Here is a 105,365-nt window from a genome sequence, read left to right on the forward strand (position 1 = left end):
TATTCCAAGAATTTTTCCATTTTAACTATTTGATGAACACTTCTAAACATATTTTAAAGGAGTTAAAGTAAAGTTTATCAGTCTTCTCGAATCTCGATATGAAATGACACAATACATATTGAAGGAAGTTTTTACGAAAAGAAGGAATATGTTCATAATACTTCATGCCACAGTTGTAATAGCGATCTAGAAGGTAGGAGACGAAGTGTGAAGTGCTTGCTGCAAGCCAAATCATAAAATCAGGACCAGGAACAATGCGTTTATCTTTTGTCGATTGCAGTAACGGCGGTAGGTTATTGTTATTCTATTGTGTAGTTGTAGTACATACATGCATTGCAAAATCCTCGTCAACAGCAAACCTTAGATTAACTGTGGAACAATTAGTTGTGAATTGAATTAAGAGCTCCGAGTTCCGTTAAAGGCGATTGATTTTAGTAGGGTCCAAATTATTGTGGTGTGATATGTAAAACAAGAACTGTGGTGGAACATTCACCGAAAAAGTAATGGTTGCAAAGACTTTCATATGTTTGTTCTCGTAGAAGAATAAAGTTAAGCTAAATTATCTTAATTAGATGAATAACTGAGCAAGTGAACATATTTAACGTTTAAGTTGAAGGATTAAATTCCGGATTGTGGAGCCAGGACTAGTAAAAATTTGCAAGATTTAGAGAAATTAAGAAGCAAAATGTTTTGTATTGTACTTGGGGTGGGAGATCCCGTGGAAGTAGCTAGTTTTCACATAAAAACGTTGTAAATTGAAACTATTTCTTAGTTGCGTACGCGTAATAATGTTGTAATTCAACGTGAAAGAAGCAGTGATGCTTTTACTCGATACTAGATGGGTGGAGCGTTTTACTTACATTGAGAAAAATCAGTTCTCCGGACAGTGGTTTATTGTACAAATATACAGAATCCTCTTGCTTACTACAAAAATCAGAACGGAGCATACGTTATCCGTATGCTACATAGGCACTGTCCTTAGGTGTTACATCATGCCATTGCAGGATGTTTGATGTCTAACAGTACATACATATATGTATGTTACCTTCGTCAGCTATATGCTATATACGTCCATTTGTACTGTATGTGAGATCCTGACCGCCTATATTGTTTCATACGGAAAGTATGTATAGATGGAGCACTTACACAGAAAGTATTATAAAACATGCGTTTTCAGTATACGCTTGCTGTACGTTAAGTCCAAAAACTACAGGATTTACAAATGTAATCTACGATATTACGTATGCCGCATAGATTTTTTTCTCAGTGTAGATTTGAATAACATAGTATTTTTTAAAGCTGTTTTGGTATTGTCTTCTTGGTATAGTGTGCAGGTGGTTCATTTATATAAAACGAGTTTAATTTAAGATTTTAAACAAGAACTTAGTATAAATATTTTTTTAAAAAAATACAACTGTAATTGTAAACAAGGGAATTACTTCAAAGTTACCCGTCCATCTAATTTTCAACAAAAACCATAATAAAATCTACAATCATCAATTTCTACTTAAACTTTACTCATTTTATGTTCTGTTACGTTACCTCGAGGGTGTGAGTACGGGGGAGGAACCACAATTACATATGGAAATCCATTGTTAACCTAAAGGGAAGACTGGAGGGCCTCGCTGAGCACGGTTGTGTGTAGTTTATGGGGAGTGCTTAGTTGAAAGGGAAGGCCGAGCGAAGCGAGAAGTCGAAGTAAGGTGGGATAACGCACTACTAGGTTACTTAGGTTACTTAGGCACTTACCTTAGTACATACTTAGGTTTGCAGAGCTCTCCTATCTCAAGCAGAAACTCGTGAACAATTGTTGCTGGTCTTTGTTCTTTCATTCATTAAGCCATGAATATTCAAAAGATTAACCCTTGTCCGGGCAAGATATTTTTGTAACGTAGACGGGCAACTGGGGCCTTACCAACTCGATATGTTCATAACTTTAACTTAGACTAAAGATACAAGAATTCAGAATTTTATGTCATCGAAATATTTATGGTTATTGAGAAATTCGAAAAAAATATATGAAGCTACTGGTCCTGGGAGGCCCCGCTTGCCCGGATAACATCATATTTTCCAAATGTTAGTACTGTCAATTCACATCCAGCGCAAAGACCCTGTACACTTGCAGACATGTTTACTCGAAAATTATCCAAAATCCAACTGTCCTGAACCTAGAGACAAGTAGTTCCTTCTATTTGCGAATTAGTCCCGTCTTTATAACCGCTTATCAAAAGGTATTACACATAAATTACGCTTCACTTACATGTTATCAAGCACACAAGCAATCAAATTATCAAATTCTTCTAGGTAAATTTTCAAAATTTTTATAAAAACGGAAGGACAACTTCGCAAGTTACCCTAAACAAGAGCCTAAGTAAAGTTGAGTTTCCTTATTTCACAGTAGCTCATCTCCCGTTCTTGATCTTAATGTTAGTATTACACGTGGGACTATTAAAACATTTATATTTTAATTCTAATTCGTGTAGATAGTAATACCCATTTAATAAAATTAACGTTTTTTCATGTAGATTACAGAATGTTAACCTAATGGAGTGTGTAGAGGGGATAATAGAATTAAGTAGAAGCAAAATACTTAAACATTCAAGAGCAGATATGATGAATTGTTGATGTTACTATTTGATGAACTATAATATGGTTGGCTCGGGCCCCCCCTAACTTCTACTGGGCCCCCTCTACATTTTTGGGCTGGCTACGGGCCTGCTGTGAAACGAAATTCATTTGTTCTTTTTCCGTCCCACAACATACACACAGTTCCTCATATTTACATTTTTATATTTACTAGTATTTTCGATTTTTTTAAAAATTTTCATCTACTTTTATAATTTGTTTCACATTATGAGTAAACATTTTTTATTATTTATGTAATGTAAGATTCTGTCTTCCCCTCCGCTCTTACCAAACATTAACCTGAATAATCCTCCTCCTACCTTTTATTATTATTACTAAAAGCTGAGTAAGCGCTTTCGTTGACAAACAGAAATGATAAGAACTAACAAAACTTATTTCCCCGTTGTCTGTTGAAACGTCAGCGAGATTTATACTGAATCTTGATTTATTAGTGCATTTATGATTCTACAGAGGTTGTTCCCAATCAATGATGCCAACCTGTGGGAAAAATCCCATATCGTGGGAGTTTTTGACCTTATTTTCTCGGAAAGGGATATATATGGGATTTTTCGAGAAGATCGAAATTTACGACTTATTCATTTAGATATTGTAAAAAGTGACTAACACAGAGAAATTTAATTTTTAATATTATAGCATACTTGTTATTAGTATAACTTGGGAAATTCATACGTAAAATGGGATTTTTTGCCTCTCGACATGGGATTTCATAATGTTTCAGGTTGGCATCACTGTTCCCAATCTGTAGTGACGATTTCAAGATGCAGTTGTCTCAAGACGTGGCCTTGCATTCTAGATATGCCCGGCGTCGAAGTTTCTGTTGAAGAAGGTTAGCACACAGTGTATTCAAGTCCAGTCGTAACTTCTCTTCAGGCCCGCAACCAGCCTCAGAGGTTTGGGGGGAGGGGAATCATTGAAAATTCTCCTACAAATTGTTTTTTTTTTTTGTATTAATAATAGCATTTTGTATTGAGGTCTGGAGGGGCCAGGCCCCCCTCTGATTGCGGGCCTGCTTCTCTTCAAAGACTATTCACAGGCTGTCAATAGTGCAGCAGGGTCACTACACGCCAAGTCCTGTTTTGAGGAGACCGAAGGAGCAAAGTCAATCAGTGAGGTATCCAGAAAATTTATTGGAATGTGGGTGAGGGGAAAATGACACGAACATCAGTTTCTTCTGTCGTTTGTCGAAGGAAGAGGACCATCGAATGAGAACTATAACTGAATGCCTTGTTTGGATACAGCCATATGTGATTTGTCTCCCTTCCATAAAGACAAGAAGTGTAATGGGAATAAATTGCGGTCAGGATGTTACTCTGATGATAATTGGAATTCATCTTGATATTTTTCGCGACGTGGTATATCTTTAATTTCCCATTGTAACAGAAACTAGCAACGGTCATGGATCCCCATCAGAACTGTCTATACATTTACAGTACCATAGGTTAATTGTGGAAAATTGCACTTAGCTTTTACTGTTATTGAGAAACACACACACCTCTCCAGCGTGACGACGTATTTCCATCTGTTGCCCGCCAGATGGAGCTTGTAGAGCCATCGGCAATTAGTACCACAGACAAAGGATGTGATTAGTACGACATTCTGACAAGTTTCTGAACACGTCCCTTTCGATACTTCTCCAACCCAGATAACGCTAAATTACGATTTGAATTATTTTGAGAGATGTTTCAACGCGATTTGTAATACCTCTCTCTGTACCTGGCATTGGGTTATGGCAGGACCGGGATTTATTTCGTTTCTTTCCTACAGGAATCGCCCACTCCTCAACTTTCCTTCCCTTTATAACCATATACTATGCAATTCTTGGACGCGGTGAACTACGTTTCCTGCGCATCTTATGACACTATAACTACAGTATCGAATTTCAGACTAAGCAAACAAAGCAAACTGCCCAGAGCGCAAAACAAAAAGAAATCAACATTTTAGAACAATTCTCTTTTCTACACTATTATTATAACATTTTTAATGTTTTGCTTGGATTTAGTGTATTCAATATTACCAGTGGCGTATTTAAGAGGGGCTAGCGGGCTTAAGCCCCCTTTGAAATTTTATTTACTATTTTAAAGTAAATGAAATATCTTGTAGAATTTTCACATTTCCAGGAATAAAGTTAGCAAAGCCCTCCCCTAAACAAGATCGTAAATACGGCACTGATTATTACTATACAACAGCAAACCTAAATTCTGTCAAAACCATTTCATAGCTGACACCCAACAGTAGTCGGAAAGCGTTGCGTAACATCATATACTAATCCAAAGTGTTTTACATTGTTATGGAAGTCATACACTAAGTCCATTACCACCCTTATAAAATGAAAACGAGTGTAGATAGCCGGAACTGGTAATTGTAGGGACACGTTAGATTGAGAGGGAACCTTTATTGTGCATGTCAGGTGAACGGGCCGCCATTTTGAATTTCACACAAAAAGTTTAAATGGGAAGACAATCATGTGATATATGGCACAGAGCTAGAACTTTAAGAGAAATTCAATAGTAATCAGATCACACTGTATATTTATTTATTTGCAAGGAGCCTTCAGCCATAAATTGCCTAGGGCTGCAAGATGCCTAAAACCCAGGCGTGTAGCCATGGGGGTCCAATAGGTCCAGGTCCCCCAATGACAAGCTTTTAAAACATCATTGTAAGATTACCTCACTTCAGTTATTTAAAAATAACAAAATTTACATATAATTAATAATTTACGATAAAATATTTACCGATCGAAAAATATTATAGTATCTCTTCCGTGTAAGACACGACTAAATGCAGAGCTACTAAAACTGATTTGTAAGTACATTATATTTTTCATAACTAGTGCTTTAAAAAATACATATTATTTATCAGATGGAAAAATTTTGTGAAAATAGCGTTTTTGTTTTTCAGTTTGGATTTCATTCACTTTTTGTCTTTTTCTACTTGGTATAAAACAGCAAGTGAGATATAGCTGTTAATAAAATAATTATGGTGTTTTTTTTAGTAACGAATCATAAATATTTTTGTCACGAAATCTTAAAAAAATTAAGTGAAATTTCAAAGAAAATTAGTCTTATATAGATAGGTTCTGTGTACAAGGGCTTAGATTGTAATAGTTATGCACAAAGGTACACGTTTGGTCCGGAGCAGTAGTTCTTGGTTAAGCATAATAAAAACTACCTGGTACATAATATTTATGAAGAAAAAAAAAAGCTAAAAACAGCATTTTTAGTTTTCCGGAGGGAAAGCAAAATTTTCCGGTTTTTTCAGGACAAAATCACTAGCTGTACCACATTTTTTTTGGGGGGGGGGGCTTTGTACATTGTAGCTGGCCCCTCACACAAACGACGGGTCCCCTCCTACATAAACCTATTGGCTACGCCCCTGCTAAATCCACTACTATAACTGTATTTGGGATCGGAAAGCGCTGTTATGCTGTCTTCCCAGTAGGAAGGATGTAGATTTCTGGGCTTTCGGCATCCATGGCCATGTTAGTCCGTCACTAGGATTAGGATTAGGAATTAGATTTCTGGGCTTTAGGATCTATAGCCATGTTAGTCCGTCACTAGAATTAGGAATTAGATTTCTGGGCTTTCGGCATCTATGGCCATGTTAGGCCGTCACTAGGATTAGGATTAGGAATTAATTTCTGGGCTTTCGGCATCTATAGCCATGTTAGTCCGTCACTAGGATTAGGAATTAGATTTCTGGGCTTTCGGAATCTATGGCCATGTTAGGCCGTCACTAGGATTAGGATTAGGAATTAGATTTCTGGGCTTTCGGCATCTATGGCCATGTTAGCCCGTCACTAGGATTAGGATTTAGATTTCTGGGCTTTCGGCATCTATGGCCATGTTAGTCCGTCACTAGGATTAGGATTAGGAATTAGATTTCTGGGCTTTCGGCATCTATGGCCATGTTTGCCCGTCACGTTTGAGGGATGACGTCCCTCGATGAGCACACCATCTGGGGAAAGGGAAGGAAGGGAGCGGCCTGGGACCTATATGTTAGGTACCACCCCAGCATTTGCCTGGTGTGAATGAGAAAACCCCAGGAAAACCTCATTCAGGATGGCTGGCCTGAGAAAGCTTTTTACACTTTCTCGACTGATTGTGCCTTCCCAGTAGGCCGAACTTTTTTTTGGCATTCAACACAAACGTTCACTATACATATATTTATACGACCAATGGTATAATTCACTTCACGCTAGGTGTCGCTTCCATTTACTGAAAGTGACTCTACATAGGAATGAAATTTTCAGTATACCACATGACACATCAAATTATTACTTGCAACTTTATTTGTATTACATTAGTACAAAACGTGTCTCGTCCACAGACAATAATATACGCAACAATAGTCACAAATAACAATATGCCAATCTTTCTTATTACAAACAATAAAATGCTCTTTCATCTTGTACAAAATAAATGTTTCTCATATAATATACAGATATGTTAAATATATTTACACACTGAACTGAACAAATGTTAGTTCATTCCTGGTCATCTCAATTAAATCACGTTAAGAATTATAAAGTACAATGTCACCGGATAAATTCCAAGTACTATAACTGGAACCTTATAAACAGATATCACAATGTTATCACATACTGCTAATTACGTGCTTCCAAAGCATTACGAGATAGCAGTGGCTACGCTACAGTTGTACAAATAATTAGTCCTGGAAGTAAAGTAAAGTAAAAAAAAAAAAAAAAAGTATAATTAGATACAGCGAAATTACCCCAAAAATAAGTATAAATATTAATAATAATAAATAAAAATGTGCTATTTACGACGGTAAGTCAATAAGTAACTGCAATGATTTTCTATTTCTTTTCAGGTTGGTTCAACGGCATTTTCTGCTCACCAGACGCTAGGTGTCACTGTTGGCTCCGCCTGTAGTAGGTTGCAACGTTATTATATTAGCTCCCTTTGCACTATTGCGAAGTAAAGATGGTCGCGCCACATTCTGTGTGGACCAACGAAGAACAACGTTCTGTTATTATTTTTTGTGGTATGAAAGGTTACCCGGAGCGGAAATTCATAGAAGATTTTCAGCACAATACGGGGACAATGTATTGCCACAACGAAGTGTTTACCAGTGGACTGAACAGTTCAAAAATGATCGAACGAACATGAAGGATGAGGAAAGAGCAAGGTGTCTAACAACAGCAATAACTAATGACATTGTTGAACGAGTCTGTGCCTTGATTCTGAATAACAGATGAGTTACTGTTGATAAAGTGGCAACCCATATGCAGGAGAGTCACGGTACTATATATGATACCATGCATAACATCCTCAACTTTCACGAAGTCTGAGCGAGATGGGTTCTGAAAAAAACTAGATGAAACGCACAAGCGAAATCGTGTGAGAATCTTTCAGACGCTGTGTTTCGAGGTGTAGGAGCATTCTGTATACAGTCCTGATCTCGCCCTGTCAGATTATCATCTGTTTGGTCCACTTAAAGATGCTCTCAGAGACTGTCGATTCAGCTCCGGTCAACGAACCAAACGGTGCATTCGTAGTTTACTGCGTAACCAAAAACCTTTCTGCGGAGGGTAACGGAAAGTTTATGTAACGGTGGACCAGATGCATTGAAAAGTAGGCTGGGTATGTTGAAAAATGATATGAATAAAAATACTGTGCGTGTGGGGTAACAAATAATGAAACTTGATTGCACATACTTATTGACTTACTCTCGTATAATTAAGTTATTGACGACTTGTGGGATGATACAACATTGAAAAACAATTGTTCGTTCTTGGCCTAAACATACGTGAGCTGACAGTTTCACTCGAGCTGTATGTTTGCATACGTGTGATACTTTATTTTTCGGTAACGATTAGTCGGATCTGAAGGAAATTTTGTGGCCAGGGATAAACTTGCCTCGGTAACACAGGCTGTGTTTCACAGTTTTGCACGCCGAGTTTTTACATTCGGTTCACCTTGGGTTTAATATTTTTTTAGGACTTTTTTTTAAAAAAATAACAAAGGATCATGTCATTTTTGGGATCTTGGCACACCGCGTTAGCAAAACTGATATATTATACCACTTGCAAACAGCATTGTGCCAATTTCCCTCAATAGGACGTTGCAGAAAGTTATATGTAACACTTACCGGAGATTAAAAATCAAATAAAAAAACTCTACTCCTCTGCTGAGCTATAAATATTTCTACCGACACAGTTAAAACTATTAAAACGCAGTTGCAAGTTCAAATTCTTCATCTCAAATCATAACAAGAAGAAGTAAAAGAAATTGTGGTAATAAATTAATTCTAAATCTTAATAGTTTCCTTCTGTATATCAACATTCAGTACTACCAACACAACAATATTAACTAACTTTATGATCTATAGAACCCGAAGGTTCAATGCCGCGTTCACAAAAGCTCTTCACTGACTTCTATCCTTAGCCAACTGGATCCAGTTTATACTTTGTATTCCTACTTCTGCGAGATCCATCTTCACATTGTCCTCTCATCTGCGCCTAGGTCTTCCTAATGGTCGTTTTCCGATTGAACTTCCAGTTATAACTTTGAAAGCGTTTCTACTTTCTTCCATTCTGGATACATGAGCTGCCCATCTGAGCCTCCTAGACTTGATGACCCTAACAATGTTTGGTAAACCATATAAATTATGTAGTTCCTCCTTATGAAGTTTCCGCCTTTCCCCATTCCCGTTCCTCTTGGGTCCGAATATTCGTGTCAGGATCTTGTTCTCAAATACCTTCCTCAGTGTAAGTGACCATGTTTCGCAACCATACAGAACAACAGGCATGATTATTGTTTTATACATTTTAAGCTTTAAATTCTTCGACAGAATTGGCGACGACCAAAGATTTTAAACTGAATAATAACACAAATTCCCTCCTTTTCGCAGAACAATAGTACATATGATCAATTGTCATTAATCATGAAAATTTAAAATGAAATGGAATCGTTGAGTTTTACGTCCCACGGTATTGCCGGTAAGGCTAAAAGAAACGGTGATGATGAGTAGTGAATGAAATGGTGGAATGAAAAGTGGGAGGAAACGGGAGAACCCCGAGGAAACCCACGCACACGGTGTTTGTTCACCACAAAGTTCACTTGGCGAGGGCTGCGATCGAACCCGGGACCCCAAGCACCAGAGGTGAACGCTTTACCACTGAGCCACCGCGGTCATGAAAATTTAATAAATAAATAACACACTGAATAATAATAAAATCGATATACAAATTCTATTGTGCTTCGAAGATAATAATGTAATGATACAACGGGCAGAAAAGCAGAAAGAGGGAAGAATATTATCAGTTGTAATAAAAAAAGATGGAAAAATAAAAAATTTACAGCAAATTCAGGGGGAAAAAATAATAGAAGTGCAGTAATAGTATTAACGCAACACAAAACAGAGTTTCGCGCCAACACAAAAAGCTTTTCTTTCTTCTATGGGAAGAGAAGAACTGAAAATACAAAAAAAGCAAAGAATACTAGATAATACGTTAATAGTGTATTTCTTTTACATATGCAGTACGCAAATTAATAAACCGCCTGTTCTAACAGAATAAATAATAATAAAAAAGACTATTAATTACTATTAGCAACTAGCGACATACCTTTAAGTGCCATGGAAATTAGTTCTCGATTTTTTCAAAAATCGTGCACTGGAATTTACTCTCAAAGCATGCAAATTTGATCGATTTGATGTCATCTGTCGATTAATATGTTTCAGTTTTTCTTAATACTGTAGTTAACTAAAAAAATGAAGTTTGAATGTTTATCAATTTTAGGATACATCTCATTAATCACATTGTATAGTTCTCGCTCTAGTATCATAGTGAAAAGCTTGATGGGGGTATATACAGGGTGTTTCAAAACAACACCGACAACGTTTGGGACGTGATTCCGGACACCAAGATAAGACAAAAAGTATAGACCAACCTGGGTGCACAAATGCTTCCTTTCGGAGTTTTAGGCTGCCGAAAACATGAAAAAATGAAATATAAAGGTTCATAGCTCCAAAACTATGGGACTTACCACAGTCGGGTCAAGACTTTATTTAGGAACTAGTATGTGCCCTATCTAAATATCCATGTTTCAGAATCCTGCGGTAGTTCCGCAACAATTTTTATAGAGGTAGTTGGTGAGTACCTCAAATTATATGCCCGTAGCCCAATTACCTCTATAAAAATTGTTGTGTGAGTACCTTAGAATTCTGAAACATGCATTTTTGGATAGCGCACATATTAGTTCCTACGTGAAGTCTTGATCCGCTTACTGTAAGTCCCATAATATTGGAGCTATGGGCCTTTATATTTTATTTGTTCATGTTTTCGGCAGCCTGTAACTCCAAAAAGAAGCATTTGTGCACCCAGGTTGGTCTATACTTTTTGTCTTATCTTGGTGTAAGCAATCACCTCCCAAACATTGTCGTTGTTGATTTCAAACACCCTGTATATACTTCCGTATAAATTCCATAGTAATAGGTTGCGTGATTATTGTATAGCATCAGTAATTATTGTAGCTTTCACTTTTCCGAAAACTACGCATCAACATTCACTCATCCACATTTTCAACTGAATATCATATAACATCTATTTATACCGACAAACTGTAAGAAGTAATTTCTCACTTCAAAATAAGAGAAAAAGTTCATATGGACCTATGGCGAAAAGTGCATACTTTCAGATATCCAAAATCGCGAAAAAGCTAAATTTCAATAGGCCCTATTTTGAATTCCAGAAACTGTAGATGGTGGTTCTTATCAGCGTAAATGAAGCCACGTACGCACAATCCAAAAGTGTATATTTTATCAATTTTCAATAAGGTTACAGGGTATTGCCAACAGGGTATAATTCTCAGATATGCTCCCAAAATAATTTTCAGATATACCCTGATTTCAAGGAGGGTCCAAAATAGGCAGGAGGTAAAGCCTTGACAACATTGGACATCCAATGCTTTGGAGGGAAGTTGGAAGTGTTAGGAGCGCGGAACTCCATGTTTTTGTGTTTGGAATAACGTGAGATGCGATTTATTTCGTCACGGTATATTTCACGTTTTCTTCACAAGTGTGAAAGAAAACATCGCAGCATGCGTTTCTCCGAGTACGAGAGACCGTGCTCCTGACGATCCTTAACACTTTCAACATTGCGCCAAATGATTCCGTGTTCACTGCTATCAAGGCTTATCATTTGCCTACTCTGGACCAATCTTAAAGCCAGAGCATATCTTAAAATTCGGTTGATGGTATGTCTGGGAAGTTCACCCTGTACGGAATACTCTGTCCACCAATTGAACATTAATGAAATATGCAATTTTAGATTTCGTATTCGTGACTTCCTTTACGCTGATAAGGACCACCATCCACAGTCTCTCGAATTCGAAATAGGGCCTGTTGAAATTTGGCTTTTTCGCGATTTTGGACAGCCCTAGCTCTGAAACTATGCAGTTTTCGCCATAGGTCCATATGAACTTTTTCTCTTATTTTGATGTAAGGAATCACCTCTTACAGTTTGTCGGTATAGTTCATTAACACCCTATATAATTTTTTGGACATCTTTTTTCGGTATAAAATGTATAAAACGATAATCATGCTTGTTGTACTGTATGGTTGCGAAACATGGTCGCTTACTCTGAGGGAAAAACGTAGACTGAAAGTATTTGACAACAAGATCCTGAGACGAATATTCGGACCCAAGAGAAACGGGAATATAGAATGGCGGAAACTTTATACCGAAGAACTACATAAATTATACCGTTTACCAAACATTGTTAGGGTCATCAAGTCTAGGAGGCTCAGGTGGGCAGCTCATGTAGCCAGAGCCCTTTACTTCGTCAGTTGTTCTTGCTATCTTGTACGGAGCTGTTATTAAATTGTTTTGTTATTGTTGACACTTATAACTTTTTTTTTATCGATATGGATCCTAAAAAGCGTATAACTTGATAGTGAAAATAGGACTTTTTTGACTAAGTGGACTCAACAATATTGCTTTACACTGCCTGATAGACCTGAAACTGTTCCGGTTTGCCTCATATGCAACAAAACTGTCGCTCTTGTTAAAAGAGCACATTCAAAGCGACACTACAAAACGACTCATCAGCAGTTCCATAAAAATTTTCCTCTGGGTAGTGAAGCTCGTCAAGAAAAACTCGAGGCATATCTAGCTTTTTACAAAAGTGCACGGCATTACTAAATAGCTCTATGAGCGAGCAACAAAAATCTGCAGAAGCAGTGTTACATGTGTGTTGGACACTTAATAAACAGCAAAAGCCATTTTCAGACTGTACGGTAATACAGAAAAAGTTGGAAGTGACCGTGGCACTTTTTTGAAGAGAAAAAGATGTTCGTAGCGACTACTTATGAAAAATAATTGTGTGTTGCAGCAGGGTAAAATAAAATAATATAAAATCAAATAAAATAAAAAATTCGCGGCACTCGCGGATAATTGGAGCTTTACTGTATATGTATATGCATCCTACACCACACTGACGTCCTGTAGAATGTAAATTTGTTCATGGAAATTTAACGCCCTTTTACAGCATCTAGGTGATACGAGACGTGAACCTAAATTTTAAGATGGTTTCCGAATCACTGTAATGCGTTCAATAATCTGCCACTAAAAATAACATAAAATTGTTTTCTAAATACTAGATACGTGGTACATCGTAAAATAAAGTCATTATTATTTGCCTGAATCTAATTGACTTTTGATTTCTCTTGAATTTCACAGAAGCATTTTATACTCAGGTAGTCTATTTTCTATTTCACCTTTGAATTTTAAAGATCAGGGGTTCATTTCCGTCCCAATACGGTAGCACACACACCCCATGGCAAAAATGGCTTTGCCTCCCTCTGTGCGGCGACCCGTCAAGTTACAAGGAAGACATGAAGTGTTGTTCTAAGCTAAGTCACCTCTTTCGTACGAAAACATACCTGTGCATTTTGTTTAGCCATTCATCAGTCCTGTTATAATGATTTTCGGATGTCTGAAAGAAACAAAACAGAATCATTAATTTTTCTATTAATCAATTAATTAGATTGTAAGATAACCAAGCATATTAAGATAATTATCTCAGCATACTTCTGTATATCTGCATTCCGCTACCATCTTCATGGAGATAATTTTAAGCGTAAAAATAGTATGCGGGAAAACTAACAGGATTGTTCATTACTCCAGAAAGCGTGGTAATATGAAATTGCCGAACAATTTCGATAGGTTCTCCTATCTTTCTCAGCGGCTGAATCGAAACCTCAACATTTCAAATCCAGGGCCGGCCCTAGGCAATTTGCCGCCCAGTGCAAGCCATCATTTGTCGCCCCCTTTCTCCAGAAACAATAAATCTTAAAAGCTACGATTTTAATTATGCTACTCCATCACGAACAACGAAGGGGAGGGAAAGAGCACTCGCACTCAGAAAGGCCTAAACACTATAAATAGAATTTCGTTGTGCCTGTTTTTTCTCTTTAAATAATAATCTATTATGTTAGTGAAAGGTAAAGCAAACACGCCTATAATCCTTTTAATAGATAGTCATCCTATTTATAGAATTCAATATCGAGCTTCAATCTCAATATATCAGTTTGCAATTCCAGTGCAACTAACTGTTTTATCTTTATTTCTTGATTTTCCTTCTACATCTGCTAAAAACTGTTATCCACCTTCAATGATAAGGAACTTGTTTGTAACAACGACAACACTAGTTTTCATATCAAAACTGTGATAATTAAGTAAATGGCACAGGTGTTCACTACTGTTCGAAAATTGAGTTGAGTTATTTTGAGTTTAACGTCCCGTTCAGCAGAAAGGCTATATGAGACGTGGACCTACTGATTAACGTGGAATCCGAACATAAGCTCCCCCCGGGAATCGAACCCGGGTTTCCCACTGTTCGAGAATTTAGTTCTTGTATTTGACAATAATCAAGCAATTCATACTGGGATATATTTGACCATTTGCTTTAGCACTGTCCATGTCACCTTAAACTAACGCGACTTAATCATGGTTTATGAATGTAGTATTCAAGTAGAAGATCATCTTGGTAAATTTAACTACCATCATCATGAAGTCTGTTTCCAACAAGAAATATTTATTTTTAAAAAATATAATTATGAGAAATTTGGCCGCCCCGTTGCAAATACACGTGTTGCACATATGGTACAGCCGGGCCTGTTCAGATCTCGTGACACTAACTTTTAAGTTTTGGAAAAATTTTATTGGTATCGTTTAGGTGCATATTCTGGTCACCATCTTGTAAGTGCAAAAATAAATAAATATAAGTAGTTCAATATAAGAAAATATAAAAAGAATGGAATTTTCGAAAAAGTATAAGAAAACATTCTTAAAGTCAATTAACGTTTTTTGAGAGGAGAATACAGCTCCACTGAAGTTTTGATTTAATCGCTGAGGAAGATACAAGAACCCGTCGAAAATATTTGGTAAATTAATACTACGATACTTTCTGAGATAAGTTCAATATTAAAACTTAATTGCCAGTTAATACATGTCCATAAGTAATGTACAAAATCATGATCAATACAATTTCAATACAAATTTCCTTCAGTCGTTTAATTTAGAACTGCCGTCCCAAGATCATTTTCCCCTCTTTCCTCTTACCTACTGCATTCTTCAACATCATCGTTGCAATCTACTAACAATTTTTTGGCTTGTTTTTCACGTCTTAATGATACGAGGGAGGATCAAAAATTAAGGTTACAAAGCCAATACTTCTGGAGTTTCGTCTGTTATAGAGGAATGAGGAGTATCGGGTAATTTTAATACATGGAGTTGGCAACTGTGCAGATTTCCAGCCACCCGCCACCGATGGCGCTAGTTGTAGGTAAACACAAATGGCGACTCGTTTGGAAAACTGGTCTCGCGAAGAAGTCTGCTCAGTTAATCGACTTTTGTGGGTGAAACATATAACCGCGGCTGAAATTCTCCGACAGCTGGTAGATGTTTACGAAGAGACTATAGTGTCTCGTCAGTATGTCATAGAATGGTGTCGAAAGTTTACGGCTGGTACAGGGTGTCTACTAAAATTTTAAAATGAAATTTCGTGACTTTTCGTGACCCTTTCTTTCCCAAACCATAAAATTTGGCAACATTTTCAAGAGTGAATTTGGGTGCGAATTGGGCCGAATTTTCATGCATGCGATAGAAGCGTGCTTTGCGTGGTAGCATCTAAAGCCGACCATAGACATTTTTATGGAAAATTTTGACCTTTCATAGAACAAAATTTTCCAGTGTATACTCATATTTATACAGATTTTTAAAAAAATCGTGACCCAAAAGCTAAATTTCGTGACTTTTTCTTGTCTTTCATGACCGTTTTCTAATTTCGTGACTTTTTCATGACTTTCCTGACCGATAGACATCCTGTGGTAGAGAAAACGTCACTCACGAGAAGCGCAGTGGCCAACCTAGCACGGCATCAATAGGTTTGAACACAGCTCGCGTGGAGCAGCTGAGTGAGGACAACAGGAGGAGGACCTCGCTCCAAGCTACTTTCCTACCTGGTCCCGCACTTGAAAGAGCACATAGGAGACTGTCGCTTCGCTTCAGACGAGAAGGTGAAACACTTCGTGACAACGTGGCTGAACCTGTAAGGATAAGGTTGTTACCAGGAGGGAATCTTCAAACTTATCCCACGACGCCAAAAATACTTCAACCAATATAAAGAATATGCATTAAAAAAAAAAAAAAAAAAACCTAATGTATGTACCATCTTTTCGTTGTATTGGTTGTATGAAATAATGTATACGTTTCACTGCAGGTTTTGTAACCATACTTTCTGTTTAACCCTCGTATAAACTGGACTGCTAACACTAATAAAGTAGGGGGTGCGGTGGCTCAGTGGTAGAGCGTTCACCTCCGGTGCTTGGGGTCCCTGGTTCGATCCCAGCTCGCGCCGTGTGGATTTTGTGGTGGACAAACACCGTGCTCGTGGGTTTTCTCGGGGTTCTCCCGTTTCCTCCCACTTTCTTCATTCCACCATTTCACTCATCTCTTATCATCACCGTCTCCTTTAGCCTAACCAGCATAACCGTGGGACGTAAAACAAAGATTTCCTAATAAAGTAATATATTTTACATTATATGCTCCCCAGGTCGTTTGTATTACACCTACTATTTTTAAAAATATGATTACACATGGGAAATAAATTCTCTACATTCAGGATTTTCTTTATGACTGATACAACTGTTACATCGACAATATTATATTGCCCATATCCGTCATGAAATGTACTTAAATCGGAACAATTTTGTCGATAAGCGATTTGAAAATTGTACAGCAACCGTTCAAAAAGAGGAAAAAAAGCAAGATTTTTTAAAAATAGAAATTACGTGATACGATCAACTACTCTTATTACTTATGTCTCCAGAAACTATCGACAGTGGAAGAAAATCGATATTATTAACCCTGCGAATACGTAACCCTGCCTATTATCTGCTACTGAAAGTACACATTAGCGACTGGCAGATTCTGGAGCACTTGGATGATACGTCCATTTTTTTTTTTTAAATTTCTTTCTATACTAAAATCTTGCAAATGATTACCTAATCCTAAATATATTGATGAAAGCAGAAAAAATACCATAGTTTGTTCGTAACAGCTATTTATTGGTTGATTCTCATTTGGGGATCATAGGTAAAAGCGTGTAAATTTACTACAAAAAAATTCTTTTAGGCCAATTCTGCCTTATAACTATCGCTGAATTTTCTTACACGTGAAATAATATTTTTGTTTGTACCTTGCACAAAGTCTTGTTTATTGTGCCATATTTTGAAACCAACAATGCATTTGCGACACATTTTGCGAACATTTTTCTTGCACACTGAACGTTTTCTTAGCTTTCTCTCATCTGTTCTTTGTATGGAGTATCCAAGAGGATCTTTTCGAAAATATTGTGGACTATTTTTTTTTCTTTCTTTCTTTTCGATAGGATGGCCTCGCCTGCATGTTACTGTCTGATAAAGAGCTTAGCCTTAGGTACACTCGAACCATCATCCAACGGAATGTCAGGAATGGAATTTTTCCATTTACTGATGAGTATAATGTATCTGTATTCACTACAGGAACATCAACAGAATTTGTTATTAAAGGAAACACTTCTTTCCTCGAATTTTTGTGCGGTACTTCTAATCAAACCAATAAAGCAAATCTACTCCCCTATCAGAAATTGCCTTTGGTTCAGGGATACTTACTGTAATTCTCTTCTTACCTTTTCTCTTGTGAAAGTGCGTGTATGATCTGATGATTTGACAACACATATTATTTCCTACCTGAAGTCTTGACCCGACTACGGTAGGTCCCATAGTTTTGGAGCTATGGATATTTAAAGTTCCATTTTTCATGTTTTCGGCAGTCTGTATTCCGAAATGACGGATTTGTGCACTCAGTTGGTCTATACCTTTTGTCTTATCTTGGTGTCAGGAATCACCTCCCAAACGTTGTCGGTGTTATATATATATATATATATATGAAAATCACGCGTGTCCTAAAGGGATAAGATTAAGTGCTTGAACCCGCTCCCCCTTGACGAAATTCTGCGTACACCACTGAACACATTAATAAAGGTCCTGCTGAATAGTAGAAGCTTACTTCAATAAATTTTAAATCTATTTCTTTACAAATTTAGCACAAATTGTTTTATGAGATTTTGTTTTTCTTTCTTTTTAGTAGTTATAGAGTCTATTTCAGCAATAACTTACCGTCGATACACCGGTTGGAATCCTGGGATTGCGATAGAAAAGAAATAGAAAAACATATATGTTAAAATTATTGATTTTAGGGCCAGAAGTTTGAATTCTCGCCAATTATGACAACTATATTTACAGAAGATAAAGCAGGACTTGAGATAATTCAGGTTCGCTTATACGATGGTCGTCCAGAAAGGAAAGAAAGACTGCGCATCGCGCGCGGCGCCGACCTCCCCCACCAACACTGCTACGATCCCGTGCGTTGTAGTTAGCTTCTTCCTTCACCTCAGTGTGAGCCGAGTCTCAATGCTGTGCAGTCATGCTACTTGTTTACGCAGCGATTCAAGTTGCCGGCGCCAATCAAAACTCTCGCGAAATGTGACGTACAAAGTTCATGCCAAGAGGAGCAACAAATAAACTCAGAATCCTATTGTGAAACTCTCCAACGACTTTGACGCGCCATCCAAAACAAGAGACGTGGAATGCTGTCAACAAAAGTGTTGTTGATCTATGATAATGCCCGGCCTCGTGCATCAGCACGAACTTCAACGTCTGAAGTGGGAAATCTTTGGTCATCCTGCTTACAGCCTTGACTTGGCACAAAGTGATTTTCACTTATTCGCGAAGCTTTAAGGAATTTCGGAGTGGAAAACAGTTCGCAAACGATGAGGAATTCAAGCAAGCAGTGACAGTCTGGCTCAAATCTTTGGCGACAGATGAGTATAACATCGGCATTGAAAAATTGGTCCCATGTTATAACAAGTGTTTTGACAACTATAGCCATTACATAGAAAAATGGAGTAAGTTCCTGTGGCTTTGTAAGTAAAATTTTGTACTGATAACTTTTGTTTTTATTTAACCACGTCAAAACGTTCTTTACTTTTTGGACAACCCTTGTACATTACATAGCAATACATGAAAAAAATCTGAGAAACATATAATCGCTTTGTTCAATACCAAACATTTTTAACATACTAAACGACAAATAAATAATTTTAAAAAAGTACTTATTTACTACAAAGAATCCACTTCCAACGTAATACTCTATGACGCCACAGTTTGCTGATCTTCTAGGTAAACCGCACGGAGAGGGGAAGGAGCAGGCAGGAAACGTGGCGTTGATAGAAGACAGCAACTGATGACAGGAAAATAAGCACATCGACAGCGTAGGTGATGGTTTTGGAAGCATTTACTCGTGAATTTATTACTACGTGTACACTGCAAAGATCTGTTCATTCCATTTTCTTACTAGTGCTGTTAAAATTCGAATGGATTATTCGCATGTTTGAATAATGGATGAATTACTCCCATGTTTGAATAATGGATGATTACTCCCATGTTTGAATAATGGATGAATTATTCCCATGTTTGAATAATGGATGAATTATTCCCATGTTTGAATAATGGATGAATTATTCCCATGTTTGAATAATGGATTATTCGCATGTCCGATTAATTGATTATTCGAATACTGAAAACGAATATTCGGGTAATTTTAACAACACTACGTATTTCCTATCTCTCACTCACCCCTTGCATGCTTAAGATTTTTCTCCCTGAGATTTCTCTGATTGTAAAAAACATGCTTCTACGCCATACACTGGGTAATTGGAAATGATTACTACAGACTTCGTTAATATTAACTAACATTATATAAACCTTCACAAATAGGAAGCCTAATATATATATATCGGGTGTTCTAAAAATGGCGTCCACGGACTGCAGAGCACCATTCTACAAGTCCAAATAAAGCGAAAAATATACATAATTTTATACTTATCAGATCCTCGTCTGGAGACTAGAATTGAGGGGTGTAGATGCAAAAGTGGCAATCTCCACTCGGCCGAATTTTTCAGGACGAGCGATTAATTGATGTCTCTTAAACCCCATAAGATTTTAACGTACAGATTTTTTTGGCATAGTAGATCGTAGCAATATTAGAGGGTTGAAAATAAATTTTCCCCAGACGAAGTCCCTCACTTTTTGTAATTACTGTTTCAAAATTGAAGATTGCAAGTTTTGAAAATGAACGTGGACTAGTGAACTAGTACAGACTTGTTGACTTATTACAAACTAGTGAAGAAGTTTGGAACGATTCCAGGCAAGCGACACGATCGCCATGGCAACGTCTGACGCCAGCGGGCCTCTGATTGGCTGAAGTGGAGATTGTCACTTTTGAACCGCACCGGATAGTGGAGATTGCAAGTTTTGCAAAAAATGTGATATTCGCTTTCAGTTTTTACTGGGAGGATGTAGGTTGTGATCCAAACAGATTTCACCGCTCGGTCGGGACACTTAAAACAATACAGACCCACCTCTAACTCAATTTCTCAAAAAATTGGAGATTGCCACTTTTGCATCTACACCCCTTAATTACACTATTTGGCAAACGTCGCAGATAAAGAATCATAGAGTATATCTACCAATCCATCTAATAGTTACATCGATTCTTTCCAGATGGCAGTTAAAGTCAACAGACATTCACACTAGAACCACTTATTAATGTAACACTCGATATAACTACTTGATTTATTCGTAGAGCACTGTTAATGGTTTCAAGTTAATCCACGTTTCCACATAGTGATTTTTTTTTTTTTTTTAATTTTGCATAGCGGCTACAGGACGCCCCAGAGGGTAAATCATTATATAGCACTTTTCCTTTATTTTGACCTGAAGAATAGTGTTTCGTTGTCCGTGGGCGCCATTTTTACAACAACTGATATATACGTGTGACAGGTTGTTGTTAGCGTTAGTATCAGCTGTTGTGCCACATAGCGAGCTGAACACGACGATGCTGATCTTTGTTGATGCTTACAATATGAGTTAACTAAGAGGGAAAAATATCTGTTACTGTCGTTCAACTCTATTGTTAAGATATTCTATCTATGATCGGAGAAATAAATTAAGATTAGGGAACGGAAGAACATATATTGGGTGGTCTAAAACTTGCGCTTGTGCTCAGCAGGAATGATGATAGATGTAAAAAGAAGACGAAACCATAAGATAACCTTCAACCTCCGGGGCCTTGTTTCCGCGATAGAACCTGGGAAAGATATGACGACGAAGTAACACCGAATGGTACATTACAAGATAAATATCTAATAAAGTTACCGCTGTTTGCTGTGGAGTACAGGTAACGTGTGTGACGCAACCAGGCGACCTGTGTTCAAATCCCATTACGGGTTCCTTTTATTTATCATTTTAAACGATGCAAAACATTACTGCAAGGTGAATGTGAATGAAAACAATGAAACAAAGTGAAAATAGACGAACTAGGATCACACTCAGTGGATTGGATTTATAACGCTTGAGTGATAATTTTCTTCCCAAATTATACTAAAAATACCATTAGTAGGATTTTCAGGCCACATTATCGGTGAGTATTAGTTAATCTTACCAATAAATTTGATTAGACTAGCTTAGTACACGACAAGATTCAAGGGCTTTTTTCCCTTAGAAAACGCTCGGAAAAATTACTCACCACTAAGCTTAGCAACCTCTTCGTCTTCTTTTGGGACTGCCACTGACGTTGATGGAGGGGCCTCCTGAGATTCCATTGCCTGTAAAACAAGTCACAAAGAATAGTTTTAAGTAGCAACGTCGAATTATAGCAACAAAGAGAGATTTTTACACAAACAGCTAATTAAAATTACGCCTTTTACAAATGAATACCATTCGAATTGCTACATAGATTTCATTAAATAATAATAATAATAATAATAATAATAATAATAATAATAATAATAATAATAATAATAATAATAATAATAATAATAATAATAATAATAATAGATTCTCAATGTAAAACTATAATAAATCATCCTAATATTATATACTAAAATGGGAAAAGCAAAGGTGAAATGTTATTACTTGCTTAAAGGTTTTCACTAACGGTTTCTTTCATCTTATTTTATTTTTCATTTCCTTTTAAAGTGCTTTTACTCTCGCCATTCAGATTAATTCCTTTCATTAGTTAATTATGACATGTAAAAGTTTTCATGTGTGTATACCGACGACAAGTATCCAATTTTGATCAACGTTGCTTAAACCTGTATTTTTAAATTTCGTTTTGTGATTTTTCTTGGAAGAATGTTTTTAAAGTCCTGTCTCCCGAGAGTCTGATTGTTAAGAAATATTCATACAACATTTCGAAAGCTGTTCCGATTTCTTCTTCCGTTTGTAATATTACAAATAGAAAGCCATCAGTCCTGACTAATCCCTTAGGTAATTACAATTAGTTTATAACCAATATTTAGAAAAATGCGATGACATAAAACACGTAATTAAAAATTGTACTATCAGTTAACACTTCCATACTAGCATACGCTTCCACTAATCAAGTTCACTCATTGAACACCATAAATAATCTTTAACTGTTGTTGGGGTCAAAAAAAGCAGTAAATTCAATTAAGAAATGTTTGTTATTACACGTACTTCCACAGTAGCTTTCAGTTAATTTGGTTAACATAGCTGCACTGTTGTATATGTGCATCTCTTCAACGGAACATTTTCTCTTTTATCTGACAATGTTTCTCATTGTTCGTTACAACTTAAAAGCTTTCTAAAGATGGTTGAATTGTAGATATTTCGCTAGCAGTTTAAATGAAATGATATGAAATCTTTCGAGTTTTACGTCCTACGCTTATGCCGGTTAGGCTAAAGGAGACGATGATGAGAAATGAATGAAATGGTGGAATGAAGAGTTGGAGGAAACGGAAGAACCCCGAGGAAACACACGCACACGGTGTTTTCAACCTCAAAGTTCACTTGGCTCGATCTGAGATCGAACCAGGGACCCCATGCACCAGAAGTGAATTCTAGCACTGAGCCACCGCGGTCCCCGCTAGCAGGTTCAATTGGCAAACAACAACAGTAGGAGATTTTTAGTGTTCAATGAAAAAACTTCATTAGTGGAAATCTATTCACAATATATCTGGTAGCAGGCAGTCTAGTTTCAGTAGTAGTGTCAAATATGATAACTGCTTTCTAAATAGTTCCTAATTGCAAACTAATTGGAATTATCAAAACGGATTATTTAGGACTTATCTGACACCTCTACTTGCATTGTTACAAACAGAAAGAAGTAGAACACCTTTCGAAAAGACTATAATAATGCGGCTATGCGAATTATCTATAATTTACATAGAATGGGACGTACGCAAGAGGTATCATTTCTTAATAATCTAGACATCGATAATTTCGTACACCAATATTCATGATTAACGTTGGTTTAAAGGGACAAGTTTTGCCGATAGTCACTACATTCTTCGTATCTCCCTCATGTATTTTTTACCTTTCACAAAAATTCACGATTTCTCTTATAAATTTCAACCTAGAGACTTCAAATTTTTAGAGAAGGAACTTCATAACCTATCGAAGGCAACAATCCGTGCCGATTTTTTTATTTAGAATTTTCTTCATTGTTGAAATGGCTTGTTTGTTGAAAGGGATATCCAAACCTTTAATAATATAACTATTTCAACAATGAAGAAAATTCTAAATAAAAAATCGGCACGGATTGTTGTCTTCAATAGGTTATGAAGTTTCTTCTGTAAAAATTTGAAGTCTCTAGGTCGAAATTTATAAGAGAAATCTTGAATTTTCATGAAAGGTAAAAAATACATAAGTGAGATACGAAGACTGTAGTGACATCTACCGGCAAAGCTCGTCCCTTTACACCAACCGTAATCTTTTCTATTGAAATGAAAGAATAGGATTTGTGGGGAATGTTTTAATGTGTGTCAGTAGTGTCTATTTGAAATTTCCCAAGCACTGACTCATGATTAGGCATTGACAAATATGAAACAGGTACGTATCTTCAGCTTATTGATGTAGTCTTGATAAGCGACATAATATACACTAATAACAAGCTGTTCTTCTTGATCGGTCTTCGATGATGTTACTCTGACTTTGGAAAAGCCCAGTAGTTCTGATGCTCGACTCGAGCGAGGTTATGGAACCTCCTATATTTGCGGTGAAATACGTAAAGACGTGTACCTATGAATCCACTTCTCATCATCCACTTCTCGTGGCATCATATTTGTCAATGCATGATCTTACACGTTGACTTGTGAAAGTTAGCTGACTTCAGTGCTTGGCAACGATTTCAAAAACAGAATTACACAGCAGTTTTACAGACAAAAAATTTCATTAATTAATCACAATTTAGTTTTGAACTATCCATCATTTCCTTTCGCTGTTCGTTGAATGTCTTTTGAAGAATATTGAACTAAAAGTACAATCATGGACAAAGTTTAACGATGATATCTATGAGCGTCCGTGACAATAATTTCTTCATAATCGAGCACCTTAAGGAAAGATAAACTCAGTACACTACTTTAAAAACCGCAAGAATAGTATAAGGAAATACAATAAAAGCTTTTTACGTACCTTGTGTTTTATTTCCAGATAAAGAGTTATTCAAAAAGCGCGCCGGTTTTGGATCGTCTGGCAAGTGTTTGTTTCTCGGTTGCCGAAATTGTTTCCTATTGTTGCTCTACCCACAAACATTCCGATTGTCGCCTTAGTCTGAATTTCTCGCATTTCTTCAGTCTGTGTCTAGCCGTGGAGCAGTTTACTATAGGGCAACGTGTGCTAATTGTGAAAACTTTTTATCAGGACGGAGAAAGTTATGCAGCAACTGTCAGGTGACTTCGCGCGGTTCTTGGGCGAAATGAGGCACCGAATGAATCAACAGTTCACAGACTTACGAAAAAGTTCATTGAAATGGGTTCAACAGTGAACTTTAAAAGTTCTGGGCGTCGTCGTGGTGGTCGTTCTGAGCAAAACATTGCGGTGGTTCGTGACAGTGTGGCTGTTATTGCGTGCCAGCGCAGTAGAGGTGGTCATATGCCCGACGTCATTCACCATACCTGAAATCGGAATGTGTGATGAATATGTGTATGAATTTTGTTAGTGTGTTTTGAAACAATAAAGCTCATAATTCGATGTAACAAAACTGGAGCGCTTTTTGAATAACCCTATATTTCATTCCCTAGCTTTTACAGTTAACACGCATGTAAATTTCGACTCGATTGCATTTTCATTAGGCTATTTCATCTTAAGATCCTCTCAACAGTTAGACAAGAAGGTTACATAAACAATAAGATATAAGGTAAATAAAAAATAAAGAGTAAGATATGAGCAATTTTCTTTGTTATACATAACTTGCGTAAACAATATGAATATCTTAATGTATCATGCGAGAATATTAGTTAAAAAAAATAAAATAATAAAAGACTGACCTTCTTAGTTTGCAGTGCACTTTCCATGCGTTTCTGCTCAGTCTCGAGACGTCTTCGGATTTCCCCCAATTGCGTAAGAACCTTGGTGGGTGATTTCTCGGCGACCTCTCTCGGCGCTGAAGGAAGTTCGTCCAAAGGAACTTGCCATTTCGATTGGAGAAGATCAATCGCACTCGAGCCTGTTGGAGGGGGTCTGTTGCCAGTGCGGTAGAGAGGCTTCGCTCGGTGGGAGGGAACGGGTGGAGAAGTCGATCGTACTTCTTGAACTGTGACTGTGAAGTTTTCATCTTCTAGTTGATCACATTCATCTACCTTGATCTCTGGATTTTCTTGTACTTCTTGACCACGAGATAGCACGGAATATCTTCTTTTATCCTCGATTCTTTTGCGGATCTCTTCTTGGCGAAGTCTTTCGGCTTCTTTCTTAAGCTCTTCCTGTCTTCGGGAAAATTTTTCAGCTTTTTGCTTTCTCTGAAACAAAGAAAAAATAATCTTCAACATTCCACGTATCCTGTACAGTACACTAAATGAATGAATAATGGAAAAGCTGGCGGAATGAAGGAAGTAAAGTAAAACAAAGGGAAATTCTAGAGAAATTTTAGATGCGAAAGAAATATTATCACCACCATTAACGGGCTCTGGAGGAAGAGAAATTGAGAATACAGTAAGACGTCGATAATCCGAACGCGGTCCCTAATAGCTTTTTACATTTTGTCTTAGCGCTAGCGATAAACCAACTATAGGGTTGTGTGAAGTCAATGTTTTTACAAAAGCTCATTCATACGTTATTGTTTGTCATACATATTTTTATTTTCCCTTATGCCTATACAAGTGTCACGTGTGAGTTACAACAACAGTGTAATTTAGTGTACGAGCAGGTTCCTCAGAAACATTTAATGTAAGTAGCCTTACGTACGGTATTGCAATTACTGTATGTACTGTATAACCGCTGTATCGATAAAAGAGCATACCGTACAGTATATTTAAGCCTAAATGTCATTTTCGAAAATCCGAACTAACTGTGATCCCGATTAGTTCGGATTTTTGACTTCTTACTGTACAAGCTTTCGAAAAGGGGGTGCTATAGTACAATCATGGCCAATTTATACACGGTTCACACACAGATTTTGGTATTAATTTCCCTGACTTCCCATGATTAAGTAAATAGATTTTCTTTGACTCAAGAACACTATAATTTACGGTTAGATTTAGAAAATAATAATAATAATAATAATAATAATAATAATAATAATAATAATAATAATAATAATCATCATCATCATCGTCGTCGTCGTCGTCGTCCAACGGTCTCTCTTCCATTTTTTAAATACAGCATAAGCTTACTTTCTTGCTGAGTCACTTCCTGATTTGGAATACAATAAAAGAGTAGTACCAAATAATAAATTATACACTAACGATATCTTTTAATAGCTCCGCATTATGAATATACTCATAAATAAGTCAATATATATATATATATATATATATATATATATATATATATATATATATATATATATATATCACCATTTAGTATATATAAATCCCGCCGACTGTGAGGTAAGGAGTGTTACTCGATTTCTGAACGCTCAAAAGGTGAAACTGGTAGAAATTTACCAGCAACTGAAAGCAGTGATAATGTGGATTTCTGGGCGGTAAATGTTTTGAAAGTGATGAAGAGTTGGATAATGCAATGACCAACTGGCTTAACGAACAGGGGCAGAAAAGTAGGCTCTAACATGGGAATTGTGAAGCATGTGATCAAATACGACAAATGTTTAAATGTAGACGGTGATTATGTAGAGAAGTGAAGGAAGTTTCAGATATGTAACAGAATTGTTTTTTTCCAACAAATATTGTGTTTCATTTTGTATAACTATGTAGTCTTTGTTTTCTGGACGACCTTGTATTCTAGGATGCATACCGGTGACATATATGGGTTCCTTCTTCCTAGTAGAAATTTTCTGGGAGAAAAGTAAATGAAACCTTCAGTTGTTAAAAATATTGGAGATTTGGCTGTTTCAAGAAATTCGTTACCTACACTTAGCGTTACTGATCTAGCATTCTAGAGATGTTATTGCGAAAGACATCAGCGAATATCGAAACAGTTCTAATTCATCTCGAATTCACTGGAGACAAAGTAAGATTTTCTTTACTTAAATATTCAATAAGCATCCTGTAGCATCTTATCATGTAAATTATACCGAAAGTCTTTACTTATTTACTTATTTTAGTTAATTTCAGGACTTGTAACGTAATAAACCGATAAAGTGTTGATCACAAATTCCATTTAGACCTTGATATTATGTTATGAGAATTAATGTGCACAGATAACGCATTATGTTTCTTCCTACGTTATAAACAACCTTAAATTTTAAGTGGACTCACCTCCTCCTCCTGTTGTCTTTTCTTGGCCTGTTCTTCCTCGTACTCTCGCCTCATCTTTTCTTGTTGTTCTGCAACGCGTTGCATAAACAACTCTTCCTCCAATCTCTCTTTCATTTTCCTCTCTTCATCCTCTTTTTTCTTCTGCTCAATTTGCCTCAGCAACTCTTTCTGGTACTCCTCTTTCCTATGAGACTGGTCAGGAAGCTGTTCCGTCGTCTATAAAACAAGCGATACATCAGATTTTGTAATAAAGTAAAAAGTATTAGGTTGCTTTGTCATTCAGGATCATAGCATATACGAGGTACACTCATGTCCAAAATTATTGTCACATGTCTATAAATATGTTGTTGTAGGAATATAATATGATAACGAATTCGCCCGGTATTTCTTATAATGTTGGTATGTGTATAATCGGCAAAGACATGTATGTGGCAAATTTTATGTCAAAAGAGTAGTAAATAAGAACAATAAAACGAAAATAAAACTTTCCTGTCCATTCACCAATATTTTATTTTACTCATTCTAATTTTCGTATTTATAATTCTTTTCCTATGAAATTTACCACATTTCCCGGTTATACACAAAGTATCAGTATTAAAAGTACCCTGCAAAATCATTATCAAATTTTATTCTTACAAAGAAGACACTTATAGATATGCGACAATCATTTTGGACATGAATGTATATTTAAAGTTATAACACCTCATTTTTTTTTCTCAGGAGTGGTAACACAAAGAAATGTGCTGTTTGTTTTAAAATACGCGAGCACGCGTTGTCAATGCGTGACAGACATGGCAACACCGTACAGCACACAGAACTCTAGCGGCAGCGATGAGTGGTGGTGTTTTTTGATACGGTACTCGTTTTCTCCATTTGTGTGGCATGGCACTGCTTGAAATTCATCGCAAGTTGAGTGAGATATATATGATGATAGTGTCATGGATATGTCTAATGTGCGTTCCTGGGTGCGACAGTTACAAGAAGGCAGAATGTCGTGCGACAATAAACCAAGACAATTTCGGCCTCGCACAAGCCGGTCTGACGACATTATCGAATGAGTGGAGAATCACCGAGAATTGTTTTTGGAGGATCACCGAATGAGTATGGAACACATTCCTTCCAAAGTTCGCATTCCCGTAGGATCTGTGCACACTGCCGTCACACCGGCTTGTGCGAAGTCATGTTTATCTTGATTTGTTGTCACACGATATTCGGTCTTCTTTGCACTGTTGCAACCACGAACGCACATTACGAGTAGAAACATCCATGACACTATCATCACATGTCTTACTTAACTGGCGATGAATTTCAAGCGGTGTCACACCACGCAAATGGAGAAAACGAATGATTACGCCTTCCTGTTCTTGTAATGGAAACGCCATTCTACGAGTATCGTAAGTATCAAAAACAATCATTGCTCTCACTGCTGTCGCTGTTACGAACTGACAACGAATGCTCGTGTATTTTAAAAGAAACAGTACGTTTCTATCTGTTCCAGTCCTTTGAAAAAAAAAAAAAAAAAAAAAAAACTGGAAGTTGTTATAACTTGAATGCATTTCTTTTTACTACACTATGAACTTTAAATGTTACTAAATAGTTAAAAAAAAAGGATAAATAAAATACCGATACTAGCCACCTACATTGTAAAAGTGAATATATTAATTGTACTTTATGTCATTAATTTAGCAAAAGCTCACATTAAATGCGTTAATCTTCATTAAGGATTGTTTAAATGTCCAGAAAACTGCTTTAAGGATACTGAAATTTAGGAACTTATTTTACGGTTTCCTTTGAAATGAAATGAAATTTAGGAACTTATTTTACTGTTTCCTTTGAAATGAAATGAAATGAAATTAATTTGAAATTTAATAGTTTCACTACACATTATCTTCTAAAATATTAAATATTCTTTACTCGGTGAAAATTCAAATTTTGTTCTACTTCACATATTTTTATAACAAAAATTGAAATGTGTCTGTCTGTGAGCAACGCTAATTCCTAATATTCAACAATTGCCGCTCCGTTACGTTCGCTGCCCGTTTTTATTTGAAAATAGGTATTAATAATGCTGAGTATGAACGTTTTAAGTTCCCTACTACACATTAATAAAAGGAAAAAACTTTTTTTTTTATTTTTTTTTTTTTTTTTTACATACCAAATCCTCTGTAGGTGCAAATTCAATGTCGCACAAGGAGTAAAAATGTGGATGACCGGACCGGGATTCGAATTCGGGATTTTCGGCGTACCGTGCCGATGCCTTAACCACTACGCTACCCAATCAGAGTAAGGAACATTTTTACTCTTTGTCTATCATTGAATTCACATCTACAGAGGATTTGGTGTGTACAAAATCCGGTCGATTCCTCCATAATGATAATACAACTGTCAGAGTGTCCTCAATATATGGACGCTGGATTGTCCAAGCACAACAGCTAGGTTATGGTACAAGCTATGTGATCTAAGTGGAAAGCATCGACTTCAAGAGTGAGAAAGCGGATGGCTGTTTTGGGAAGGAAACTGGGTAGCGTAGTGGTTAACGCATCGGTACGGTACGCCGAAGATCTCTAGTTCAAGTCCCATTCTAGCTATCCACTTTTTCACTTTGTGTATCGTTTAAATTTATTATTTATTGTTACTTATTAAATATAAATAAGGTTGTAATCTCTATATATAAAAAAAAAGTCTTGACTGACTGCCTGACTGATCAACACCCAGACCAATTCGCTTAAGCTACAAACATCAAATTTGGAGGGAGCATAGAATTTCTGATGTAAGGTCCCACTAACGAAGGACTTTTGGAAATTGAATGGGGAAAGGAGGGAAGAGGGGTAGCAATTATCACCTTAAAATGTCCATATCTCGGAATCTCTGAATGTTAGAGTCATGAAATTTGGTATATGGACTTTCTCGTTTAAAGTAGATTTTCTTTTTTTATTTGACTCTGAGGGGAAGAAAAATAGGGGTGAGAATTACATTATAATACGATGTTCATATCACAAAGTCTCTTAAGGTTAGGGACATGACATTCGGTATCTAAAATGCAGGCTTGTTTAGGACTGAAGAAAACATCAAACACAGCAGTGTTGGCAACAGTCGCACGAACAATTTCCCTGCGTACCCAGCGTTTTGGAGACCTTACTTCTAGAATTACCCTCGTAAGTTACTAAATATTTATCCTATAACTACTACTAGCAATTATTAGTAAGTATTTAACTTAATTTCAGACATGTAATGCAATCATCGCTAGACATATTCTTTCTTTCTAATATACATACCTGTGATATATGGTAGTTAAAAGCATTTCGTAGTCGACCACCTGCCAACAAAAAACAAATGCGTAATTAAATTAACTACTATTACATAAGAAAAATAGACAACCGACAGGTTAAAAAATAAACTACAAAAATTGATAATTGCAGTAATTTAGAAATGAAATGAAATCTTTAAGTTTTACATCCTACGGTTATGTCGGCTAGGCTAAAGGAGACGGTGATGATGGGAAATAAATGAAATGGTGGAACGAAGAAAGTGAGTGGTAGAAAACGGGAGAACCAAAAGAAAAACCACACACACGGTGTTTATTCACCACAAAGTTCACATGGCGCGAACTGAGATCGAACCAAGGACCCCACAAGCCGAAAGTGTGCGCTCTATCACTGAGTCACCGCAGCCCCTGCAGGAATTTAGAAAGAAGATCAAAAGTTGATTATCGAAATTTCACATGCAAGGAATTGTTACTATACTAACTATTCAGAGACTTCATCTTAAGTGTGCGTGGTCTCTGTTGGGTATTTGGAGGATTAGGTCAAGTATGACTGACAACGATCGACTGCGTTTAATGCCAAGTACTGTAATATAATAATAAAAAAATAAAACAGTTTACGTATCGTCGTGGGGAAACAGAAATTGTAATGGAGAGTTATTATTTTAGTTTAACGTTCTATGATTACGCATCAAGGCTAAAGGGGACTGTAACGATGAGATTGATGGATGATAATAGTAGAATGACGGAAATGGGACGAAACGCGAGAACTCCGAGAAAACTCATGCATATGGTTATTTGTCCATCACAAAGCCTATTTGGTAAGAGCTGCGATCGAATCAATAAGTAAACGCTACGTTTGGGTGAATTGAGTTGCTACCAGAAATACATGTGACAATAGTGCTAAATGTGCTCAACATATCAGGGGAGTTTCAGGTGCAAAGCTCAAAGGGTTTAGGAGAGCCACTAGAAGGTCACATGTAGGTACATGTTATAGTCATAATAAATAGTTCAGAACATAAGAGAGAAGCCTTATATCTATTATTTCCTCTCAACTACGTTGTGTTTGTGTTTCCAGCATGTTTAAGTGATGAAACACAAGGGAAACTTGTTTGCTTTGCAAATCCGAAGTGATTTTGTTATTACATAGAAAAGTTACCTATTACTACAATCAATATGTACTTCAGAAAAGAGTACATGCCTCGCACAAATACTCTGCTCACAGTGACCATACCTGGCAAACGCAATCGAGTCGCACTTGAAACATTTGTCGTTCACAATTCCGTTGAAGCAGTAATCGTAAAGAGCGATCCAACTTACAGGCTCCTCATTCAAGTATTCGCATTATGGAAAGCGAATCGAAACAAGTTGCGAAAACCAGGAGAACTGAGCAGGTGAATTGTGAACGACTGAAGTTGTATGAACCTGTCACAATGCCAAATATTCACGTCACTTTGTTATTGTTGTATCAGTAATGAAACGAGCAAAGACTATATGGACGGACGGAACAGGTGAACATCCAGAGGCTGAATTATGCCAGTACATCCACCAGGTATCAGCCGTTTCATCAATTCAAAGCCTTCTGGCATACACACTGACGAAACACTGTCGTCTTTGCAGACCACGAATCAAGTAACAGGAGGACTTTCTTATCACTTGGAATACTTTTCCACATGACATCCGAATAGAATCATTTGATGTCGTCACACCTTCTAGTGGCCGTATCTCCTAAAGCCTTTGAGCTTTGTACTTAAAACTTTCCTGACACATTCAGCGTACTTAGTACTACTCTGTCACATATGTCTAGGGCAGCAACTCGATTTACCCAAACGTAACGCTTACTTGTAAGATCCCTATGCGCGAGAGGTGATTGCTCTACCAGTGAGCCACCACGGCCTCCAATAAACAGGGGTAAGTTCATGTGATAATATTCGTTCGGTTTAAGATAAGGCTATGCTTTTCATACAGATGAATGACGCCGTTATTGTAACGATGTTAGGCGCAAGTAATTAAACGCTTCTTCTCGAGATGTGTACCTTCTTAACACGACTTTCCCCTCTTTTTGTTACATAACCAGTATTGTTGCTTTTGTGTATCATTAGTTCCCATACGTTGTAAATAATCTGTTGTTCGCTACGTGGGAGAGCGAAAAGGGGTACATGGTAACTCAGTGCTAGTGTGCACTTATATGGTAAGGGGTTCCACTTTAGATCTAAGACGAAGTGGATTTGTGATCAAGAACATTGTATCTATTGTTCTTATTTATTTATTTATATTTTTTTTCAGAGGATACTCTCATTTTCTCGCAAATCCTCATTCGATCACTTCTTCCAAAATCATTACGTATTATTAATGTCTGTCTCCTTAAGCACACAGATCATGACTGTGGGTCATGAATCTGCAGATGTAATAATTTCATTTAATCTCGTTTTATTCACTAAATCCAGCCTCAACTGTAGTTATACAACCACGCAAAACACACCAAAAATCCTTCGCCATCTTGATTTTGTTAAAAATATTGAGTCTTTCTACGACTTTCTGTTACTTAGTGGTACGTTGTTCTATCTGTCATGAATCGAACCCATCTGTTCTAATGGAATATCCGGGACCTCCCATTTCCTGTGGGAGACTCCCTTGTGCCGCCACAGAACGATTTAGAATCATGCATTTTTGGATAGAGCGGATTACAAGCCTAACACAATAACATGCAGCCTCAGCTCAATAGATAATAGTTTTGGAGATATTCGCCCCCAAAGTTAATATTTTCCCATGGTTTTGGACAGTCCTAGCTCTGAAACTATGCACTTTTGACCACGGGTTCATATGATTTTTTCCCCTTGTTTTCATATGAAGAATCACATGTTTAAGTTTGTCGGTCTAGTTCATTAACACCTTATATGCATAAAGGCGGATCCAAGGGGGGGGGGGATAAGGGGCTTTGACGCCCAGGTTTACACTGGATAAAATAGGTTTCAATTCAGCTTTACACTGGATAAAACGGCAAATTATGATTTAGCCCCTCCCTTGATCATATCCTGGATCCGCTATTGTATATATATATATATATATATATATATATATATATATATATATATATATATATATATATATATATATATATATATCAGTCGCAAACACAACAATGTGAGGGACATTCAAGAACTTAAGCGAATCCTGTTGGTTTTGCTTCCGATAATTCGACCGCGCATTACATTATTCACATGTTCTATGGGTCATGGTGTGCTCCTAGGACACGTTTAATATGGCCGATATGTACTGCACACTCAGAGAACTACAACTCAGTGATTACGTGCTTTTCCCGCTACAGACGTACGGCCGTAATATTCTTTTAAGTTTTGGAGATGAGAGTATACACACAGTGTGGCAATTAGGAAACAAGCCCTATTATTATTATTATTATTATTATTATTATTATTATTATTATTATTATTATTATTATTATTATTGTGAAGTTAATTTTGGCACGGAAATCTTTCATAGTGCTGAATATTGGAAATACGTTCAGAAATTTCCAGCTCGGCTGGTTGTCAGTGTGGCGGGTGACGCGGTTAAATATAGACTGGTGTTATGAAATCTCAGTGATATAGTTTACCGTAAATTGTAATAAAGCTTACTGATGCGTTTACAGTAAGTGCACTAACTCCATGCATACTAATTTGTTTACTTTGACGAATTTACAGATAACGTACCTAGCTCTTCTCTCCTGACTGGGTTATCATCAACTCTTCTTGGCACGTTTTCATCGAAGAAACTAGGCTGATAGCCTGGAGCTCGTTTCCGTAATTCAGCTTCTAGTTGATCTAAAAGAAAACAACTTATAAATGAAATGTATTCTTTCCAGTTACGATTAGAAGTTATATTCTTTAAGAAACTTGGCAAGCACTTAATACATTATTAGACAACTATTTAAATTAACTTTCTTCTTTTCTCCTTTCTACTTACACAGAGGCGGATCGGAGGGAAGGGGACAGGGCAGCAGCATAGGCATCAATGCTACAAAAGCCCAATGTGAGAGAGATAACTGGGAGTCTTTCACTACACCCCTCATCGTCCCCCACCATCCTCGTCCTCTAGATCCGCCTCTTGTACTCATAATAACAAATCTTATACTTATCCCTCTCTCTGGGTCTCACAGTATCTGTACCTAAGGTATGCTTTTCCTTTGCTTTTAACAGTAATTTTTAATTGAAGTGCGCTTTGCCTTTCCTTAGTTCCCACACTAATTATCACAGAGAGGAACAATCAATACCTCGTAACGAAATTTTTGCAACCATCTTCCATTTGGCACACAAAAGATAATCTTCTGTTGCCATTTTATAAATAATGAAAATTTAGAATTTACAACTGCAACAACAACAAAAAGTATATTTTCCTTGTAACTGGTTTAATTCGATTATTACATAATTTTATATTTACAAAATAGTACACCTACAGCTACAAAACGGTAATCAGGGTTAGCGTACGCACCTTGAAGGCCGGATTCGATTCTCTTCACTATAGGCTCCAGCATACTGTTTTAACACACCCGAACAAATTTTCACGCTTTTCTTACAAGAATGGCGTTTGGTGCCCACATAGCTCACTCCCTACCACACCATGACTGACGCCGGATGATGGTCTCTGAATTTTGGGAACCTTGTCTCTGATTGTCCGAGATTATGAGGCATACACATTATCATTTTGGCGCTTGAAACTCTCTTCGGTAGTAAACAGTTTCTGATCGGTGAAAAGAATCGTTCGCGTACAGCTAAAGTGCGAGGCCACATTTACGCTTTCTTTGCGCCTTCAGACGCGTTGTCAGGAAATGTCGCGTTGACCGCTGTAAGCTTGAAGATCAAGATTAAGATCATCTCTGAGTATACTGGATATCGTACGCTTGGAGATGTTCATGTCGCGGGTCACCATTGGCTGTTTCCGTAGAGATTTCTCTTCACACGAGTTGCCACTGCTATAATAGCTTCTGGAGTCCTTGCACCTCGTGGACGGCTTTCTCTCGGACGATCCTGAACGGACCAAGTATCAAGGAACCGCTGAATTGTGCGGTACACAAACATATGGCTGATTTTTACTTTTTTAAAGCGTGTTGAAAACTTGACTCACCGAATTTCTCAACTCTGTGTAGTGTTATCACTCTTACCCGGTTTTTTGTAATCATCCCATTCCATTCTGCTTGTACAGGTTACATGCTTTCTACAGCAGCGCTCACAATAAGTCATCGCACATTCAATCCCCAGGATCATTTATTCTCCTCACAACGAACAGTGTTTCAGTCTCTGGAACTTTGTAACAATATATATATGGCCAAACTAGGTAAAATCATATACTAATAATATTAATATGAACAAACCCGGTTGTTAAATGACTGAAAAATTATCATTGATATTACGTAACTCTGTACTACAACGTGGCGCGCCTCTGGAGGCTTCACAGCTACTTTCGCCTTTGCTTTGCTTTTTCTTTTCCCCTGCTTCTTCACCTTTCTAAGTATTAGTAATTGATCAAGTATAACATTCTAGCTTACAGGTTTATTTGCTTCGGCTGTCCCGAGCTTAAGATATAAGTAAAAATACATTAAGAACAAATGATAAAGAAGCTAAGTCTACGTGATGGATAACAATAAGAAATGATATAAAAATCAATGAGTTGATCAGGGTCTGTATACCTACTTTTGGGCCACCCTGTATATGATGGATACATGAAGCAACGTAGAAATGAGGGTAGAATATATAATAAAAATACGAAGGAAAGATATAATGATGGTGGGTGGTTGTTATCATATTAATGGTGATTTCTATTAATATGAGTTTCATACTTTAGATGCTATCATAGACATAATGATCAGTATGTATTGTACCTTATAATCTTTACTCTGAACCTTAACTTGATACATAAATCATATCATGCTCTTAATATTCTCTTCACTTCACTAACACTTAATGTCATATAATTGACAATTTTAGACAGCCTTCTACCTAGGTTGGGTAAAAGGTAGTGGGAACACTGTTCTAACGTCAGAGGGCTGTGTCCCAGCTGATACGGGAATGTGAAGGGATAAAGTGTAAGCGAATGGCAACGACTGTGTGTCGTGAAGTAGAGGAGGAACGCGGAAGCGTCAGAACAATAACTTTTGGAAAGACAAACAACATGCGTGATCAAATTTGAATTGGCACGTCGGCATACTGGACATTGTTTTCAGGGTCTTCATAACGACCTTTTCGCCAAAATGAAGCAACCACTTCGCGGGAAGCAGTACAACACAAGAAAAGCCCTCATCCGTGCCATCTAGCGGTAGCTGCGGGACAGCGACAGAGATTGACTCACTGAAGATGTACGACATTTTCCACACGTGTGACAGAAGGTGATAGAAATGAGATACGATTACACGGAAGGGGTGTAATAGGTGTTATTGTATGCGTAAAGCCAGATAAAAATTATAACAATGTTGCCATTACTTTTTAACCAGTCCTTTATAATCATAAAACCGTAATCTTAACTTGTATCAAAAACAATAAATTAAACAACAGACTTTCATATATCAGTGTACCAAACAACACACTTGTATTACCTTGACAACTTCTACTTTATTTTTTCTATGTGTTACGCCTTATGGCAGTAGAACCTAGCTACTCATCCATCAACTTACACTTACAACTTCATTCCGCAACACTACTCTAACTTATATATAAACCTTTAAGGGATCACCACCCGGAAGTCAGTACATATTTTAGCTCATTGCCTTAACTACTGCGCAATGAAACGTTACATATTATAAATATTGTACTATAAGATAGAGTTATGTTTCAGCTACAACACAAGACACTGATTCATTTGGTTGTCTTCTGATATCGAAAAAGGTAACAAATAAAAAAGAAAATATTTGATTCGTTTTAGAATGAGCACACAAGATGGCACTTACTGTTAGATCTTACTAGAACTGCTCAGTTTTATGAAATGTTTATTTGTATGCGTAAAGTATTTTAGAGTAACAATCTTATTACGAAATAGATAATAGGTTTGACTGTTTTTCGTGTTATGTTTCACATTTTATTTAAATATTAATTTACATTTAAGGAAATAGATTTTGAGAAGAAACTTGCGCAGAACGACATAATGCGTTGTTGCCAAATTTGTACATTTACTGTGGTAGTAACAAAAAGAAAATTTCCGGATTTTAGCGTTGCAGTTCGAGAAGCAGAACTTAGCTGTGAATTGCGATAAGGGTCAAAAACTAATTTCTCCAGTAAATTTCCAAGCAGAATTCTATGATTACATCCTTTATTATCTGGCATCAGTAAACACTCGACACTATCTGGCAACGCCGCACTATTCAAGCAGCGTTTAGCACAGCATTGAGAAAATACCTAGTGATCCACCTTAACACACAAAAAGTGGAAATCTGACTGGCTGGACCGGGACTCGAACCCGGAACCTCGGGCATATCGTACCGATGCGTTAACCACCCAGTCCGACCCCCCAGAACAGCCACTCACTCTCGAGGTCGGTTCTCTCACCTCGGACCACGTGGGTTCTGTCACAGACCAATGTTGTGATTGGACGATCCTGTATCAATATAGCAAGCTCCTTATGACGGTTGTGATTTCATATATACTAATGAAACGAGGTAACAACCGATTTTTTTTTTTTTTTCACATCAAGTCCTCTATAGGTGCGAATTCTATAACACACAAACAGTGAAAAAGTGACTGACTACACCGGAACTGGGATCCAGTCACTTTTTTTACTCTTTAGGTGTGTTATAGAATTCGCACCTATAGAGGATCTTATGTGGAAAAAAAAAATCAGTTGTTTCCTATTTTCATTAATATACACACACACAAAAAAAAACTTATTGGTATTACATAATAAGATAACCAAAAACTTAATTACGGATTTGTACTTCAGTAATATAATAATAATAATGATACATATATATACAAACAGCAAAACATTAATATAAAAAATATAAAAGCTATTTAAAAATAATTTCAATAAATAACCATAACCCATTTATAGACGAAAAAGAAAAAAGAAGTCCAAGTAATGAACAGACGTAACATGAAAACTATTAACCTATCATGGAACTAATAGAACTAATTATTTACGATACCTCTGGAAGTTGCGCTACTGTATTTCACGATTTCGATGTCTGGACGTGGGGAGACATATTCTTGGGGTGCTGAAAACGATCTCACAGGCTCGGGAATTGGAATTGTATTAACTGAACTATCAACCCTTATTTTAGGCTGAAAGAAAGAAAAAAAAGATTATTATGAAACATTTCTTCAGATATTTGTGATGATTTTAAGGGATGGTTCGGAGAACAATTTTCAATACTTCTTCACTCGTTGCATATGCAATTTCTTCCGTCTTTTCTGATCATACCAGGCGCTTCCATAAGGTAACTTTCCCTAGAGCGGTAAACACAAAGACGACTCAGTCATATTGAAACACTTATTGCCACAGATACAAAATAGGTAACACTCCTTTTCAACATATTTACCACTGAACTTCAGACATTTGTCATACCGTGGAATCAACTTTTGTATTTTGATGTCTTAACGGTCAATCGCCTGGGAGTGGAACCAGTGTATGACAGCCGTTTGTAATTCTTCACCACTATGAAAATGCTTACTGAACAGGTATTTCTTGAGGTGCAGGAAGACATGAAAATCACCCGGAGCAAGACCTTAGCTATACGGTGAATGGTCAAACACGTTCTAATGAAATGACTGTGCAGAAGATCGGTTGTCAACGCATACTATTGCCCGGATCTTGTTCGGAGTGATTTTCATGTCTTGTTATTTCTTTCCGGTAAGCATTTTGATAGCGATGAACAACTGAGATGGCTCTCATACATTGGTTCCATTCCCAGATGGCTGACTTCGGAATATACAAGTTGATCCTATGGTATGGCTATTATCTGAATTCCAATGAATATGTTGGAAAGCAATGTCACCTGTGCTGAATTCCGGTGGTGCAGTATGTTGAAAAGCAGTGTCATCTGTGTTGAATTCCAGTGGTGAATATGTTGAAAAGCAGTGTCATCTCTGCTGTATCTGTGACAATGTTTCAAGGTCATTGTATCTTCACTGTCCTAGAAAAACTTACTTTCTGGACGCGACTCGTCCTTTCCACATCCTGAGACTTTGATTTAAACTCATCATTAATCTAACCTAATTAAAAACTATTATCTAAGTTTAATGTACCGATTATAATAATTGTTTAAAGCAACTTATACTATTATAAAATAAAACTATTTTGCCTTAGAGTTGTGAGTTGCGTGACTAAAACATTTCCAAAGCTGAATTCTGTGAACGAAAATAAAATAAAGCGATTTTCTGTTTGAAAATAAAAATAAAATCTTTGTTTTACGTCCCACGATTATGCCGGTTAGGCTAAAGGAGACGATGATGATGAGTAAAGAATGAAATGGTGAAATGAAGAAAGTGGGAGGAAAGGGAAGAACCCCGAGGAAACCCACGCACACGATGTTTGTCCACCACAAAGTTCACTTGGCGGGGTCTGGAATCGAAGCCGGGACCCCAAGTACCAGATGTGAACGCTCTACCACTGAGCCACAGCGGCCCTGATTTTCTGTTTGAATCTGTTACTAAAATGATGATTGTTGAAAAATGAAAACTGGTATTCAGCAGAAAAGATCGAATGTATAAAGAAAGAAAAAAATGAAATCTTTCAGCTTAACGTCCCACGATTATAACCTTTAGGCTAAGGGAGACGATGATTAATGAAAATGAATGATGATTAACGAATTCGCGGAGTGGGAAAGTGGGAGCAAATGAGAGTACCCCGAGAAAACACACGGACACGATCCTATCTACCACAAATATACTTGACCAGGAATCGAATAAGGGACCCCATACATCAGAGGTAAGCGCTCTACCACTAAGCCACCGTGCCCCTTATCCTCCCGGATGTGTAATGAGCAAGTCTTACAGACGTTCCGATTTAGTCGGGAAAATGCAGGACTTACGTCATTTATCCCCTCAAAAGTAGTTCAGAACTAAAAAACGTCCGGCTTTCTTTCCCAAATATAAGTCAATAATATTCGTGCTATACTTTAAATGATGCAAAAAATTCCGCTATTGCTAGTAATTAATTCTCAACTCATAGGAAAAATCTTCCCTATCACTCACCGGAACTTCACGAATTGTTTAACTAATTTTGATACTTCAGCAAGAAGCAAGTGATTAACTATGATTATTGTAATGTACCACGTGCTTCTGTGTATATACAAACAATTTCATATGTTCCTGTTTGTAAACATCATCACATGGATTTACGTCGGAGTACTATGCACCACGTGGGATTACTACAAAAACCAGACGATGGACCACCTACAAGTCACATGACAACAGGACAGCAGTAATGCCACCGCCACTCGGGGACGCCTATATATTGGACAGCAACCAGCGGACAAGCACCCGTTTTCTGGTCTCCCTCCTCTTGCTTCCCTGGAGCACTAAGAGCGACCTACCCCCAAAACCTCTAGTCTGCTTCGGGGCTCTGTCGGGATCCCAACCTCAGTTGCTTAGCTTGCTTTGGGGCTCTGTGACTTTTATCTCCATCACTGCTTGCTTCGGAGCATTGGGGTTTTCTACGCTACTATGCTTAGCCTGCTTCGGGGCTCTGTGACTTCTATCCCCTTCAGTGCTTGCTTCGCAGCATTGGGGTTTCCTACGCCACTCTGCTTAGCCTGCTTCGGGGCTCTGTAGAGATCCCACCCTCAGTTGCTAAGCTTGCTTCGGAGCTCTGTGACTTCTATTCCCTTCATTGCTTGCTTCGGAGCATTGGGGTTTTCTACGCTACTATGCTTAGCCTGCTTCGGGGCTCTGTGACTTCTATCCCCTTCAGTGCTTGCTTCGCAGCATTGGGGTTTCCTACGCCACTCTGCTTAGCCTGCTTCGGGGCTCTGTAGAGATCCCACCCTCAGTTGCTAAGCTTGCTTCGGAGCTCTGTGACTTCTATTCCCTTCATTGCTTGCTTCGGAGCATTGGGGTTTTCTACGCTACTATGCTTAGCCTGCTTCGGGGCTCTGTGACTTCTATCCCCTTCAGTGCTTGCTTCGCAGCATTGGGGTTTCCTACGCCACTCTGCTTAGCCTGCTTCGGGGCTCTGTAGAGATCCCACCCTCAGTTGCTAAGCTTGCTTCGGAGCTCTGTGACTTCTATCCCCTTCATTGCTTGCTTCGGAGCATTGGGGTTTTCTACGCTACTATGCTTAGCCTGCTTCGGGGCTCTGTGACTTCTATCCCCTTCAGTGCTTGCTTCGCAGCATTGGGGTTTCCTACGCCACTCTGCTTAGCCTGCTTCGGGGCTCTGTAGAGATCCCACCCTCAGTTGCTAAGCTTGCTTCGGAGCTCTGTGACTTCTATCCCCTTCATTGCTTGCTTCGGAGCATTGGGGTTTTCTACGCTACTATGCTTAGCCTGCTTCGGGGCTCTGTGACTTCTATCCCCTTCAGTGCTTGCTTCGCAGCATTGGGGTTTCCTACGCCACTCTGCTTAGCCTGCTTCGGGGCTCTGTAGAGATCCCACCCTCAGTTGCTAAGCTTGCTTCGGAGCTCTGTGACTTCTATTCCCTTCATTGCTTGCTTCGGAGCATTGGGGTTTTCTACGCTACTATGCTTAGCCTGCTTCGGGGCTCTGTGACTTCTATCCCCTTCAGTGCTTGCTTCGCAGCATTGGGGTTTCCTACGCCACTCTGCTTAGCCTGCTTCGGGGCTCTGTAGAGATCCCACCCTCAGTTGCTAAGCTTGCTTCGGAGCTCTGTGACTTCTATTCCCTTCATTGCTTGCTTCGGAGCATTGGGGTTTTCTACGCTACTATGCTTAGCCTGCTTCGGGGCTCTGTGACTTCTATCCCCTTCAGTGCTTGCTTCGCAGCATTGGGGTTTCCTACGCCACTCTGCTTAGCCTGCTTCGGGGCTCTGTAGAGATCCCACCCTCAGTTGCTAAGCTTGCTTCGGAGCTCTGTGACTTCTATTCCCTTCATTGCTTGCTTCGGAGCATTGGGGTTTTCTACGCTACTATGCTTAGCCTGCTTCGGGGCTCTGTGACTTCTATCCCCTTCAGTGCTTGCTTCGCAGCATTGGGGTTTCCTACGCCACTCTGCTTAGCCTGCTTCGGGGCTCTGTAGAGATCCCACCCTCAGTTGCTAAGCTTGCTTCGGAGCTCTGTGACTTCTATCCCCTTCATTGCTTGCTTCGGAGCATTGGGGTTTTCTACGCTACTATGCTTAGCCTGCTTCGGGGCTCTGTGACTTCTATCCCCTTCAGTGCTTGCTTCGCAGCATTGGGGTTTCCTACGCCACTCTGCTTAGCCTGCTTCGGGGCTCTGTAGAGATCTTGTCCACGACCGCACGGTCTTGAGCTACGTAATTTCTACCTTACAATAGAGAAAAGTGTAGTATAGTATTTCTGTAAATAGTGTTGTTATTGGAGAATATTTATAAATAAACCAATAGTGGGAGTCGATTCCGAACTCTGATTTTATTAAACCTAGCTCTACTTACCAGAAATTTTACAGTATACTGTAAAATTTTCATAGGGTGTTCTGGTATTTTATAGGGATGGCCACAAAGTTCCGGTTCCTCGCGGTTTTCAGAACCAGTTCCGGACCTGGATCCGAAAATTCGGTTCCAGAAACGGATCTTGGAAACCGGTTCCAGACCTGGATCCGAAAAACCGGATCCGCTCAGACCCGAAAACCGGTTCTGGCCATCCCTAGTATTTTAATCTAGAAATATGGGAACCTAAGTAATGAGTCATTTCGTCGTAGTGATTTATATATTTTATTTCGTAATCAGGAGGGCATTCTAACAAAGAAGAAAGGAAAAATCAAGATTAAGGAAATTCATACTCATCTGCCATAAGAAACTATAAGCCCAGAAGAACCCCACAGAATTATTTAGCGAACGAAACATGGATATTATAAATTAGTACGAATAGAAAAAGAATACGCAACTTTAAGGTAAAATAGTTTTATTTTATAATTTCATGTACTGTATTATTTCGAATATAGAGTCTCTCCTATAATAATAATAATAATAATAATAATAATAATAATAATAATAATAATAATAAAAGTGTTCGTTTATTACAGATACAAGCATCCCTCTAAAATTACTACAGAAAATTCACGCAAGTACTAAACCAACAGCTTACAACTGACTACAAAACAATGACTTGTTAAAAGTATCTTTCCACATAGAGTTACCGGTAGTATCTCTATTCTTTCTGACAAATACTATGCTTGAACTGGCATGTAGTGTTATAAACTGAAAAATTAAACACCAGACAATGGAACTTTATCCTGTCAAAATTCTCACATTATTTATTAATATTTTCGTTCTCCTACCTTATTTTGACACAAAGAAATAAAACAATGACAGTACTTGAGCAATTTGTCATAACATCATCACGATCTCCCGTTCCACTCTCCTTTCGTTAATTCATTTATTTTGCCCCAAAATTTATTACGTTATTATAAACGCACCTCAAGAATTGTAGCCATACATTTGTAAAAAATGGGAGAGTTTATATTCGAAATAAATACAATATTTCCATAATTACAGTATACATAATACACATATTTCGCAAGCACACTGGTTTGCCTTTTAGCAGATAGATAAGAAAAATTAAGACAAAGAAAATTAGAAAAGATGGTAAACAACGATACTCTTCCCCTTAGAGCAATAGTGAAAAAAAATTATAAAAACTAATTATTCCACAAAAACAACATACATGACAGCACTGAAAATAAGCACACGTTGGTTTAGGTTACACCCAATCCTGTCACTTCAAATAGACTGTGCACGCCAATGGTAAGAAGGAAAGCCCATTACGCAATATTATCTCCCTGTCTTACACAACACTTGATCTTTTCTTAACTTTAAGACGTTTGCATGAACAAAATCACTTATTGTGGTTAAAATACTGGAGTTATCATGGAAGATAACAAGATACGACCGCCGTTCCCGCTAAGCTAGTGGCAAGCACGTCCGCCTTTTTTGCACAAATCCGGGTTCGATTCCCGGTGGGAGAGCACGCAATGCAATATGGAGGTTGGGATCTACTTACTCTATATTTGCACTAAATCAAGCTATAGCTTGGATTTCCACCTAAACTAGATAATCGAACTCACAGCTTTTTCACGATTTCCATCGTCTAAAAGTTTTCAATTTCACAGTCGGAAAGTTTACAAAAACAAACTTTACTGACTGGACAACGACAATAAAAACTGCCCGGCGCGGCGGTCGGTAAGTTGCAGTGGAATAATTAAACCTGCCCTCGATCAACCTTACGAGGTCAACTGTACAAACAAGAAAACGGGCAAAAAAAAAAAAAAATCAATTTTTATTTCTTCTGATAAGTGTTTTCTATGATTTGAATTTTTTTTCAGATTTCCAAGATTTGATAATGAAGTTTATTATTTATTCCAGGTTCTTTCACGGTATACAAAATTCACACTTTATTCACAGTTTCATGGTCGGGTGGGCACCCTATGAACTATTAAGATTTATGGGCTTTCGGCATCTATGGCCATGTAAGCCCGTCAGGTATGACGGATGACGCAACTCGGCGATCACACTATTCGAGGAGAGGGAAGAAAGGAAGCGGCCTGGAACCTATATGTTAGGTACTACCCCGGCATTTGTCTGGTGTGAATGAGGGAAACCTCATTCAGTTTGGCTGGCCTGAAAAAAGCTTTTACACTTTTTTGACCGAGTGTCCCTACCGAGAATCGAACACAGGACCGCTCGCACCAAAGGCAAGAGCGTTAGGAACTACTCTTACGCGGGGACACGGCACCCTATAAAGCATAAGCTATTTTATTTTTAAATGAATACTTCTAGTTTCGTTTCGGAAACAAAACAGTGCCATTCTCAGAGAAGATAAGCATGAAGATGGAATTATTCCAGTTCCGAAATGTTATGCAAAGTTTCATTTATCTCAGTTTATAAGATCTCGCAATACACGGATCGTAATTTCTGGTACGGATCCTAAACGACTTTCTGCTCAAAATTCCTATTGTAAGATAATGATCCTCCGGATGTATAACAATGTAAACAAATAAAAACATCTATGACAAAAAGCAGAAAGGCTATTACTAACCGCAAAAATTAGCAGAATTTCTTCTACATGCAACAGGTAGCGCTTTCGGAAGATACAACTTATTTCATCAGCCTATGGTAGACTTCAAAAAGGATTTTTTTTTTTTTTTTTTTTTTTTTTTTTAATGAAGGATGGTTAAAAGGTTAGGATATGTAAAAAGCCAATCTTCTGTCAAACATTAAAACACACGGGAATAGAAACTCACTCATATCTTAAACTTTTAACCATTTTTTTACCATCCTTTATTTTTTATTTATTTTATTTATTTTTTTTTTTAATCCTTTTTGAAGTAACACAGGCTGATGAAGGAAGTTCCATCTTCTGAAAGGGCTACCTGTCGCATGTAGAAGAAAATTCTGCTACATATTTTTTGCGGTGAGTAATAGCCTTTCCGTTTTTTCTCATTGAATATAATCACCGCTCGCAATCTATATATATAAAAGAGAACGCACAAATCCTTTGTTAGCTCATCACGCTAATACGGCTGAACCAATTTCTTTCATTTTTGGGGGGTTATTAAGATTTGGACCCTAGATGGTTTTTATCATATCACTTTAATTTTTAATTACCAGTGTCTTGAGATAATTGACCATTCAAGTGTCCATAACGTAGAAATCCTTTGTTAGCTCATCATAGCTAAATCTAACCGTATTTATATGCAACCCACATGACCGTGTCACTCGGCGGGTTAACATAAATGACAGGCGATATAATGTTAACATTTACTGCAATCTTCTATGGTTTTTATCATATCACTTGAAAGCGAAAAAGTAAAAATTATCTAAGTAACAAAGTTTATTGCGTTCCGGGGTGACCCCAGCGAAGCGGGGTGAACGCTGCTAGTATTGTGATAAATAAAAACAACATTACACAAGACAAACCTGTGTACATTATGTATACTTACTATAGGTCTCGCTTCGTATATCACAGGTGGTGACGTACCACGATCCGTTGTCATATAATTATCTCTGTATATGGGCACCCTGTAATTCATGGAAATAATACTTTAGTTACGATACTTGCCACACTATTCGTACTTCATTTCGTGATTTTCTCGTTGCCTTTTTTTATTACAGGAATTTTTGTGACATAATTCCATATTAACGTTGAGAAATATAATGACAATAACTTAAGGAACTAAACTGACATACAATTACAAATATTAACTTGGACTAAACTTGGTATATGTTCATTCTTTAATACGAGTAACTGGAAAAATTTTCAATGGGACTTCTCACCTTCATCAGAAGCGTTTCTTTAAAGCATCTATTGCAAACTTCCAATTACATGTCCATAGATAATCAACGAACTTAAAAAGTTCATTACTGAATTCATTCATATTATACAGGGTGTCTCAAAAGTCTGTTACCACCCCTATTAAAATTCAAATGGATATACTTTCAGCGAATTTGATGTGGTAGGTGAACTTGAGGGTTAGGGGAACACTTTCTGGCGTAGCTTACGCAGACGACCGCCATCTTCGTGCCGCCATCTTGAATTTAACTTTTTTATTACAAATGCTACGTGGGTCATGTGATACATGATCATAGGCTAGAATTTCACCAGAAAACCGAATCTGAAGTCAAAATGCATTTATCTTTATGTGGTAAACAGTTATCCACAATTGAAGTTGTGATTTTGACTGCGTTTCTTTTGTGTTGCAGGTTGTGAATCATGCCGTTAATGAGGGGCGAACGCATCCAGATCATCAAAATATGGGGCGGGAGGAGTGCCCTCGCAGTGGCTGCCGATTTCAATGCGCGTCATCCACAACGAGCACCTGTATCGCAATCGTGCAGTGGCACGATTGACCAAATTTGAGGAAACGGGAACAGTTGTGGATAGACCCCGTAGTGGACGGTCAAGGACAGCCACAGACGAAGAAACAGCTACTGCCGTGCTTGCCTCCTTCTCGAAGTCGCTGCAGCAAAGCACACGTCGTTTAGTAATGCAGTGTGCTGAGAGTCACAGTTCAGTGCACAGGGTGCTCCAAAGGTATAAGTGGCATCCATATAAAATGCAATTGCAGCAACATTTATCGGAGGACGATCCCGATCGTCGCGTCCAGTTTTGCGGGTGGGCTATTGAGCAATTGAGGGTAAATCCGCAGTTTGCTATGCAGATACTTTTTTTTCGAATAAAGCCCATTTCTACGTAAATGGTGAGGTCAATAGGCAAAACATGCGCTAATGGTCCCGTGACAACCCCGCTTGGACAGATCCTTCGAAAATGACCGGTGCATGGAAAACTATGGTATGGGCAGGCATATGGGGAACAAAAATCGTCGGTCCGTTTTTCATTCCAGGAACGTTAAATGCAGACCGATACCTCGCGTTGTTGCAGGAAAACATAATGCCGGCTCTGATGTCCGAGGATGGTACCTTCCCCAGGTTCTTCAAGCAAGATGGTGCACCTCCCCATTATGGCATTCAGGTGCGTCCGTTCCTGGATGAACAATTTCCTGGGACGTGGATTGGTCGACGTGGACCAGTGGAATGGCCTGCACGATCACCAGACTTAACTCCCCTTGACTTCTACCTGTGGGGACATGTGAAGGCTATGGTGTATGCTGTGAAAATTCGTGATGTTCCCCATCTGGAAGAACGTATCATGGCTGCCTGTGAACAAATATCCCCAGAAACCTTAATACGTGTCCATAGCAATTGGAAGAAGCGTCTGAACACGTGCATTGTGCAGCACGGACAACATGTCGAGCACATTATGTAATACGAAAGTCACACCTGCAATTGCGGATAACTGTTTACCACATAAAGATAAATGCATTTTGACTTCAGATTCGGTTTTCTGGCGAAATTCTAGCCTATGATCATGTATCACATGACCCACGTAGCGTTTGTAATAAAAAAGTTAAATTCAAGATGGCGGTCGTCTGCGTAACCTAAGCGAGAAAGTGTTCCCCTACCACATCAAATTCGCTGAAAGTATGTCCATTTGGATTTTAATAGGGGTGGTAACAGACTTGATACACCCGGTATATATATATATATATATATATATATATATATATATATATATATATATATATATATATATATATATATATATACAGGGTGTAACTAAAGGTCGTTTACAACGCTTGGGAGGTGATTCCTCACACGAAAATAAGCAAAAAGTTTGTGACATTTTCTTAAATTCGGCGTCATTTCCAAGTTACAAGCTGTCGCAAATGGCGGCAAAACGACGTGTGACACCTCATTGCGGACAAAGGAAAGGTGCAACAGCAAGCGGGTCTACACAGTTTAGAGAAAGTAATGCCTGAATAACATAATGGTGTCAAAAGCAAGGCAATAGGGACGCGGCACAAGGGGTTCCTTTTCTGTATCCATTTTCCGCATGTCAATCTGTCCACATAAGAAAATAACCTTTGAGAAATTCCTTGTGCCGCGTCCCTACTGCCTTGCTTTTGACACCATTATGTTATTCAGGCATTATTTTCTCTAAACTGTGTAGACCTGCTTGCTGTTGCACCTTTCCTTTGTTCGCAATGAGGTGTCACACGTCGTTTTGCCGCCATTTGCGACAGCTTGTAACTTGGAAATGACGCCGAATTTAAGAAAATGTCACAAACTATGTGTATGTGTATATATATATATATATGTGTGTGTGTGTGTGTGTGTGTGTGTGTGTGTTTTACAGCGAATTTTTCAATTTTGGGTCCTCCATTTTGAGCATGTCTTCGTAAAACAACATATCGTAGAACGCTTTAACAGAACTCTTAAACAAAACATGGAAAAAATTCAGTACTCAAGCAAATTACAAATGGATAGATATATTATAAGAATTGTTTAATGAGTATAATAATAAAGTACACAGAACAATTGGTAAAAAACCTGTAGAGGTTAATAAGAAAAAACAATTCTTTCTAAGTTCGTTCTGGTAATGTTCTTGGAGTATTTTCAACTGGTTTTTGTTTTGCAGTGAAGTTTTTCAAATTTCTTCACGACTTCTCTTGTTTGCAATCACCTACTACAGTTTTTATGAGACTGATGTCATGAGGTGTGATCTGGAGTTTGCAGTTGATGCTTAAAGAAAACGCCCGCTGAGGAAGATACAAGATTATATTGAAACTTTTGGCAATTACTACACGATAGACGTATACCAAGGTTAGTACAAATTAATATTTGACTAATAATAATTCAGTTAATCACAATGAAATTCGTGCAGCAAGATTCAACATATTATCTGGAAACACATGAAGGAACTGATGAATGATTTCACAATGTCGTTGTTTTCTTACACACATATTATTCTTTCACTCTATTTTGTATATTTTTTGTCCAGATTACTGGGGGCTACTGTATCTTGATTTGTTTCTTAATTCATCAATACTATTGTGGAAGAAAGGAAGACCGTCAATAAATTATGATGGCGAAAAGTCAACGAGAATTATCACGGTATAACACACAAGTGGTATGGATTCTCTTCGTTTAATTAGGATCACGAATACAGTTATAGGAGTGACTAAAATATAATGTAAAACAGTATCAAGTATTCCATCTCTTAACACACCTGATAATTAACAATTGATGGAGTTTTGTTGGACACAATTCCTGTTTCCCTCAAACATTTCTACAGCAGCGTTTCTCAAACTTTTCTCAAACGGGGACCACTTTTATTAGTCAGAATGGCCTACAGACTATTCTCTTCTTTGTTGTTCGATTTCTTTTTCGCATACACCAACAGGAAAAAAATGAAGTGAAATTAAATATTTAAGTTTTACGTCTCACGATTATCCGGCTAGGCTAAAGGAGACGATGATGATGAGAAATAAATAGCATGATGGAATGAAGAAAGTGCACACGGTGTTTGTCCACCACAAAGTTCACTTGTCGCGAGCTAGGATCGAACCAAGGACCCCATGCACTAGAGGTGAACGCTCTACCACTGAGCCACCATGGCCCCTCACATACCGATAGGATACCGGATGGTGAGATAAAATGTAAACAAACTAGAGGAGATGATAGTAAACATGGAATAAAGCAAAAGAAGAAAAAAGCCCAATATCCATGCGTCAAAAGCGGCACTACTTTACGTAAGAGGCGTTCGAAAACTGGCGACGGTGCTAATATCATATAATGCCTAATATCTCATGAATATGGAAAGATAACCCTGTCAGGTCAAAAGATTATATAGAAAATTGCACCCGACAACTGCAGTAACACATACATATAGGGGATACATGTGGGTTCTCTATCTATTTGTATGGACCTCCATTGCGCTGTGATCACTCCGTCCCCATTCGTACGTCACTGCATTTGACCTGATAGCGATTCTTTCCGCATTCATGAGATATTTGGTATTATATCAGCTCCTTCGCCGGTTTTTGAACTACTCTTACGTGCAAACGGTGCTGCTTTCTAATTATGTTCATTGGGCTTTTAATTTCATGCCTCCTATCTAGTTGTTCTTTAATAACTGTAATAACTGAAGGCTCTTAAGAATATTTTATAGAGTACCGAGTGAGACAAGATAATAAGTTTCGTTAAGATGTCAGTTCTGTGAGGGAAAATGAAAGATGCTTGCTTATGTAATTCTCAAATTCTCAACTACAGTGTGTCATAGGCAATTTAGTTGAATTATATTTTTTTCTCCTTTTTCAGACTAATGTTTAACCTAAAAGGACCAGAAAAGAAACCTCGAGGACCATAGCTTGAGAAACGCTGAGCTAGTATTAGTATCAATAACAAAGTTAAAAAAAAACTAACAGTTCATACTTTAGATTTTAAACAAGAATTTTAGGAATGATCCAAAAGAATGGATCAAAAAAATTGTGATCTTGGCCAATAATTATTTTTAGATCAGGGGCCACAAAATTTTTGAATGGCAAATAAAAAACCTTGCCATTTAACGTCTTCCCCTTAATGTCAGTAATTAAGAGCATTATACTACAAGAAGGTTTCAATTTTGTAAAGCGAGGAAGAATGCAAGGAAAGCAAGGAAAAATGTACCTTCGAGGTGTAACGTCTGGTTCTTCTCTTCTGACATAGATTTCTCTTGGAGCGGCATAAGTAGTCGTAACATTTTTCGCCTCATCGTTATAAATAACAGTCTTTCTCTCTGTCTGCTTGGAAGATTGACTAGCCTGCAACTAAACAACACGATTAAATTTAATCATATGTTGTGGTATATGAGCAAACTACAAAAGTACAGTTCACATTGAAGAGTATATGTTACTTCACTAATATTTCAAATGTGTATTGATTAGACTTGTATTGTTCAAATAAAACAGGGGTGGCCAATCTTTCTAGGCGTGAGGGCTCTTTTTGTTTCAGAAATCACTTGGTGGTCTACTCATCTGTTCACTAGCTCATCAGAGGAAATCATGAAACCACCCGACAATATAATTCAGACCATCACGGGCTACATCTCATACGACTTGCCCGTCGACGCGTTGGCCACCCCTGAAATAGAAAAAAATTAAATCTTTCCTTTTACGTCCGACGGTTATGCCGTCTAGGCTCAAGACGACGACGATGATGAGAAATGAATGAAATGGTGGAATGAATAAAGTGGTAGGAAATAGGAGTACTTCCACCGCACCGAAAAAAAAAAAAAAAAAAAAACACACACACACACCCGGTGTTTGTTCAGCACAAGACTTACTTGGCAAAACCCGCTTGTAGTCCCTCATTTAACTTTCAATATTTTCTTCTATGGCGGCATGCAGAAGGCAATTTCTTGTCAACACATATTCGATCCAATTGTTCTTCCTAGGAAGGATGGCGATTAAAAGTGACCTCTTCTCTCTTATTTGTTTTAAAACATCTATCGTTACTCTCTCTGTCTACTGTATCTTCTCCATCTTTCTCCAACACCACATTTCGAAGCTCTAAGTATTTCTTCTCTAACTTCCGTAATGCCCAAGTCCTCGAACCATACTACTCCATCCTTCACGCACAGCACATTACTAGTTTCTTCTTTAGTCCAAAGTTAAGCCTGCTAGTTAAGAGTGATCTTTTTTTGTTGAACACCTATTTTGCTACGGCAATTCTTCAACTGATCTCTTTGGTGCAGTAATCGTCTCTTGTCGAAAGACTCCCCAGATATTTGAACTGATCAATCTCTTCACGCTGAGATGACTTGGACGAGAATGAGAAATACTTCAGACGAAAATTACCACACATACAGTACACTTTGCAGACTATATAAATACATAGGTTGGATAAAACTAGTGGTAACACTCTTCTCCCGTCAGAGGTCTGTGTCCAGGGTGTCTACTAAAATTCCAAATTTCGTGACTTTTTCGTGACCTTTTCTTTACCAAATCACAAAATTTCCTAACATTTTCAAGAGCGAATTTGGATACAAATTAGGCCGAATTTTCATCCATGCGATAGAAACGTACTTTGCTTGCGATTTGGTAGCTTCTAAAGCCGACCACAGACATTTTTGGTGGTGAATTTTGACGTTTTATAGAACAAAATTTTCCAATCTGTACTTACATTTGTACAGTTAAAAAAAATCGTGACCCAAAAGCTAAATTTTCGTGACTGATAGACACCCTGGTGTCTCAGCACTACAGGAATTCAGTGACCGACAAGAGAATGTGAAGCGATGAAGTGAAACGAGGGGCAACTACTGTGTGTGTTGTTTAGTCACAATCAACAGTACCGTAAAGTAGAGAAGGAAAGTGGAAACACCCCCATGTCGTAAACGTTGCCAACACCTAGTGGCCCATTTGCCGGTAAATGTCAATTTGTCGATATAGCGACGCGTCGAAGGATTACCGCCAGTGTGCCACTAGCGGCAAGGTTTCGTCTAGTCGAAACAAATATCTAGAGGCGGGATGTTGAAGTTACTGCCGCGTAGCGGCGAGGACTTCATTTCGGTTTGCGCTTCTTTGATTCGTCGCGAAGAATCGCAAAGGAACCAACACAAACTATCGCCAGTCATGTGCATACTATTATCATACTATATTATCTTTTCCTGACGAATTGTTCCTAAAGTGAATTCCGGGGGTCAAGAGTAGTCCCTGTCTCTATATCATGAACTGAAAATCTTGAGATGAGTGCGTATAATCGTATGAATTTAGATGGCAACTATCGCCGATCATTAGAAAGTGAATATAGAACTACGAAATACACTAAATAGACGCGCGTCATTTTCTTATAAAATTTTACGGCGAACGCATTTTACCTGATCCCAAACGGTTATAGTCGAATATACACGGTTAAAGGAGCACTCTGATTGGCCAAATTAAAAAACATCTCAACGATTTATCTCTCCACAAGGGAAGTTTCCTTCATCGCCTCCGTGGCGAAGTCGGAAGAACATGCGTCTAGAAATTCTTGAGGTTGGTGGTCCACGCCCACCCCGGGGTACCTTTTTTTAAAATGTTTTTTGACTCATTTTAATCGCAAATCACGCATATAGGCGATATAACATATCTTGGGGGAGTAATTTTGTGCTTCATTGGCGTTTTGTCGCGTCTCTGCCGCTGGTGGTATATTTTTTTTCAAAACAGGGGTGGGGCCACCACGGATCGTCGTTGCGGAAGCCAATTTTTGGCGAGATGTCGCTAGTTACCCATCGTTGGACCACCAACAACTACGTCATGGGGACTATAACAATGTGTTTCGGAAAGACGAACAATTGAAGTGTCACGCAGACCCAAAATACAATAATGTTTTCAAGGGACTTTATCACGACCTTCTCGCCAAATTGAAGAAACCACTTTGCAGGAAGCACTACAACACAAGTGAAGCCATATGGCGCTCCTTGCGGGACACCACCAAAGATTGACGCACTGACGGTACACGACGCATTCCACACGTGTAGCAGGTAATGGAGATGGGAGGCGATTACAAGGAAGGAATTTAACAAGTGTTCTATGCTTAGAGCCAGGTACGAATTCCAACCGTTGTTCTTACCTTTTATTCAGCTATTGTATATCCCCATCATGCGAGGAGTTATCGGAAAGTAAGGTTACAAAACCTGCAGTGAAACGTGTATATATATTATTTCACACAACCAATACAGCCAACAGATAATACATACATTAGGTTATTTTTCGATGTAGTCTCCATATTGGTTAAGGCACTTATCGCACCGTGGGATGCGTTTGAAGATTCTCTCCTGTTAACAATTTTGTCCTTGCATGTACAGCCACGTTGTCACCGGGAACAAACTTTCCGGTACTGCAGAATATCCGGTACAATGTGACAAATGCTTCCGAACGATATTCCCAATTCTGCCATCAGATGCCGTAACGTAATTCTCTGTTGTCCTGAATCAGCTTTTTCCACGCCAGCTGTGTTCAAATCTGTTGATGCCATTCTGGGTCGGCCACTGTGCTACTTGACGGTGAGGTTTTCCGCAAACTTTCGACACCATTCTGCAACATGCTGACAAAACATTACAGTTTCTCTGTAAACCTCTACCAGCTGCTGGTGAATTTCAGCCGCGGTTACATGTTTCGCTCACAGAAATCGAATAATTGAGCGGACTTCTTCGCGAGACAAGTTTTCCAAACGAGTTGCCACTTGTGTTTACATACAACTAGCACTGTACGTGGTGTGTGGCTGAAACTCTGCAAGTTGCCAACTCCGTGCATTAAAATTACTGCACACTCCTCATTCCTGTATAACAGACGAAACTTCAGAAATATCGAAATTGTAACTTTAGTTTCTGATTCTCCCTCGTACTTTGTTTCTTTAGAGAGGTGAATATTCCCTCATCTTCTCAATAATTCAAGCACTTCAGTACAATGCTTCAATATTAACATATCCAGTATTTACATTTATAACTAAAACATTTATTGTATACTGCATACAATTACAGCATGACTGTGAGTAATCTAAATTTCTGTAACATCTCTGTAACGGATACCTCTCACTTATAGACAAATCATGTCCCAACAGTGTCCGTTATTCAGAAGTTTCACTGCAGGGCGTTTCAAAATGAATATCGGGGTGTTAAGGCTTTGTAGTATTTATTACAATTAACATTCAATTATAAGTAATACACCAAATGAAACATTCAATTATAAGTAATACACCAAATGAAACATTCAATTATAACTAATACACCAAATGAAACATTCAATTATAATACACCAATGAAACATTCAATTATAAGTAATACACCAAATGAAACATTCAATTATAACTAATACACCAAATGAAACATTCAATTATAATACACCAATGAAACATTCAATTATAAGTAATACACCAAATGAAAGAACGACTCGAAACGGTTTTGTACGCAAACATGCGCATGCATCATTTCCTCTGTCTGCCGTTAGAAAGCGCTAGTGGCAAAGATGGCAACTAGTAAGCAGAAAGCTTTTTATGTCTTACATTTTGCAAAGACTGAAACTGTAGTTACAGTGCAACAGTCTGTGGAGAATTTTAAGGAGACTGTTACAACTATTTCCTTATTGCTTGCAGCTGCTACAAGGTCTAACACCTACAGACTACGGTTTACGTGCCAACTTTGCAAATGAAATGTTGCTGCATGACGATGAAGATTTTCAGGATCGTGTCATCTTCAGTGATGAATCGACATTTCGCTTAACTGGCAATGTGAACATTCATAATGTTCGCATCTGGGGTCAGCAAATCCCCACGAGGTGGTACAGTTGCAACAGGACTCCCCTAAAATTGTATATGTTTTGTGCTACATCCCGGTGGAAAGTTTATGGGTCTTTCCCGCCTATTGACTCGATGTGTGCCATGTGACGAATGGTGCTCACATTGAACACTTGTAGCAAAAACTATTTGAGTTTCTCTTTCGTTTGATGTATTATTTATAATGTATGTTAAATATAAGAAATACTACAAAGCCCGTTATAATTTGAAACACCCTGTTTTTTTTTTTTTTTTTCTAAGATACAATGTTAACATTATTACCGGTGCTCTTAATCATGTGTTTTCAAATAACTATTTTAAGAACAACTCTCCTAGCTAAGGAAATACCTGTATCAGACCAACAATAAAGCATCAGGCGGAATACATTCATTGAAAATTTTTTTCGCTTTAGACGCATTGGCATTTTTAACATTCACCAGACTATACTTAAAAAAAAAATCCTTTTTTTGCACGTTTAAAAATTGCACATTGCAGAACTTACCTGATTTAACTGCTCTTTGAGTTCCTTTTTCCTTTTCTCAGCTAACTGCTGCCGCTTTTCTTCATATGCTCCGAGACCAAGCAAAGGCTTCCCAGCGCTAATTTCCGGATTGTTCGGTGAAAATTCTCCGTATCGAACCATTCGGTTATAAGGAGTCTATCGAGAGAAAAAAAAAAAAAAAAATCTGGAGTTATAAACTTACATAAATTGGTTATATTAACCAGTGGTTCTCAACGTGAGCATTAACGGCCACCAAGGCGCGTTCTCGTCTCCAAAGGGACGCTGGGACGGACGGGGACGGACGGACACACACACACACACACACACACACACACAACACACACACACACACACACACACACACACACACAAAATCGATAAGACTATTTAGAAAGCGTCTGAGATTTCATGACTGGACCAAAGCTTTTACGCATTTTGCAAATTATCAATTTTTTTTTTTTTTTTTTAAATGAGGATTCTTGACGGCTGATCTTACGAATTGAAGTATTTTTTTTTTCTGATTCTTAAACTGTTTCATCTACGTCTTACGTTCAGCCTTGTAAATGGATGGATTGGTTAAGATGGCAAGGAGAGGGAGATAAGCACAGGACAATCGCATTCACCCAAGGGGGCGCTAAGCTCGAAAGGGTTGAAAACCACTGACACAAACATTATTTTTAAGAAGTTCAAAAAGCAGGAAATCACAGATTTGAGTCACAAAAAAACAAAGATAAGATGATGTCTATGGCAGCATTGTCAAAATTAAAGCTTTGTGAACTAAACGAATATGATTCCAATATTACCTAGTATCATTATTAAGGACTAGTAAACAATCCCATGTGTTACTGCGGACGAAATTTTGCGTTCTTTCTTCTGCACCTTTTGTAGAAAAAATGTCTGATCTCGAAGTCAAGCACGAAATCCAACGCCTCGTATGCAGAGGCGGCTTTAGGGGGTAGGCCGGATAGGCACGAGTATATCCAAAAATTTTGAAAAATATGTAAGCGCTAAAAGATACGATGAAGAGTAAATATATTTTCCATTATTTATATTAATGGTAGATAATTATTTAACAAATAGCGTCAACTACTACCATAAAAGTAATTTCCTATTGTCATTAATCAATCAAGTGTGTATATGTATCCATAAACGAGGGAGAGAGCCTACCCAAAATTAAAATCCTAAAGCCGCCCCTGCTCATATGAGTATCTTAGTCAAGTATTTCACCTCTTTCTTTTAATCTAGATCAAAAATTTAAAAACGGTGAAATGCATGTTTAATTACTTTAAATAAAAGTCTGAATATCAAACTTTATGCCTCTATCCTTAAGGAATTCCGAGATATTGACATTTTACTTTAATAACTGCAGCCACCACTAATTTTTTCTTCCCTTCCACAAATATCGAAAAAAAAAACCGCTGGAATTCGTGTTTAATTATTTTAAATGAAAATTCCCAATACCAAATTTTATGTCTTTAACCTTAAGAGATTCTGAGAAATGGACATATCATAATAGCTGTAACTCTCGTATAGCTGGACATATCATAATAGGTAACTCTGTAACCCTTTCCACGTCGGATATCCTAAAAATCCTTCCTTAGTGGGACCTTACGTCACAAATCCTACGAACTGTCCAAATTTCAAGTTTTTAGTTTACGTAGTTTAGCCAAGGCATTGATTACTCAGTCTGTCAAGACTACTACTTTGTGGCTTCTAGCCGACCATAGACTTGGTTGTAGTGATAGAGTGTATTATAAACGCACACAAACACAAACCGTACAACAAAACTCCAAATTACTTGGACAAACTTTAAAAAATGAGTCTGCACAACTTCGTGAATATGTCATCAACGAAATTATACAATTATAAAAGAGACGAAGTGCTGGTGGAAGAAGATGCAAACTAAAATAAAATATCGGGTGCTACCTAATTCCACCTACTTACCTTTCAAAAGAAATGCAGTTGTTGGTATTACTGGAAGAAAAAGAAAGTGTATCTCTGTAATCCATATAAATAGAATTGAAAAAATACGGAATTTATGTTAACATCACGGAAAGACTGCTAAACAGATATTTAGCATTTTGGACGTGATAATATACAGCAGGCAATAATGTTTTTTTTTCTTCTTCAATATTTTAAACCATTTTATTTTGATAATGTAATCATCATCTACTTGAATATCAGTGTCCTCTACACTCCAATGAAAAATGACACATGTGTTTCGAGCGGTCGTTAGAATTTAAGTTTTTATTGTTGCCGTTGTTATGTGTTTTCATTTTAAACTTCTTTTTGTTTTCCTTATTAATACATGACATGTGGAAGCCAATATAGAATTATTACTAGCAAGGATAGATTTGGTTTAAGAAAGAATACTAAAAAGCGGATACGTTAAAATGAATGATAGAAAATGAAATGAAATCTTTCAGTTTAACGTCCCACGACTATGCACTTGCACTTTAGGCTAAGGGAGACGGATGATTAAGACAAGTGAATGATGATGGAAGAATTGGTGGAATGAGAAAGTGGAAGAAAACGGGAGTACCATGATGCTGTCTACCACAAATTTACTTGGGCTGGGATCGAACGAGGGATCCCACGCACCAGAGGTAAGCGCTCTACCACTGAGCCACCATGCCCCAAAATGATTCATAGAGATAGGGAAAAGAATCAGTGGGAAAAGCAATGTGGCATTTGTAGATGTGGAAAAAGCATTTGATATAATGTAGACTAGAATGAAGGAATCAAAAATAAACTGTGAGGAAAGGAGGATAATATATAATCTGTACAAAAATAAAGGGCAGCAACCGCAGTTGGAGAGGCAAGTAAAAATTCCTACTTAAAATTCTGTCTTTTCCAGGTTAGTGAAAAAACTGCAAAATTTGGAAAACTGTTTTTCTTTCAAATTTGTCACTGCACTGATCCCCCCCCCCTATGGCTACACTTTTTGAACAAAACTAATCTTTTCCTCATTTTCCGCATTTTTATTTATACTATGCAATATTTACGTTAAATTTACTTTTTGGTTTAAATTTTAACAGTTATAATCACATAAATCATCTGGCAGACACTCTCAGATCTCGATTTAACTGTCGTCATATTTTATCATTTAGGCAAGAGTACCTCTAACACATGACGGCAAAGATTTTGTGCTTAAAATAATAGGTTTACAGTAGGTGTAAACAAAAATCCAGGGCACACAGAGTGAAAAAGTGGATGACTGGAGTTACTCGAACCCGTGATCTTCGGCGTACCGTGTCAATGCGTTAACCATTACGCCACCAAGCCCGCTTCCCAGAACATTCACACACTCTCTCACCCTTGCAGTTGGTGTTATTTACTCGTTTGGTACTGGTCTGAGTAAAAAGCACACACTTTAAGACTAAGAGAATGCGTGGCTGATCTGGGAAGAGGATTAGGTGGGGTGGTGATTAACGCATCGGCACGGTACGCCGTAGATCCCCGCTTCGAGTCCCGGTAGAGTCATTCACTTTTTCACTCTGTGTGTATCGTTGAATTCGCACCTACAGATTAGGTGTGTTAAAAAAAAATTCGGTTTCATTAATATATAAAAATCAAGGGTGTTCAAGAACTTTTGAGCATTATTGTATTTACGGATATTAAACAAACAAACAAAAAAAATAGCTCTCTTTCATTAGGTTGGTCTCTGGTTGAAGTAAATTGATCGAAAATAAGTTGCTTGCTCTCAATAAGTTCTCTTTTTATATAATCATTATTCTGATGACGATGAGAATACACTAAGTGTGGTGTGAAATTTCCTACGGGAGAAGTGTTGTCAAGTGAAACAACATTTGGGAACTACTGCCTAAAAAATATCTTATTTATTTTAGATTTTTCAGAAACCAATTCCCATTGTAACAAAGAAAATATACTTAAATCTTACTCACCTCTAAACTTTGTGTTTCGTCTAAAATTTTCCGAAGCTGATCAAAGTGATAAGTTTCCAGTGGCGAGGTAACACTATTGTATCTTTGTCTAATTCCATCTCTGTCCTCATTGCCTAAGAGTAGTGATTTCTTTTTGTTGTACGACTCTTGTACGTACGGAGTGCCTCGCGTCTCAGGAAGAACATCTTTATGAACTGGCGACGCTTCACACGAGTCACTTCTCCCGGAATTCTCGGAATTCAACGATGCCTCTTCGTCAACCAATGATGAATGTAACTAGAAAAAAAAAAAAAAAGAAAAAGTAGATTAATAAATCCAATGAATAACATAAGCACAGTAATCACAAAACATAAAAGAAATAAAATTTCTATCTGATCTTTAGTTGTTACTAGAGTTGTGCAATATCCCGATTTGGATATCGAAAATCATTAGCGATAAAACATCAGAACTTGATCAATATATTAGTATATCAAAAATATTGAGATACCGAATATATATATATATAAAAAAATATTGGTATTCTAGATTTAGTCAAAATACAGGGTGTCCGAGAAGTCCTTCCCTGATTACAGAAATTGATAACTCAGGCTAGAAATAAGATAGAAATATGAAACTGGTGTTGAATTGTTTACAAACTATAAAAGTTTTGGTCACATCAGTACACTTCCACATGAGCACCCTTGGTAGCACGTAGCACATCTAGGCGATATTCAATTTCCATCCACACATTAGCCAACATCACTGGAGGGATCGATGCAACGACTGTGGTTATTCGTTGCTGCAGGGTTTCAAGATCTGGTACACGTGTTCGGTAGACCTCATCCTTGACATAACCCCATAAAAAGAAGTCTAATGGGGTTATGTCAGGAGAGCGTGGAGGCCAAGCTGTTGGTCCATCACGACCAATCCATCGCCCAGGAAATGTCCTATCGAGATAGGCACGGACTTCCAAACCCCAATGAGGTGGTTCACCGTCTTGCTGAAAAACGACATCGGGGCGATACTGAAGCAGCTGAGGAACAGCATACAGCTGCAACATATCCAGGTACACTGCAGATGTGATGGTATCCTCAGCGAAGAAGAATGGCCCGATAATTCGATCGTGCAATAACGCGCACCAAACATTCACCTTTGGACTGCCTCTGGTGAACTCCCTGACCTCCCAAACCTAACACAGACAAAAACTTTTATAGTTTGTAAACAATTCAACACCAGTTTCATATTTCTATCTTATTTCTAGCCTGAGTTATCAATTTCTGTAATCAGGGAAGGACTTCTCGGACACCCTGTACTTTCCAGATTTTTATGAAAGACGCGAACTGCACCAAAGAGATCAGGTCGAGAATTGCCATAGCCAAAGAAGCATTCAACAAGAAAAGAATCACTCTTAACTAGCAGCCTTAATATTGGACTAAGGAAGAAATTGGTCAAGTGTTATATATGGAGCATTGGACTGTATGGTTCAGAGACTTGAACATTACAGAAGTTAGAAAAAAAAATATTTAGAGAGCTTCGAAATGTGGTGTTGGAAGAAAATGAAGAAGATAAAATGGACAGAGAGAGAAACAAACGAAGATGTTTTAAAACAGGAGAAAAGAGGACACTTCTATCCAACATTTTTTGTAGGAAGGCCAAATGGATTGGACACATCTTGCGAAGAAATTGTTTTCTTCATACCGCCATGGAAAGAAAGATGGAAGGAAAGCGAGGAATAGGAAGAAAAAACAAGTGATCGATGATTTAAAAAATAGAAGAAAATATTGGGAGTTGAAAGAGGAAACTGAAAATCGAGAAACGTGAAAGAAACAATTCCAGGCCCAAACTGAAAATTAAGAAGAAAAAAATGCTCATTAGTCCAAGGACCTGCCAAAAGGCAGAATACTTAATAATAATAATAATAATAATAATAATAATAATAATAATAATAATAATAATAATAATGATGATGATGATGATAATAATAATTTTTATTTAATGCCGCTAACAGCTTTTGGCAAAAATACAGCACGTGGTATCAGAGTATTACATTGCGATGGTATAATAATACTACTAAAAATAATAATAAGAAAACAAAAAAAAATGGCACTAATATAAAACACAATGTAGATAAAAGTCAGTTAAGTAGAAATAATTCCTTGTCAACGCAGTAAAACTTATCAAGTTCTCCATCCATCTAAAACAACAAGAAGAACAGCAGTCATAAAATTACATTTGGCTTAATATTTCTAAACGTCATTGATTAAAAACTATCAGTCAGATCACATAAAACTTTCACATTGTTTAATACAGTAAGTCTAAAATGAGCTTAAAGAATATGTCAATCTTTTTAAAATTTCACATTTCCAATTCAGAAAAACTAAAATCATGATATTTCTTATCCTATGATTTGGTACTTTAAAATCTATGTTTTGTAAACAATATTCAATGATATAAACGTTATCTAGCTAGGTAGCACTTTTTGCATTCATACTCTGTCGAAATTTTTTCGTCTACTCATAAGACTTTTCAAACCCCAATAATCAATCCAATATTCATAGCTATGTGAGTAGTAGCTCATTTTCATTTTAAAACATAGCAGTCGAATAAAACATTTTTGCACAGATTCAATCTTGTTTGTCAAAGTTTTAGAATAATAATAATAATAATAATAATAATAATAATAATAATAATAATAATAATAATAATAATAATAATAATAATAATAGTGAGGGAAAAAAACCTGTGTACCGTTTCTCTACCATATATTACAGTACTTTTAGTTTTATTTGGTTCTAACTAAACGGGAACTAAATCTTCAAATTCTAAATGTTGCGTTTCGCCAATTGATGGTTAAGATCGGTCCAGGAGAACTACAGAATAATTACTACTGTAGTTTTCCAAAAGTTAGTCCCCTTTCGAAAGGCTGATTTGAAAGAAAAATACCAAATGGACAGAAGGTTTCTAGAATTTATTTGTATTACTTCCCTACAGAAGCAAGCATTGTTTCGTTTCTGTTGCATCTTATTCCCTGGATGAGAGAATGAACAGGAGCAATTTTGTAGCGCTGGTGGTTTCATAAATTGGAGGAAGCTGAATTCGAGTTTTGGACTCTGAACACTGGTGTCTCTAGCATGTAAAATTTGGGGGGGGACATCAAAGAAAGTCACTTTAGTGGTATTACCTAGCCCAACCTGTTTATTACCTTCGACTGATTTGTTACCTTTCTGCTTACCTTCACGGACCTCTTGATTGTATGTCAAAAGCTGTTATAATCATTTCACAGCTTGAATATTATATTCCAAATAAATATAATAATTATTATTTATATGTTGTTCCGTCGTTAGTAAATAAATTAAATTGGAATAAAAAATTGAATATTTTGTACTTCAAAATATTGAGGGGAACGCGTCCTCCCTCGCCTCCCCCCCCCCGCCAGAGACGCCCGTGACTCTGAAAGCAGCTCTAGTCATCGGGTAGCTTTTTTGGAAATGGAAAAATCTAGAACGCCGCATAAACAAATGTGAACTAATCAGTGGCTGCAAAGACAAATTTAATTCTCGCCAGAAGATGGAAAGACGCTTTAAAAGATATCTCTCTGATTCTACACTTGCAGAACAAATCCTTCTCTTTCGTTCGTGGCCATAGAGAATCTCTAACTGAAAATCCGAATGCTCTAATGTAGTTTTTGTCGAAATTAGATCCAATCGCGAAAGTGCATATCGATTCAGTAGCCACACGAAGAAGACATGAGAAAGAGTATTATCATATTTTCCTCATTACATGCAAAATGAACTAATTAACCTTCTTGGGAAAAAATTTCGCCAACATATATATTTCAAGCTGTGAAAGGCGTGAAATACTTCAATACTAACATCTGGTTCAACTTTTGAATACTCTTATACGGCACAGTTGTCGGAAATTATTCAATACAGCGAAACTGAGTTCAATTCGGGAAGCATTTACTAATTTCATTGCTACTGAGGGAAAAACTGCTAGGCAACATTTGTGCTGACAACATGTTTAGCCCACGATTATGAACCGATGCTAAGAGAGACAGGAGGGGATGATGAGACAGATGATAATGGTGGAATGGAGAATGGGAGAACCCATGAAAAAAATCACGCCCATTTGCCTGGAGCCGGGATCGAACCACGGACTCCAAGCCAGATGTGACCCTTCTTCTGACAAGAACAAACTCCAGCCTGATCCATTTGACATTCACGATTGTACAGTCACGAAAGAAAGTATTCTTCAGTTGACATTTCTTTTCCAAATAACTTAAGAATAAATTAATCTATTAGAGTACCAAGTTATCAAATTATAACTATTCTAAAGATAACGACAAAAAGATCCAGATTAATTCATTTGTTCACGAGTTAATCAGAAAAAGAAAATTTGTCAACTGAAGAATACTTACTTTTCCGTGTGTACAGGTCAAGAGTATGACAACCGGACTCAGTCAATACTCTGGAGTTCAAACCTTTCATACGACATGCAAGTCCTCTTGCCCTATTTGCCCCCCTACAACGATCATTCCTTAAATCTGGTTGGTGTACACGCTATACATGCCAACATTCTACAAGTCACTTTCTTTGAAGCAATGGAACGTACGTTTGTGTTCTCTAGCTGTACTCATTGGTGGAGTGTTCTTCAAAAGTATATCGAAACTCGAAAGTGATAGATGGAGTTCAAAAGCAGATAACTCTGAACGTATTTTCTAGCCAACTGGTTCAGATTATTTATTGGTGCACTGGAAGAACTACGAGACACCGCAACTGAACTGAAGCACTCGATATCTTAGAAGATGCCTGTCTTTTTCTTTCAAATATCCATTGATTTAACGTCATTGGCGCGTTTTATTTCTGGTCTTCCGATATATTGATTGGATTCGAAACTGTCTGCAGTCTAAAGATATAACTTCCCGTCACGCTCGTATTCAGTTCGAAAGGATAGTGAGTGAGTACAATTAATATTTGGGAACTTAACCTGTCAAAACACATCATACATGCAGCAGAAGAATGTGCAAAAGAACTGGACGTGATAACGGGAGTGCCTGTAGATGATGATGATTCATACCTGGAGAAGAAGTTATGAACCTTTAACTGCACAAGCCTAAATGAAGCATTGTATCCAAGGATGTTATAAAATAGAGGATCTGTTTACACAACAAAATTGTGAAGCCATACGTCAAAGCTTCGCCACACCCACTCTGCCCACTTCGCGCCACTAAGATCGCAATGTTTTGAGCCAACAATCATGGCGGAAACGAGAGTAGCCAATCAGACGTGCCGGCTCAGATGATGCTCGGTTGTTTTTTGGTTTCATTGAGTTCTTAGGATGAAGATACATATGGGCAGATCCTCTATTTTATAACATCCTTGATTCTATCAATGAAGTTCTAGATGATATGAAACAATCAACGTGTGACCGTTTTTCCCAGATCCGAGAACAAAGTATTAGATTTGGATTCTTCTCTTCCACTGCCGGCTTCGTCGAACAACGAACGGATCAAAGTGAAGAAAGGCTGAAAGAATATTGTTCTAATATGGCATTATTGTATTTCAATAACATAAACGATGTGGATTATTTCATGATTATAAAAACACAATTCGTTCATTATAATGCGCACATGAAACTAAAGAACAGCTGGCATCTTGAAATACGAGGAGTGATCAGAAAATAAGTTTACAAAGCCTACAATGGCATGTGTATATATTATTTCATACACCAAAAGATACTACATATATTAGGTTATTTTTTGACATAGTTTCTGTATCGGTTGAGGCACCTGCCGCACTGTGGAATGAGTTTGAAGATTCCTTCCTGGCATAGGCGAAGTTATGGGGGGGCAATGACCCCCAACTTTTTGTTTGACAAAAAATAAAATTTCCACCTATAAGATAATAAAAATAAAAATGCCACGGTTGTTTTGAGGGTTCCCCCTCCCCCCCCAGCAGACAATTCCTAACTCCGCTTATGCTTCGTGATAAAAATCCTGTCCTTGCGTGTTTAGTCACGATGTCAGGAAATGTTTTACTTCCTCGTCTAAAGCGAAGCGATGGCCTCTTAGTACCCGGTTATTTGAGGCGATCGTAAAGCGTATTTATTGCTCATGCGTACGCTTGGAATACGCTGACCATGTATTTAAATGTAGATGGCTAATCACAAACGCGAAAGCAATAAAAACGCGGAGAAAACGTCAGCTCGAGCGTATTTGGTGCATTTCGGAACAATAGACCGCCTGCTGTTTAAAATATTTCAAAAGGAAGGAAAAAAGGAAAGACGTGTTGCCAGGCAAAGGGATTGTAGCAAGAAGCAGCTGCTTGGAAGATGGTTTGTGCAGAGTATTGGAACTCTGTTATTACACACCTGGACCTGGCAAAAAGACCCAGAAACCCTGACTGGCTCACAGTATGATTTACAACTCTGGTGAAAGTAAAATTACTGAATAGCCACCTTGGCCGCGTTCGCTACAAGGGGTAACGCTTTCTCAAATAGCCTAAGTCTTAGGTGCTTCTTCAAGTGCGGGAACAGGTGCAAGTCACATGGAGCGAGACGCATGTTGTAGGGAAGGTGGTCAATGATGTCCCAGCGAAACTGCTTCAAAACCATAATGGTCTCCTGGACGTTTATTCTACCAGCCGCAAAGTTTCGACATCATTCTGCGTCACGCTGACGAGATATTACAGTTTCCGTAAACTTCTACCAGCCTGTCAGTGAAGTTCAGCCGCGGTTACATGTTTCGTCCACAGAAATCAAATAACTGAGCGGACTTCTTGCGAGACCAGTTTTCTAAACGAGTCGCCATTTGTATTTATCTACAACTAGCGCCTAGGTAGCGGGTGGCTGAAACTATGCACAGTTGCCAAATCCATGTATTAAAATTACAGCACATTCCTCCAAAGCAAACGAAACACCAGAAATAACTGCTTTGTAACCTTAGTTTCTGATCCACCCTCGTACATACTGTCTTCCATGGACCTTGATGCTTTATAAGAGTTTGGCTACTGCACTTCAAATTTTGATTACACTGTTTGTATCTGTCGCATCGTGTGAACGGTCCTTCAGTAAAAAGAAGCTGATAAAATCGTATTTAATTTCTATGAGCCAGGAAAAAATTACAAAGTTGCTCTTCAGGCCCGTATCCACGGGGGAGCAAGGGGGGCCGGCCCCATAAAATTTCACGGTAGGCTTGCAAATGAACTATAATATGGTGATGAAGTATAATATGATTGGGTCGGGCCCCCCTAACTTCTACCGCCCCCCCCTAAATTTTTGGGCTGGCTACGGGCCTGTTGCTCTCTCCATCGAACATAAAACAGCATCAACTTTGGATTTTGAGAATATAATTTAAATTTTCATAGCATTGAGAATATAAATGAAAAGAAAACATGGAAGATTCCATTGTGAGTGCTAACACAGAACTAGTACGGTAGTTGGAAATATTGTATCAATTTACAATAAATAATGAATAGTCATTTACGCACATCATAGCCTACTTACTACACGTAAGCCCTCATATACATAAATTCAACCTCGCAAGTTGGGGAGGGGGAAGATACATAAAAAATGATCGAAAACGAATGATATTAGTGTCGAAGTCATAGTTTTCGGGGTCACTGAGACGAACAGAGACACTTCCGATGCAGTTTAAATCCAAATTCAACCTTTTATGTCCAAAATGAAACATATTCTCCCCGCGGAAAGAACGGGTTTCTGCTAGTATATATGTATATATGATACCATAGATGGGGGCTACTTAAACTTTGACACCATGTTCTTCAAGATATTGTTGACTCACATTCAAGCACACCGAGATGGAAAAGAAAAGGTTGTTGTAATAGGAGACAACTTGGGATCTCATTTCTCTCCAAATGTTATAAAAGCTGCAATGAAAGAAGGAATCTATTTCACTTGTCTGCCGCCTAACTCAACGCTTCTTCTGCAACCTTTAGATGTCGGAGTATTTGCCCCCCTCAAAGAAACACTGGAGACAGATCTTGGAAAAATGGAGGAAGGAATCGCGTCGGAAGGGAATCATACCTAAGGAGCAAGTTCCAAGTTTTATTGAAAAGACTCATGCATGCTTTGGCTGCTAAAGTTCCAAGCAATCTTCAAAGTGCATTTAGAACAACTGGACTTTAACCCTTCGATAAGCAGGCTGTGCTCAAGAATCTTCCTGGCAGTGGCAGTGGTACGGTATTCACTGATACACCGTAATAAATAGTTATTGCATTACAAATGACTATGTTACGATTTATAAGAGTTACTGGCTCATAATACACTTATTTTCTGGAAGGGGACACAATGGCTCAGGGGTAAAGCGCTTACCTCTGGTTCGATTCCCGACTAAGTAAGTTTGTGGTGGACAACATTGTGTCCATGGGTTTTCTCGAGGTACTCCCGTTTCCTCCCACATTCTCATTCCACAAATTCTTCCATCATCATCCACTTGCCTTAAAAATCAACATATAAAATCAAATCTTTAGTCTACATCAATCAAATATCTATTAAACAAGTATAGTTCTGTTAAGAAAGTCTACAAATGTTAGTTGAGTTATCGAAATTTCGGGGGGGGGGGGTCCGGACACCCCATGGGTGCACCCCTGTGAAAGAATATCTTCAGTACAAACCAAACGCCTTTACATCGTGAACACATAACCTGATATTTATTTATTTATTTATTTATTTATTTATTTATTACCGCAATTATTTACAACGAACCTCCTTAGTAAGACTATTCATTTAAACTCTGTTATAACAACATTTATATATATGTCTGTATTTTCATTAATTTCGATCGTGTCTGAAGAAGGATATGCTAGATATCCGAAACAGTTACAAATTATAATTTAAAATAAAGTTTTAAGCTTTGGTCAGTGTCTCTTTTGTTAAAACGAACCTCCGTGCAGATCCTTGACACTATAGGAAACCAGGATGTTTTATATCGAAGGAACATAATATTAATTGACGTTTACAAGTAATTAGGATTTGGATTTAGATTTCTGGGCTTGTGGCGTCTAAGGCCATTTAGCCCGTCACGTATATGAGGGATGACGTCCCTCGGCGAAGACATTATCTGGGGAAAGGGAAGGAACCGGCCTGGGACCTATAAATTAGGTACAGTCCACAGCAAAAAAACCTGCAACATGAGCATGCAAGTTTATTGTGAAACGACGAAGTTTTGCTCCAAAATAAGTGTGCACGGGAGGACAACGAGGCTTCTCCTGGTGTGATTCGTGCCACTTAGACGTTATGTTGATTCCCTGCGCTGTTAGGCATAGTTTCACAATAAACTTACATGCTCATGTTGCAGGTTTTTTGCTGCGGACTGTACCATCTCGGCATTTGTCTGGTGAATGAGGAAACCCAGGAAAGCCTCATTTAGGATGGCTGGTCTGAAAAAGCTTTTTACACTTTTTCGACCGAGTGCGCCCACCGGGGATCGAATACAATTATCTCAGTAATGAAGCATAGTTTACACAGCTCTTGTATATAGGGTATCCTTAAGTTTAAAGCCATTCCTCTAATCCAGCTCTAAATTTCTAGTTCGCCATAACTCTTTTTAAACCGGAGGAGACATGAACTGGCCACCCTACTCTTGCCTAACTGGCCGTACCTAGCTATATTTAGCTAAATGAAGTAGAACCTATATTCAGGCAAAATATTCCGACTTAAACATGGATAAATAAATACCAGTTACTCTTATCAATCGATATCGAATCAACTTGACCGACTTCAAAACATCCTTTGAAATATGCAAATGAGGTACCCGCTGCACCAAAATAAAATTAGTATTTACTCTGTTAACCAAAACTTTCACAAGCAACAACTTGTGTAACATAATAACTGCAATAAAACTTACCCTACTGAGAAGTCCTTTAAAAAACTTACACACAACTTCAGCGCGGCAGTAAAATGAAGTACAATAAATTATGTCGAAAGCTTCGTACAAGCATGTGCAAGACACTTGTGAAACAATGTCTTAACACGAACAGAGAAAACAAAAAAATCAATAAACTCAACCACAGGATGACAGACAAGCTATTTGGCCCTGACCGCTTGCGCGATCGATATTTTCTTTCAATATAACTTTTCTATAAACAAGTTTATGTAATAGGGGGCAGTCGCGCGCAATAGAAAACTCCAGATAGATACAACAAGGTAACTAGCGCCACGTCAGTATTAATTTTTTTCTCCCAGTATCTTTATAATCAGGGGCGTCATTTAGGGGGCAGGGAGGGGCATCTGCCCCCCCCCTGAGTTTGAGATTTATATAGATTTTATCAATAGAGTAGTAGTAAATGAGTGAAAAACGCGAAATTTTACTTATATCGAGGGGTTTTGCCCCCCCCCCAGCAAAATCTGAAATGACGCTCCTGTTTATAATGCTTTTTAGCTTTCAATTTGAAACAATAATACTTACATAACAAACTAACGTCTAAAATTCATAGGCAGTTCCATTTTCGAAGGGTGCATAGTGGATCAGTGGTAGAGCGCTCACCTGTCATGCGAGGTATCCTTGGTTCGATCCCGGCCATGTGAGTTTATGGTGAACTATATCGTGTCTATGGGTTTTCTCAAGATTTTCTCGTTTCTTCCCAGAGTTCACTTTTGAGTTTTAACTATACGGTTAGCGTGCGACTACTGCGCGGGAGACATGAGTTCGATTAAAAACCAGGCCCGTAACTAATGGGGGCCAAGGGTCTAAGAACCCCCCTTCGACACATGAAACTTTATCTAATATAAATAAAATAAAGAGTTTGTTTGTAGGGATGCGCACGAGACGAGTCGAGACAGGATTTTCCTGACAAAATTCGAGTCGAGACACGGCTCTTCCAATAGAGAAATATACATTTTTCGAGTCGAGACATCACTTTTATAGCACACTAGCAGCGTTCACCCCGCTTCGCTGGGGTCACCACGGAACGCAATAAACTTTGTTACTTAGATAATTTTTACTTTTTCGCTTTCAAGTGATATGATAAAAACCATAGAAGATTGGAGTAAATGTTAACATTATATCGCCTGTCATTTATGTTAACCCGCCGAGTGACACGGTCATGTGGGTTGCATATAAATACGGTTAGATTTAGCTATGATGAGCTAACAAAGGATTTGTACGTTATGGACACTTGAATGGTCAATTATCTCAAGACACTGGTAATTGAAAATTAAAGTGATATGATAAAAACCATCTAGGGTCCAAATCTTAATAACCCCCCAAAAATGAAAGAAATTGGTTCAGCCGTATTAGCGTGATGAGCTAACAAAGGATTTGTACGTTCTCTTTTATATATATAGATAGATTTTCGAGACGAGACAGCCACAAATCTTGTCTCGTGCGCATCCCTATTTGTTTGTGTGCGGCCTGGGGACCAAACAAGTTGACCGAGAGTTACCAATTTTTTGTCACGGATACCTTCGTTCAGGCCCAAGACCAAGGCGAAGCGTTTTTTTTTTTTTTTTTTTTTTAAATTCGAACCAGTGGGGTCTCAGGGGGGACGTTTACCGGGACATGTAAAAGTAGTAGAAAATGACAGATATTAGTGTCAAATGCATAGTTTTCGCGGTCGATGAGATCATTTCCATTAGCGATGACTTGCAAATTCAGGTACCATTGTACGCGGGCCTGGGGTCATGGAAGGGAGGGGGGATATCAAGACAGGTAAAAATAGCCCAAAATGACCGATATTAGTGGCAAATCAATAGTTTTCGTGGTAGTTAAATCCACCGAAAAACTTTGGGAGGCGATCCTTATACGAAATGAAAGGGAAAAAAAGTTCTACTAAACATGGACGGAAAAACGTCTACTTTCAGAGTTATGATCCATTGAAAATTCGTAAAATCACTTTTCAAAACTCCCTAACTTGGAAACTATAGGACCTATCCCAAGCGGTATAAGGAATTACACAGGAACTAGTATGTGTTCTATCTAAATATCCATGTTTTACCACCTTCCGTTATCAGTGAAAGGAACTGTAAAAAGGAAGCTGAAGTATAGGGATACTCTTTAAGACACAATGGTGCGTTCGTTTCGCTGGTATCGGTAAATTCTCAAACATGGATATTTAGGTAGAGCGTATACCAGTTTCTGTGTAATTCCTTAAACCGCTTGGGATAGGCCCTAGTTTCTAAGCCAGGGCGTTTTGAAACGTGATATTTCGAATTTTCGGTAGTTCATAACTCTGAAAGGAGACTTTTTTCGGCCCATATTTATTAAAGCTTTTTTCTTTCATCTTGTATAAGGAACCGTTTCTCGGTGGAGTTATCTACCACCCTGTATATATATATATATATATAACGTTGTCCTGGACTACGTTATAAGGAAAATCAAAGATAGCAACCAAGGCCTACAGTTAAATTATGTCCACCAGGTTATGGCGTATGCTGATTATGTAAATTTAATAGGGGATGATAGAACGATAGAAAGAAATGCAGAGGTCTTATTAAACGCTTGCAGGGACATGGTTTTAGAAGTAAATGCAGAGAAAACTAAAAACATGGAAGGATCGTAATACGGCAAATTATGGATGCATTAAATTATCGAATAGTACTTTTGATAAGTAGATACTTTCAAATATCTAAGATCAATTTTAGGAGACCAAAATCATATTCACGAAGAAATTAAATGTCGGCTAAAAGAAGGGAATTCGTGTTATTCAGTTCAAAAATCTCCTGTTGTCACGAATTCTGTCGACGAATTAGAAGCTTAAAATACATAAAACGATAATCACACCTGTTGTTCTGTGTGATTGCGAAACACGATCGCTTACTCTGAGGGAAGAACATAGATTGAAAGTATTTGAGAACAAGATCCTGAGAAGAATATTCGAACCCATGAGGAACGGGAATGGGGAAACTTCATAACGAGGAACTACATAATTTATACGGTTTACTTAACATTGTTAGGGTCATCAAGTCCGGAAGGCTCAGGTGGGCAGCTCATGTAGCCAAAATGGAAGAAAGTAGAAACGCTTTCAAAATCTTAACTGGACTACCAATCGGAAAACGGCCATTAGGAGGACTTACGCGCAGATGAGAGGACAATATTAAGATGGATCTCGCGGAAATAGGAATACAAAATAGAAACTGGATCCAGTTGGCTAAGGATAGAAGTCAGTGGAGAGCTTTTGTGAACCTCCGGGTTCCATATGCCATAGAGTTAGTTATATATGAATACAAAGTGAACTCAAGTTAGTCCCCATAAATGACATCGCCTCCCTTAGTATTCTGGCCTCGATCATGTCTCCAGCGGAGTTTGTGGGATTGTAACGATATCTTCTTATTTTTGTTACATTACCCAGTTCGATATACAATGCATATGATTTAGGTTAAATGAAGTCACACAATACTATCAAACACTTGTAGTTTTATATCTATATATCCCGCAAGAAATATCAATTGCAATACACTGAAATAATACACATCAATTTTTATGTAATGTCGACCTTTTTATAACTATTTTCTCACTCACCTAATCAACAAGAACAGGTTGTCATAGCAACCCCCAAAAAACGATTAATCTGTTGTTACAGTAATATCAGTTAAAAATCATACAACATCAACCACAGACAAAGGATATATCCTTTGTGACATCAACATACTGTTCTATATACAGTATGTAAAGAAAGGTTGTTTACAACGCTTGGGAGGTGATTCTACAGATGAAAACAACTAAAAATGTCTATGTAACACAATGTCCATCTCGGCCTTCTAACCGAGTTACGGACGTCCAAAAGGGTGGGGAAACTAACTTTGAAGGCTAATTCTGGCAAAACGACAAGAGATAGGAGGACGGTGTTAGGCGGCCCACACAGACTCTCAACATGGACTATCCAAAGATATTAAGATTAGATGTGTACAAGGCGAGCGCAAGGAACATACATCCTCTCACCTCACTTTGCCCTCATAACGTCCGCGGCATGCTTCGCATCCTTTGGGGAATCACTTACAAATATACAATATCGTTGTATGGTTCGGATCCCACTTTAAGCTGTAGGTCCATCTTTCATTAGCCTTGGTGCTCAAAGGGACACTGAACTACAATTTAATCAACGATTTCCTCCACATTCTCATACCACCAACTTTTTAATAATTGTTCATTTTCATTAATCACACGTCTTCTTTACCACAGAGGATACAATCATGGGAACCGAAAATTTCCATTATAGAAAAAATCCCAAAATGTCTCGCAACAGCAAAAAATTCGGAATATTTGCTTAAAAAAAATTGAAGTTTATGATTTTTATTAGCGTTCAGGTAACTAAATGAAGAGCACACACGCCTTCGATAGGTGTCATTCCTGGTTTGATCCCCGATGAGAGGTGTATCTACCAAACGTAAACATAAATTCGTTATTTCTTTGGAGTTATTTAACGCCTCTTTTAAAATCACGGCTGGATGAGGCATGGAACTACTCAATATAGAATACGCGCTAGCCCTCATCAATTGTCTAAGTGGTTAGCGTGCGAACCTTTGGTGCACGGGGTACGGGGTTCCATTCCTCGTGAAAGAGCACTGAACGCATTCTACCTTAAACTATAGGCCCCTGTCTTATATCCTCGGCCAAACTTCAACTAACAACAATAGAATCCGAGTTACGTTACTTCCTGACTGTCAGAAATCGAATTCCGTCGCAAACATGGAAGTCGTTAAGAGTCGAGGAATTTTTAACATTTTGTTAAATACAATAACAAGGATAAAACAAAAAAATATACATACATATATACGTAGGTAAATCAAAAAGCAAAGGTAATTTTAACCTAATATTTGTACTTCCACAGAGGAAAAAGTACGTATATCAGTTTTCTACATATACTCCCTGTACATCAATCCAGTGCTGGTATCGTGTAATCAACTGCTATACCCCGTCCGCGAAGGAAGTTTTTGGTTTTTTACAAAGCTACGTCAGCACCACCTTCTTTAAAGGAAAGATGGTGATGTAATCCGATGGTACAGGTCAGTACTGTACGGAGGATGGGAAAAGCAACTGGAACCCAAGCCGATGCACAATATCTACTGTTGCCTTAGCAGTACGAGGCCTGAAATTATCGTGAAATACGAGGAACCCTTTAAACAGCAGACCTCGTCGCTTTTGATGGACTGCAGGTCTCAGTTTGTCTTCCAGGACCGCACAATAATTTGCACTATTTACAGTTTCTTCATGTGGGTCTACGGCGGCTATTCTTCGATAGTACCTAGGTACATTCGTACAAAGGTGGGGTCCATTATGTGTGGCCAGTTTGCTACATGACACTTGACAGAGAGCGGCAGTAGGAATGAAATTAAATGTTTCAGTTTTATGCTCTTTAGGCTAAGTAAGATGGATGATGAACGAATTGGTAGAATGAGAATTGGGAGGAAGCAAGAGTATCCCGAGAAAATCCACGGACACGACTTTTCCACCACAAACTTACATGGCCGGGGATCGAACCAGGGACCCCATGCACCACTTATCCACTGTGCCTCTTCCCGAGAGCGGCAGTGATCACCAATCCTACCTCTACGTCACTCAATGTATGTATATATCAAAGTGACTACAAAATCACGGGGAAAAATTCCCTGACTTTCCCCCTTTTCCCAGAACAATTTTTATGAAATTTTCTCTGATAAGTAACTAGCCATATAAACTTTCCCCATGATCTGGAAAAACAAGACCAAGAAAATATGACAACGATGATACGTAAGTAATATATTTTTCCCTAATTAACTAAAAAAAACAATAATACAAAAACAAATACAACGTACTTTATTATGAAATTATAGAACATTTACGTAATAAAAATTCTGCGTAAAGTAAAATATTACAATTCTTTCCTGAAACTTGAATCTGTAACTTTAGTCATATGTTGAAAGTTTCGTCATATATGAACGGAAAAAAAGTTGCAATGAAACACTCATCGGAAAAGGGTGCATGCATGTACACTCATGTCCAAAATTATTGCCCCATGTCTATAAATATGTTGTTGTAGGAATATAATTTGATAACGATTTCGCCCGATATTTCTCATAATGTTCGTATGTGTATAATCGGCAAAGACGTATGTGGAAAATTTCATGTCAAAAGAGCAGTAAATAAGAACAATAGAACGAAAATAAAACTTCCTTGTCCATTTAGCAACATTTTATTTTACTCATCCTAATTTTCGTATTTATAATTCTTTTCCTATGAAATTTACCACAACTACAAATTTCCCGATTATACATGTAGTATCAGTATTAAAAGTACCCTGCAAAATCATTATCAAATTATATTCTTACATAAGAAAACAGTTATAGATATGAGACAATAATTTTGGACATGAGTGTACATAGAACTGACTGTGGTATATCAACAATACAACTTTAGGAAAAAGCAATAGTATCATATACCGTACTCGCGTAATAGTCGCACTTTTTGTACCAATTTTTTAATGTGAAAATCCAACTACGACTATTACGCGAGGAAAGTTGCCATTCAACTATCGCTACGATCAAAACAATTTAGAATTTTGATACATACCGTATTGTGTCAACATAGAAAATAAAATATAGCCTACATATAGAAAATATTAAAACTTTTAAAAATTAAACTCGTAACTTGCCGATTCGTGGGAGAGAAAAAAATCCTCTTGGCATTGTCACAAAAGAACGATATATTTACATAATCGGCAAAAACATGAATAACAACTACATAACACCACAAAGAAGAAACACGCACAAGAAGTGTTAGAAAGTCACTATTTACTCTTATCCGAAGTTTCACTTTCTGACTGACATATCTGCGTCTGACGAATCGGGTAACTGTTAAAGAGAGCATCATCTTCATTTTCGTCCAAAGCATTGGATATGCTGGTCATTTTGAAGCTTTTTGACACCTTGTCAGATGTTATCGCAGACTAACTTTGTACTATCCACTTGCATAAAAGTTTAAGAGATGGACTCTTTATTTTGCCACTGGATGTTTTCTCTTTGTTGCTATTGCTCGGACTCGCAAAGCTAAGCAATTTCGAAGAAAGTCTCGTTCACAAAGATAAAAATCGTGCAGAATGCGACTTTTATGCAGGGAAATATTTTGGTGAATGTTTTTTACTTCAAACTTAAGGTGCGACTATTATGCGAGTAAACACGGTAGTTCTTTTCTTGTTCAAACGCTTTCCTTTTTCATCGATAATCGCACATATGCCATTATTTTAATCTTCTTGGCTTCAAACTCGTTTAGAATGATCCTTATTTTCCTGTCTTATGTTTCTCTTTGTTTCTTTTCCTCTTTCTCTGATCATTGATTTGTTGCTTCGTGAAACGAGTATGAGCATTTAGCGCACAGTGAATCACGGATTTGTTTATGGACACTTTCTCAAGACCACCAGCAGTACAACAACTGAATCATACACAAGTGTGCGTGTTACTGAAATTCTTTTAAATTATCTATTACACATTCAACATTGATTGAAAATCCTCTTTCTAGACTTGAATGTCCACAAAAGAAAATAAAAACCATGGCATTTTAACATCTCTTAGATCATCATACTCTGAAGTATCCAAATTCTTTAGCCAAGTCATCCAATCGCTAACCAGTTCTAGAATACTAGCTCATAATTGTTTTACAATTTCTGTTCGAACAAAAATCTTTAAACTGTCTCACAACTCTGCCCTATTGCCATCTAATCAAGTATTTTAACGGGATATGTTTTGCCATTCCTGTACAAGTGCCTCCCGAAGCTCAGAAATGGATCTTGGGCCCTTTGACAACGTGCAATTCGCCTGCCAACCATGTCCCACGCATGCTCGATGGGGTTCAAGTCCGGTGAGTAACTGGGCCAATCGAATCGCCTGATATCCTAGTGCTCAAGGTACCCATCCACTATGGCGGCGCGATGGGGACGAGCGTTATCATCCATTAGAATGAAATCAGGATCCACTGCGCCCCGAAACAGACGAACGTATTGGTCCAAGATGCCATCCCGATACATTGCACCAGTGACGGTACCCTGTGGAAAGACATACAGAGGTGTACGGAACCCCAGGATGATTCCACCCTATACCATAATTTCGCCGCCCCTGTACTAGTCTACAGCAGTCATGTTAGCTGGAAGGAACAGTGTTCCTGGTTCTCTCCAGATGAACACAAGTCGAGAATCACTGCTGAGACTGAACCTGGATTCATCTGTGAACAAGACACTATTGTTCCGAGGTCCATGCGTAATGTTCTCTGGACCAATTCAACCGAGCTCTTCTTTGCTGTGGGGTCAATGGAAGACACCTTGCTGGTCTTCTGGTATACAAGTGTCCCACAGCTAACCGTCTGTATACTGTAAATCTTGACACTGACGTTCCTGTAGCAGCTGCACGGTCCCTAGAGAGATCTGAGGCAGTCCTGTGTCTGTTGCGCCTGGCAGTTAGACGTAAGTAACGGTCTTCCTCGTCACTGGTGCTCCTCGGACGACCTCCGCCGAACCTCCGAAAGACGTTTTCACCCCTTTGGAATCGACGCCAGATCCTCGAAATGACACTTTGTGGGACACTCAATTCACGAGACGCATCCATCTGGTTCTGACCCCTCTCGAGTCGCCCGATAATTCTTCCACGCATATCATCATCAATATGGTCTCTTTGCGCCATTCTCCTACACGTACACTGGCACTATGTCAAGTAATGTTCGACTCACAAGTCTCTAACATCTCGAACACAAGTGCTTGCGTGTTGAAACAGCGCTCATCACCAACCAACGTTCAATGGGTGTACAGCATCACCAAGCGGCAACATCGGGAGTGACGCGTGTCAAGCAGTCAGGTATGTATAATAGGATAAATTATATGCATTTACCATACTCTCCAAAACTTGTCTATGTATTTTCACATGAGTATATATATATATATATATATATATATATATATATATATATATACCAATTCCATTTCAAATCGTCCAGGCAAACCACAATTGAATCGGTGAGTAGAAAAAGGAGAACATTCCAAAAATAAAGGATAACATTCCACGATAACAATTCCTCTATAACTAAATATCCAATTCCATTACGTTTTTGCAATTTTGGGAAATGAAAGGTCTTAACATACGCTACAAATCTCCCATGCATATATTTTTACGTAAGCAATGGTATTTCTGGTAAACAGTTTTACTTTTCGTTTTTCAAAAGTAACGTGTTGGGGAATATTCTCCTTTTTCTACTCACCGATTCAATTGGTCCCCATCATAGTCTCAGATTTACTTCATTTTTTAAAATAAAAAACTACATACAAAATTATTAGACCCATATTTTTTCTTTTTGCTGAAAAAATTTTTTCTTCGATATACAGCCTTCCAAAATGGCCGCCCTCCTCTCGGATTGTTCGAAAAACTGAAAAACATGTCAAATTAAAACTTTTATTGTAGAGAAACGAGTGTACTTAGTAACGTAATCGCAATAGCAGGAAGAGTAAAAAGTTGTATGTTTCGTTGGAGGGCCAAAGTTTGTCTATTGGCCCAATAGGAATCGCGCAATTCACTCGCAATGTTGCCAACTTTGATGAAATTTTTGCTAACTTCAAACATTTTTTTTTCTGTCCTCACGAGCAATATTAACCATCTGCTTCTAGCATCGAAATCTACTCCATAAGGTCTCTTGAAAATGTAAAGGACTTACGTTTCTGATTATTACATCCCACGTTATAGCATGATGAAAAGCTGAAAATTTCATTAAGACGCCATGTTTGGACGCCATTTTCTCAAAAACCCCACCTTTTAAAAATCTGAATTTTTTACATATATTGGAGAAGTACCTAAGCATTTAATATCCGTTAACCGTTCATGCGGCTGCAGCCCCTAACATTCGCAATTAATTATTGAAATTTCGATTTTTGTACTTGCAATGTAAATATTTCCAATGGGCATTTAGGTCCTATACACAAGGCGATTTGAAAGGAAGTATGAAAATTTTGAGAGATGAATCCTGACATCAAATCCAGTAGAAAAGTTCCTATAAACATGAGTCGAATTCCGCTTCGTTTTCGAGTTACAGGGTTTCCAACTCGGGATCCAAAATCGGTTCGGGACAATAGAAAATAATATATATATTTCGCGTTAAATCAGAAACTGTGTGTTAAAGCTTTGATAAAGTTCAGAAAGTTGATTTGTATCAATATGATGATTTTTACGTGCGTTGCAATTCAGTTGGCAGTGTTGCCAACTTGCTAGAATTTTTATTTTATTTTTCTTTTCAAATGACACTACGTGGATTTTATTTGATATTTGGTATTCATTAATAGTTGCAAACATCACACGAAGCACAATTTTCCCTCACATTACCACAGTTTTCGAAAACTTACATGCATTTCATTAAAAGGTTTTATCTCGTGCGTTATTGATAGTTTGTGTGATTCGGTGTCGTGAACATCGTCCTAGTGTTCCCTGGAACCATGAAAATTATTTACACTGGTAACATGACATTGTAGTGCACGAGTTAAGTGTTTGTGTGAATAACAATGGGGAAGTCCTATTACAGTAAGGACCGTATTAAATGTGTTGATTATGCTAAAAGCCATAAGATGATTGTGCGCAGAAAGAATTCTAAACAAAAAATTTATCTTGCGGTAAAATATATGGATTGCGTACTGCGTGTCAGCCCAAACGTACTATTAGGGGAGGATGATTATTTGTGTCTTGTACACAAGGCGATTTGAAAGGCAGCATGAAGAATTTTGAGATGTGAATCCTTCACCGTAGTCTAGGTGTCACCGATAACAGCCGTTTTAATGGGGGCACATTCATGGTTAGCATGTTAACTGTCTGGTTAATGGTTTTCAAATCTACATTCAGAGGAACAAATTCTTTATCTTGCTGGTGCATAATTTTATATTTAAATCTTCTTTCGTGATCACCAATATATCACACACATTCACGTTGTTCACGGTAAATATTCAAAGCACCCTTTACACGAATAATCATCCTCTCCTAATACTACGTTTTGGCAGACGCGCTGCACGCAATACATATATTTTACCGCGAGACAAAATGTTTGTCAAGAATTCTTTCTGTACACAATTATTTTATTCCTTTTAGAATTATCAACACATTTAATACGGTCCTTACTGTAATACACTGAGAAAAAATTATTTCTATAGTAAGCAAGAGGATACCGTACATTTGTACAATATACCGCTGCACGGAGATCGGATTTTTCTCTGTGTAGGACTTCCCCATTGTTATTCGCACAAACACTGTAACTAATGCACTACAATGTCATGTTACCAGTGAAAACAATTTTCATGGTCCCAGAGAACACTAGGACGATGTTCACGACACCGAATCACACAAACTATCAATAACGCACGAGATAAAACCTTTTAATGAAATGCATGTAAGTTTTCGAAAACTGTGGTAATGTGAGGGAAAATTGTGCTTCGTGTGATGTTTGCAACTATTAATGAATACCAAATATCAAATAAAATCCACGTAGTGTCATTTGAAAAGAAAAATAAAATAAAAATTCTAGCAAGTTGGCAACACTGCCAACTGAATTGCAATGCACGTAAAAATAATCATATTGATACAAATCAACTTTCTAAACTTTATCAAAGCCTTAACACATAGTTTCTGATTTAACGCGAAATATACATATTATTTTCTATTGTCCCGAACCGATTTTGGATCCCGAGTTGGAAACCCTGTAGCTCGAAAACGAAGCGGAATTCGACTCATGTTTATAGGAACTTTTCTACTGGATTTGATGTCAGGATTCATCTCTCAAAATTTTCATACTTCCTTTCAAATCGCCTTGTGTATAGGACCTAAATGCCCATTGGAAATATTTACATTGCAAGTACAAAAATCGAAATTTCAATAATTAATTGCGAATGTTAGGGGCTGCAGCCGCATGAACGGTTAACGGATATTAAATACTTAGGTACTTCTCCAATACATGTAAAAAATTCAGATTTTTAAAAGGTGGGGTTTTTGAGAAAATGGCGTCCAAACATGGCGTCTTAATGAATTTTTCAGCTTTTCATCATGCTATAACGTGGGATGTAATAATCAGAAACGTAAGTCCTTTACATTTTCAAGAGACCTTATGGAGTAGATTTCGATGCTAGAAGCAGATGGTTGATATTGCTCATGAGGACAGAAAAAAAAAATGTTTGAAGTTAGCAAAAATTTCATCAAAGTTGGCAACATTGCGAGTGAATTGCGCGATTCCTATTGGGCCAATAGACAAATTTTGGCCCTCCAACGAAACATACAACTTTATACTCTTCCTGCTATTGCGACTACGTTACTAAGTACACTCGTTTCTCTACAATAAAAGTTTTAATTTGACATGTTTTTTAGTTTTTCGAACAATCCGAGAAGAGGGCGGCCATTTTGGAAGGCTGTATATCGAAGAAAAAAAATTTTTCAGCAAAAAGAAAAAATATGGGTCTAATAATTTTGTATGTAGTTTTTTATTTTAAAAAATGAACTAAATCTGAGACAGTCGTGTGGACCACCCTGGACGATTTGAAATGGAATCACTCTATATATATAATCATAGCTGATAAATGTTTTAAAGGAAACAGGCTGATAGAAGCGTCACTTTGAAATTAAGTAAGGAGAGGTTCTATGTCTGAAGGAAGTGATTTAAAAAGATTAAGTTGTTTACGAAAAAGCATTTTATTTTCTTCCAACACACTTGACACGATCTGATACCTCGAAGAGCTGGAAACAGTTTCATCCTTCCTAACATCTTGAATATACAGCAGAAGATAGGGATAAATGTCAATAGCTCGCTGAGCAACACTACCATTTTTTTTTTCCGGATGGAGACGACTTTTCATTCAAAATGGCACAATTACACTTTAATTAGACCAGAATTATGATGCTAAGGACGACAGAAAGTTCAGAAATTGAATAAAATTTTGCCACCCGAGTTAAGCGCTTACCATTGAGCTTTCGTGCCTGCACCATAAATACTGGAAGATCTGAGAGTGCAAATTGAGCAGGCCTATGAGCCATAACACTAGAAACAATTCAATCGGTATGTAGCTCTGTTCTACGCAAACGACACAAATATTTTGTTACTAGAAAAATCGAATATTTGATGGCGGAAATCAATGAACGAACGTTAGGAAAATAATTCTGACGTGGCTTAGAAATAATAATCGTATATTAAATGTCAATAAATCATATGTCGTTGATTTCTATCAAAATAGAAACATTTCGGTTACTCTCTGGTCTCTACATCAGTAACGAAAAAATAAACTACTTAAAATAGAGTTCATTCTCAGGAGTAACAACTGACTGTAATCTCACTTGGGAGAAACACATACACTACCTTATTTAACTTAAATCGTCTTTGCTATGCAATAAAAACTATCAGGGAAAAAATAAATCTACCAACAGGTAAAGCCTATATTAGCTCAATTTAAAACGTATCATATTTTGGGGTAATAGTAGAAAGAGTAACATTGTTTTAGAATTACACACACACAAATCAGGATTCTATGCCGAAAAAAATAAAGAACTTCTTATCGATAGTGGTTTAAGAGTATGATATTTTACTCTACAAAGTTTATATATAAACTTTATATGTAACATGTAAAGTATGTACGAAGCTCAACTATGAAGAATTTTTCGAATTAAATAAAAATGTACATACTTATTCTTTAATTGTACTGGTTAAATCTACTGACCTAATAAGCTGGTGGGGTCCAACAGACTCCAATGAATAACAAAGTACTTATTTTAGTCAAGAATTAATATATTTATTGCACATGTGAACAACACAAAAGCAACACATTACAATAGCTTCAATCAAGTCTTTGCACATATTATTTGCCATGCTCCAAGCGTATCAGTTTTCAGCACTTGGTGCAAGAATTTATTGCGTTTTTGTCACCTTGCCGATGGCATATTTCATAACGACCCCTTTTTCTTTAGCATTATCTTCAGCAGATGGTTCAGGCTCAGATTTATATAACTATTTTTTTCAGGTAGCAAGTTATAATTTGTTCGCAGACTAGTACAGTGCATACAGCAATCGTCGGTAACGAAGTTCATATGAAACTTATTTTCTTTTCCAGCTGGCATCACTATGTTGGTGAACACAAGAAATGCGGTCCCTGCAATTAACTAGTTTTTATGCAGCTGATAATATAAACTTGTAGTTGAATTGTTGCAAAATAACTGTTGTAAAGAAAAATGTAATAAAGTTACTATTAATTTTTAGATCTGTATCTTGAAACTGTAAATAAAATCATTCCATTTGTGATTCAGTCGTGCACAGTATCGTACCATATGAGCAAGAAACAAAAACATTGCCGGCAAGCAATTAATAAAGACTAGAAAATTTCGAAATGTGGATGTGAAGAAGAATGAAGAGAATTAACTGTTAGAAGAGAAAACGAAAGACACTGTGTCACAAATAGCTGGGGAGAAAAGAACAGTTTTACATGTAATTAAAACAAATGGAAGAGAAACTGGCTGAGAAGGAACTCATGAGGGTTGTGCTAGAGAGAAGGTAGTGGCAGGAAAGAGAGGAGAGGTAAAGAAAGCTACAGTTGACGGACGATATATATATATATAAAAAAAAAAAAGTGTGTGATGACGAAAAAGTTACCTGAAGATTGTGGTGCATGGAAGCTTCTCACTTACGGCAAGTGACCTGACAATCTTTCTATTAAAATGCTACAATAGCAATTAAAAGTCCAACCTATAACTTTAGCTTTTGAATCTTTCATTTACGGTTATGTGTGATTTCACGTTTAACAGAGACCAACAGTTTAAGTATTTGTACTTTAAATAGTCTAAATTAGTTAACTATATTTTCTTCATAAAGTTTATGATATGAAATTAGTGTTAAAAACCTTTGTATTTTAATAAGCCTTCTCCAAAATGAATGCAAATGAACTATGCTGCCATCTTTGGAGTTCTTTTAAACTATATGTTTCTGGAAATTTATATGTTTGTGGCCAACCCTTTCCACAATGAGATCTCGGAAACTACAGGCTCTAGAAAGATGACGTTTTCACTGATCGATTGCAAATTTTGTGTAGATTGTCCAGTTCTAATTGAATATTTAAAAACGACATGGGCATTATTTCTTTATTACAATTTTAGGGTACACTGGAAGCGTTGAAATTAAAAAAAAAAAAAAAAAAAACTAAAGCATCATATCCTACGCGTTTTACATTCCAACACCACATTGTTGTATATTGGGGTTGTATATGTCTCAGGCGTATGTTTCATGGCCAAATAATAATGAAAAAGGAAGGATAAGTATTTCTCGAGTCTAAGATAAATCTTTATTTTTTGAGTGTTTTGCCCAATGAACACCATATATAACTGACATTATAATTAATTATATATGTAATGTACTTGCTTATTACATACTGCATGCAAGAAGAAAGAAAACACTGGTCATACCTGAATTAGAAAATCCAACCGGAAGTAGGCTCAAATCTTGCAAACGGTGCGAGATATTGAAAAAATAATTGAAAAATCTCCCATTTATGATACCCCTTGCCAATTTTTTATCAAGATGTCTTTCACTTGCGTCTGTAAAGGGACATGTACATATGTTGTGAGGAATGAGAAGGAGATTTATGCTCATATGCGAATGATGCGCTGTGTAGAGAGCGCAGGTTCAGCTAGTAATGACAAAATACCTATGATGATGATGACCTGTGGTCCAAATTTCCTTGGTTCGGATTTAGGACCGAGTCTTCATTTTAATGAAAAACGATTCAAACACACTCTTATTGGTGATAGAGGAACACAGGCGTAAAGATTTAATGCCTTCAATTGGGTGTTGAGAATTCTCTAAAATTTAGACAATGCCTATTGTAGGGGAGGTGGATGATCTGCCTCCTTGGAGTCCCTCACATGCCCTTTTCTTCTTCTAAGTGATGCTACTTTTCGTCTAGCGTAGTCGTTAACGCTCTTGTCTTTGGTACGCGCGGTCCTGGGTTCGATTACCAGTGGGAACACTCGTTCAAAAAAGTTAAGAGCTTTTGCAGGTCTGCCATTCTGAGTGAAATTTTCCTGGATTCCTCATTTCCATCAGGCAAATGCCGGGATGGTTTCTAACATATAGGACCCAGGCCGCTTCCTTCCTTCTCTTTCCTTGGATAGTGTGATATTCGAGAGACGTCATATCCCTCATACGTGACGGCAACATGGCCATAGATGCTGAAAGCCTAGAAATCTAATTCTTCAGTTTACCAACTTTTAGAAATCAACAAGGTATTAGCGTACAATAAAATTGCTTGACTGAAGTATAATACTTCGTGATAGAAGCTAAGACTCTTCATATTTAGGTTTCATTGTAGTTGTCACCTCATACTGCCGCTATGCTTGCAAGAAATAATAAATTTACATGAAACCAAAACCTAAACCATAGCAAGCTTTACAATAAATACTTTCACAAAGGATTTAGGTTCTAAAAAATCAGGAAAAGCTAAACAGACAATATAAAATTCCAATCCCAAATTAACCCAATGACTCCATAAGTTGTACATACCATAGAATTAGATAGTTTCTGCAACAAATACTGCTTCTTCGTCGATAGTGTCTTCTTCTCTTGCCATAATTTCGATTTTTGGTCCAAAATAAAATTTTCGAGATCCATTTCGGGTTTCAATCCACGAATTCTGCCACTGAAAAATAATTTCGCACGAAAAATTTTGAAGCAAGAAAACAAAAAGTGGTGGAGAAAGACGCCAATTTAGACACAAATGAAATGTAACACGCACACAGAGACATATATTACGCCACCACCACCCAAAAAAGTGAAGATTCCAGAAAATAGTAGACAAACTCATGAAAGGAAAGTTACAATACCAAAACGTAACGAAGAATGTAAAGTTTTAAGCTTATACTATAGAAAAGCGAGGATCAATTCCTAGCACATTGCGGGCCACGACAAAATAAGAACCACACTTCACCATTTTCCTCAACGCTTCGCTGAATATTATTATGTCATACACTTTCTGAATGTTTGTTCTATTCTAAATTTCCTGTTTCTTGTTTCATGTGTGTAAGCCAATTAGGCCTTGAGATATAAACATTTAAAACAAACTATAATATGTTCCAAAAAGAATCATCTGATTTAAAATGTAAATAGTACTCATAGTATAGAACTACGAGTACTTCAGATTAATTTTATTTGCTACAAAATTAATTATTAAGCTTCTTTACATATCAAATAATAGGAGCTTAATATAACGGAAGCATGGGTTACGTGCAAAACTCTGCAGGATACGCTCCACGCGGGCACAATCACTGAATTTCCCTTTACGAAAACAATCCGTGTCTTGCAACCATCGTCTAATGTTCCCTGTGGTAGAAGCTTTAACCCCAGGGTAGTGTCGAGAGAATTTACGCTGAATAGTTGTTATGGACTCACGATTCCTGAAACGTAGAGCGCAAAATGATATCTGCTGTGCAGTCACCATCCTGAGAAACACTGAAGTGACCGGGATGGAAGTGTGGCGACCGCTTGAAACTTTAGAATTCCTTCCTTCAGACGATTCATTGTTGGCTTTAAACAAACAGATAAAAACTTGCGTCTTTACGATTGACTGAAATTGGATGATTCGTTTTGGAATATATTATATATGAAATCTGATTTTTTCCCAAGAATCGACCCGGCACAAACATCCTAAGCTTGCACAATGAATGGTCTTTATAACCAAAAGGTCAAAGAAAATATATTGACAGTTAAAAGTCAAGTCTTGATTCAAGTACATTACGATAGCCAGTTATACTTTTCCTGTTACGCATGGAGTTAAAAAAAAGAAAAAAAGAAACTTATAATTTTTCCTATTTCCGGACCGCGGGTCACCATTTGGTCATCACTACTATAGACTATGATACTCAAAGTATCACTGTAAGCCAAACTCATGATTTCTTTAGTAAGCATTACAATAATGAAGATATCGCAACAAAATTTGACCAGGAATGTGTCCAATCCATGAGAAATAAGGTTGAAGTATCTGTTTTGGTTAGAAATAAGATATTGTGATGTGTCGCCAGTCAAGTTCCCTATAGGACTAGTATAGCTAGGAAGTCGTTGTTGTGCTTCGTAACGGCCAGTAGCACCACACTGTTTCCTGGTATTGTTCTTTTGAAAAATGAAATGAAATGAAATCTTTGAGTTTTACGTCCCACGGTTATGCAGGCTAGGCTAAAGGAGACTGTGATGATGAGAAATGAATGAAATGGTGGAGTGACGAATGTGGAAGGAAACGGGAGAACTCCGAGGAAACCCACACACATGGTGTTTGTCCACCACAAAGTTCACTTGGCGCGAGCTGGGATCGAACCAGGGACCCCATGCACCAGAAGTGAACGCTCTACGGTATTGTGCTTTTGTTCATCCAAATTTCTGTAGGATGTTGGAAGGAAGTGGTTGCTACTTGCTTGTGGTCATGGTATAACTGTTACGGAAATTCCCCCCAAAATGTATTGGTATACTATGAGCAGCATGTCTTCATTGTTCGGACTCGGTTAAGGCACGTTAACAAATATTTCCTTGATAAGTGAGGAAGTAAATTGCACCAAGTAAGTCCACCATTCGGGCAATAGGAGACATTCGTTAGTGAAACAAATGACAATGGATACAGTAGCAGCTACTTTCCGAAAATAGGGAACGTAGAGTTCAGTTTTGTTTAGACACGAATGGTAATCACTTCCAGCGAAGTCCGTTGCAATATTTTCACTAGTTAATAATTTATTAACGAAAAACCGGATTCACCTTGTAATAAGGCATCCTGTACAACGTTTCAACATTCCGCAGCAGCATGCTGCTCATCCGTGAAGTGACAGGACAGTGTAACATATCCCAAAAAACACAAAAACTCAACAATATAATAACAAAAAAAAAAGTATATCGATATAAAATGTTAGTTTTCATACTGATTGGACGCATTCACATAAATAAAAAAAAATTAATTTTTTTATTTACAGTACTTTGTGTGCGCCTCTTATTTTTTCTCAACTAATAACTTCGATTTTCAGTGCTACTGAACTCTTTGTCACGCTTAAATATATCAAAAGAAAATATTGAACTAATAACTGCAGTGAAGCACCATCGGTGTTTCGTGGGAGACACTTTGCACCCTTGACACTTGCTTATATATTTCGATTTCTAGAAAGAAAGAAGGAAGTAGGCTAGTTTGTAGAGTAACAAAGAGATGGGTTAATTCCTTATAACATAGAACAGGAATAAAATTCTCTATTACGCTCAGGATTGAAACTCCTGAGCCGTTCGTCCTGACTGAAAATTTAATTTAATTTACTTATTTATCGACACAACAGGCATTACTACCCAATTACAGTATCTACATATAAACTTCAATACATAATATTAGAGTATAACGTAAAACTTGAATTTTCCCTTAAAATACGCCAGGCAAATGATGGGATAGTGCCTCAAGTAAAGGAGAGAGAGAGAGAGAGAGAGAGAGAGAGAGAGAGAGAGAGAGAGAGAGAGAGAGAGAGAGAGAGAGAGAGAGAGAGAGAGATTTAAGAAAACAGATTTAATAATTGGATGTTTTTTAAAAATTAAAACATTCTTTGGAAGCACTGAAGTATATTTTAAATTCTCATTTTCTCAAGATAACAAACACGCGATTTTCATGTGTTTGGACCTCTAAAACAAGCGCGGACATAGAATCGCAACGGACGACGAAGTGTGTGACTGGGTCCAGGCCTGGATCCAACAGCAGCCTACTAGCTTCTTCAAGGATGAAATCGACCGGCTAATGTCGCAATGGGATAAATGTGCCAACAGTTTTGGCGACTATTTTTGAGTATGTGTGGTGTGTGCTGTGTATCACTACGTGTGTGAGTATGTGTATTGTGTATAACTACGTTTTTGAGTTAATACAATCGTTATCGTTACTTTACACTAGTGACCGGGTTTCATTTGAATGCCCATGTCAATGAAAGTGTAATAAAAAAACTCCATAAGGTATTCTATTTTGGCATAAATTTAAAGTTCCTTCTCCCTTCGGATACGCCCTTTAAGCAAAAGTACTTGACAAAATCCCAGCATGCAGTAGCTAACAACTATATTCAAGAACTCATTGCAAACTGTTCAACCATTTCTCCATGACGCAAAAACAAACAACACACAAGGTCGTTTTAAAGTGAAGAAAGCAGTTATAAAATGCTCTGCTCCCCTACAAACGGAAATTTTCAAAAACTGGTTGAGATGTCTTCCCCTATTTTTAATAAGAAGTGTATATACAGAGTTTCATCTTCCTGAGGAGTGTATATACCGAATTTCCTAACTTGACGGGCTCATAAGATACCGGATATCTATCACTGGAAAATATTTTTGTTTTGGTACTTCTATATCACAATGATGGATGTCCTGTGATGTGGTGAGTTAGCTGTAGATGATTTTACAGTTACTAAATAACCAACATATACCAAGATTAGTCCAAGCGATATTTGAAATCAAGCATTAGCATATTATATATATATATATGCTAATGCTTAATTTCAAATAGAAATACCTCGATATTGTTGTACTGACAATTGCTCGGATTAAATTTCACAGGAGAGGGTCCAGACGTAAAATACCCTGACCTATCTTACGCTACTATACTTTCTCCTACCTTAATCTACGTTTTGTCATTAATGCGTGGATTCCTTCATACAAACTAATGCTGACTAAACTCTCAAATCTTTTTCTTGAACTTTCACGGAATTACTCTACTACTCTTTTTCATATAACTCAATATTTCCTTCAATGGTGCAGATGTACTATATGGTTGTGATGTTGAGCCTGTAAATACTGGCAACCCCTTATTTGTCAAGTTGTTGGCACACTTTCACTACTATCCATTTCATAAAGATAAGCCCCTGACTTCGCGGTGCTGCCCTGACGTTCACTCAAGACTTATATTGCATTGTCGTACCCCGTTAGAACTGTTGAAATGTTGTCTTTTCAATACTTAAGACACAAAAATTTTCTTTCTACTGTGTAATAAGAAAAAAAATAGAAATTATTGAAAAAGTGCGTATTTTATAGTACTTTTTTGGTAAATCAATATTCATAGGACTATATCTCGAAAACAAGATCACTTAAAATAATTTCCTGTAGATGCATCCATTAACTGTAAGTTATGAAAAGTTCAATTTTCATCACTTGATACTTTTCGTGTAATTAAAATAAATGTATGACGCTATGATCTCCTTTACCGTGGTAGGTCGAGAAACGTACAAAGCACAGTTTGAAATTTTTGAACTCTAGTGTTTCAAATATTTGAAACTTTTAACAAAAAGGGTTTAGTTGATAGAGTATTTATTTTTTTAAAAAAATGTTTATTCCAACATATTCTGTGCGTTAAGCGGAGAGCCATGTTGCTGCCCAGCCGCTTATATGAATAAACAGCATAAGTAACTGGAAGTGTGGCAACGGTGTTGTGTTGTCGCGTTCAGAAAGTTTGCAGCGCGAAGCCTACTTCGTAAGAATGTAATAGGAAAAAGTATTTAAGATCTCATAACCTTTCACAACATCTTAATAATAATAACAATTCATGTACGTATCTCAAGGTAATCGAAATAAAACGTTGAAGTAACACATGCAAAAACTCATCTCTTAATCTACTTATCTCATTCACTTTCGTCACTTGTTGAGTCATCATAGATCCTGCTATCTTCCTGGGCACTTATTAACCATGGCTCCATTTCTACCTCAAGATCTATCAGTATACACACTTACCAGCTTACGAACATGTTACAGGGAAAAAAGAACTGTGGCCTTGGCAATCACATGTTCACTCAAGTTGTTCTGTGATCAATTCCTCTGCTGAATGTAACAGAGAAACATGGGTCCTTTGTTTTATTTCAACGAAAGAAAACTATGCAATGTGTAGGTGACGAGGACTGTTTTTGCTTCTAATCACGTCGCACTGATTACGTCTTCAACACTTCCTTTCAGTTCGTAAGCGTCAAAAACTTACACACTCACATCATATGTGCTCATTGGAGTGAGACGGGCGAACGTGCATCTATATTTTTCCTAAGTATTTCTCGTGCTTTTTTATTGAAAAAAAAAAAAAAAAAAAAAACTATGAAAATTCCTTCTGCGAGCGGTGGCATTACAGAAGGAAGAGGTAATTTTGAGCGATAATGAAATTGCAGAACTGAAGAATTACTCCGACACAGATGGTTATGAGTTAGATAATAATGACATTGATTATTCTGTGCTCAGTGGCGGCATATCCGGGAGTGAACAATATAGTAACTCTGTTTCACGTGAACCTGAGGCTGCGCCCTGAAAGAAGAAAAAGAATCGCGTCGTTCCTATTTGAAGGAAAAAATTCTGATGTAGTTTGGGGCGATAAAACTCAAGTAAATGCAAAACCCCTGTTTAGTGGTGTCCCGGGATTTAATCAAAATGCTAGGCTATCTACAGAGTATTCCCACATAAAGTGTTTCAGCTATTTTTACCGATGAAGTTTTACAGTAAAAAAGTTGAGTTGATTTTGAGTTTAACATCCCGTTCAGCAGAGGCGATATGAGAACGTGGACCTACTGATTAACGTGGAATCCAAACCACATGAGCTCCCGCCGGGAATAGTATTTGGTCTAGGAATTAATTCGTGCGGGTGGACAAGAGATGGCGCAACGAACGGAGCGTCCCACAGTTCCGTGTATCCACACATGTGTTGCAAACCCCCGTCATCGCGTATCGTTCGTAGTATAGGGCAGTGGATTAAAGCGTCAACAACACCAGTTTGTAGTTAAGTGAACATGGCGCAATTTGTGCCTGATAAAGTGTTTTTGCGGGGTGTCCTGCTGCATTCCTTTAACATGCAGAAAAGTGCGACTGAAAGTCATCGTGTTTTGGTGGAAGTGTATGGTGACCATGCTCTAGCTGAGCGAACGTGTCAGAAGTGGTTTGCACGGTTTAGAAGTGGTGATTTCGGCTTGGCAGACCAAGAGCGAGCTGGACAGCCAAAAAAATTTCAAGACGAAGAATTGACAGCATTGCTCGAGCAGGATTCGTGTCAAACGCAGGAACAACTTGCAGCAGCATTAGGCGTTGATCAAACAACAGTCTCCAAACGCTTGAAAGCCATGGGAATGATTCAAAAGATGTTACATTGGGTTCCACGTGAATTGAAAGACAGAGACGTTGAAAGACGAAAAACCATTTGCGAATTGCTGCTTCAACGACAGAGCAGAAAGGGGTTTCTGCATCGAATTATTACGGGTGATGAGAAGTGGATCCATTACGAGAACCCTAAACGAAAAAAGGCCTGGGTGAAACCAGGTGAACCAGGTCCATTACAACCAAAACGAGATATTCACTGTGCAAAGGTTATGCTGTGCATATGGTGGGATATGAAAGGTGTGGTGTACTATGAGCTGCTGCAACCGGGTGAAACTATGAATGGAGAACGTTATCGACGACAGTTAATGCATTTGAAGCAAGCTCTGGCTAGAACACGACCAGAATGGGAGAACAGACATGATAAACTGATTGTTCAACATGATAACGCTCGCCCACATGTCGCAAAACCGGTCAAAACCTATTTAGAAAATGTCGGATGGGAAGTTTTACCCCACCCGCCGTATTCACCAGACGTTGCTCCTTCGGACTACTACTTGTTCGATTGCATGAACAACGATTTGATTGGACAGCGGTTTACTTCTTCAGACGATATCGAAACATGGGTCTCTGACTGGATCGCTTCCAAGGATGAGGACTTCTTTCGCCACGGAATCCGTACATTGCCTGACAGATGGGCGAAAGTGGTGGCTAGCGATGGACAATATTTTTCTTAAGGTATTTATGTATTTTGTGTTTGTACTACAGCTTCAATGTGTGCGTACCAACCGCACGAATTAATTCCTAGACCAAATAGAAAAAGAAATGAATAAATACGCAAAACAGCAGATTGAAAAAAAGAAAAATTGCTGAAACAAAAATCTTTGTTTTCTAAGTAAAAGCGTGTTACTTCAATTGAAAGCAAGAAATCTTCCACATTGATTATTCACATCTGCTATTTAGCCAGCTTTACGCGATTTTTACAAATCAACTACGTAAGAGCTATTAGTATGTCTATGAAAATGATGGAAGAAGACGTTTTTTCTGCTGTTTGACTTATCACTGTCAGTGCTCACATACTGTACAGGAAAAAAGCAGAAAACAAATCGCACTTCGAACTTTTTATGAGAACGTAGCAGAAAAACTGCTGCACCCAGCAGGCACTATCCCAGTCTTCACCCATGGACGACTAGTAGCAATGGGCCATTACCCATACAAAGTTGCCCTAATATAGTAGGGGTGAAAGAGGTTTTTAATAAAATATTAGCGTTATTGTCTGATATATGTAGCTGAACTTTGTGTAGGAAAGTGCTTCGAAATGTACAACATTAAAGAGAAATACTTGGACTCCTAGATCTGAAAACAGATTTTGTGTGAAGTGTAAACTCAATGTTAGATATCAACTACGATTATATTATACCACAAACTTCGAAGTGTATTTGTTTCGGTGCAAATGTATTTTGTACTGCGTACAGTAAGTGAAAAAACTGACAAAAAGCAACAAATTTTCGAGGACCATCACATGCAAATCTAAACAAGGTAAACAGTTCGTTTCTCTAATTTTAAACAATAGGTATGTTTACTGTATACCCTGTTAATTTCCAGAAATTAATTTAAAATCTTTGGAAATATGAAATTTTAAAAATAAAACTGCAAAGTGCTGGACAGTGTGAGTGACAAGTTTAAATACCCGTCGGGCTGAGAGTGTATACGCGCCAGGAAAATGTGGCAACGTGGTACTCTGAATAGCCTGCGATAGCGAAAGGCGTAGAGCAGAGAAAATCATAATGTCATGTTTGTTATTGTTTATCTTTTAAAACAAATCGAAACAGTTTGGTTGAAAAAGGTACTTTAAGATCTTTCTTTTTTTCAGATTCATAATATACCGCAGCAATTCAGAGGTCTCACTTTTTACTGATTAACAAGAAAATTACTAAGTGTTGAGTAATGAAATTTTCAGAACTCCTACATATTGTGCACAGGGAATTATTTCATGTGATCTCCTTTCCGAGATATAGTCCTATAAACATTAGTCTACCAAAACAGCACGATAAAATACGCAATTATTCATTAATTTCTATTTTTTTCTCACTACACAGTACAAAGAAAATTTTTATGCCTTAAGTATTGAAAAGACAACATTCCAACAGTTCTAACGAGGTACGATACTACAATGTAAGTTTTGAGTGAACGTCAGGGCAGCATCACGAAGTCAAGGGCCTATCTTTATGAAATGGATAGTAATCATTTTACCGAAAACACAAACTGGAATTCTTATACAAGAATTTCTCCGTACTGCTGCCCGATCTTGTTAAGTGCCGGAGAGAAGCTTCAGAAATATGAAAAATACGTAAAATTTACAGGAAAGAAAACGTGAATTGCTTAATTTTCACGAAATTCATGCTAACAAAAGAAGTGCAATGTAGTATTTTGAAATTGTGTTGTTAGTACAATTTAGATTGGAGGCATACTGCCGTCAGCTTTATGGTGTAATGAAATTAATTCCCATCACACAAAGATGGCAGTTGCGTGTAGTAAATGTGTCATTTCGATTGTTAGTTTTGTAACAACCTAAGCTGGTGAAGAAAAAGTGATTATGTTACAGAGAGCGCCACGGATTACTGAAATTGAGCAGTGACAAATATAGAACGGCACTGAAAAAATAAAGAAATGGAGGAACTCAAATGTGAACATTGTGTTGATGGATTGAAATGTCATAAAAGTCGGCACTGAAATTACTTTTTTCGACGACACAATTGTTGATAAAGAAGGTACCTAACCTAGTATTTTAGCGACACTCTCGTTTACGCGCATAGACGCTCCATATTCCTACGGACACACGTTAACGTTCGAGCTCATCTGGTGCGATCCTGCTCTGACTCGATTAGACAGCATTCGAGATATTTAGTTGTTAGGGCTACCTAGCATAGGTTGGCTTGTTTTTACACTGGCTTACATGGCATACTTCCGAATGCAGTATTTACACGCAAACTGGTAATTTTCTCTTAAAGTGAATATACACCAACGAATTCTTAAGAAACACTTTCTATGGTAAGGACAATGAATTTCCTGATAAATGACAAAAATTTCATGTTTTTCGGACTGAAAATACTAGATTTACTTCACAGCACAAAGCTACAAGTTTTCTATGCTACTACAAAATATTTCGAACTGTGTCCTTACACTAACCTATACATATCGTACTTAAGATCGCCAATACCTACGTGAAAATGCATTGTAAAAATATGTTCAATAAAAAGTACCAATCCACAAATGCAAATTAATAATATTTACAATCACATATACTAGGGCGCACACATTTTGAAAGATTTTAAAATTCAATACTTTGCATGAAAAATATATTTATAAGGAACAAATTTCTACAGGCGACAGAATGAAACACAAATACAGCTATATTTTAGGTTTACAGGTGTAGGGTTAAATCATTACAAATGCTTTACGACGGATAAAATAAGTAAGTGCATATGAAAAAGGCTCTTTAGTTGCTATTTTCCTCCGGCGGCATATTTCTGCACAGTGTACAGAACTGTAATTTACGTTTACAATTGGAGCATTACTAGAATGAAACCATGACAAGTACTACTGAAACTCTATTATTGTCAAAACCCACTTCTTTCAACTACCCTCGATTGTGCACATACCCAACATCGCTACGTCCCTGCTTCTTTCGGACGCATACCGAGCACAGCTTCGTACTGCCCTGTACTCTGTTCGATAGCATTCGTACTTTTTAGTGATCACCTAATTTTATCCTACATATTCGGAAGCAGTGTTTACACGCAAATCGGAAAAAAAAAATTCAACAATTACTTCTATTGGTCTTCTTAAATTTTATCTGTGCCAAGTTAGACAGTTTCATATCGCTCTGTGAAAACTTTTTAGAGGAAATAAGAAGGAAATTAGTGAAAGAATTATAATTTTTGCAACAATTTTTGTTAGTGGTGCGCCAAAAGTAAACCGGTACGAATACTAGTGATACGGGAAGGTTCTAGAACATAGCCCCCCCCCCCCCATATAGGTTAGTAGCTAGGTTGGTTCCTATCAATACCAAAGTTTAGTTCTGATAGTATTGTCGAGAGAGCGTTAGAGAGTGAAGGTGGTGAAGGTGGGTTAGAGCCCCGCAGGGCACATTTTTTTGGGGGCTTTATTACAGCTAGGACCTGTTGTCTAGAAATTGCGTAGTGATACCAATTGACATTATTCTCTTGAACAATATAACTTACCTGCACTTCCTTTACATAAACAGAATATGAAATATAAGAACATTAAATTAATAACTTTTCAAATGTTTGAAAACATATAGACTTTTTGTATGTATTAACATAACTACTATGACAATCACAATACTGTATCATTTCCTACTATCAAAAACAGCTGACACTTTCCCGCCATTTGTACCGTATAAATTGAGTTTTTTTTTATAGGCGCTTTTCAATAATATATTTTTTGGGAAATATATAGGTTAATGATTGAGCAGATAAATTAGTTACAAATAAAAAGTTACTAACTTTTTTACATAATATTTTAAATGACTTATTTACTATATTTAATATCTTGTCTTGTCGTCGACCATTATCGGTCAAATAGGTTGGTGCACCAGCACTATAGTCATGTGTGCTACGAATGCAAAATTGTCTTATGTTTACCTCACACGGAGGATTTGTGATTCACGAACAAAGTTGAATAAAATACAGGACAATTGGGGAAGAAAAAGGACACAATCGGGAAAAAGGTCAAAGTCAGGAAAAGGTCAAAATCGGGAAAGAAGTTCAGACAATGAAAGAGGACTGAAAACGAAGTTGAACAAGGCAAAAAGTTAGAGGAAAGTGTAAAATGAAAAAAGAACAGAAAAAAGAAGGGGATATATGTACGTGTAATTGTAAAAGAAAATGTAAGTGTAGTGTAGGCAAAGATCCTTGAGTGTAGGTGTATAGGAAATCACACTCCACTCTCTTTCTCATAAAGTACCACCACACAGGAGGAACTCCCCGACTGTCTTGTGTCCTATATTTAATGTTTAAAAAAAAAATGATCGCCATTGTTGCCAACTATTCACTAAATAACTTCCTCTCACATTTTTTTTTTTAAACGGAATCCCTTTTTATTTTGTATTCAGGGTTCAAAATCCTAGGGTACTGTGGGGAAACTCCTTCCACTTAATACTTTGCGAAGAATATGCATCCTCACTAAAAAATTACTGAGAGTGATTTAAATTATAGGCTACTATCATCAGAAGGTTGCAAATTAGTTACTGTGATTCATGTATAAAGCTACAGTTAATTAATATATATATTTGACACGTAAGCTTTTAGTAATTATGAATGTTCAAAATATGTGAACTCTCCAAATCGAAACATGCCAATGCGTCGACTGTTACGATTTCGCATCATGTTTTTAACTATTCTCTTAAGGGGGCAGACTACTAAATATTTTTCAAATGCTAACAATTTTTCTCTTGCCAGTTTTTCGTAAGCGTAAGAGATAATGAAATGTAACTTACCTCAGTAATAGATAATGTTATTCTACATCCGAAAATACGAATCGGAAGAATTTTCAGTGCTGCCATCCATAGAAATTACAGTGTAACCAGAATTTGAATTACCCAAAAATCTAGATTATGGCAGCGACTGGAAAAATGAACTCAACGGGACTTGACGACTTATCATACTGTCTGCGTTCCTCGTTAATTACTTTTTAAATAATATTTGTATTTGAATTCTGTTTATTAAAAATTATTGATTTTGTACTCTTTATTACAATAAATACAAATATTATTTAAAAAGTAGTTAACAAGGAACACAGACAGAATAAGTCATCAGTCGCCGTTGAGTTCATTTTTCTAGTCGCTGCCATAACCTAGATTTTTGGGCAATTCAAATTCTGGACATATTGTAATTTCTATGGATGACAACACTGAAAATTCTTCCGATTCTTCTTTCATTAACAAATTAATGAAGGTTATGTGTTGAATCCATTTATCAATATCAAAATTTCCAACAATTTTTCTTCTATGAAAACCGGAACCGAAATTTAAACAATTTTTGGTTTCAATAAAGGGATTGAACCTAGTATTCAAACACAATTCAAATCAAAGATATTTTCTCACTACTAACATTTTTGCTATACAGGGATCAATCTTGAAACCGGAAGTGGTAGCATACTGCTATTTCCGGTTTAAAAACAGGCGAAATTCAACCTATTATTGAGACAATGTTTTCATACATACAAACTTTTCGATGATACTTCATTCTTGCTCCGAAATCTGATAGACAGGCAGACGGACATAGTCAGGGCAGGGATTCCTGCCGAGGCCCTCTCTAAATATTTATTTATTTATTGAATAAATTCCCAGATACATCATAACTTTGCCACTTTACACGGAAATTTTATAGGAAAAAAGTTAAATAGTGCAAAAGTAATGTTATTTCACCAAAACTCATTTCATTACTCTCTTAAAACATCGGGTAGCTCGAAAAAAATGTCCATATTGGTTGTTAAACGGTTATAAGTTCGGTATTCTGTAATAATAATAATAAATTTCAAGAATATGAAGAATGGGGCCCCAGCATCATATTGTATATTGGGGCCACATGAACGCCTAAATGAGGCTGACTTATAAAGTCCTGCTGGAGCCTTCTGTTAAGTCGTTTGAGAAGTTATTGCAACATCGAGGAACAGAACATGTCCCCACACTGGGCCCAATACCACGCATAAATGAAGCTGACAGTTCTATGAAGAAAAGCCACTCCCTATCGCAAAGGTTCTACAAGCCTCTGTAACACAGTATACTTTGTGAAACTCCTACATGCTACATGAAAAAGGAAGATAGCCCCCCACCCCCTCGTGAAGCTACTGCCGGAGCCCTATACCCCCCAGTTCGAGACTGGAAATAGCCATTTTAAGACTTAGCGTACTTATGCATACTATAATGTGGAAGCCTAAAATTCTTGCATCAAATTGCACAATCATAGTTTCTTAGTACGCACATTATAACGGTAACTAGTAATTTCGTTGGCGAGCGAAGACGGAATGTGTAATGGCATGTAAAAGTACGAAAAAGAATAATTTTATGTTGGCAGAATGTTCTTATGAATGCAGTAGTTACTTTGATATATTCGTCAATAATATTCTTCCTTATGCAGAGTCGATTTGACGTATGATTAGCTTCATACTAAAGTCTGACTACTGCAGGAAACATGTTAATCGAACTCTTTAGCACGGCAGTAATCACACGTCAAAACATTTCTGCATTAGGCCCATTAAGTTTAAAAGGCTAGTATATTTAAAAGGTTTTGTAACATAATTAACGAAGTCAATAAACAATTTGTGAATAAATTCATTATAAAACGATTAAGATTATTCACAAATCGTTTATTGAGTACAAACAGCTTTCCCAGCCACCCTACAGCCCAGATGTCGCTCCTGCAGACTTCTTCTTCTCCCGACTGAAAAGGGTCATGAAAGGACGATATCACGGCTCGGTCCAGATCATTCAAGAGGAAGTAAAGAGGGAGCGGAGGAGAATTCCGGTTTCTGTATTCCAGGGAGCCTTCAAGGATTGGCAGAGTCGCTGGAAACACTGCGTTGATGAAGAAGGGGCATATTTTGAAAACTGTCAAAATTGTGAATACTTTTTTTTTTTAAATTCAGTCCTACTACTTCCCGGACAAACTGTATTTTCCTGAAAACTTATTAATACCTACAGATTTTTACACATTGTGTGCGTGTATGTTATCGGAAAAAAGAGGTTTACTTCTAGTTTCAGGTTGAAATTAATAAGAGAGAGTGACGCTCGCTTCAACAATGCACAGCATCAGTATACTCAATTCAAAGCAAGAAAGAAATTGACATTTGCAAAAACAAGTGTTGCTTTTCGCTGAGGTCCTTTCAAATTTCGTTGACAAACACTTCTGAATCTCTGCCACAATGCGGTAACATTGTAATCTTTTTGTCCCTTTCTACAGGAACGTTCTACTTTTAACTACCACTACAACGTTTATAACTGGATCATCCCTCAGTGATCTTAATAACACTGACACAGCTTTCTTTCTGAACATAAATTTGCACGTGGTTTTGAACTGTCAATTCGTTTCTAACTTTGACCAAAGTATAATTTTAAGATACTAAAAAGTTACATTGATTTTTTTTTTTCTTGGCTTCCAAGCTGCCAAGCTATACTATGCATAACTACAGGATTGTTATGAAGTCCTTGCTATGAAACAAATACTTATACCTTTTTTTTAATGATCCTGCAGAGAAATAAATGTTAGATCTTTATTGAGACCTACATTTTGTATCATAATCCAAAGATACACCATCGCCACACTTCCTGCTGGGCTCGTTGACATCCATACCTTCCTGCAACCGACGGCGAAATCCGTGAATGCTATTTCGTCTGGCGTCATCAGGTCCTACAAGTTCTTTGTTTTATCTTCATACACGTATGTCTTAACGTGACCCCATAAACTCACAGGGTGTCAAATCGGGGGAAGGGGCTCTGCGCCCAAATCATCTACCAGGTAGTCCATGACGACTTGTGCAAAATGTGGGGGGAGGGGAAGCTCCGTCTTGCTGGTAGTAGATGCGATCCTTGATTCCCAACCTAACCAATTTGGGCATCTGGAAATTTGTAAGCGTTTGAACGTTATGTCTTCCCTGTTAGTGTTTACGCCTAAGAAAAACGGGCCTATGAGGTGGTCCATTCATACGACACACCACAGATTCACTTCCGGGCTGTCTCTTTCGTACGTTTCATATTCATGAGGGTTTTCGGTTCCCCAAACAAGTCAGCTGTGCCTGTTTACCCTCCCTGAAATATGGAAAGTTGCCTCATTTGTGAATATGAGTAACTGCGGAAGTTCTCTATCATCATCCAGTCATTTCAGCATCGGTTCACAGAACTCCAGTCTCGTGTCTTGATCTGTCAGTTCACGCACAAATTTAATCTTGTACGGTTTGCCTTTCAAATGTTTACGCATTATCTTGCGCGTTTTTAACTGAGGGATTCCCAACTCCAGCGACCGCCGCGGACTTCTCTCCAAGTTGTCGGCAACCTTTCGCACCATGTTTGGACTTACTGGCGGCCGACCACTTCTTTGCATATCACAAACACTCCCGGTAGCCAGAAACTTGCTGTACCGACGCTTTATACTCTTGACATCGGTTTTTTAACACTCGTCTGAAGCTTGGCTACACCAACACACCTGATTTCAGGTCTGCATACCAATACACATACATTGTAATTTCTCTTATACCGTCGCCATTTTCATGACCTTTGTTGTCACCAGTGTTGCCAACCAAAAATTTACAGATCATCGCACAATTTAAAATGTATTTCACTGCATTAAAAAAAAAAAAAAATCTTATAGGCATTTGTTTTAGAACAAGGCCTTAACAGTTCTCTATAGAAATCAAACTACTACAATCCGTCCGTCGCTAAACTATCAGAGCAAAAACGGACACAACGAAGATATCTTTTTACTTTTTTTATTCAGCGTTCTATCTTCGCTTTTCTCTATTGAAATTAGAAAGGGTAGATTTCCCTGTTTCAAATATTGGATATCCATGTTTGGAAGTCGACCGTTCTTCCACTGTAAAATTAAACTACAATCTTTAGGAGTCCAAGCCCATTCGCTATGTATATCCCCTTTGGAGATCAAGGAATTTTTTGAACAAATGCAATACTCACAGTTGTTTTCAAATGCCAGTAGCTCATTCCTTAATTTAACTAGAGACATGAAGTATAATACGTACTATAAATAAAAGATTTATAAAAAGTATAATTTATGCCCACTGAAACATGCGTAGCCAACTATGGGCACTGAATTTTTTTTTCTTCTTATTCGCACTTTTGATTTCCTACCCTTTCTCAGATCCCTCGCCGCGCCTCTGTAAAAGCAGGGATGGTTCTGAAATCTGATGGACACACCGTACTTTGAAGGAAAGAAAGTGTTTTCTCTGAAAACTGTGCAACTAGCTCTCAGGAGATATTGGAGCATGGACTTTTTTTTCTTTTGCAATAAATGAAGACACTAGTCCACCTCCCATACTGACACAAAAATGTTTGCTTTCAACTGAAAATCGTAAAACCAGTTAAGAGTGATGTGTTTACTACAGAGACTAATAATGTTAACTTACAAAGAAAAATTAATATGTATACGAGGTGTGATCAAAAAATACGGTGAATAAGATTAGGAACAAAGTAATAAGCTTATATATAATTTGATTTAATCTCCTTCAAAGTACTGTTCTTGGCTGGCAATGCACTTATCGCAACGTTGAATTCTTGACTGGAAGTCTTTTTTTTTAAAGGGCGTTCAACTCCTCTGTCGTGCTCCTCTCAATGTCAGGAATGGTGTCAAGATGTTGTCCTTTAAGCACGGTTTAAAAAAAATGAAATCTTTAGTTTTACGTCCCGCGCTTATGCCGGTTAGGCTAAAGGAGACGGTGATAAGAAATGAATGAAATGGTGGAATCAAGGAAGTGGGAGAACCCCAAGAAAACCCACGAGCACGGTGTTTGTCCACCAAAGTATACACGGCGCGAGCTGGGATCGAACCAGGGACCCCAAGCACCGGAGGTGAACGCAAGCACGGTTTTAATGTTTTGGGAAAAGCCAGAAGTCTTTATGGTGCTATATCTGAAGAGCACAGCGAATGTGGACAGACCAGAATATATTTTCGGCTAAAAGCTCGCGGACCAAAAGCAAGGTGTGGCACGGCGCGTTTTCGTCGTGAAGAAGGAAGCCATTTGCCCATTTAATCGGCAGTTAAAATGCTCTTCACGGACCCATACGAGATGTTTAGTTTTTCAGAAAGTTCTCGAATAGTCATTCGCCTGTTTGAACAAATTATTTACGCCGTTTCACGTTCTCATCTATTTTTGACGTCGAACGACGTCTCGATCGTTTTCAACGGACTCCCTGCCGCTTTTGAATCGCTCATACCACTTCCAAACAGTCTTTAATGACACCCTTCAACG

General features: G+C 37.6%; 1 protein-coding gene across 5 annotated transcripts; it reads right to left on the reverse strand.

Moving 5' to 3' along the window:
- Positions 1–6,916: 6,916 nt before the first annotated feature.
- On the reverse strand, positions 6,917–99,360 carry LOC145675869 (uncharacterized). 5 transcript variants are annotated; one of them, XM_081746643.1, is made up of 15 exons: positions 99,032–99,360; positions 87,816–87,951; positions 61,364–61,639; positions 57,459–57,614; positions 52,334–52,473; positions 47,269–47,347; positions 39,341–39,476; positions 34,923–35,033; positions 31,226–31,266; positions 27,951–28,166; positions 25,563–26,033; positions 21,800–21,878; positions 18,331–18,352; positions 13,552–13,604; positions 6,917–7,317 (listed from the first exon to the last, which is right to left on the reverse strand). In XM_081746643.1, the coding sequence occupies exons 2-14, from the start codon at positions 87,921–87,923 to the stop codon at positions 13,565–13,567; spliced, it is 1,875 nt and encodes a 624-aa protein (XP_081602769.1). In that variant the 5' UTR covers positions 87,924–87,951; positions 99,032–99,360; the 3' UTR covers positions 6,917–7,317; positions 13,552–13,564. The 5 variants fall into 5 exon arrangements, with proteins under 5 accessions (XP_081602769.1, XP_081602770.1, XP_081602768.1 ...); XM_081746644.1 differs by having other exon boundaries at positions 98,894–99,032; XM_081746642.1 differs by lacking the exon at positions 99,032–99,360 and adding an exon at positions 98,609–98,791.
- Positions 99,361–105,365: the final 6,005 nt, after the last annotated feature.

Source organism: Thermobia domestica, chromosome 18 (genome assembly GCF_964235325.1).
Source record: "Thermobia domestica chromosome 18, izTheDome1.hap1.1, whole genome shotgun sequence".
In the NCBI taxonomy this organism is placed as follows: domain Eukaryota; kingdom Metazoa; phylum Arthropoda; class Insecta; order Zygentoma; family Lepismatidae; genus Thermobia; species Thermobia domestica.

Coding starts and splice junctions, on each gene's coding strand:
- LOC145675869 (XM_081746640.1), bottom strand. CDS start 98,106: ATGCTATCGAACAGAGTACAGGGCAGTACGAAGCTGTGCTCGGTATGC. Junction 87,952..98,026: donor CAGGGACGTAGCGATGTTGG/GTATGTGCACAA, acceptor ATTATTTTTCAG/TGGCAGAATTCGTGGATTGA. Junction 26,034..27,950: donor AAAGACAACAGGAGGAGGAG/GTGAGTCCACTT, acceptor TCTTTGTTTCAG/AGAAAGCAAAAAGCTGAAAA.